General features: G+C 40.3%; 3 protein-coding genes across 15 annotated transcripts; 1 reads left to right on the top strand and 2 right to left on the bottom strand.

The window, feature by feature from the left end:
• Window positions 1–5,624: 5,624 nt before the first annotated feature.
• Window positions 5,625–47,164, bottom strand: LOC124286756 (flocculation protein FLO11-like). 4 transcript variants are annotated; one of them, XM_046723178.1, is made up of 12 exons: window positions 47,139–47,164; window positions 26,547–26,625; window positions 23,270–23,315; window positions 22,163–22,205; window positions 21,275–21,573; window positions 17,775–20,340; window positions 16,907–17,152; window positions 14,497–14,609; window positions 13,730–13,881; window positions 12,802–12,896; window positions 10,935–11,037; window positions 5,625–9,469 (listed from the first exon to the last, which is right to left on the bottom strand). In XM_046723178.1, exons 2-12 carry the CDS (start codon window positions 26,548–26,550, stop codon window positions 9,447–9,449), a joined length of 3,690 nt encoding a protein of 1,229 aa, XP_046579134.1. In that variant the 5' UTR covers window positions 26,551–26,625; window positions 47,139–47,164; the 3' UTR covers window positions 5,625–9,446. The 4 variants fall into 4 exon arrangements, with proteins under 4 accessions (XP_046579134.1, XP_046579133.1, XP_046579136.1 ...); XM_046723177.1 differs by lacking the exon at window positions 47,139–47,164 and adding an exon at window positions 46,626–46,649; XM_046723180.1 differs by lacking the exon at window positions 47,139–47,164 and adding an exon at window positions 46,626–46,649 and having other exon boundaries at window positions 12,802–12,893.
• Window positions 46,492–69,008, top strand: LOC124286759 (peroxisomal leader peptide-processing protease-like). 6 transcript variants are annotated; one of them, XM_046723188.1, is made up of 10 exons: window positions 46,492–46,571; window positions 53,558–54,374; window positions 57,831–57,991; window positions 61,601–61,747; window positions 63,894–64,043; window positions 65,360–65,481; window positions 66,788–66,876; window positions 68,044–68,138; window positions 68,402–68,482; window positions 68,811–69,008. In XM_046723188.1, exons 2-10 carry the CDS (start codon window positions 53,968–53,970, stop codon window positions 68,837–68,839), a joined length of 1,281 nt encoding a protein of 426 aa, XP_046579144.1. In that variant the 5' UTR covers window positions 46,492–46,571; window positions 53,558–53,967; the 3' UTR covers window positions 68,840–69,008. The 6 variants fall into 6 exon arrangements, with proteins under 6 accessions (XP_046579144.1, XP_046579141.1, XP_046579142.1 ...); XM_046723185.1 differs by lacking the exon at window positions 46,492–46,571 and adding an exon at window positions 47,423–47,533; XM_046723186.1 differs by lacking the exon at window positions 46,492–46,571 and adding an exon at window positions 47,423–47,575.
• A 1,657-nt stretch (window positions 69,009–70,665) lies between these two features.
• Window positions 70,666–95,157, bottom strand: LOC124286758 (NAD-dependent protein deacetylase sirtuin-3-like). Of its 5 annotated transcripts, XR_006901102.1 has the most exons (12): window positions 95,005–95,157; window positions 90,067–90,259; window positions 89,381–89,518; window positions 88,640–88,875; window positions 87,727–87,827; window positions 87,129–87,179; window positions 86,478–86,594; window positions 84,286–84,406; window positions 83,152–83,249; window positions 78,817–78,879; window positions 75,482–76,445; window positions 70,666–75,423 (listed from the first exon to the last, which is right to left on the bottom strand). XR_006901102.1 is itself a non-coding variant. In XM_046723181.1 (11 exons), exons 1-11 carry the CDS (start codon window positions 95,045–95,047, stop codon window positions 75,555–75,557), a joined length of 2,052 nt encoding a protein of 683 aa, XP_046579137.1. In that variant the 5' UTR covers window positions 95,048–95,157; the 3' UTR covers window positions 70,666–75,554. The 5 variants fall into 5 exon arrangements, 4 of the variants coding, with proteins under 4 accessions (XP_046579137.1, XP_046579138.1, XP_046579139.1 ...); XM_046723181.1 differs by having other exon boundaries at window positions 70,666–76,445; XM_046723182.1 differs by lacking the exon at window positions 78,817–78,879 and having other exon boundaries at window positions 70,666–76,445.
• Window positions 95,158–109,640: the final 14,483 nt, after the last annotated feature.

The following is a 109,640-nucleotide window of genomic DNA, read 5'->3' as shown; positions in this document are numbered from 1 at the left end:
CGTTTGTCAAAAGATACACGGATCTTAAAAATACGATTAAACTAAATAAAAGAACAAAATAGACCAATAAACATACAAGAACACCATGGTATCTGTCGAATGTTTTGTCTTGTATCTGGGGCGGTGGGGTAGCCTAGTGGTTAAAGCGTTGGCTCGTCACGCCGAAGACCCGGGTTCGATTCCGCACATGGGCACAATGTGTTAAGCCCATTTCTGGTGTCCCCCGCCGTGGTATTGCTGGAATATTGCTAAAAGCGGCGTAAAACTAAACTCAGCCAGTCAGTCAGTTTGTCTTGTATCATGAAAACTACGAACCAATTGTGATTATATATTGCTGTATATTGACAGTCTCATTACCATCTCATCCTCCCGGGTACCCTGATTTGTGAAGAGTGAGTGAGTGAGTTGGGTTTTACGCCAATTTTTGCAATATTCTAGCAATATCACGGCGAGGGACACCAGAATTGGACTTCACACATTGTGCCCATGTGGGGGATCGAACCCGGGTCTTCGGTGCGACGAGCGAACGCTTTAACCACGAGGCTATCCCATCGCCCCTTATTGTTGTGAAGAGAGGATCAGACCGATGAAGTCACTTGTCTAAGGAGAAACCACGTGTAGCATGACTTTCAGTACGGAGTTGGACCGAAGCCCTCGAAACTCTCAGGAGTCAAGCCGAACACATCTCCAGTTCACCTTGGGTACAATGTGTGAAGCCCATTTCTGGTGTCCCCCGCCGTGATGTTGCTGGAATATTGCTAAAAGCGGCGTAAAACCAAACTCAGTCAGTCAGTCAGTCAGTCCAGTTCACCTGTACCCACCACCAACTTCACTTTTTATAGCTCAGATATAAAGTGGATTTGCTAAATAGCGAATATATAAGCAAAGGACCAACTTTATGGATGAACAACTTCTTTATTCTTTATTATTTGAATAAAGAAGTTGTTCATCCATAAAGCTTGTCCTTATCTGACTCCCCAACTTCTAAAAAATGCCCCTCAAAGAAGAATCTATTTACGTTCAGTTAGCCAGTATATTCATTCATATCATAGTCTGTCATACAGACCCTAACACAAATATACCCAAATAAAGCCCTTGCAAGTCTAGAAAATGTGGTAAGTCTAGACTACAGAGGTTTCAGGTCTAAGATGAAGAAAGACTCTGGGCTCCTTTATATATTAATGAAGAGAATTTAGGACCTTTTTTTCTGTAAAATATGTTCATTTCAGACAGAAGATGTTAGTCTAGTCATATCAGATCATGTCAACTTGATTGTGGAGTGAGTGAATTCGGTTTTAGCGAACCCGAGTCTTCGGCGTGACGAGCGAACGCTTTAACCACTATGCTACCCCACCGCCCCTATTTGATTGAGGGGGACAAGCCTGAAGTGATGCAGGTCCTCCACGGCAACCACTTTGGTGGAACCCCTGGGCATGTTTTTTGCGCTTGCAAACATAATCAGGCGCATCTGGGATCACAGGTTCCTGGCACGTCTAAGGGACGCAACTCTTAACAGCAAATTTACCCGTTTGAGGCCCTTAGATGCGTACAACCTGTATTCCGCAGAAGTATGGTTTGTGTGAGCAGGATTAAACGATGCTTTGTATATCATCAGAAATCCATGGTTGTCGTACCAGGCGACTAACGGGATCGGGTGGTCAGGCTCGCTGACTGGGTTGACACATGTCATCCTATCACAATTGCGTAATATCGATGTTCCTGAAGTTGATCACTGGATTTTCTGATCCAGACTCATTTATTTACGGACAACCGCCATATAACTGGAATATTGTTGAGTGCGGAGTTAAACAGATCCCAACAACAACAACAAAAATAAAAGACCCAACCAATCGTGGCCTTCACAACCCTGATGTCCCGACCAGCTAGGTCACATAGTTAAGTTTCTTAGCGGTGCACTCAGCAATATACCACCTACTGGACGTCGGTCTGTGAATAATCGAGTATGGACCGGACAATCCAGCGACACACATCGTGAGTATCGATCTGCACAATTAGGATATGTTTCGACGAAGTCTGCGGGCCTGTCCGTCCAATCCCGTTAATCGTCTCGTACGACAAGCATGGGTTGCTGAACACTGATTCTAACCTGGATCTTCATACGCGTCAGATAGTAATCGAACACCGGATAAGTCGAACCGTTATTCTAGTCCCTGGGACTATGATACCACAGACGGATCGCTGTGTATGGGTTAATCGAACCGACAAGCCATCTTCACCCATACGCGGCCAGTCCTTGCCGGTACCATTGTAGACTAATGCTTAGTCTCTGAATATATATAATTTTGATAGTAACAAACAAGCCCATTTAAATTGAAAAGGAGCCCTGGGGAGACCAGAGATTCAGAACCTGAGGAAATCTAGACTAGCTTTATTTAGGGCTTTAGCACTGCAGAGAGGGCTTGGCAGTAGGGAAATAATGTGGTTCAGGCACTGTGAGACAGACTAGTACCATTGATTTGATTGTGGGGACACAATGCTGAACATTAGTGAGTGAATTTGGTTTATGGACGCTTCCAACAGTAGGTCGGTAATGTCTTGGTGAGTCGGCTTGGCGCTGGTAGAAAATCCGAAGTGACAGAGGTATCAGACGACTGGGTAGCACGGTTTCACAGTTAGTATTGACCTTACAAACCTTTCAACATAGCTTCCCTTTTAATCAAAGTTGTTGCTTTTGTTTTTGTTCTTTTGTAGGTCCCCGACTATGCCCCGGACCACACTGCACAGTGAAGACTTAATTATATACCATCGTGCCAGATATTTATACTTGGAGGTCAGTCGAGTGAGTGAGTGAGTTTAGTTTTATACTTCTTTTAACATTATTCCAGCAATACCACGGCAGGAGACACCAGAAATGGGCTTCACACATTGTACCCGTGGGGAATCGAACCCGGGTCTTCGGCGTGCCGAGCCAACGCTTTGACCACTAGGCTACCCCACCGCCCCCGGGTCAGTCGAAATTGGGTTTATGATGACTGTACTTGTATACAGACATGGAATCTGCGTCCCCGCCACCATGTGTGTTCGTGCACGTGTGTCTCCTTGTACTAATCCAGGCATATGTCGTTTTATGGTACATACTAGAGATTGCTTCAGCTCCTAACTTAAAGGACCCGTAAAGATCCGGGTTAGAATTGGTCTTCAGTAACCCATGCTTGTCGTAAAAGGCGACTAACGGCATCGGGTGGTCAGGCTCGGTGGTTTGGTTGACACATGTCATCGTATCCCAATTGAGCAGATGGATGATCATGTTGTTGATCACTGGATTGTCTGGTCCAGGCTCGATTATTTACAGACCGCCGCCATATAGCTGGAGTATTGCCGAGTGCGGCGTAAAACTAAACTCACTCACTCACCCAGTTGTACAGATCGATGCTCATGCTGCTGATCACTGTAAAGCGCCAGGCAGGGTAGCAAGTTCCATCTGTTCCAACGCGGTAATGAGATCGAACCTCCAGACTTCGCTCTCCCACAGACGCGGTCAACTTTTAGTCAGAAGCGCCCGTAAAATATATTGATGTGAACGATAAATGTGATGTTTTTCATCTACCAGAAATGTTGTCAGCTGCCGATTTTGCATTCAAAACAGACTGTACGTATTTAAGTACCCCTGCAACGAAATAAATTACAGATAACCCACAATTGGTAGGTTGTACGTGTTACATTACAGAGCGTTTAACGAAAGTAAGTTGAACGGTTGAACACATTCCAGCACCAGGATTGGGCTTTACACATTGTACCCTATCTTCCGCGTGACGGGCGGACGCTTTAACCCACTAGGCTACCCCACCGCCCACCCCTTACGGATAATAAACACTACAGCTAGTTTTGTCTGCAACATCTCCCCGGGAGTGAGCGAGGGTTTGAACCAACTTGGAACTGACGTGATGTATGTGAGTGGGCATGAGTTTTAAGTCAATTTTATCATATTCCAGCAATATCATGGTGGGGGACACCAGAAATGGGCTTCACACAATGTACCAATGTAGGGAATCGAACCCAGGCAATTGTTGTGATGAGCGAACGTGGTGATGACTGACTGAGTTTGGTTTTACACCGCTTTTAGCAATATTCCAGCAACATCACGGCAGGGGGACACCAGAAATGGGCTTCACACATTGTACCCATGTGGGGATTCGAACCCGGGTCTTCGGCGTGAAGAGCCAACGCTTTGACCACTAGGCTACCCCACCGCCCCAAGGTCGTGATGAACACTGACAACTTAAAAGAATCACAAACACAACATCTACTGTCATAGATATTTTAGTTGTACAAATAAGGCTTACACAAAATATAAATACATGTATGAACATTGTCATCATTGTATGAGCTGGACGCTACTTCACAATTACATGCATTAAACCTGCCAATATTGGGAGTCATCACAACATAGAATCATTTACAATGTTCCCTAGAGGGAGTTAAAAATTTATACTCTACACAAATTGTATACCTCTCATCACTACACAAATGACAAAGATGCTATGAAATCAAAGGCAGAAATAAATATACAAAATGATATGCAAACGCAAATATAGTTTTCTCAAGAAAACATAACTCTCGCATTGATGAACTGTCAAGTGAACACGTTTTGGCCTCTCACACGGCTACTTTGCGGAATGAGAATCAAATAGATACAGACATCTACTATTATACACTACTTACACCTGGACATTTTCAGGGTCTTCCACAGTGGGGGATCAAGGAATTACTGATTCCCAAACACACCCAAAATAACAGAATCTCCAGAAGAAATAAGCCTCGAGAAGAGTTTCAAATATGACCCAAGAAGACCCAAGACTCCGGAGACTAATTAGATGAAGATTAGCAGGGCTTCAGTTACCTGCTTACCTTGAGTCTGTATCCTAAATCTATTTCTCCCGATAACTCTTGCCACCCCCTCAACACCTCTGTTATTGCTGGACAATGGCTAAAATGAGCACACACACCCCCTGCTGATAAACCAACAATGGGTAAAACAAAACCCTGTGTCTTTCTTATCTTGTTTGTGTAAATCAAAACTTCATATTCATATTTTATTTGAACACGTGTATCCCCCCATCAAAGGTTGCTTCGAACACGGACTGTTATGATATTTTTTAAAAGAAATTTCAGCATTTTTCAAATTTTCTTACAAAATATCAGATTTAGATAATCAAACGTTGTGACATTGATGTTGCAAATAAAAAATAAGCTAAATTGATAAAATGTATTGCAACACTTAAGCTATAGATCGACATGTTTTTCTTAAAAAGAAAATATGGAACCCTCCATAGATACATACATAGGGAAGTGCTCTTGCAAAATATCCCTATTTGGTAAATTTAACCTTCTGCCATCAAACCTGTCAAACCTTTGCATAGGTGTTTCCAAGACTTATACATCACAGCACGTTGTTTAGAGTAATTGAGTTTGGTTTTACGCTACTTTTAGCAATATTCCAGCAATATCATGGCAGGGGACACCAGAAATGGGCTTCACACAATGTACCCATGTGGGGAATCGAACCCAGGTCTTCAGTGACAAGCGGAGGCTTCAACCACTAGGCTACCCCACCGCCCCTGTTGTTTTAGAAACACTAAGGCCTCAATGGCTTGGTGAATTTGGTTTAATGCTGCTTAGTTCACTATCCCAGCTATATCAGAGTCTGTCTGCTTAATCTCATTCTTCAGATAAGCTGACGAGATGAAAGTCTCCGACCTTTACCATTTCAGCAAATCTCCCTAGCACAAGCATGCTGCTGACACAACTGGAAACAGCGGGAATACAGCATACTACTTAACAAAAATTAAAGAAAACCTAATTCTTCATCCTACCACTGTATTCCGATATCAAAATTAGTTCCTATCAAACTTTTTCTTTTATTGTGAAAAACCTTTTCTTCCCTATGGAATAATTATATTCATTCCGAAAATCTTGAGCCTTTCATATCAGAAAGGGTAACTTTTCTACGTAAATCAAAGGAAATATTTCACCGGGAGACTATTGACTATTTAAGAACTACGCCTTTGCTTATAGACACAACATTCACTGACTCCCTTCTTATACCTGTCCTAAAATAATCTGAGACTGAAAAATAGTTCTTATCCACTTCAGGTATCTGTGTGCCAAATCAAAAACACCTCCATATGACAGCATATTATTTCTGCTTTTAGGTGATTACCTTGCAGTAAACTCCATGATACTTTAATAGGATGCCTGCCTACTTGAAGCAATGTTGAAACTCCAAGTATAATTGCTTTAATAGCAAATGGTATTTTTTTATATTTCTCAGCCTAATTTACAAACTAAAGGGAGATAACTCAACACAGCTTGAACACATAGATTACAAATGACAATTCCCACAAACAAAATGAGCATTTCAAATTAAAGGTTTCATGTGTCAATTTCATGTTTCATGAGACAATATCTTCACATTTTGACTAAATAGCAATAACTAAAGTATTTTTTTTCTATCAAATACTAACATTGTACTTGCCTCCTCAGCCAGTGAACATCCTATGTCTTATTGCACTTGGTTGCCAATGTTAGACTGTTGATTACATGAAATATAATGACCCAAGACAAGATTTGTTTCCAATCCCACCCTGAAAACTCGAATACAAACCAAATGTACAATTAGATTTCATTGTCTGGGCGAACCTAGATCTTACACTTTAATCTAGTCGGTAGATTCTGGAAATTAAACATTTCTCAATGATATGTGGTTCTTTTCCTCTTGAAGAAACAAAATTCATTTCTCTATTTTAGTAAAGAACAATGATAGCATATCAAACACTACAAAAGAAATATTTCCTGAACTTACTTACAAATCTATGCCATGAAGTATTTCAAAGTGTGAAAAGTCTCTAATTTGGGATTTGTATTAACAGCTTTTTGTGCCTTTTAACATTCATAATGGCACATAAAATACATGAAATGGAATATTTTCTCTCATATTAAGTAGCTAGGTTTGCATCTTGGTGGTGGGGAGATGAGTTTCATCATCTCAGGAATTACTGCTTCATCAGTGCCCTTAATTAGTGTTTATATTCACTAATTAATTTAACTTCCACCCAAAAGAGGAATATGGGCAAGTCTCAAATCAGAGATTGTTTTTAGTTTGTTTGCTTCTTAACACTGCCCCTAAGAATGTAAAATGGCAGTTTTTCCATCTCATGAACATGTCAAACCATTTAGCTAATTTTCTTTTTCATCAACGTCCCTCATCACTAATGTCCTGTAAAAGTTGCAGAGCATTATTGGACATCTCACCAAGGACTAAACGGTTTGATACCAATACATCCCTGGGCGAGGGACTAATATTTATCTGACTTACCAAGTAAAGTAGGAAACATGGATTATTTCTACAGTCCTTTGACTCAAACATATTTGTATGGTTACAGTGTAATCTCAGAATTTAGGACATATTCAAAGTTTTGGATCAAGTCTGTCGAACCATTAAATTACATGATTTTACATCAGTTTCACTTTCACTTTCGAGAACTTTGACCGATTGTCACCGAACACATTATTGGACTGAAAGAAAGCTATTTCTCGAATTTGGTAGTAATGTAGAAGAATGTTTTATCACTAATTTAAAAAGCATCCAAAATGTTTGTCTGCCATTTGTCTTGAGCAATACCACAGCACCACTTAGAAACAATTCCTCTTATCCAATTACACTCTTCAGCCATTTTGGACTTTATTCAAGTAATACATCTCGGACTAAGCAGCAATTCCTGGGATGTCTGAGACTAAATGCCCTGCCAACCATGTTCTACACTGAGCCCTAGAAAGTAGCACCGCTTCACATTAATATACTCTGCACAGCAGCATCAAGATCATCCTCCATTGAAGTTTCTCCGCCATCCTTGTCCTCCGTCGACGCTGACTCATCCGGCTTGTCCTCAGACTCACCGCCCCCTTCCTCCCCGTAATATTCACTCTCGTCCTGACTTGTGTCCGTCACTTCCGTCAGCTGGTTGTCATAGAAACTTGTCATGCTACCTGACTGGTCCATGAAGTCGGCTGTTGTTGGCGGCTCCTCACCTGGGTTTAAACTCAGAATGCTATCAATAGCACACTGCATTTGAGCATTCATCATATGGTTTTGAGGGTCGTTTCCATCAGATTCGAAAGAGGCATCGAGTTCAATTCCATCAGACTGATTGTTTTCATCCTGTGAATTACTGGGCCCACTTTCTGGAGAAAACATCATCTCATTTTGGGGGGAGATCTTTGCTTGTGAGAACATCTGCATTTGAGCCGAGATCCTTCTCGGATGATATTGTGGATAGATCAGCCACATTACCGTCACTACTAACATCATCGAAGTCCATAATGGTGGATACAGCATTGCCTATTTCCTCTACATGTTCCTGGGGGGCAGCAGTATGGGGGTGGGGGTTGGCTGTGAAGGGCATAACATCATCATCACTGTCATACACATGGGCAGCAGCATGAACAGCAGCAGTGGTCAGAGAATTGGTCCTGTTGCTACCTAAGTCCATTTGATGATGAAACCCATCATCAGACGTAATACTACTAAATGCAGTCCGAGCAGGTTGCGTCAATGTCGACACAGATGCAGGCTGCGAGCACAGGTTTCCTGTCAGCGCTTCCGGGAAGTCAAAACTGCTGGGATCAAAGTCATCCGGTATATGAGATGTGAACTCCCCTAAAACTGTTCCCCCCGAGTCGAGAGGTTTTTGGATGGGGGGAGAGGACACTAGGGTAGTCCCCGGAAACGTCTGTAATGCTGATATCACTATACTGAGGCTGCTGCACCTCGAGCCGAGAGTCCGTCGACACACCAGACACAACAGGAGAACCCTTTACCTTTAGCAACGGGTCATCCCCGGAATGATGGAATGCCTGAAGTCGTTCCTCCACACCTGGTTCACTCACATTACTCTGGGCCAACTGAGCCTGGAAGCTGGGTTCACTTAATCCAGTCTGTAAGTCTGTAGTGTCAAGATCACTGCTGGCATTAGCACTCGACAACTCCCTACTCAGAACATTCCCACTCTCATCCCCCCTCTCCCCAGACATATTCAAATCGTCTCTCTCGTCTGCATAATGGTCAGTCTGGAAATCATTTATATACAGAGATTCTCCTTTCACCACATCCTTCGGAGGCGTCTCCTCAGGAGTAACCTGACCATACCGTGGACTCGGCGGTTCAGTTTTCACAGGAGTTTTTGTTTTGAGGCTACTGGTAAACCCACGCCCATCGTTCCTGATCACTAACTTAACTTTGCCGGGGGGTACAATGGGTGACGATTTGACAGACATCCTCTCCGAATCTGCCGAGGCAGAACTTTGATGTAAGGACTCAGACATTTCGCGATCACTATACTCCGACTCTGTAAATGTCTCCGACTTGACGGCAGATGTATCTAGAGCACTTGATTCTGCAGCACTATCCTCCTCCTTCTTCTCCTTCTTTAAGTACTTGGTCGGCAGGAATCTTGATAACATTCAGACTGACTGACTGATCGTTTGGTTTTCGCTTATAGCAATATTCCAGCAACATCTCGGCAGGGGACACCAGAAATGGGCTTCACACATTGTACCCATGTGGGGATTTGAACCCGGGTCTTCGGTTGACGAGCCAACGCTTTAACCACTAGGCTACCTAACCGCCCAGATAACATTCAGAATAACATCATGACTCAAGACTTATTTTTAGAATAAGAATATTTAAAAAATGCAGTTTTATTAGTAATTTCACAGAAGAACTCAATGAACACCCAAATCTCGATATTATTATACAGGGTTCCAGGTAATTTTTGAACACCAGGAGTACTCGAAAACCTTAAGCCTACATTTGGAGTACTGCATGGAATTTAATGGAGTATCAGCAATCTTGTGTTTCGTTTCATATATGCACCACAACATTGCTAGTCTTGTGTAAACAGGTCAATAAACAATAAAACAATACTTTTTCAGATAAACACGTCTGTAAATGATTCTAAGACCGTACACCATTGCCGTGGTGCGTATCTGCTACGTTTTATCAATTATTTCGTTATAGTTAATATATTCTGAGCAGGATACTTGTTGCTAAATGATCTCATCATTCACATAAACTGGTCTGAAGAACTGGTCCAGTTATATTTCCTTCTAAAAATCTTACCTCATGACAATCCACACATTAATCCTAAACCAAGCTTTAAATAAGTGACAAATATGGACCACCAGATATTTACATTCACAGATAAACTGTAAATTTTACAAAGCAAACTTAGAATTGAATTAATTGTAACTGCGGATGTCAACAAGAAGTCCCTTTGTCGTTTCTGAATTTGTCAAGTCTCAGACAAGAGGAATATAAATGTTCTTTCATGCAGTTTTCTTCAAATACCAAGAACGACTTCTCAAGAGCTGTAATTTAACCATGCATGCAGATGTTCTGTGTAGGGTCGTTTTTGTTATTTCATCACTCAATCCGAACAACTGATATGAAGCCAAAATTATGTTTGAAAGCTGGAAGATGAGTTGTGTCATTTACACCACCCCTTAGCTGAATGGTTTGGTGGTGGTATGAGTGAGTGAGAAAGAGTTTTGAGTAAACATTGACTGTACTGTTGACTGAGTTTGGTTTCGAAGCTTTGTAAAATATTCCAGCAACATCACGGCATGGGGACACCAGAAATAGCTTCACACATTGTACCCATTATGTTTGAACCCAGATACTTGTGTCAAAAACACACACAGCACAGCCCTTAGCTGAATGGTTTGAGTGAGTGAGTGAGAGAGTGTGAGAAAATTACATGGCTTTTCACCATATTCCAGCAATATCACAGCGGGGAAACAAGAAAAATGCTTCACACACTGTGGACACTTTTAGTACTCGGTTAGCCCAACACAACTAAACAGCTGAAATGGTTGCGGATCTTGTGACTGGAATACAGACGACAAAGACACTGTACCTGGATCAGCCTTGATTACTTCTTTCTCTTTTTTGATGACAGCTGTGAGATCTTGATTGAGCATGCGTTGGATCATCACCATCTCTGCAGATGGTCGATCTCTCTGAAAACACAAGGTCAGTCCTCACACGCACTAGCTGGCGACAAGGTAACAGCACGTGACAGACAACTCTTACATAATTCATGTGCTATTTTGTGACCCACTTTGGTTTACTTGCGTGTTTACATTAGTTCAACGAGGGTCATTGGGATTGGGCTTAATTCACAGAATTTCGGCTCCACTTCAACACCTTCATATGGCATTACAATACTGTACGTAGAATCAACTTATGTACAACAGACCACACCCTTTCACCTAGTCAGCCAGCAAGCAAAACCCTCCTTCCTGCAGATCACTGCACAAAGAGTCAACCTAAATACATCTGCAGACCACACTCATCTACCTACAGGCTACACCCTTCCACCTAGAGTCGACCAACAGACCACACCCCTATACAAAGTGTCAACCTAAATACAACAGCAGACCACACCCATCTACCTACACACCACACCCTTCCACCTAGGGCCGACCAACAGACCACGCCCCTATACAAAGGGTCAGCCTAAATACAACAGCAGACCACGCCCATCTACCTACACACCACACCCTTCCACCTAGGGTCGACCAACAGACCACGCCCCTATACAAAGGGTCAGCCTAAATACAACAGCAGACCACGCCCATCTACCTACACACCACACCCTTCCACCTAGGGCCGACCAACAGACCACGTCCCTATACAAAGGGTCAACCTAAATACAAAGCAGACCAGGGTCATCTACCTACAGACCACGCCATCTACAGGGTCGACCAGCAGACCACACCCAATCTAAATACAACAGCAGACCACGCCCCTCGACCTACAGGCTACACCCTTCCACCTAAGGTTGACCAGACTGCATCCCTATACAAAGTGTCAACCTAAATACAACAGCAGACCACGCCCATCTACCTACAGACCACACCCTTCCACCTAGGGTCGACCAGCATACCACACCCCTAAACAAAGGGTCAATCTAAATACAACAGCAGACCAGGCCCATCTACCTACAGGCTACACCCTTCCACCTAGGGTCGACCAGCATACCACACCCCTAAACAAAGGGTCAACCTAAATACAACAGCAGACCACGCCCATCTACCTACAGACCACACCCTTCCACCTAGGGTCGACCAGCATACCACACCCCTAAACAAAGGGTCAATCTAAATACAACAGCAGACCACGCCCATCTACCTACAGACCACACCCCAACTGACGACACCTTTCCTCCTACAGACCACGCCCCTAGCCCTGTACCTACAGACCACACCCTCCCTCCTACAGACCACGCCCCTGTACCAACTGATGACACCCTCCCTCCTACAGACCACGCCCCTGTACCTACAGACCACACCCTCCCTCCTACAGACCACGCCCCTGTACCAACTGACGACACCCTCCCTCCAACAAACCAAGCCCCTGTACCGACCGACGACACCCTCCTTCTTACAGACCACGCCCCTGTACCAACTGACGACACCCTCCTTCCTACAGACCACCCCCGTACCTACAGAACACACCCTCCCTCCTACAGACCACACCCCTGTACCTACAGACCACACCCTCCTTCCTACAGATCACGCCCCGGTACCAACTAACGACACCCTCCCTCCTACAGACCAGGCCCCTGTACCGACAGTTGACAACACTCCACCTACAGACCACGCCCCTGTCCCGACAGTTGACAACACTCCACCTACAGACCACGCCCCTGTACCTACAGACGACACGCTCCCTCCAACAAACCACGCCCCTGTCCCGACAGTTGACAACACTCCACCTACCATACTCTCCTCCAGGAGCAGCAGCCTGTATTTGTTCATCATTGTGTGACTTCGTTTCAGCAGGTCTTCCGACACTGTATCAAATACAGTCTCTGCTGCAAGAGGAAACAGACTTTACACATCACACAATCTCAGCAAGACAGAAAATTAAGGAATATCTCATAAATCACTGACAAAATATTTTACATTTGAAGCTCTCAAAGAAGACTGAATATGTATTTCACAATGAGTTATCTCCCTTTAACCAGCTTATACATGTAAACTACATTTTGACAGGATGTAAGTTACATTAAACATTTCTTAAGGGATACATTTTAAAATGAAATATAATATATCTAAGCATGATGAGATAATTACTTCTAATATAATATTTCCAATAAAGAAATTGTTAAAGAGTCATAGCCCCAACTGTACTACAATACTGGAAATATTTTTAGCATTCTACCCACCAGCCAATTGCCATTTAGGCTCACATCTTCAGTCTGAGATCTTTTCTTCTAAACATCCCTGCTTACCAGATGTGAGGTGAGGTGAGGTGAAATTGGGTTTAACGTCGAGCTTGAGAATATTTCGCTCATATGACGACGTGCATGCGTGTGTACGTGCGGCTGCTTGTACTAGCCCAGACTTAAGATGGTTTTATAGTGCTAGCCCACTGAGATACCAAGCCGCAGTGATGCATGAATACCCCACTCAGACACATTATACTGACTCCGAGCCGACCAGTCCTTGTTGTACCCATTAATGCTGAGCGCCAGGCAGGGACCAACAAGTACCATATTTTAAGTCTTTTGGTATGACGAGGTCGGGGATTGAACCCGCAACCTTCCGCTCTCTGGGCAGATGCTCTAACCACTACACCACGGAGGCGGTCTTACCAGATGTGACAATCTTGAGAGTATGTCATTCTGAGTAAGAGCAAACTCACCTTTCTTGAATGCATCTTGCTTGGGACCATGGTGCTGAAAGACGTGATATCGCAGCAATCTTCGACATGCTTCCTTGTAATCTTTGAACGGAGACTTGGTGTCTGGATTGACAGCATGCTGTTGGTCCTTGCCTAACTGCTGGTGAATACTGCTGTCAAGACAACATATCTTCAGCACTACATGTTACGAGAGGAACAGCATATCAAACTGTCAGGGTGATTAGATTGTAAACTAAAACTTTAGAAAATCAAAAGGAATTTAAAAACACCAATTGTTAGTACATAACAATCATTAGTTTCAAAAGACAGAAATAATTAGAAATAAATTTTTAATTTTGTGAAACAAAGAGTGTGAATTTCAAACCTGTCACTGTTTGTTAGTAAGGCCAGATTTGAATTACTTCCCTTTAGTTTAAGTGGTTTATCCTAATCAGTAATAGTATATTCATTCTACCCTGATAAATAAGCACAATCCCTTGCCCTCTGTAGCAACAACAATATTAAATTCATTTACTGGAAGCACCATGGACTGACGGACTGACTGACTGACTGAGTTTAGTTTTACGCCGCTTTTAGCAATATTCCAGCAATATCACGGCGGGGGGACACCAGAAATGGGCTTAACACATTGTGCCCATGTGGGGAATCGAACCCGGGTCTTCGGCGTGACGAGCCAATGCTTTAACCACTAGGCTACCCCACCTCCCGAAGCAGCATGGAGATAGTACCAGTAGCTACCAGTAGCTTTTACACTGTCCTATACTTACAGTGTTCCCTTTGGCACCTCTGAGGGGGCGGGCCTTTTTGTGGGGCGGTTGGGTGTGCTGGTCTGCACAGCATCCACACCCACTTTGATTTGGTTTATGCCCTTGTCTATTTGCTGCAAGAAAAAAACAACATGCTGTTACTGAAGCAAACAGACAATACAAGACACCATGTGAGTGACTAGATTAACCCATCTACCAAGAATATGACTATTAAAGTACTGTCGGAAATAGAAAAAAAATGTTTTTTCACATTTATATCTACAATTTAGGTAGTTAATATGTGAAAGTGTGAAATATCTGTTAAACCAAGTTCGGCTTAAATACAGTCGCAGTGGGAGGGAGATAGGAAACGTAAAAAAAGGACTTTACTGAGAAGAGATTAGTGCAGAAATGAGCAATGCGGGTTTTAACTTTGTCCAATGCGACTTATTTAGAACAGACCATGGCTTTATGCAAATTAGTACGCCATGATATTGTATTACAAAGGACACTTTTTAAATGATCATTTTGAAATTAGACTTAGCTTCATTATAAACGATAGCAGACGTAAAAAATAATAACTTTAATACTGAAACTATTAAGGATGTAGCTACCATGGCATCTCACTATCACTACAAAAAGAAACAGGTAGAAGGGGTCGTCTCAAAAGCAAAACCAGGACGGGTGATGCTGACGGTGGTTGGGGTCGGGCTGGGGAACTGAGATATTAGCTAAGATAAGATAATCAATACACATGAAAAAAAACATAAAATATCTTTGAGATGACCCCTTGTGCCTGTGGGCAGCAGGTGCATTTCATGCCATGTGAGTCGACAGTCCGTCGTCATACCTGGCTGAGCGACCTAATTGCCATCTATAGTCTGATCTATTGTTTTCAGCAGCTATTCGTATTTTTTCTAAGTTTTGCCTGATTTTAGGAGTAAACATGCTTTTCTGGATATCCTATTACGCATCCCCCTGAACGCCCAGTTAGGCCGATGTGGGTTATTTTCGACATATGCTATTTGCAATTGTGTAAATTTTAGTGATACAGAGCAACAGCCTTTTACATTTTTTTTCTATTTCCGACAGTACTTTAGTGAAATTATTAGTGTTGATCATGTCAAGACAAAGTGTACAGATATGACATGTGGGCAGGTGGACAACGTACATGAACAGTAACGGAAACTGTTCCTGATGGACTGATGGGTTCTACTTCGATGTACAACAATCTGCATTGTGCCAAGAGGATAGGTGTAAGTACATGTACAGTAATGGGTATTCTTCCAGTTGAATGGATGGGTTCTACTTCTATGTACAACAATCAGCATTGTACCAAGAGGATAGGTGTAAGTACATGTACAGTAATCTTCCAGCATTGTGTACCAAGTGCCAAGAGGATAGGTGTAAGTACATGTACAGTAATGGGTATTCTTCCAGTTGAATGGATGGGTTCTACTTAGATGTACAACAATCAGCATTGTGCCAAGAGGATAGGTGTAAGTACATGTACAGTAATGGGTATTCTTCCAGTTGAATGGATGGGTTCTACTTAGATGTACAACAATCAGCATTGTGCCAAGAGGATAGGTGTAAGTACATACAGTAATGGGTATTCTTCCAGTAATGGATGGGTTCTACTTAGATGTACAACAATCAGTTGAATGGATGGGTAAGTACATGTACTTAATGGGTATTCTTCCAGTTGAATGGATGGGTTCTACATGTACAACAATCAGCATTGCCAAGGGATAGGTGTAAGTACATGTACAGTAATGGGTATTCTTCCAGTTGAATGGATGGGTTCTACTTAGATGTACAACAATCAGCATTGTGCCAAGAGGATAGGTGTAAGTACATGTACAGTAATGGGTATTCTTCCAGTTGAATGGATGGGTTCTACTTCGATGTACAACAATCAGCATTGTGCCAAGAGGATAGGTGTAAGTACATGTACAGTAATGGGTATTCTTCCAGTTGAATGGATGGGTTCTACTTCGATGTACAACAATCAGCATTGTGCCAAGAGGATAGGTGTAAGTACATGTACAGTAATGTAATGAGGTGAGGTGAAATTTGTGCCAAGAGGATAAGAGTCCCAAGTACATGTACAGTAATGAGGTGAGGGTTTAACGTCGTGCTTGAGAATATTTCGCTCATATGATGACGTGCCTGTATGTGTATGTGCGGCTGCTTGTACTAGCCCAGACTTAAGCTGGTTTTATAGTGCTAGCCCACTGAGATACCATGCCGCAGTGAAGCATGAATACCCCACTCAGACCCAACATGTACAACAATGGCTGTTCTGCACAACTGGTGGATGGGTTCTACGTAGGCAACTGTACAGTGATGGGATATTGTGTGGTGGGTTTGCTACAAGCGATTCAGACTTTGCCAGTAGGGAGAGCATTGGTGGGTGAGTTCTATGTACCTGTACAGTGATGGGTATTTTGCCTGGTGGGTTTGCTACAAGCAGCTGAGGCTTGGTCTGCGGTGATGTTGTTCGGATCACCTGGATCTGCTGGTGTATCTGCTGTTGCTGCTGCAGCTTGAGCAGCGTGTGCTGCTGCTGCTTGAGGAACATCTCCTGCTGCTCCATCGTCATGCGGCCGAGGTGCTGCTGCAACTTCTCTTTCTGCTGTGATGTTAGGTTCAGAGTCAGCATCTGATTGGCTATCTGTTTTGAGTAAATGACCGAGTGAGTAATTAAGCAAGTTTAGTTTTACGCCACTTTTAGCAATATTCCAGCAACATAACAGCGGGGGACACCAGGAATGGGCTCCACACACTGTACCCATGTCGGGAATCAAACCCGGACCTCGGCGTGATGAGCGAACGGTTTGACAACTATGCTACCATACCAAATGACCAAGTGAACAATCAAGCATCGAATATCTGGATGCTAATATCTGGCCACAAGTTTAAAGAAGAAGCTAATAAAAATCCTAAAATTGCAATATATAACAGGTTTCGGATGTGACCAAGGGATGCAATCCATGACAACTTATATAGGCCACCCAGCGTTGCATAGGCACATGTCATCGAACTTAATTCTACAAAATACATTTTTTTAATCAAAGGAAAATCATTTTAGAAAGCTGGCAACTGATTGGCTCAAGAACCCATGCAGCCTTCTTTCAGAATGGGCATAATAGTTTTAAGATAAATTCGACTTGGAACAGGGTTCACCAGATTCGACTTTGATGAGGTGTCTATCTTAAGTTGGAAGGTACTGTATTGAGTAAGAGTGAAAGATCTGATTCCAGTTTTACACAACTACAGGTGATCAGCAAGCTTACCTTAATCTGTGTTGGCAGCGATGGAGTGGCAGATATTGGCATTTTCCCTGGAGGCGGCGTCCTGATGACCGTTGTTGCTGCAGGTACTGGAGGTCGCGTGGGTGTGGCTGTGGTTACAGGGGCACTCTGAATCTGAATCACCTGGGTTGTCCCCCCTGGCGCCATCTTGATGGTCTTGGTCGGAGACCCATGTTTTATCACGGTTTGCAAATACTGTGGTTGGCCTGTTTGAGCAACTGTTGTGATCATCTGCGTTGCTGGAGCTGTAACTGTAGTCTGCTGGGGCACTGCTAACTGGATCACTCCGGTTCCGCCTGCTTGAGACTGGACTACTATACCCGGTTGACTGACGATGGACTGCAATGAAATCGGCTGTGTACCCGGCTCAGTCTTTATCTGCGTTGGCGCAGTTGCAACAACAACTTGAGGTTGAGCTATGGGTGGCTGCCCCACCATTGGTTGGGCAGTCAAGGAAGTCGGAACTAAAGGCTTGATAGGTTTCGGAGAAACAGTTCCAGCATTTGGCTGGGAAGTCTGAGTAACAATGGAGGGGTACGAATCCTTTAGACACTGCTGGAGAGTACCAAGTTTCTGAATTTGGTCTTGTGTAAGATTCGGCTGATTCAACAGTTTGTTAATTTCTAGCTGCACCCTCTGCAATTTGAGTGGGTCGGTATTGCTAGTCTGAAACGTTGTCCCCTGGGGGGCTAATGTGACATTGGGTGGCCCGGACTTGATCACTTGGGGTTGGATCTTTATCTGTGAGGATGATGATGGGGTCGATATGATGCCCACAGAGCTCTTAGACTGAACGGAAGACACGATCTGTGATCCAGATAGTGTATTCGCCAGTGTAAGCTGAGCTGGCACCTGCACCATGGCCTGGGTGACGGTCGTGGTGACGGCAGTGGGCGTGGACTGAGCTGTGTGGATGCCTGCAGCGTTGGACGCTGTTGCTATGAACTGTGATATGGGGATCTGGATCTTTTGAAAGTTCTGGGCCAGCTGTTGAGGAGAGCCTTTCACTTGACCATCGGGGTTACTCTTGGACTTCTTCGACTTACTCTTGCTAGTGGTCGTAACTGCGGGGGTATCGGACCCTGTATTTGAACTTTTCGGCTCCTGGCCTTGCTTAATCTGAGTATTTATTACCTGACTTAGGCCGGATGAGATCAAAGCTTTTGACACAATGTTTGTGGATTGATTGATGCTTGACACATTCACAGTCTGTGGCTGAGAGCCAAGCTGAGTAGGAGCTGGTTGCACGATATATTGACTGCCATTTTGCTGAAGCTGAATGCCCTGTACGCCCTGTACACCCTGTACGCCTGGCATGGAGCCTACAGTACTTGTTGCCAGCCCTTGAATCTGTTGCAGGTTGATGTTCTGCCCCGACAGAAGGTTCAAACTCTGGCCCGCCAGGTTGAGGGTCACTCCCTGGGACGTGGGATGGGAGCTCTGCCCCCCCACCAGCTTCACCTGCTGGGGCTGGGTCCCCCCAGGGAGCACCTGCTGGTACTGCACACTCTGTGATGTGGCCTGATTGAGGATTTGCTGGGAGATCTGAGAAGCAGTCTGGAGGGAGGCTCCTTGGAGATTTGCCTGACCAGCTTGGCTCCCTTGGATTTGGATGAGATTTGGATGAGGTACTGTTCTAAATATGATATTCTGAGGTTGCCCTTGAGCAGGATGTGGTGCTCTCTGAATCAGAATCTGCTGTCCTTGAGCACCACCAATGTTCACTAAACTAATATTGGGCGGCACAACACTGGCAGTTTTGTCCTGGCCTGGCTGGGGAGCCAGCCGTATCACATTCCCCACCCCCACACTTCCTGGTGTATTCTGAATCACAGCCGTCCCTCCACCCTGCATGAGTTGTTGCCCCTGGAGCACTTGCTGATGCACAGCACCCAAGTTGATCTGATGTCCCCCTAGTTGTTGGTTGGGGATTAGGATGCTTTTCCCTCCAGGGGTCTGAATAATAGTGCCCTGTAGACTGACTTGATTGCCTTGGATGCCTCCAGTGTTCTGTACGGTCACAGGCAAACCCTGGATGTTGCTTTGGATCTGTGCTGCAGGTTGCTGGCCCACTTGCTGAGAGTTGCCGCAAAGCACATGGGTGGCAACGTTCAGATTGACAACATTCGGGTTCTGTATTACAGCGTTCTGGGTGTGGACGATGTTGTGGGCATGGCCGGAGAGAACAGCCTGGCCGGGGATAATACTGGCATTCTGACTAGGATTCGGAATGATGCTTTGGATTGGTACTGTGCTGGTGAGTTGAACCGGGGCTTGGGACTGGGGGGTTGCGAGATGGAGGATGTTAGGGGACGGACTGGAAGATAGGGCCTGCTGAATGATTGGTTGATTCGGCGTGATGGACCGACTGATATGTGGAGAACAGGAGGGGGCGGGGCTCTGGCTGGGGGTGAGGGAACGACTGATAGCAGGGGAGGGTACCGAGAACTGCTGGGTGGGGGCGGGGCTGGATCCTGGGGTGGGTTGAAACTGGAGCTGTCCATTAGCATCAGCCTTCACTACAAAGTGCTGGGTCCCCGGTGAAATACTGAAAGACAAACCACCATATATGTCACAAAGTTTTGGAGAATATTACAGAACAAACAAACGCTTTAACAAAGGGCTGTTTTATTAACTCTGCGTGAGTGGGTATGGTTTTATGCCACTTTTAGCAATATTTCAGCAATATCACGGCGGGAGACACTAGAAATGGGCTTTACACAATGTACCCATGTGGGGAATCAAACCCAGGTCTTTGGCGTGTCGAGTGGACGCTTTAACCACTAGGCTACCCTACCGCCTCTTTTCAAAACTGAAATATCACACAATTTGTAAGATAGGAGTGATAAATAATCTCTGCCTTGTGAAGGCTTTTATCACCGAAGTGAAGTATCACAGAAACACTTATACACTCAAAAAGCGTAAGTAATCTGTATGGTATATATAGTGGACATTTGGTGGGATTGAAATTTACAGGACATTTTACATTTTTGTCTAGCCATGACAGATTAACTATGGTCTAACCAAAATACTGGGTGAGGTGAGGCGAGGTGAAATTGGGTTTAACGTAGTGTTTGAGAATATTTCGCTCATATGACGACGTGCATGCGTGTGTATGTGTATGTGCGGCTGCTTGTACTAGCCCAGGCTTAAGCTGGTTTTATAGTGCTAGCCCACTGACATACCACGCCGCAGTGAAGCATGAATACCCCACTCAGACACATTATACTGACTCAGAGCCGACCAGTCCTTGTTGTACCCATTAATGCCGAGCGCCAAACAGGGACCAACAAGTACCATATGTTAACGTCTTTTGGTATGGCGCGGTCGGGGATTGAACCCGCGACCTTCCGCTCTCCAGGCGGACGCTCTAACCACTACACCACGGAGGCGGTCCCAAAATACTGGGTGTTCTGCTGGAGTAAACTATTAGTTTAATCATTTCATAAACATTCCAGTACTATGTGTGATGTGGAACTGACCCCTGTATGATATTGGCGGACTTGTGGAGGATCGGTTGTGATGAGATGCTGGTAGGAAGCTGCTGAATGACACTTCCCGCCGTGACGACCACCTGTGCCACCTGAGGAAGCGGGGTAGTTGTGGACACCTGCGTCTCGACGACCGATGACGCTGGGCTGGTGCTAGGCAGGGAACCTGCTGTGGCTGGGGACCGCTCTGATCCCCCCTCAAGTGAATAGGGGGTGCTGGCGGAGGATATGAAGTCATCTGCCCAATCAAAGGCAGACGATGCACAGTCCACATCCGAGATGTTCGGGACCTGTAGCCAAATAAGTAGAATGTTATATCATATTTACGAATGTAAAATGGTAATATTATGGTCCCCCAAACATTGCTTCATATGTAGTTTTTAAAGATACTGCATAGAATATAATTACGTCACACATCTGGGATTCAAAAATCAAAGCCATTGACAATCATTAAAATCATATATTACTCCACTTTGTATTAATGATTATGAAAGATCAATGAGAATTTACCATTAGCCAAACAGAAAGCAGCTTTTTCCAGCTTTACACCATTAGTCTTGAAATGTTCAGGGGTGGAAATAACAGCTTTGGCACATGTAAAATCACTTGCACCATTAGTCTTGATGATTTTTAAATGTAATTAAAAGTCATCACCGGTACAGTCCAGACAACAGAAAAAACACTGGACTGGGCATCTGTAATGTTGTGTTAAACATCCAATCCAGACAGTCTTTCCAATGGGCTACATAACTGTTTATCCCATATAAAAGCATCAGATAACCAATGATTGTGTTGAAATACGACATACGGCCTCTAAATGTTATGGTTCAACTCACATGAGAACCCCCCAAAATAACTGATTCTGTCTGAAATACTTACACCATTGTTCTCTTCAAAGAAATCACTCAGTAAGTTAGTATCTCTGCAACACAATTAAGACAAAGTTTCAGGACAAGATTCATCATAAGATTCCATATAGTTATTACCAAACAACACAAACCTCAGTTTGAATAAATAGCAAGAATGCTAATCCATTAATACAAAAATTACTGTGGAATGCCCCTACTAGTTTGTTTGTTCTTAAACGCTGCACTCAGCAGGGCTCGATTTAGAGCTTTGTTACTTGCACTGGTGCAACCCAATATTACAAAGTGCAACCTGTTATTTGTCTAACTTACACCAGGTGCAAGTCAATTTTTGAGTGAGTAAACTTCTGAATAAAAAAACCATCTAAATAATTCAATAGCATATTTCTGATATTACATATTGCAATAAAAACAGTGCAACTGGAATTTTACTGGTGCAACTAAGTTTTAATCTTAGGTTGCACCTGGTGCAGGTGGGTTTACATCTCTTAAATCGAGCCCTGCTCAGCAATATTCCAGCTATATGATAGCAGTCTGTACTCTACATAACCTGGACCAAACAATCCAGTGATTGACAGCATGAGCATCGATCTGTGCAATTGGAATCGTTGACATACTACAACCAGGTCAATAAGCCTGACCACCCAATCCCATTAGTCTCCTCAGTAGAATTCACTAATGTGATATATCAGCAGAGCTTCATACCAGACCAAACATAAATTTACTAGACTTGGGCTTTGAGCTAGAGGCTCAAGTTGCAGATTGTGAGGTCTTCTAAACACATATAACATTACTATTAGCACAGTTGTAAAAGTTATTTTATTGCTCCAACATGTCAAATGTATACTGGACAAAATATGTTAGGGATATTGGTATTTTTATGATTGATATTTTATCAGAGTGTCAATGAATAAATACATCATTATTCATAATTTCCAAATTTACATATATCCCTAACTATTTTTATCCAGTATATTTTGCCAGTCCTGTAGTCATTAATCTAATCGTGAACTTCATCATATTCAGGAGTTCAAGTTACATCTGTTTAAGAGCAACATGACAGTCATAAGAATCTATAAACTGCTGAAACCACTGCAGTGTGTAGAAAGTGGCAACTTACATGTTGACATCAAGCATTGACTGGCCATTATCCATCTCAGAGGGAACTACAAAACAAAAGTGATCGAGTGAGTGAGCTTGATTTAATCCACTGTGAACATTTATTCGTGTCAACTGGATGGGGTGGAAAACCCGAAGTAATGCAGCTTTCCGGTGTCTTCAAAAACTCATTCGTAACTGCCTGCCTGTTTCCGTGACCTACAAGAAGACTCGTACCCCTATCGTATGCCATTAATGCCAAGAATAGTGGCAAACCAATCAAAGCACAATTTAAACATAAACTTTGAGCTAAAGGATCAGCAACTTTAAACACTGAAACATCTTTACAAAGGGAATGACTGTATTGCTGTTTTGCTCACGGGAAAAAGGATATTCTAGGAGCCATGCTTGGAAATTTAGAGTTATCTTTCCTTGGTAATAGTACTGGACAATTTTCATCTCAATGCCCGTTTGCGCTTAGACAGGGCCCAGTCGTAAGCATGGCCATGAGAGGGGTATGAGACGCCATCCGGCTTACCAGAATGACACGAGTAGTTACGAATGTTCAAAATTTATCACTTTGAGGAAATCTCCAAGCGAAGATATGCTGGAAAACAACTAAAAACATGATCAGTTAGAATTTGGGAACCCATGATCAAAAGTGTCTTGCTTGCACAAGGGACACAACTCTGTATAGAGAAGCATGGGATCATGTGAGTGCCCTGTAGTGACAAGTAAGTTAACAAATACGAGTTCTATAGCATGAAGACATATCCAAATAGCAAAAACATTAAACTAATCACATAAACTTATTTTCAACCTCTGTGCAACCTTCATGCTGGAAGCCAAGTGGTTTCAACTTGATTATGTCCAGAAGAAAGAGGATATAGCGCAATGCTGTACTGATTCAACACATTTAAAAAGTACTAAGTAGTTATGTCCCTTAGAGAGGTGATAATTGCCTGTGATATGGAACATTCACATGTTTCAGTGTAGGGTGTACTGAAACATCCTTTGAACATGTACTTACAATGTTTAACGATCACATATACTCTAGGGGGGTACAAATACATAAATCACTAATTGGCATTGCCATCAATAAAACCCTGTCATTAAAACTACTCATTTCGATCTTTAATTAACTTAAATCAACCTTTTTGACAACAGTGCACAATTCTCACCCGCGAACGAAATTTCAACCAATCAGAGCGGCGCGCCTCTGTGACATCATATGAGGAATAGGTATGAGGGCCGATGCAGAATTCATGTACATTTCAGGGGGTAAATTATATTGTTTACAGGTTTGTATAAACTGGAAATCGTGACAACTGTTGTGAAAAATGAAAGCTATATGTTCTCACAATCTACTGTCATTTAATTTTGTCTCCTGCTTTGCCTAGTTTCCGAGTTACAACTTGTTTTCATAGACGATTCTGTCAAAATCGCTTGGTGTCGCTAGGCCTTGTTTGTTTGAGCCAGACACTAGTGATATATCGAAAACGATGATCAGCCTCGCTCATCACGGTTATGGTTAATTTCTTCAACCTAAACAGTGCGACATTAAGAAGGTTGGATGCCCATCAGATGCAGTTGTTTGAAAATATCCCTGGTAGTGGTTGTCTGATTGCAATAAAGTATCAAAGCAGTGTGGGCTTTTGCAGGTTTCTTATGCCTGGATTGTATTAATGACTGATCCAAATTGATCCCATTTCTGTGTTTTTTTACCTCGATATTTAATCATGTCATGTAAAAATATGATGTCTATTACGTATGATATTAAAAATTGACATTTGATGTATTTGAACAAAGTAAACAACCCTACTTTGCCATTGCTAGAAGAATCTGAAAATTTCCTTAGGTAAATAGGTACATACAGTTTTAGCACACAGCAAATGCTTATATGTATTTCTTATGCAACAATGAAGTTCTGTTTGCATTCTCAAAACAGTGTCAGTCCATAAATTTTCATATGCAATTAAAATTGCATGCAATACAGCAATTAATACTCCCTTGTTGTAACCCGTGTTAGGTGGTATAAACCTACACGTTATTTGTCATCATTCATTTGATGGTTAGTTAATGAATTTATAACAGGTATAATTAGTGGTAACACCACTTAGATTACCCGACACAATTTGGCATTTCTTGTGTCTGGAGTAAATACTCAACATTATAAACATCGATCAAAGGATTAACCGATAACACTGATAACTGATTGATTAATTACTTTTATCTTGCACAGCGGATTTGTCAAAAGGTAGTGTTTATGTATGTAGATTTACTAATCTATACTGAATACACTCTGTCGTGTCTGTGTCCGCATAAAAACAATGTCTTTCTTTCAAAGGATTAACCGCCAATAGTTTGATTGATTGCTCATTATTGGCTAACTAAATTACTTTTTTTATTAAAGAATGGGGACATTATGCAATTAGTTGCCAGGTGTGCTATCTTGGATGACCAATGAGACTATACACCAATGTGGAATACCTGAAATGATGCATCACTTTTTCGTATATTAGACTGTTAAAAGACACATCACTTGGAACAGCTGCAGATGAATGGCATATCACTCGTTTTTGTGGATATTGATGGATACATTCCCCGAACAATCGTTATGTTACAACTTGTGTCATGCAAAATCCTTTGGTCATGATTCAAATACATATTAAACTACGAGTAGAAAGTAGTTTTGATTTTCTAACTTGATGAAAACAAACCATAATCTCATTAATTCTAACAGACTTTAGCCTGTGACTTTACGATTTTCAAAAATGGCGGCGCCCTGTCACAAACATCCGCCAGTCTGAGGATAAATGCTATTTAGGTTTGTTTTCACCGAGTTACAAAATGAAAACTACTTTCTACTGATAGTAAAATATGTATTTGATGGATGGCCAATAGGATTTTGCATGACATAGCTTATAACATAGCAATCTCTTTATGAATTTGGTGTTCCGCATAAGATTGACCACAAATCTTTCATATGTAATAGTTAAAAGAGTAAAAAAAAACGAAGTTTATTTGTTCTTTAAGGTGTACTTACACATTAGATTAAGGTGAACTTACACATCAATTCAAGGTGTACTTACACCTCTGTTTAAGATCTACTTACACATCAGATTGAGGTGAACTTAAGCATCAATTCAAAGTGTACTTACACCTCTATTCAAGAGTTACTTACACATCAGATTAAGGCAAACTTAAGCATTAATTCAAGGTGTACTTACACCTCTGTTTAAGATTTACTTACACATCAGATTAAGGTGAACTTACGCATCAATTTAAAGTGTACTTACACATCTGTTTAAGTGGTTCCAATGTGGTGTTTCCCCCAGGGCCTTCTTTTCCTCATTTTCCTTACTTGGTTTGGTCATTCTGAAATACAAATGAAACGAAAAAATGTAAAAACTTTTCAACATGCACAGGAGAAGCTCAATCATAACGAACTTTACCCACAGCAATTGTTGACACCTGACATTTTGTGTCTGCTACTTTAGAAACATTTAAAAAATACTGCTTGCTCCAGCAAACATGATCACAAAGGAAACAAACAATCATGGATATATTCATTCTGAAAATGTAACTAATGTAAGCTTGTTTGAGCAAGCATATATATATCTTGATCAGGGTTTTACATATGATACTACAAACGTATTAGGCTGGGTCCCTAAATGATTAATTTCAAGTAATACAAGAAGACAAAGTCATCAATATCCCCCTCAATGGCAAAATACTCTTCATGATTATGTCTACGAGTTATGATTATGTCAAATATTTAGGTGTGTATATAGAAAAGTGGAAGGAGAGCATTGAAAGGTTTTTAAAGTTCTGCTCCAGAAAGGAGCACTATCACCAATTTCAGCCACTATCAGCCATTTTGTTTGCCCTCTCAGCAACAAGCAGGATAAGCAAAATATTTTCATATCTAAATATTAAAGTGCAGTAATTTTACTTTCTACATACAAATTATACTGTCTATTCATACAAACCAATATTTATCAGTATATCTCATTACGTTCACAAAAGACGTACGAAATCTGTTGAGTGCATGTTTGTTCGTGAATATTCGTCAAATTCAATGGTTAGTTTAGTTCATTCAAGTATGTTATACTAAAACAACAAAACTCTGATTAATCGAAAATATTTTTTTAACGATCGATAATTATTTTTAATCCTCCTTTATTTGATTCTTTTCGATCATCAGAACACCACTAGCCAAAAGCTTATCTGGAGCTGTTTGATAATTACTTAACAACATGACCTTTACATTTCTTGTTGAGAAGTTAGCATAATACATATTGTTGTATATCCATCGGGATTGAAATGTATATTTTATGCATCCATTCTATACATTTGTGCATCACCTTTACGTGTAACATCTTAATATATTAAGGGGCACAATTCAGTAAGATCTTGTCATTTATCCACTCTTTCCTAACTCAGTGTATTTCCCCTTTCAGATGCCATAAATCTTGGAGGTATATAGTGAGTGAGTGAGTTTGGTTTTACGCCGCTTTTAGCAATATTCTAGCAATATCACGGCGGGGGACACCAGAAATGGGCTTCACACATTGTACCCATGTGGGGAATTGAACCTTAGTCTTTAGTGTGAAGAGTGAACGCTTTCACCACAAGACTACCCTACCACTCCCCTACTCTATAGAAGTAAAAGAACATCAGATTCTTTCATATTACTATGTGTTATCATTACACTATAAAAGAATTGAGTGTTCTTTAACTTATGGGGCGGCGGGGTAGCCTAGTGGTTAAAGCGTTAGCTCGTCACGCCAAAGGTCCGGGTTCGATTCCCCACATTGGTACAATTTTTGAAGCCCATTTCTGGTGTCCACCGCCGTGCTATTGCTGGGATATTGCTAAAAACGGCGTAAAACCATACTCAGTCAGTCAGTCTTAAACTAATTTTGGGTAATGTATATGGCATATGTCCACTTTACTCTAAATGTGTTGATGACTACAATGAGTTGAAATACTGATCTGACAATGGGTAGGTCCGTGGGTAAAGTGCTCATCATGCAGAACATTGGGTTCAAATCCTCATATATATAATGTGTGAAACCCATGGTCTCATATCACCATATTGCTATAACTGGGTCTTCGGCGTGACGAGCAAACGCTTTAACCACTAGGCTACCCCACCGCCCCTGGAGGTATATAGAATAATGTAAGTAAGCACACTGGCCCGGGTAGCCTTGCTCCAAGGCTGTACTGAAGGCTAAGCCCAAGGATGTACAGTAATTCTATCCTATAAAGAAGCACCACCAGTCTGTTATAGGGATATTAATATGTTTAGTAATTATCATTTAAACTATTAATTATTAACTTAGAGACTTGTGCAAGACTATCACCCAGCCAAAACAAAACTGTAATCAATTGACAAGAGTGTGTATAAATTATCGTGGCGGCTAATCTGACGTACGCTATCTCAGCAGCTGATTGATAAAGGTTGGCTCAGCTGATAATTGGTGATACATTATCCTGGGTAATTGATTAAGTATACTCAGCTGTTTACAGATAATAGTAGACATTAAAACAGCATATTCACCCCTGTGGGATATTAGCAAATTGCAGACAGTGCCACTGTCAAACATCCACAGAAACAGGGTTGAAATTAGCTCTAGCCAGGGTGACTTTTGTTAATGTAAAATGGGATCCTAATGACTTGTAGAATTTTATACATTTGGGAAAGGGAAGTAATTACATGACATCACTGTAACACATGGCTACAGTGACATGAGTGAGTGAGTGAGTTTAGTTATAAGCAATATTCCAGCAACATCACGGGCCAAAAATGGGCTTTACCCATGTGGGGAATCGAACCGGGTCTTCGGCGTAACAAGCGAAAGCCTTTACCACTAGGCTACCCCACCGTCCCTACAGCGACATGAAAGTATTGAGTGTTATTTAACTTCTTGTAGAGAGTTGAGTAGTATATTGTTTATATACCACAAGTTAGGTCAACGTATGAATGTCAGTACATATCTCAAAGCTCAAAAGTGCTCTTCAGTCAAAACAGTTATGTCAGCAGTTTATAAATGGCATACAACTTCATGAACGTGGAATAATGGCAATTTGCTGTGTCATCACAAATTCACAGTAACAGTTTCAGGGATTGAAATTAGCATAAGCATGCTATCTCACACCAGTTTTTGTTAATGTTAAACATATCTTAAAGGCAAGTAGAATTTCAAACATTTTTGGGGGTTTAGCTTAGAGGCTATTATATGGCAGTTTTAATATCATATGTCACATCAGCCCAAGGGCTCTTTCATACATGTAAAATGACTCATATCACTACCAGGTATATAACAAGTTATCACCATATCATGACTGGGTATATCACATGTTATCACCATTTCACTGCTAGGTATATCACATGCTACTATTCAAGCTTGTAGGCCTGAAAATGTAAGGCATTACTTTACTGTGAAACAAGCTACCCTAGTCTCTACTTATAGGATGTTTGCAAATGTTTTCCATAATAAAAACAATTTCAGACCAGGTATGACGTTATTGCCAACTGACTGACTGAGTTTGGTTTTACGCCGCTTTTAGCAATATTCCAGCAACATCACGGCGGGGGACACCAGAAATGGGCTTCACACATTGTACCCATGTGGGGATTCGAACCCGGGTCTTCGGCGTGACGAGCCAACGCTTTAACCACTAGGCTACCCCACTGCCCCTATTGCCAACTGGATGCTACTGCATCAACTGTACTAATTTAATTCTGGTTAAAAGAATAGACAATCAGAAGATTATTTATGTTTATTGATTTGAAAAATATCATCAATAAATCTTCTTTCAGAAGAAATAAAGCCCTAATTCACAAACACAATACACAAAGTTACATCCTGACTAACATGGGCAGCTTCTAATTCTGTTAAGAATGCTGTATTTGTCATTAATCCCGGTATAAACGTGTCACGACTCGCCAGTGACATGAAATATTTATTAAACAAATTCATTTCTGCGAAGTTAATTCTCTGATGGATGGTGGAATAGCCTAACAGTTAAAGTATCTACTCATCACATCGAAGACACAGGTTCGATTCCCCACATGGGTGCTATGTGTGAAGCCCATTTCTGGTGTGTCATAAAAGTGTCATAAAACCATACTCACTCACTTCTTTGATATTTATAGATAAATCCACTGATACTAAGTTGTAGTTCTCGTCCTACCAGACATTAAACACTCAAATGATTCTCACCCATCTACATTATTGCCATGCTCATTTTCTTAAAACAGAAAAGCTTAATTCACGTTTCTTACAAATTTGGAAAAGATCATGTGATTAATTTATTGTGGCCATGGGTTAGGGATTGTAAAATGATGTAGAATTCCTGGTGTTCCCTTCATCCCTACATCATCACGATGTCAGTGTCATCAGGTACTACCGGTCTCGCTCGGATCATGGCTGGTTGGTCTTGATGAACAGGTTGAAACCAGTCACATGTGCTCCACTTATCAGTTTATTCCACTTAATGAAGCCGTTTCCATAATACACCCACTGCAGTTTTCACAACATGTCACAGTTGGTGCTCATAATGAAAATGCACTGATATGATCCAGCCATCTGTTGCCTGTGTACATAAGAGCAACTGTGTCCATGCATTGATCGCTTCAGCTCAGTCCGGCCTTGTGGGTCAGCAGAATTTGTCTCCAGCATGGCTTGATATGTCACCACAGGCCACTGAGCTTGTCTACTACATGGCTTGATATGTGACCACAGGCCAGTGAGCTGGTCTACTACATGGCTTGATGTGTGACCACAGGCCAGTGAGCTGGTCTACTACATGGCTTGATATGTCACCACAGGCCAGTGAGCTGGTCTACTGTATGGCTTGATATGTGACCACAGGCCAGTGAGCTGGTCTACTGTATGGCTTGATATGTCACCACAGGCCAGTGAGCTGGTCTACTGCATGGCTTGATAAGTCACCACAGGCCAGTCAGCTGGTCTACTGCATGGCTTGATATGTCACCACAGGCCAGTCAGCTGGACTACTGCATGGCTTGATAAGTCACCACAGGCCAGTCAGGCGGTCTACTGCATGGCTTGATATGTGACCACAGGCCAGTCAGCTGGACTACTGCATGGCTTGATATGTGACCACGGGCCACTGGGCTGGTCTACTGCATGGCTTGATATGTGACCACAGGCCAGTGAGCTGGTCTACTGTATGGCTTGATATGTCACCACAGGCCAGTCAGCTGGTCTACTGCATGGCTTGATATGTGACCACGGGCCACTGGGCTGGTCTACTACATGGCTTGATATGTGACCACAGGCCAGTGAGCTGGTCTACTGCATGGCCTGATATGTGACCACAGGCCAGTGAGCTGGTCTACTGCATGGCTTGATATGTCACCACAAGCCAGTCAGCTGGTCTACTGCATGGCTTGATATGTCACCACAAGCCACTGAGCTGGTCTACTGCATGGCTTGATATGTGACCACAGGCCAGTGAGCTGGTCTACTGCATGGCTTGATATGTCACCACAAGCCAGTCAGCTGGTCTACTGCATGGCTTGATATGTCACCACAAGCCACTGAGCTGGTCTACTGCATGGCTTGATATGTGACCACAGGCCAGTGAGCTGGTCTACTGCATGGCTTGATATGTCACCACAAGCCACTGAGCTGGTCTACTGCATGGCCTGATATGTCACCACAGGCCACTGAGCTGGTACACTGTATGGCTTGATATGTCACCACAGGCCAGTGAGCTGGTCTACTGCATGGCCTGATATGTCACCACAAGCCAGTGAGCTGGTCTACTGCATGGCTTGATATGTCACCACAGGCCAGTCAGCTGGTCTACTGCATGGCTTGATATGTCACCACAAGCCAGTCAGCTGGTCTACTGCATGGCTTGATATGTCACCACAAGCCAGTCAGCTGGTCTACTGTATGGCTTGATATGTGACCACAGGCCAGTCAGCTGGTCTACTGAATGGCTTGATATGTCACCACAAGCCACTGAGCTGGTCTACTGCATGGCCTGATATGTCACCACAAGCCACTGAGCTGGTCTACTGCATGGCCTGATATGTCACCACAAGCCACTGAGCTGGTCTACTGCATGGCTTGATATGTGACCACAAGCCAGTCAGCTGGTCTACTGTATGGCTTGATATGTCACCACTACAGCATGGTCTGAGGCCACTGAGTTTGTCTACAGCATGATCTGGTATGTCACCACTGGCTACTGAGTTTGCCTACAGCATGGCCTGATATGTCACCACTGGCCATAGAGCTAGTCTACAGCATGGCCATTTATGTCACCACAGGCTACATCATCAAATTCTGTTGAGACACGCTTATCATGGCCTATTATATATCTCTGCCATGCATGAAACACGTCTACAGCATGACCTGTCATCAGCAGGGACTGCCTTCGTCAGTGACAGGCCACAACAGCGTGTACGTTTGTGGTACACTCAGTTATTGACACCACTGAGCCATTCATATCTAAAGCCAACCGGAATAAACACACAACATAGTACCATCTTGACAGAATATGGGGGCGCTTTTTGACTATCTTCACAGTTACACAGTATAAACTGAAACCTCAATGTGAATTTGTGCTTACACGTGCTCAATGACAACATGTCCTTGTTGCCAGTGTACCACCACATCAGTCATGGGTCCTCTTTCAAGAAAAAAACTATCAAGAACAATCCCCCATTTCAAGTCACACAGCCGATCCCCAACCTCCCCAACCTCGGGGCAAGGTATGTCCTAGTTACTCTGATTTATATAGGGTCAGATATAACTGCTGATCTGTCAGTTCCAGCTGGAGGGATGATTTATCTAAATCTCTGTGTGATGTTCTCGACAACTGATCTGCGACACAATACTAATATATCTATTCACAATAGTGTCCTGATTTTACAGAACTGACCATGCAAGAACTAGAAAATTTGAAAATTTTCAATAGATGCTTATGTACACCACTCAGTAAAAGTCAAGAACTATTCTGTCATAGTTAATCTGTCAACCACCTGAATATTTCATATGTTGACCATTAATCTGCCATGGTATGACATTAATGCTATTACTGCTGGGCCCGTTCCTCAAAGTGATCGTAGCGCTAAGATGATCGTAACTCCCATACTTTAACATAGACTTACGACTGTCGTAGCGCTACGATCGCTTTGGGGAACGGGGCCCTGATCAATAACTTCTTTGGAGAAGTTAACCAGACTGACTTTCAAAATAGAACATTAGTTCTGAGATAAATCTAACAACCAAGTGGGAATCCTACTGTCAACTAAACTGTCCTGAAATCGAATCACCAGCTTCAAGTCCCTGAGTGAGTGAGTGAGAGAGTATAGTTTCCTACCGCTTTAAGCAATATTCCAGCTGGGAACAGACGAGTGAGTGAGTGAGTGAGTGTGTAAGTGAACAGACGAAATGGGGTCCACACATTGTATCCAAGGGGGTAATAAAACCCAGATCTTCAGTGTGACAAGCAACCACTTTAACAACTAGACTACCCCATTTCCCCCTTAAGTCAAACAGTGAATACTAGTGAATTGGTTAAAATCTCATAATTAATGATTGGTTCATTACCATTGGTTAGCATCATTTATGAAATTTGTTAATGCACAAAAAATAAGGAAAAAAATTGTAGTTATTTTGGGTTTTTTGGCAATATTTCACATCATTAAAGGATGACTAGTATGTTAGGAACATAAATTTCTTGGTATCTTTAAGATAAATTCAATCATGACTTAGACACTTGTAGTGCTTATGAAATGTAACAGACAAAACCAGCCTTGTGAAAAATATTGTTGATGAAAACAAGTGTTCCAGAATTGTTTGTGTTCGATTATGAGAAAACATGATCGATTGCTTGGTCGTTTAGTCACTGCGACCAATGTTCGATTATTTCAATTAATCAGAACACCACTAGTGAATACTGTACAAATACCATCTCTAGCCTATCAGTCCTTCCTCCATATCTTCAAGATGTCACCACTTTGTATCAACCTTCAAACAGTCTTCATTTAACTGTTCAGTTCCTTCAAGTCAATGACCATGAACATGCAGCATTTTAAATTGATTTTCAAAACTAAAGCCTTCATGTGAAATGCAGTTTCTAATTCAAGGATCCTTACAAAAATATATGCAGTTGCTAAAATTAATGATGTGGTGCAGTGTACTAAAAACCTACAATTTTGTAATTAACTTAATTACAGGAACCTTACAATTCTTGTCAAGAACCTGGTACAAGGAATACTATTGTGCGTTTCTCGGGACGCAAAGCATGTTTTTCTGCATCCTTCCCATACATTTCTATACATACTGGATGTTCATTTCTGTGTCGCAAAAACCCCTGACATGCTAAACGGCACAATGATATTTTTTAATATAAATTCCCACACTTCTTATTTCAGAATATTCTGAAGTAATCTAATTGACATGAAATAGGGCTATAGGATTTCCCACACAACTATCAGATGATCAATACAGGTGATACTGGAATCCCCAGTTTGTGACATCACAATATGCCAGGACTACCAGGACAGATACAGCTACCTCCTGTCTGCATGGCACAACATGGAAACGTGTTGGCAACTGTGGACATGTCCACTCCGTGTTAATCTTGCAACCATCATCCCTCCATTTACAAGAATTGATATGTTACTCCTATTGATTTTTTTGCACTATATATTTTCAAAAGTATGAAGGAATGGGTTTAACAGCTGTATTCCGGTGATTAATCATTTCTTGTTATCATGATACCAGTGGTACCGTATCACAAGATCTCTGGCGACACTCTAATAATTAACCTGGGTTATACACAGTATGATTCAAGAAATACAATGATGATAAGAAACTGAGAAGGTTTTCATCAATCTCTTCCTTTTCAGGAAGGAGGCAAACTTTCTAAATTACAGCTGATATTATCTAGCTAATGGTGAAATGAAATTTGCTGAGTTTGGAGATGAATCAACAATAGTGTTTTCTCATTACAACGCTGAAATTCCAAAAAGGAGCACCTGCACATATTTGTGAGTGGCGTGTGCCACACGTGAAATAAATACATTTATACCCTTGTATGACGAATATATAATGGCCACTGGGCCTATACAGCTGGTGGAATATTGTATACTACAGGCATGCAATAACAGCATGTAATAACAAACTTCTTTAAAAGCTATCCTGAAAATTTATGAAATTCATTTAAAAATTTCATTATTTTTCATTCCACTGGGTGCTTATATCCAGGTACAGTACAACCAGAAATTATTGAGAATTTAAGATTCCCCTGTCACCGACTGTCAATTTTCTGGGCCTACCTGCGCCTCCCTGGTGCTCAATGCCATATCAATTTGCAATATTTTTCAAAACACGATAAACAGTGGATAAAGGGATGCCTGTTCTACTTGAAATCACTTTAGCTGATCTGATGTCCTTGTTATAATACTTTAAAATCAACTTCCTCTTCTCTAAATCATTCATACTGAGGATAACTGAAAATGGCGTCTGCTAGCAAGTAAACAAAGGGGGATAACTCTTCGCAAACTAATGAAAAGGGATTAACGGAGTTGTCTTTCTTGAATGAAACCAAGCACTTGATAGCTGGTCAAGGTTGTTTATACTAGAAATCCAACTAAACATATTCCTAAAATTCTCAATAATTCCTGGTCATACTATAGATAGACTTAAGACCCATGGAAGGCAAATTTGGAAAATATATCTGTATTTAGTAAGACGGTTTCCCCTAGCCTGCCAATCAATTAAAGGAATGTTTATATCAGAATATTAATTTCAGTGTTGTTTACCAAAATTCCACAAGTGAAATCTAATGATTTTAACAGTCTAACAATGTTGTCACCCTAGATATGCAATATAAACAATTTCAGTGGATTCACTAGTGCAGGGTTCAATAGTGCATGTACATTAAAACTTCAGCCTTCAATGTTAATAGTTACTGAGGACTACCATCAATGGATTTTCAATAGTCCTAAACACAATCTACTTGTCTATCCCTGGCAGAATAGCATGATTTCAAAGGCTGAACTGATCACATGACCACCTTCAGTAGTTGTGTGGGAAATAGCATAATCAATACCAGCATAACGAACACAGGAAACGTATCTTTGAAATGCATTTTTCATGCCAAAACAATCTCAAAAGTTCCTATTCTCCATATCACAATACACCAACTAGCCATTCTGCTGAAACATGTCATTGTAGATTGGATATGACTCAACTACAGATATTTCATCTCATCTGTGCAGTCCACTGGCAAATATCTTGTGGGTAATCAGTCAGTACAGTCCTAACACCAATACCTCAACATTTCACATCAGCTTAGTCTTGTGAGTGAGTGAGTGAGTGAGCGAGTGCAGGGTTTTACATGACACGTGATTCCTGTGTATTTGACACAACAATTTTGTTAACGACTCTCAAAATACTATCATACGAGTCAAGCTTGATGCAAGTTTTATAGGTGGCCCTCACAATTCAGTTCAATAAAATCGATTTAATAAACAAAAAATGATATTGCTCAATAATAGTTTGACTTTTACAGAGCTGTCAGATTGTTCCAGAGAACTCAGAGGAGACAGTAATCCTGGTTGTTTGAATTGAACAATGCTGTAGTTTCATTTGGTGGTGTGACATACAGTTACATACTGAAAATGATAAACACAAAGAAATATTAAATTTTCATGACTCCCAAATATTGAAAATGACTCCCCAAAATATATATTTTGAGTCACCATGACTTCCATTTTTAAAAGTCTGTGTAAAACCCTGTGAGTGAGCGTGAGTGAGTGAGCGTGCCTGCGTGCATTTTCCATTGCTTTAAGCAATATTCCAGCAAAATCTTGGGGCCTCATCAGGGATTGGGATACAGAACTTTGACAATGGGCTATTTTCAGGATTATTAGCCATTTTCTGAATTTTGAATGGGCCACTGCCCTTGTATCAATAGTTAACTTAAAATTTTTAATGGGCCATTGTTCATTCTGATGTTCAATATGGCCCATGGCCCCTGCCTTTCCCCATACCTGGGCTTCATACATTGTGACCATGTAATGATTTGAACACAGGCCCTTGGCATGAGTAGTAGGGCTGCCTTGAATACACTACGTGGCGAATATGATATGTATCACGAATATTGGGTAACAAATACAAATAATTATTCCCGAATACAATATTGTAGTTAACTTATTGATGCACAATATCGACGCCCATGTTGACAGTGTTAATTAGTCACAGCAATAACCCCTGAATCAGTGATCCCATGACACTCAAATATGTATGTAATAGTTATAGTCAACAATACCATGTGTGGCCTTGGCAAACTAACATGACTTGTGCTACTGCAAAGCTAGTACATATTCCATAACTCCATATCTCACTTTGAAAAAGGACATAATGAACCCTTATGTCCTCTTCTCCCTTAAAAAATTGTAAATATTCATTTATATTCGGTTCTGGTGACCACGAATAAGGAATTGAATTCATGAAGGGCTTCGGTTTGATTCACCGAATATGTGAGTGAATCGTAACAGCCTTAGTGAGTAGTAACTGACTGACTGACTGAGTTTAGTTTTACGTCACTTTTAGCAATATTCCAGCAACATCACGGCGGGGGAAACCAGAAATGGGTTATACACATTGTACCCATGTGGGGATTCGAACCAGGGTCTTCGGCGTGACGAGCCAACGCTTGAACCACTAGGTTACCCCACCGCCCCTAGTGAGTAGTGAACACTTGAACCAATAGGCACCTTAAACACACACACACACACACACACACACACACACACACACACACACCCTCCCCTTGTCCTTAAGTACCTAAAGATGAAGAAAACCCAACTAACACTATTCCCATCTTCATTACTGCCTAAAACAAACCCTAGTCTCAGTCACTATCAAACATTCATGCTTAAATGATAATCGCATTCATCGAAAGTACACTTCTGGAGAGACATTGATAAGTTCAAAAAATAAAAATTAAACAAAATATATTCCAAGAACCATATTTAGAAAAAAAGTTACTGAAAATCAAATAATTAATTCAAAGTGGCCTTACTGTCAGTATTTATCTCATTCAATCACCTGCAGAAGCAGACTGACATAGTGACATGTGACCCTTGTTTAACTGTTCACACACACAGGCTGACTGCCTAAGGTAAACACGGACAAACCGGCAGGTTTGCTTCCCAACTCATATAACAGCTACAAGCAAGGCAGGGACTGACATTTCATAACATGAAACACTGATCAGGTTGCAGACTTATGTCTTCACTGTAAGTCATTTCCTACCATTGCCTACAGGAGAACTACAACAATTTGACATTTAGAATCTATTCCTCTCAATATTGCCTCACCTCAGTTAATCATGTAAGAAGATGAACACTTGCTATGGTTAGTCATGCCGTGAAGTCACAAAAATAGAATTGTCCAAACTGAATTATACTCACTGGAGGATAACAGAAATAAAATATAATAAAACATCTATTTTTCTGAATATTGTTTATGGATTCAATTTTGTTGACAAATAATCAATTAACTTTAGTATCAGACAACTGCAAACCCTGCCCCAAGTAAATATACTACTCAAAAGCATCTAAGGAACACCAGAGAATGATTGTCCGAGTATGGTTTTAAGGGCTGGGACGATTCACCGATACATCACGATAAAGTTTAGTTTGATACAGCTATCGATACAATACACAACTTTTTTTTTCAAAACAGTATTATATTGAACATGTTAAAGTACTTATGTTGAGAAAAATACGCAAGTATGATAGTGTTACTTGTTTGTTTATTACAATGGTGTTAGACACAAATACCTTCAAATTAATCATTCTAAATCTTAATACTGTGTCATTCAAGGTGTATGTATCGTGATACGTATCATATCGCAGGTAAAATATTGTGATACGTATCGTATTGTGACATGTGTATCATCCCAGCCCTAATGGTTTACACCACTATCTGCAATATTTCACCAATATCAGAGGGGCCATCAAGAAATGGCAGGGGCGGATACAGCTTTTTGAGAAAGGCGCTCATGTGTGTGCGCGCGTGCATGCTTACAGTTAATTTTCACCCATTATAAGAGTTCAATGGTCATTAAATAAACTTTCAGGACAAAAGGTAGGTGTAGGTGTGTGTGTGTGTGTGTGCATGCGCGACTACGTGCATGTGCACCCCCTCTGGATCTGCCTATGTATGGGTTTTACACATTCAGCATGACAAGTGAGGTGAGGTGAGGTGAAATTGGGTTTAACGTCGTGCTTGAGAATATTTCGCTCATATGACGACGTGCATGCATGTGTATGTGCGGCTGCTTGTACTAGCCCAGACTGAAGCTGGTTTTATAATTATAGTGCTAGCCCACTGAGATACCATGCCGCAGTGAAGCATGAATACCCCATTCAGACACATTATACTGACTCCGAGCTGACCAGTCCTTGTTGTACCCATTAATGCCGAGCGCCAGGCAGGGACCAACAAGTACCACATTTTAACGTCTTTTGGTATGACGCGGTCAGGCATCGAACCCGCGACCTTCCGCTCTCCCAAACGTTCATGACAAAAGGTAGGTGTGTGTGTGTGTGATTGCGTGCGTGCGTGAGTACGTGCGCATGCACCCCCTCTGGATCTGCCTATGTTTGGGTTTTACACATTCAGCATGACAAGTAGATGCTTTAACCACTAGGCCACCCCATCACACCTAAAGAAGGAGAGATATGACAATATTACTGCAATTAATCTGTCAGGGCATCTGTAATATTTTTTTGAGCAGCACACGTATACAGGAGTTTAGAGAGCGTCTTCCACTATGACCCAGCTGGATACCAGTCCACAGATCTTTCCATCAGAGAGCACTTGCTCTTTGCACTGAAGTACAGAGGCAGTTAGTAACAAACAGTATTTGAAAAGGAAACCCTACAGTTTACACTAGATTATATTTGGCCTATCCATTTCACGACAATAACACTTGCTTGAACTTATAATACTTTGAGTACACCAAAGGGAGAATGAACTATTAGAGTCCCAGGGTGCAATGGTTTTGGCAATATTCCAACATGACAGCAGGCAATATCAGAAATGGCATTCACATGTACGAATGTGGGGAATCGAACCAATCCCTTCAGTGCAGGAAGCATACAGAAACACAAGGGAGGCACAATGTCATAAGGACATACAGGTATATGCACACAAACTGAGAAGTATTTGCACCAGAAGTTGGGGACGCTAATATATTCCATTAACCCATGAATAAAACATTTAATTCAAAATCACTGTGGTTTACTTAGTGGCATTTTGGTTTTACATTTTTGTTTGTTAGTTGTTTAACACCCTATTCAGCAATATTTCAGCTATACAGCAGTGGTTTGTAACCAGTCTGGACCAGAAAATCCAGTGATCAAAACAGCATTGATCTATGCAATTGGGACCAAGTCAGCAAGCCTGACCACCTGATCCTGTTAGTCTCCTCTTGTGACAAGCATTAGTTTTACATCTAAATTCACTCAATGTTGAGAGTGTTAAACAGACGATGATTGTCTTTCTTCAATCTAACATTGAAATCTGTAATAAACACAAGGCTTCTAATATAGTGCAATGATATGACATCAGGTAAATATCTGGAAAAACTGTGAAATATGCCACAATCTGCCATAGAGTCTACAAGATAATAATAACCTTCAGTCTGCTAAACTGACAACATACTGGTAACTACTCGCCTCTTTCTGTGACTTACAAGGAAACTTGTACCCCTATCATACGCTATTATTGCCAACAATCGTGGCAAACCAATCAAATAGACAGACCCAGGTAAACACCCGCATGGATACTTCATGTTTTTTATGACAATACAGATCATATTGCAATCATAGAGTGAAAAACACCAAAACTCATTTGACAACAGGTGCCCTAACATAAGGTACTAACGTACAACACTAATGTTCAAACACATGAATCACCATCAAATTCGAATCTATGATCAGTGTTTCTTGAATAAAAAATTGATAACACATTAAAAACAATCAACTAAACCCATGCTGCTTTAGTCAATATATTTGCTAAATTCATGAGTTAGCATTGAATTTGGACATTGTAAAAAGATACATGTACTGTGTGTACAATAAAGAGCCACATTACCTATACATTTTCTTCACTAAGGCCAAATGAAAAACATGTTTTGGTTTTGATTACATGTCTTTAAAATATAGCGTAGGTCTCTGACTGACTGACTGACTGAGTTTAGTTTTACGCCGCTTTTAGCAATATTCCAGCAATATCACGGCGGGGGACACCAGAAATGGGCTTAACACATTGTGCCCATGTGGGGAATCGAACCCGGGTCTTCGGCGTGAATAGCGTAGGTAGGTATGTTGGATTTTTTTGTTCCTTTTTTCTTTACTTTTCTTTTTTTTTAAAACAGGGATGGCAACAGAAAATCTATTTTCAGCGGAAAACTTAATATTGTGTCATCGAATGGGGGTTTCTCAATGGATTTAGACGATTCACAATTGAACAATTTGAAATAAAATCAGCGGAATTCCGCGGATCAGTGGAAAATTGCCATTTTTATCAATGTAATTGTTATTCAATCAAGCTTGTGGCCATCATGTCAACTTTCTCTATCAGAATGACCAATGTCCGTCTGTGCGGGGAAAGAAAATGGTACCTGAAAGCTTATTTTATTCATACCACTAAATAGGGTCTGCAACAGAATTCAAGGGTCAGTCGGATAATCGGAACCACAACATTTTTTTAAGGCCTAATTGAACAGTTGAAATCTCATGCTGCAAGTCAAGCTCCAAATTCAATTTAATGCTGTTAAATCTAAAGGTAGCCTACCTCTAATACCTCTAAAATGAAAACAGTATGTTAATCTCTAAAAATTAATCTTGGCCACAGGCTATAGCTGGAGCAATATTGAATTTCCATGGCAACACATTGCATGTCATTGGCGATCTGAACTAGCAACCTTGAAGGTAAAACATATCTTGAAATAATTTTCAATTCACTACAAGTGCCATATCACTCAGACCAGACAAAGCACTGTTGCATAAATCATGAAATAACTTGAGCTATACCGAACCTGAACAATATTGGCATGCTGCAATATTCATGAATACGGTCATGAAACGCACACATGGACATGGAATGTATCCTTGAACAAGTAACTCTAGGTTCAGCAATTAAATGTTAACTGATATTACTTTAAGGAAGGCAGGTAACCTGAAGTTGTTGGCTTGTTGCTAATAAAAAAAATGCATCAACAATGACTGCGCTTTCCAGAATGACAAGTTACCAGCATTGGATATGCTTTGTTACACATCAGAGGAGTTTCTCTAGCATAAGCATGACAAAGATAGCACTAGCATTAGCATTGTCCAGACTAGTCAACTCCTGTTCAGAGAATGGACATTACGCAAATCATGCAAAAATACATGCTAGCTAAATGCACTGTGTGACAAGGCATTGGTTTCTGGCACAAACAGTGCTCTACACTGTGACTGTCACAGGCCTGGTGCACAAACACTGCTCTATGTTGTGTGACTGTCACAGGGCCTGGTGCACAAACACTGCTCTACACTGTGACTGTCACAGGGCCTGGTGCACAAACACTGCTCTACACTGTGACTGTCACAGGGCCTGGTGCACAAATACTGCTCTACACTGTGTGATTGTCACAGGGCCTGGTGCACAAACACTGCTCTACACTGTGACCATCACAGGGCCTGGTGCACAAACACTGCTCTATGTTGTGTGACTGTCACAGGGCCTGGTGCACAAACACTGCTCTACACTGTGACCGTCACAGGGCCTGGTGCACAAACACTGCTCTACACTGTGTGATTGTCACAGGGCCTGGTGCACAAACACTGCTCTACACTGTGATTGTCACAGGGCCTGGTGCACAAACACTGCTCTACACTGTGTGATTGTCACAGGGCCTGGTGCACAAACACTGCTCTACACTGTGTGATTGTCACAGGACCTGGTGCACAAACACTGCTCTACACTGTGATTGTCACAGGGCCTGGTGCACAAACACTGCTCTACACTGTGATTGTCACAGGACCTTGTGCACAAACACTGCTCTACACTGTGTGATTGTCACAGGGCCTGGTGCACAAACACTGCTCTACACTGTGTGATTGTCACAGGGCCTGGTGCACAAACACTACTCTACACTGTGTGATTGTCACAGGGCCTGGTGCACAAACACTGCTCTATGTTGTGTGACTGTCACAGGGCCTGGTGCACAAACACTGCTCTATGTTGTGTGACTGTGACAGGGCCTGGTGCACAAACACTGCTCTACACTGTGTGACTGTCACAGGGCCTGGTGCACAAACACTGCTCTATGTTGTGTGACTGTCACAGGGCCTGGAGCACAAACACTGCTCTATATTGTGTGACTGTCACAGGGCCTGGTGCACAAACACTGCTCTACACTGTGATTGTCACAGGACCTGGTGCAATAAATTGTGTCTCTACGCTAATATGTTCACATATTTTAGCAGATGGTCCAGAAAATAGAAATTAGAAAAATATTTTGCTGCACTTTTGATATATTGTTCAATGCTACATTATTCTTGCTATATGATGGCAATCTGTAAAAAAACAAGTCTAGACCAGATAATCCAGTGATAGATGATGTGAGCAATAAACAATTTGATATTACTGACTGACTGACTTTGGTTTTACGCCGGTGGGGATTCAGCTTTTAGCAATATTCCAGCAACATCACGGTGGAGGACACCAGAAATGGGCTTCACACATTGTACCCATGTGGGGATTCGAACCCGGGTCTTCGGCGTGACGAGCCAACACTTTAACCACTAGGCTACCCCACCGTCCCCAATTTGATATTAAGGTGACACTACTCATATTATTGTGGTACAAAGACATAACAGTATCAAAAGAAACCTGTCAGGTTGACATAAGCACAGCAGCAGCATCCAATATTAGTACATACACAAACGTTTACCACAGCCCCAGGCTATTTCTTTCCTTGGTGATATACAGGCTATCTTGTCATTCTTGCCACTACTGCAGGAGCTTTGAACATGATTATCGAACATTCAAAATCTGTTATACCTGTTTCTTATACAGGATTTAATATCCCTTAGATTAAATCAGTGTCAATGGTACAGAAAAAGACATTAACACAATGTCCTGATGGACATTTGATCCAATAGCGGCGTAAAACCCAACTCACTCTCACACTTATGATATGAGTGAGAGAGTGAGTTGGAATTTATGCCGCTTTTGACAATGTTCCAGCAATTTCACAGCAGGGGAAACCAGAAATGGGCTTCACACATTGTGCCCATGTGGGGAATCAAACCAAGGCCTTCGATGTGACGGGCAAACGCTTTAACCACTAGGCTACCCCACCGCCCTGCTTATCATATGAAGCCAGTGAGTTAGATTTAATTACCCTTTTAACAGTGTTTTAGCAACAATAGTGTCAGCATGAAGGGAAAAGAGGGCCCCCAAAGTCTCAAGACCTTTACCACTTTGGCGAAACCCATTAGCACATGTAACAGGGGTGGAAATAACTCTAACATTGCTAGTGTACTCCGGTACAGTGGCACATGTAAAATCACTTGCCCTGATTATTTTTCCACTATACCGTCCGTTTTCTTGTTGATTTTTTAAATAAACAACATAATTAACATTGGAAAGTCAACTGGACACTGGTACAGTGTGATATACAAATTTGCTTGCCCTACAGAAAAAAACACTGGACTTGGACGTCGGACAATGGGTTATTTCCACCCCTGATATAAGGTGCTGACAACCCTAGAAAGAGAATCTGTATTTGAAGAAACAATCATTGGTTTATGACACTCAGTAGGGTATGTGCCTCAAACTCATGAAGCTAGTGATAATATCTGTGTGAAAAATCAAACTGGACACACTATTATATTATAAATCATAACATGACTAAAAGGGCATTAATTAAAGAGGAGACAAATCAGATCATAGTGAATGAGTTTTACAATGATTTAAAACTAAAAGTATTCTTATTGGCACATTTAAATTCAAAAGTCCACACCTAAACATATCATAGAGTGCCCTTTGGTACACTCACATGAAATATATAACATCCAGTGTTACACAACAGGGAAAACAAGCTCACAGTAAAAAAGACATTCACAGTCTTAAAACGGAAAACAAGCATTGTAGTATTTGGTAGTTCAGTAACTAAATAGTACTTGATTACTTCATAGTTTAAACAAACAATTCAGGTTGAGATAAACAAGCATCAGAGGTTGCTGACAGACATTCCCGTACAATCAGCACATATAATAGTTCGACCATAAAGACTCCGAAACAGGTGTTCCAACATAAGTATTTATAGGCAGTCCTTATTTAACACCTACTAGATATACCAGTTTCAATGTTACTTCTCAAAAGGAACTCTTAACATTATCAAAAATGTAAAGGTAAAATGAATTTTGTGACAATATTGTAATCCTCTGAAAATTGTTTCCACAAATCAAGTTTGTATGTAAATAATACAGCCAAAACAAGTTTAGCTTACAGGAAAAAAATCCTTTTTGTTCACATATATAATTTCCCTGGGGCTAGTGTTACTTATCACAAACATATCTAAAAAATTTGATATCTTTTTCCAATATGTCAAGAGAGTCTCAGTTCTTGAGCTATCCTCATTCTGGTGCCTCAGAACAAGCTAGAATACAACTGTAACAGATAATGGCAAGATTCATCCCCACAAGTCTACTCTATTCCTCAACAACTTGGATTAGATCTGCAATATTCTGGATCTATGAAGCCCCAACAGGCCCATTTCCATTGCTCCTCACACGAATTACAGCCATAGTTGACCTCTTGTCTATTTACCAAAGCCTAAATATACTACCACAATCTTAATGGTATCATATTAGTGTGTAGCCTCATGTTAAATTAATGTAGATGTAGGTCACCTCAAGCATGTGTTGCGATTGTTAATAGTCAACGTGTATCAGGACATCTTGTTTTGGCTCATGTTAGACATTTTATTTTTAAGATCACTCTCACTGAACACGAAATACTGTGGAAAGTAAGGGCTCATAGGTCTCGTAATTTGCTTATTGACACTCCTTTATATTTCATTTCATGCTTGTGTTGAACAAATCTATCAACCGTTCATTGTATTACTAAAAGATCGAACGCTTTCATACAGATAATGCCCACTTTTAACATGGCTGCCCACCACCGCTTTCGTGGTATGAATTGCGCAGGTAAATTTGAAATCGGAAAAAGTACATGTGGCAGGCCCCTCACCAGGTAGGTACAACGTGTAACAAACTATCTATCGTGCACAACAAATGGTCTGCTAACCCAAATCCACTGAGGATGAAACGTGTCCCCTGACAAGCTGCTCATTACAGGCCCGGAGCGCTGACGAACCAGCCGTCAGACATTTCGATATTTCATGATCAAGTCAGAATAAACTTGACAATTTGTGTTTTTCATGGTGAACGTGAAGCAGAAAACGACTCTCAAAATATATCTGACATTGTCAGTGCTGTCAGACAGGGGCTAAAACTCGCGATCAAGTCAGGGTCAAAAGGAATTTTCTCCATGGTGGATGTGTCAAACCTCTGGTTAGCCACAATGTCTGAAGTTTTGGCTCGCGATCTTATTCACCACTGACCTCGTACGAGAGAATGCATTGGTGCATCGGATAGAATAAACGATAAGCTTTCCGCCGATACTACTCTTGCTTGGAGATCTGAACTAGTATTTGGAGATCTACAGGGCCTAAATCAGCCTTTTGAAGTATTTTAGCCTATGAACCCCTGCCTTTCCCCGCAAATTTTATCAGCGAAATAATATTCAGAAAACACTCACCGTCATGTAACGTGCCAATGATTAACGGGGTTTACAATTTGCATGCCAGGGGCAGAATTAACCTTTGACCTATTGACATTCGAAAGTTTGGAAACGATTTACAAAGGCTGTAGCGGGCTAATAGGTGTGAAAAGTTGATGGGATGGTACATAAGTATGTGTACTATATGTCCGCTTAAGGACTCGACGCAAGTCTTCTTTGTTTTTGTGTTAATTGGAAGTAAACTCTCAGCCTTTGTGTACGCAAAATCCTCTGACGTCACACCGCGTGACCTCGTACCGGGAGCAAATGACAATGCAAATAGCCATTTATAGCAGTCGAGGGTGGACAAGTAACGTAGGACACACCTCATCTAGACAGCTGTTGAAAGCCTTTTAGGTGTCCACAGAAGGAATGTTAGTTATTCTGAAGGGAACGTTTAATGCTTGCAGTTTCATGTAGGAAATATTATATTTTGTTGAAATGCTGACAGGTGCCCGTCGATACACACGGTTTGCTTACGTTTTACACACGGAAGTAAACATTGTGACACGTGCACTATGTTGTTATTTTGCCATATTGGACGGAATGTCAGTTTGTACTCAGAATAGTGTCATTTCTCGAAATAAATAATCGCGAACATGCTTACATAAGTCATGTAATATCATAATAAGACAATGTTGGAAGTTTGTTTTGAGACAGATAGTGTTTTTGTGTGCGAAGCATTCAGAAGGCGACAAATGTACGACTGAATCATGAATGGATACGCCCCCTTTACCAAACACAAGCATAAACGTGATCTGGTGACAAAGCGAAAAGTTGTACAGTAGATACAGCATTATTGGAACGTTGTTAATCGAAAACATATGTTGATGTCTATTTTTAAGGTAGCGTTGTTGTTGACGTTGAAATGACATTGATTTCCAAGAGTAGACCATGCTTCACAACATCGACTTTATGCTACGTATTTGATTTTCCGCATATACTGTTCATTTCAAACTGTATCTCTAAAATATTGTGCTCATTAATTTTAAATGTTAACTGAATCACAGTATTTTGTAAATAATTTATGCTAGCATGACACACTGAATGTCTTTCATATCCGGAAATTGAAAGGTGCTTATTTTCAACACAAAATAAGTATTATATTGAAGTTTCAGATGTCGGGTAAACACAATCTCTGAAAAGTATAGCTGTTATCTTCTTATGACCAGATATCTATATCACTATCTGTAACTGTTCTTTCAAAATGTGAAGTTCTAAATTTATTATTTATGATGGCATTTCAGGAATGAGCATAGGAGTATAATGTTTCGTTTAATGTCGCGAGACAGTTTTATTTCACTTGTCAGGAGGTATGAGTAGGTGCATATTCGGTTATTTGGATTTCAGAATGTTGTCAAACCTGGCCTGTTTATCTTTAGTGTGATGGTGTATATGATGCTGTGTCAATGCCTGGTACTGTCAAAATAATCTAAATATTGCATTGAAAGTCGGTGAAACAGCAGATTTCATGCTGTGAAGATTGAATAGTTTACTTTATCTTCCACAACTACACTACACTTAATGTTTAAGACATTTATCATTGCTAGAAGTGTTTTATAGTTGTATGCTTTAATAGATGTAAGTCAAGAAATATATTCAATAGGACATATTATTTTGAAATATTTTGTGGATGTTCTCATGGTGCTGGATTCATGTGTATATTAAAGTATTATTTTCAGTTTAAAAGTTTTGAAATGGGTACCATGAAAGACATCTACACAGATTAAGCATGTCCCGTTCAGACGATGATATTCTGCCCCAAATAAAATGTTGGTAAAATCCTCAAATAATAATGTATTATTTCTCAAGTCATGCAGCTGTTATCATAACTGATGTTATGGCTCCACAGAAGCTTACATTTCATTGATACAAAGACCAATAGTGAAGAAGAGGCTAAGCCCGGTTGTAACATCACTGCATTGAACACAAGGTTAAAGTACATTTTGAAAATAATGGGTTATACATTGTATTAGAAAAATAACAACTTTCAAAAAAAATCCCATTCCTTTTTCTCTGTTATCCTTCTAAGAGCACTTGGTTTTGTGTTCCAGATAAATCTTTGATGTAAATGAATTAAGCTGACTGACTGGAATGTCCTTGTAAAATGCAAATATTATGGATGACAACTTCTTCTTTATTGTATGTCACAACATTTCTGGGCTATTCCTTGCCCCCTCGTCAGGTGAATTGAAACAAACAAGGTACATCAATGAGTATATATACTAAATGTACAAGAAGCCAGTGTTGCATGTATATACAATCAATTGGATAAGAAACAGGAGATGAAAGAGTGAGATGTACAGATAAAGGGCATAGTTTATACAAGAGAAGAGTTTATACAAGTGATTAACAGATGTGGGTAGAAGCCAGTAATGAGCTAATTGACTTCCCAGGCACTTGGGAGATACACTCCTTGATCCTTGTTCAGCTGAGGTTGTAATTGTCTGGCTCAACCACAGCTCACTCTTTCATCTCCTTTTTCTTATCCAATTTATTGTGTATACATGCAACACTGGCTTCTTGTATATTTAGTATATATACCCATTGATGTATCTTGTTTGTTTCATCCATAATATTTGCATTTTACTTGAACACAAACTTCTAAATAATAATAATAATGTATTTATTAAGCGCGCCTAATATCCACCATAGAGATGCTCAGTGGCGCTGTGACAATATTGACAATAATGCCTCTCAAGATCCTGGAATGTCCTTATTCTTCATGTCAAACATATCATTTGACACTTGTTTTGTGTTTAATATTTCTTACGTATAATGGGGTGGTGGGGTAGCCTAGTGGTTACGGCGTTCGCTCGTCACGCCGAAGACCTGGGTTCAATTCCCCACATGGGTACAATGTGTGAAGCCCATTTCTGGTGTCCCCCGCCGTGATATTGCTGGAATATTACTAAAACCGGCGTAAAACTGAACTCACTCACTCACTCACTCTTACGTATAATTGGGTGGCATTGAAGTCCAAGGCCATTCATTAAAAAAGATATGCATAATGATGTCCATATTTCCCAGAATATGCATATGTTGTCTACCTACGAAGAATTGAGTTAGAATTGATTTTCAGTAACCCATGCTTTTCATGAGTGAAGATAAACACAGGTTCAGGTGGTCAGGCTCAATGATTTGGTATTGTATCCCAATATTTGTAGATAGATGTCTTTAATAGAATGGTAATACAGTCTACCCGGGTTTAAGCGCCACCATTTGTCTAGGAAGATTTGGGTGTTAAAACCAGTGAAACCATTCTAGTTCGTCAAAACCAAGTCACACATGAAGATGGAGCTTGGGTTGTGTACATGAAGATGGAGCTTGTGTTGTGTACATGAAGATGGAGCTTGGGTTGTGTACATGTTGAATGAGTTGTTTGTTTTCTGGTTCACATCTAGGGCCAGACAAATATTCACTCACTCCCACAGTTCCAGTGGGAAGTCCATCCCTGTGTAGGTCCCCACTACTTTGTTGAATTGCACAGATCGATGCTCATGTTGTTGATCACAGGATTGTCTGGTCCAGACTCGATTATTTACAAACCGCTGCCATATAGCTGTAATATTGCTATTAAACGAAACTCACTCACTTGATCAATGGGGATACTATGAAGTGTCAACTATGTCAATGAGCCTGACCACCCGATCTGACAATTGTGGTGAGAGAAGACTAGCACAGTTAGCATTTCGAGTCATTGACCTGTTTGTGTTTCCCTGACTTGTCACTTTATAAGTCATTGTGATGTAGCTGGCATGTTTGTGACTGCAGCGTAAACACTCATTAAGTTTGCAAGCTGAGCGTTTGTTGATCACAATCGGTCTTTAGCTTTGATATGATACCTCTCACGTAACTGCATGAAAATCTAAGGTCACCGTCACAAGAACAGACTTAGTCCAATCTGAAAGGATTCATGTGTTCTTGAGCCAATCAGATGTCAGCCTTAAAAAATGATTTGGCTTTTTTACCACTATCAGGGCTACAGACAAGGGCCGTATCGGCGTATGTACGGATAAAAAATATACACAATACGGTAGGAAATAATTTAGAAAACGTAGCAGATACGCACCACAGCAATTGTGTACAGTCTTAGAATCATTTACAGACATATTTATCTGAAAAAGTATTGTTTATTTGTTTATTGACCGTTTACACCAGAGTAGCAATGCTGTCATGCATATATGAAACGAAGCACAAGTTTAATGATAAACCATTAAATTCCATTCAGTACTCTAAATGTACTCTTATTGTTTTCCAGTACTCATATATTGAAAAAATACGGAGAACCTACTCCTGATGTTGAAAAATTATCTGGAGCCCTGACTATAATTTTAAATCTCTATCTCAGCCAAAGAAACCAGCCATCAAACACAAATATACACTCAGTGGTGCTTAGAAAGGAAGGGGCTGTGTAAAATATCCACAATATATTAGTCCAGCATATACTTTCAGACATGACTATCTATTTCTAGATGCAGAAATTAGATATGAATGAGTGTTTCACTCGGTAATAAGGAGAATATAATAGCCTTGATGCTGATTGGCTGATTAGAAATTAACCTGACACATATTGTTAAAAGCAGCTTTAAACCATACTCAGGAACATGACTTGAAAGGAGTGCTTGTAACACTAAGCAACATCCTATTCCTATGACTTTGGTCAGAAATCCCGAGGACCCATCTGCACCATAGTTCACCTCAGTGCTATCTTTATCTCAGCACATCATTTGTAAGAGACATTTGCTGGGGTGACTATTTAGGGGGAAACAACTATTGCGAAAGCGATAGTCTGTTGCTGGGCGCATATTTTCCATTGAGGCCCAAGATCGCTCTAAAACCTTACCTACCTACCCACCTACCCACCTACCCACCTACCCACCTACCTATTTTTTGCGGTTTCCATGGAAATCTGACTTAGGCTGTGGCTATGTGGATGTCATCTTGTCCGGAGCATATCTTCCAAACTATACATGCTAGCTTCATCAAGCTTGGTACACATATCATGCATGATCCCTAGATGTGCCTTGTTGGGGTTAGACCCAGATATGAATTTTATTTTTATCCCCGGCAACATGTTTTGCGGGGGGTATTAAAATGGAATCCATGCGTCCGTGCACATTTGTCTTTTCCGGAGCAGAGCTTTAAAACCGTTCAATATTTCTTCACCAAACTTGGCACATAGATTGGTCTGGTGGTGTACTGGTGCCTTTTGGTAGTTTTGGATTTCTGAATAAAATATCTGTGCATTTCCATGCCAACAAGTTTGACTTAGACTGAAACTGGTGGTAGTGCTTCGCTATAGAGCAGAACTTTTAAAACCTTTCAATACTCTCCTTCCACTTTTTATATACACACCAAAACATTTGACATAATCATAACTAGTAGACATATTCATGAAGAGTATTTTGCCATTGCGGGGGATATTGATGACTTTATCTTCTTGTTTCTCCTTGAATTGTCTCATTTGAAGTCATTTCCCAAATGAATGTTTAGTTTATATGAAATGAAAACAAGCTGAAGTAGTTTCAGTCTCTTTTAATAACTGACAAACTTGAAACCCCAGATAAGTTTAAGAGGTGACAAGGGCAGATAACTCTAAATCAAAGTGAACGAATCTGGTACTTCCTGTATTTTGCACTGTGCTTTTATCAATGGAAGTCAGTTACTAAACTATCGATAGTCACACATATATTTCCGTTTCTACCATCGATTAATTGCTATTGGAGTCTCAACACTTGCAATGCATCATTACAACCTTACTTGTTGCTGAGACCGCCTCCGTGGTGTAGTGGTTAGAGTGTCCGCCCGGAGAACGGAAGGTCGCGGGTTCAATCCCTGACCGCGTCATACCAAAAAACGTTAAAATATGGTACTTGTTGGTCCCTGCCTGGCTCTCGGCATTAATGGGTACATCAAGGACTGGTCGGCTCGGAGTCAGTATAATGTGTCTGAGTGGGGTATTCATGCTTCACTGTGGCATGGTATCTCAGTGGGCTAGCACTATAAAACCAGCTTAAGTCTGGGCTAGTACAAGCAGCCGCACATACACATACACACGCATGCACATCGTCATATGAGCGAAATATTCTCAAGTACGACGTTAAACCCAAATTCACCTCACCTCACCTCACCTCACTTGTTGCTGATCTAGCACTTGGCATTATAGAAATGAAACAAGGGATTGTAATGTTTGAGTAGTCAAACCTTGCTACAACCTCACCTGTGAGAGTAATTTGATTGAGTGGTTGTATTTATGAGCATTTTATTGAAATTGACTAAAAACCAAGTTAGGCAGAGTTTGATTCAGGGTATTTTTAACAATAAATATTTACCCTAGATTATTGAGGCAGACAAATAGCATGAAGGATGTATCATTGACTGTTTATGTATTGCAGGTGTAGGCCATCGCTATGGAGGATACTGTCCGAGCATGTGTGTTGACCGTGAAATCTACCACCTGTCAAACTGAAGGCACGGGGTGTGGCATTGTTGTTGACACTCGCCATGGTTACGTCATCGCCCACTCGTCTGTTCTAGCACCGTTTCTTCTCAATAAACCGGATATTCTCAGGAAACTGGAATCATGTTCCAAACAGCAGATTGATCTTTCTGCCATCTTACATGTCGGCATTGAGGTTATTTTGGAAAAGCTTAACCCAAAATGACTCCAAAACTACGGAATATTCTTTGAAGAACTATAAAACAGCCTTGGTAAATACCAACATTCAAGAAAAATACCCCAAACAAAAAAATCCTCACCGGAAAATTAAGGTCCTTGTTCAAATGTTTGAGGTTTGAACATGCCATGAAACAATTAATGCCGGAAGGGAACTGGAAATTTGCAGACAATTCCAAAGAATCTGGGCCTAAGTCAAGTCCAAATGTACCTGTTGATGAATCTGTTGATGGAGAGGATGAGCAGATGTACAAATTATTGCCCTATTTTGTTCTGGTCCAGCTGAACCGATGGAATAGTTATAATTCAGTCATGAGAGTACGTTCAACCAAGTGCTGTCGGATTGGGGAACCTGTGGAGCTCCTCGCAACACCTTTCGCTAACCTGTTCCCAGATATAATGTTGAATTCTGTGAGCAAGGGGATCATCAGCAATCTTTCAGGGAGAAATCATTGTTTAATTTTGTCTGATGCTCGCTGTATCCCAGGTTCTGAGGGAGGCCCGTTGTTTACTCTTGGAGGCAGTGATGACTCGAGGTACATACCTAGACAAATTTAGTGTCGTAAACGTTCGTTTGTTTGTTTGTTGTTTCACACACAGGGGCTTGTATTGCTGAAAATAATACGTGCTAGGTCTAACACTCGTTCACTGATAGCCATCTAAATATAAAGAAGTACTTCTTTATCCACAATAAAGTAGTATTTCATTTCATGTAAATGGCTACAGGGGTGGAAATAACTTTAAAATTGCTAGTGTACTCTGGTACAGTGGCACATGTAAAATCAATTGCCCTGATAATTTTTCCATCGGCCGTTTTCTTGTTGATTTTTTAAAATAAACAACATAATTAACATTAGAAAGTCAACTGGACACCGGTACAGTGTGATATACAAATTTGCTTGCCCGACAGAAAAAAAACACTGGACTCGGACGTCGGGCAATTGGTTATTTCCATCCATGGGCTATCAGTGAATGAGTGTTGGACCTAGGACGTTATTATTTTCAGCAATATTACAGCTATATGATAGCGGTCTGTAAATAATCAAGCCTGGACCAGAAAATCCAGGAATTGACATCACAAGCATCATTTTACGCAGTTGGGAAATGATGACGTGCATCAACTAAGTCAGCGAGCCTGACCATCCCATCCTGTGACTTATTTCTCACAAGTATTGGTTGCTGAAGATCAGTCTAATCCAGATCATGGGTAGTCTGATAAATGAAGATACTTTTGGAAAATAATTGTTACTGACTCAGTTTGGTTTTACGCCGCTTTTAGCAATATTCCAGCAACATCACGGCAGGGGACACCAGAAATGGGCTTCACACATAGTACCCATGTGGGGATTCGAACCCGGGTCTTCGGCGTGACGAGCCAACGCTTTAACCACGAGGCTACCCCACCGCCCCCGAAAATAATTGTTAAGTGAAATGTCTGCTTTCAGACCTCCAGACAAGCTGCACATTTTCATAAATATGTGCAATAAATCCCAACATTTATAGTTGTTTACATAGAATTGCATAGAAATATTCATGACAATTATGTAAAACCTGATAGTAAAACTGTGAGTTACCCACTGTTGCCATGTCAGTTTGCAAAGCTGTTCTTTTGCAAATATTTCTACAGTAAACTTTGTTTATGGTGAAGATACTTACAACAAACTGACTGATAATTATAATGAACTGGGGTATTTTTGTCCTGGATACATGCTTTATATTCCAAAATGTTTATAACAATTAATAATAATAATACTTAATTGCTTGACAAAGGAATTCTTTTTACAACAGTGAAACATACAGCATGGTTAAAACAAATAAAGCAAAGGAAACACGATCACCTTAAACACAAATACAAATAAACAGGAGGAGAAGGATAGCCAGTGTGTACTGTACGAGAAGGAGTAGACAAATACACTTAGATTGTGGCTAGGTCGAAGGTTTATTTCAAAGTTTAATGCTAACAGGTGTTAAAGATGTTTGGCACCTGTGGGAACTACTGTTATATGGAATTATTGTTAGTGGCGGCATTAATGGGTACAACAAGGACTGGTCGGCTCAGAGTCGATATAATGTGTCAGCTTCACTGCGGCATGGTATCTCAGTGGGCTAGCACTATAAAACCAGCTTAAGTCTGGGCTAGTACAAGCAGCCACACATACACATGCATGCACGTCGTCATATGAGCGAAATATTCTCAAGCACGACGTTAAACCCAATTTCACCTCACCTAATATTAGTGGTGCCCTTGAGCTTGTTATAAGCATAGTTTACTGTATGCTGACAGAAGGTACGCCTCACACATACATTAACTCTACTGCAGTGGATCATGCACAAAGGATACACCTTGACATTGTAACTTGGACGTGTCACTGTGTGTCTCATTTCATGAGACATGAGACATTTAACTCTTTAGGCTGCACATGAACAGATGCAAGTTAGGAATCCCCTGAAACAACATTTCAAACAATTGTTTTCTAATGCACTGGTTGCAAGAGGGTAGAAGAAAAATAGAGAATACTACACGAGATCTCATTACATACGAATTATATGAAACGAGTGTCCTTCCTATGGGATCATAGGAAGGTCACGAGTTTCGTATAATTCGTATGTAATGAGCCCGAGTGTGGTATTTTATTTATGTTCTACCCTCTTGCAACCAGTGCATTAGAAAACAATTGTTTGAAATGTTGTTACCCAGGTCTTACATGCATTAAATTGACAAAATAGTGTATTCTTGTTAATATTTTGGTTTCAAACTGAAACCGGTTTCATAAAGAGGTTGCGGAAGAGTTTTGTACTGTAGTACAATATTTGCATGACATCACACAGTAATGACGTCACTGCCTTGGTAAGCGACGTCACGATGCATGTCAGTTGTCATCGCCTCGTACAGCCTCCTACAGTAAACTACTCCGTAGCACCCCGTTTCTTGGTTTGCAGTTTCTTCATTTGGCAAATATCACTGGTGGAAACATTGCGTTTATGTTTTTCGACGGATATAATGTCTCTGTTCGTCTCACAATTAAACAGCGACACTGCAACATGCTCGATGTTTACATTCCCACAATGCATTTAAGTTGTAGAATGAATGAATTCACGTGTTTGTTATGAATGAAAATATAGTTACGCCAGAATGTGACCTAATTGAGAGGTCATCTGTTATCCAATCAAATCGTTAGAATCTCGGGTCAAGTCGTTACGACACAGGTCAACAGGTCAACAGATTAGTATGCAACTACCCATACGTTGACCACATGGGTAATAAAGAAAACTATCAATTCTCAGTGTGAGTGATAACATGGCTTGGTACTTCCTCTGAAGCAGTGGGTGTTGGGGGCCTGTAGCCTAGTGGTTAAAGCGTTCGCTCATCATGCCGAAGGCCCGGGTTTGAATCCCTGCATGGGTACAATCTGTGAAGACCATTTCTGGTGTCCCCTGCTGTAATGTTGCTAAAAGCAGCATAAAACTAAACTCACTCACTCTGACACAATGGGAGAGCGGAGGTCGCGGGTTCGATCCCCGACCGCGTCATACCCAAACACGTTAAAATATGGTACTTGTTGGTCCCTGCCTGGCCCTCGGCATGAATGGGTACAACAAGGACTGGTCGGCTCGGAGTCAGTATAATGTGTCTGAGTGGGGTATTCATGCTTCACTGCGGCATGGTATCTCAGTGAGCTAGCACTATAAAACCAGCTTCAGCCTGGGCTAGTACAAGCAGCCGCACATACACATACACACGCATGCACGTCGTCATATGAGCGAAATATTCTCAAGCACAACGTTAAACCCAATTTCACCTCACCTCACCTGACACAATGGTTCCAAGTTCACCAAGCAATAGTTGCACTATGGCTGTCGTAACTCCTATTCTGTAACATGGACCTACGACACGTAGCTCTGTAATCGATCTGTGATAGGTGAACCTGGTTTTAGAAGTTGTAAATCTACAGATCACAGTATTCTCCAGGTTTTGATTTCTTCCATTCCAGACATTTAAGTGGTATTGTTGTATCGTCAATGTGTTGGAAGAACGGAGAGTGGCTCGGCTTTTCCCTGGCTTGCTCAATACATGAAGTGCTTGGCAGCATTCCACGGCTGGATGAACAAGTAGACTATGAAGTTGAGTTGAGGAAGAGGCAGCAATTTCCAGGTTGGTAAATAAATATGATAGACCATGAAAAATATTATTTGACAGTATGATGTACCAGTTAAGCAAATTTCTTTCAAAAGTAGCTTGAAGTATTAATACTTATTTTTAGTTCAGATGTTCAGATTCCATCACATAGAACTCTGAAATATACCTAAGGCCAGATCAGTTCAGTTTCTGTTTTAGAGAGGGTTTTTTATCCTGAAATAACAGAGGCAAGATGGGGATAAAATGATATTCCAAAATTACACATTTTAAAAAACACAGTCTATGTCTTTGTTACAATGTTAGTCCTCCGCAACTTGTTGCTCCATGCTTGTTGAAAGAATTAATGAATTTGTTTGAAAAGTCTAATAAAAGAAATGATTTCAAGACACTTAACAGTTGGCTTAATCATCACATTTTGAGTTCAACAGAAAAATCAATTTCCACTGTACTCAGGATGGGGTAGCCTTACAGTTAAAACATCTGCTTGTCACACTGAAGACCCGGGGTTCAAGGGTTCAATTGCCGAGAAGACCTGGGTTCGATTCCCCATATGGGTACAATGTGTGAAGCCCATTTCAGGTGTTCCCTGCCTTGATATTGCTGGAATATTGCTAAAAGTGGAATAAAACCATACTCACTCACGTGACTATTGCTAGTGAGTGAGTTTTATGATGTTTTTAGCATTATTCCAGCAATATTATGGAGGGGACACCAGAAATGGGCCAGGGTGGCGTTGTACAAAGCAACCTAGCACTACGACTGTCGGAGGTCGGTGTTAAGGTAGGGAGTTTTGATCATCTTAGCGCTAAGGCTGCTTGTACAATGGCACCCTGGTCTATTACTACCGGGGTAGTACAGTGGTGTTGTGTGTCCCAGCTGTGTCTGTAGTGACATCATCCAAAACCGTGCTCCACAGGAGATATTGCATGTGTGAGATCAAACGATATCTCCTAGGAGACATTGTCTTGACAGTAGATTTTGTACAGTGCCCTGACAATGCTGTGATGTCATAAATTTAATGACGTCACAATGCTATGACATCGCTGCACTGCAAGTCTAATGGCAGTACCATGTTCAGAGATGTGCATTTTCATTGAAAACTAATGAAGAGTGATATTTGATGATAAATCGAATTTCACCCTCGTGTCTATTGATATCAAATATATCAACACTCGTTGATAAAAGTAAAAATATCCTCGTCAAGCCTCAGATATTTGTAACTTTATCAACTCGTGATATATTTGATATCAAAAGACACTCGGTGAGATTCTCTATTTGTCAATGCATGATATTGACTCATGAACTGCTCTCCTCCAGTAAACCATCCACCTCTGCTTGTCCAAAGTGTTTGTTTAGCTTGCTAGAGAAATTACACAAACTGGAGAAGTGGTGTTTATCTTTGCTTTTAAGATATTTGAACTGTAAGGCCAAATGTATGTATATGTAATGTCTGATGGTATGATGTATCCAGGGGGATTGAACCAGGTACTTTCTGTTCTCCAGACAAACACACTATCCACTAGACTAAGAGTGAGTGAGAGTGAGTTTAGTATTATGCCGCTATTAGCAATATTTCAGCAATATCACGACAAGGGACACCAGAAATGGGCTTCACACATTGTACACATGTGGGAATCAAACCCGGGTTTTCCGCGTGACGAGCAAACGCTTTAACCATTAGGCTACCCCACTGCTCCACTTGACTAAGAAGTGCTTAATGAAGTAACATAGCTAACTTATTAATAGTGTGTTCGCTGTTTGCCTAACAAATTTACATAAGCCTTGGAGAGAGCAGGCTTAACATAAGGGACTTAGCATTAAGGTATTTTGCATAATCCTTGCTGTAGGTATAATGCTTGGTGACTTGCTGATTCATTCTTGACTCATGAAAGTACATATTGTTTCTCTACAGGGAATGATGCAAGTGTTCACCAGCAATACAACACAAGATAGATCTACCATCTACTGTTTTGATTTATAAAATAGTGTTGACGAAGATTGCAGTAACTTGGCCCAGTAAATATTTTGGATGGATTTACTTCCCTGCCCTCCTGACACTAAACAAAACATGCATAAATTAACCAGTTATGTGAGCCAAAAAAAGCTGACGATCGCAACTCCCCCATGCAGACTTCCCATATTGAATACTGACTTTCACATACACAGTGCAAATTAAGTATCGTGTGACTTGCATGATTGTAAGCTGGCATTACTACACATTGTCTGCAGGGCTCCAGATCATTTTTCAAAATCAGGAGAACGTACTCCATATTTTTGCAGTATAGGAGTACTGGAAAACCTTAAGAGTACATTTCGAGTATAAGAATTTAATGGAGTATCAGTAATCTTGTGTTTCCTTTCATATATGCACCACAACATTGCTACTCTTGTGTAAATGGAGCAATAAACAATAAAATAATACGTTTTCAGATAAATACATCTGTAAATGATTCTGAGACTGTACACCACTGGTGTGGTGCGTATCCGCTACGTTTTCTAAATTATTTCCCACATTTCCTCATGCATATTTTTTAGCCGTACATACGCGATACGGCCCTTATCTGAAGCCCTGGTCTGTCATATACATGTTTTTACTTTTCTTCAGAAGCAACAAAACCTGTAGCTTAGACTTGGTTATCATAGTAACTGTACATTTCAGGTAGCTAAGGAGACCTGTGTCACTTACAACCCAACTGTGTTTATCACAGATGGAAGAAGTTGTTAAGCTCAAGCCTTAGATAGAGAATTGTTTTAGAAGCTTATTTGACTACAAATATCAGAAATATTTCAACTAACCAGTTCTACTTCTTTGAAGCTTTTTTAGAACCAGTTCTAAATGAACCATCTGAGTTAAACATATGAAAATAATAGTGTAAATAAGGAAAACATACTACCTTATCAGTTGGTTTATATTACATTAAGCGCAATGGGTTTGTTTGTTTCTTCTTGGCTGGAGTAGGAAATAAAAATTTTGATTGAATTTGTGTCCTTGAAATCTTTTCCTGAAATGATACCAGTGCTTTGTAGACTTTGTCTTGAATTTTTAATTCTGGAATTTGATGTGTTACTGCAAGTTGATGGCTCAAAATATTATCTCTTGTTTGACTGTTCCAAACTCAATATGTATGCATTGTGATGTTGCTGGAATATTCCTGACTGCAGTGTCGAAGCAGAGGCCAAAAGTATATTCTGATGGATAAACTAACAATCTCTAAAAGTAAATTGTGGTCACAAGATATATGGTCATGAATTAAAATGCTAATAGATCACTGTTGTTTGAGTGAGTGAGTTTAGTTTTACCCCACACTCATCAATATTCCAGCTATATGGCGGCTGTCTGTAAATAATCGAGTCTAGACCAGACAATCCAGTGATCAACAGCATGAGCATCAATCTAGACAATTGGAATTCGATAACATGTGTCAACCAAGCCAGCGAGCCTGACCACCCAATCCTGTTAGTCGCCTCTTACGACAAGCATGGGTTACTGAAGATCAACTCTAACCCGGATCTTCAAGGGTCACTGTTGTTTGCGATAATTTGATTTGATATCGGATGTCAGAGTTCTGACAATAAAAAACATTAACCATTTTCTATTATTACTGGTATGTTTTTCTTTTATAGGAACCAAGAAAAGTATGTCCTTGACCTTGGGAGAAGTTCCCCTGCTGAAGGTCGGACCTTCTTGGGGGTCAGGGGTAATACTTGGTCAAGGTCAGGGGTTGGTCATCACCTGTTCACATGTCATCAAGGATTCTCACAGCCATACAGGTAACTTAATGCATACATTTTCTGCAGAAAGAGGAATACAATACATGGAACTGCAGTCTGTGCTGACACTATGGTACCTGCCATACTTGAATGTCGACTTGCAATACCTAAGATAGCTTTGTATAAGCGGGACCTGTGCCCCACTTCACAAAGATAGCTATCAAACCCTATGTCGCAAGCCTATGTTAAAGTATGAGAGTTAAGATCACCTGAGCACAACAATAGTATGTGCAACATGACCCTGGTCTACTTATTCGTCAGAAAACCAGAAACACTGAAAAGTCACCCACAAACATGACAAGCACGGTCAGTTCGTTGAAATGTAGAATGGTAACAATGATTCTCATGTTGAGTGCACAGCTGAAATCTTTATTTAGGAAGATTACAATTTTTGAAGATCAATGAGGTCTTATTGGGCCAAATTAACACAAGTTAAATTATATCTTCAAACAGAGGAACAGATAAGCTGTGTATCTGCGTAAATTACACAAATATTCATGTGAAAACTCAATATCCTATTACGTCTATTGCGTACATGTACGCTTGATTTTTGTAAATACTCATTACATTTGATCTTACATGCGTACACACAAAAATGTTAAGGTATATTGAGAGGTTCTATTTCAGCACATGAACTCGGCAACTTGCAGTCTTTCTTATCGTTTCTCATATTACTGATCAAATATAAACAACAAACACCTAAACAAACATTTAAACTATGTTATTTTTTTACAATTAATGGAAAATGACAAAATACCCAACTGAGTTTGAGTGAGGTGGGTACAATTTATTTGGTTACTCAAAGAAAAATTAGTATACCCAATTGAGATAAACACAAGCGCGTACATAACTCAATGACCCAAAAAGTTATCTGTAGCTCTGTTCAAAGGAAGAGGACTTCAGAATTTGTAGAATAAATTGTCAAAAAAGGAACATGATCACAATTTCTTTTAGTTGAATATATTTAGGGCTCCTTGCCTCCTTGCTATTTCTGGCTTAGTTGAAGACCGCCTCCATGGTGTAGTGGTTAGAGCGTCCACCTGGAGAGCGGAAGGTCGTGGGTTCCATCCCCGACCGCATCATACCAAAAGACGTTAAAATATGGAACTTGTTGGTCCCTGCCTGGCGCTCGGCATTAATGGGTACAACAAGGACTGGTCGGCTCGGAGTCAGTATAATGTGTCTGAGTGGGGTATTCATGCTTCACTGAGGCATGGTATCTCATTGGGCTAGCACTATAAAACTATCTTAAGCCTGGGCTAGTACAAGCAGCCGCACATACACACACATGCACTTCGTCATATGAGCAAAATATTCTCAAGCACGACGTAAAACCCAATTTCACCTCACCTCACCTCATCATCTCATCTCTGGAAGGTGCATAGCCCTGAGTGGTTAAAGCGTTGGCTCGTCACGTCGATGACCCGGGTTCGATTCCCCACATGGGCACAATGTGTTAAGCCCATTTTCTGGTGTCCCCCGCCGCGATATTGCTGGAATATTGCTAAAAGCGGCGTAAAACTAAACTCAGTCAGTCAGTCATCTCATCTCTGGCTTAGTTGAATATCAGGCAGCATGACAGGAATGACAATGTGAATTGTCATGTCTAGTGATGTTTGATTGATAGTTTCCTATTGTCATGAACAAAGTTTCTTTGTTTGTTCACCCCTAATGAGACCCGTGAAGATCCGGGGTAGAATAGGTCTTCAGCAACCCATGCTTGCCACAAAAGGCGACTATGCTTGTCGTAAGAGGCGACTAACGGGATCGGGTGGTCAGGCTCGCTGACTTGGTTGCCACATGTCATCGGTTCCCAATTGCACAGATCAATGCTCATGCTGTTGATCACTGGATTGTCTGGTCCAGACTTGATTATTTACAGACAGCCGCCATATAGCTGGAATATTGCTGAGTGCGGCGTAAAACTAAACTCACGAACTCACTCACTCACCCCCAATGATACGATATAGTGGGCACAATACAAGAAATAGCAGTTATGCTATGCACATGGAAAATACATTTTACTTGGCCTTTATGCCTTGTTATGTATAACGCGGACGTCTCGTAACGCATATGGCAGGGGATGACTGTATTTCCATTTGTTATGAAAGCCAGTTGTATACCTTGCAATGATCACCTGTTACAGTGCAGCTGAAGTCAGCACCTCGCAGTCCTCTCCAGCCGTGCCAGGTTCTGTACAAGAGTCCTGTAGGGACACAGTTTGACCTGGCCCTTGTCTCATGCACCGGACTGGAAGCACACAAGAGTTGTCCCCCCTTAGCTTATCCCACAGAAGGTAGAGTCATGACTTGTTTTCTGTTAATCAAACCTACTGTGCAGGAGTCTTAAACTTGTCACATCATCCCAGACAGGATGTATCCTGGTATATTCTACCCAAAAGTGAGTGAGTTTAGTTTTAAGCTGCTTTTAGCAATATTCCAGCAATATCACAGCGGGGACACCAGGAATGGGCTTTACACATTGTACCCATGTGGGGAATTGAACCTTAGTCTTTAGTGTGATGAGTGAACGCTTTCACCACAAGACTACCCTACCACTCCCCTACTCTATAGAAGTAAAAGAACATCAGATTCTTTCATATTACTATGTGTTATCATTACACTATAAAAGAACTGAGTGTTCTTTAACTCATGGGGCGGCGGGGTAGCCTAGTGGTTAAAGCGTTCGCTCGTCACGCCAAAGGTCCGGGTTCGATTCCCTCCATTGGTACAATGTGTGAAGCCCATTTCTGGTGTCCCCCGCCTTGATATTGCTGGAATATTGCTAAAAACGGCGTAAAACCATACTCAGTCAGTCAGTCTTTAACTAATTTTGGGTAATGTATATGGCATATGTCCACTTTACTCTAAATGTGTTGATGACTACAATGAGTTGAAATACTGATCTGACAATGGGTAGGTCAGTGGGTAAAGTGCTCATCATGCAGAACGTTGGGTTCAAATCCTCATATATATAATGTGTGAAACCCATGGTCTCGTATCACCATATTGCTATAACTGGCTTATTGCCAGTGTTAACCATCCAAGACCGACTGGGTTTTTTTCTCCTTCAGTCAACTTTGAAATCTTGCCTGTAATCACAGCTAAGGCCAGACCAATTACATTTCTTGTTTTACGGATCCGCCTGTCATATTGTTTCAAGAATAAGAAAAAAAATCCAAATAAATTTTCCCTGCTCAAAAATCAAAAAAATAAAATCGTTTTTTAGATGTTTTATTGGCCAAGAATGTAAATTGTTTTTCTTTTTCTTTTTCCCTCTGCCTTTAGATTGTTTTGCCCCATACATACTTCATAAATTGCGAAAAAATCATCCAGCAAAATACTTTGAGTATTTAGAAGGAATATTACTTTTGACTGGTGATTTATTTTTATTTTTCCCTCCTGCCTTTCAACCCTTTAGGTTTTAAGAGGACAAAAAGCATTGGCTCAACGTAAAACAACAAATAAAATTTGTCTGGCCTAATGAATAAAATTATACATATTAAATGAGTGGCATTTCAGATAATGAGCTGATATGAATAAATTACAGTCAACAAATTCATTGTGAGTCATACTTAATGTTTATACAATGACTTGTTTGTATTATTCAAAGGATCTACAGTCTATGTTGTTGGCCATGCTACATTTGGTGAGGAGCTTGACCTTCACCCTTCAGTGACCTCTGGTGTTATATCCAAAGTGGTCAAGGTCAACAATATTCCAGTCATGATTCAGGTGAGATTCAGTATTCAATGTTCACAAAATCTCTTCATTATTTAAAATAAACTATTGCTAAAACAACTGAAGAACAGAGTCTCTCTCTACATCTAATGTCTAACCGTCTGCCGGTTCCTCTCTCATACTCAGAGCGTTCGCTCACACCAAAGACCTGGGTTCGATTCCCGATGTGGGTACAATGTGTGAAGCCCATTTCTGGTGTCCAACACCATGATATTGCTGGAATATTACTAAGGGCTGCATAAACCCAACTCTCTCACTCTCATTATCCCCCGCCGCGTGTTTAGCGCGAATCGGGGATATAGTATTAGGCTCCATCCGTCCATCCATCCGTATATATGAATTAGAATATCTTAAGAACCGTTGACTAGATTCTTTTCATATTTGGTACCTAGGTTCATCACAGTATAAGAAAGGTCACAGTCAGGTTAGGTAACCTTGACCTTCATTTCAAGGTCACAAGGGACTTTCACCTTTTACTCTTGTCAGCGAGATATCTCAAGAACCGCTCACTAGATTTTCTTCATATTCAACACCAAGATTTATCTAGGAAAGGCACAGGACCCAGTCAATTTTGTTGACCTTCACTTAATTTTCAAGGTCACAGCGAGACTTTGAAGATTTCAGTATGTTGACCTGCATGTTAAGATGGTCAGCGAGATATCTCAAGAACCATTCTCTGGACTTTCTTCATATTTGACACCAAGCTTCATCTAGGGAACGTGCAAGGCCCACTCAATTTTGGTGACCTTCACTTAATTTTCAGGGTCACAAAGGCACGTTGAAGATTTTAGCATGTTAAATTGCATGTTAAGATAGTCAGCAAGATATCGCAAAAAAACATTCACTGGACTTTTTTTCATAATTGACACCAAGCTTCATCTAATGAAGGCACAGGGCCCAGTCAATTTTGGTGACCTTCGCATAATTTTCAAGGTCACTGCGACACTTTGAAGTTTTCAGCATGTTACCCTGAATTTGCTGGATTTTCTTCATAGACATTCAAGAATTCCCTTGAATGTTTTCCAATAAGCAATTTCTTTAGGACCATTTTTGCATATTTCATACACTATGACAATCGTGTCAAGCTCAAAGTCAGTCTTGAAAATATTTATGTGTTTGAACAACTAAAGAGAAGATATCAAGAGAGGTTGACTGGTCATGTTTTTGTTGACATTGAACTTCATCTTAAATTTTCATTACTTTTTAAGTTTGATTTGATAATTTACGGCGGGGGATTATGTCACCTTAGTGACAATGTTAGTTCTCAGCTAGTGATCGTCTGCCGCTCACTTTGTTTCAGACAACATGTGCTGTCCATCCAGGGGCCAGTGGAGGGGCAGTACTGGATGGACAGGGACGTCTTCTGGGAATTGTCGTCTGTAATGCCAAGTATGTTGACAAAATTATTCATTTTCATATTGGTAAGTCAAATGTGTAATCAGAAACAAATATGGATGTGCTGTAATTTGATAGATTGAAAATATTTCTAAAATTGGCTTCGAGGTTACAGTTATTCCACAGTATTGCATGTGTCATCTTCTTAAGTCATTAAAACACATTGTTGTGAATATGGTACCAGTAACATACCTTACCTTAATAATCACTGACAACTTTCTCAGTATCAAATTAATAACTTAATTAATTAATTGAAACTTGGCTTTGGAGAAATTTGATCCTAAAACAAATCTTTATAAAATCCAATCTTTTTCTCTGGTATGATACCTGTTGTCTAAAGACTTATTCATATCTCCTTATGGGTTTGTCTCAGATGAACTTTCTAACTGGCCAATCAACATCAAAACTTGTACATTCTTGGTATGAGGTTGACCTGTAAAGATATAGGATAGAATTGGTCCTCAACAGCCCATGTTTGTTGTAAGAGGTGATAAGGGGCGGTGGGGTAGCCTAGTGGTTAAAGTGTTGGCTCGTCACGCCGAAGACCCGGGTTCGATTCCCCACATGGGCACAATGTGTTAAGCCCATTTCTGGTGTCCCCCGCCGTGATATTGCTGGAATATTGCTAAAAGCGGCGTAAAACTAAACTCAGTCAGTCAGTCAGTAAGAGGTGATAAACAGGATTGGGTGGTCCAGCTTGCTGAGACTGGGGAAATGCTTGTCATCGGATCCCAATTACAGAGATCGATGCACAAGAGGCACATCAGTGGATTGGCTATAAAGCTGAAAATATTGCTGAGTGCAGCATTAACAACAGACAAACAGTATGAGGGGGAAAAGCATTCAAACGTGTGGTGAATGTTGTGTGCAAGTTCTTTGGCATTTGTGCACCAAAACTGGTGCATGAACAAATGTATATTGGCGACAGCTATTGATGAAAATTTCCAAATCAAGGTAAAAATTGAAGCAGAATAGTGTTTGAAGCTGGTAAGAGTTTTTGCTGATGTACCCATGCTTCCTTCATTTAGACTGATTGGTCAGAAGAGTGCAGAGTTCACCTGTTGCGATTTCCTTGGGATGTGTCCTTAAGACTTGACAGAGTGACATCATTCCCCAGTACAAGATCAGATTTGAATGTGATTAACTCTACACCTGTTACAGAGACACTGACACAGGCGCGAGTTTCCCTCATGTCAACATGTGTGTACCTGTAATCACCATCTGGCCGGTGATAAAAGAGTATATACAGTCTGGAGGTAAGTTAAAACATTCAATACAGAATCTATAGACTGTAAATCTTGAAGTAAATACAAGTGCCATCCTAGGCAAAAATATGTCATAAAAATAAGGCATCACCAAATAAAGATGAGCCCCCAACCCCAACCAAATGAAATATCATTAAATGGATGTATGTTGGCATTTTTAACAAAACATGAATAAAGAAATACCATGATACAGCATTAGCAGTTTCAGTCTGTCACAATGTTTGCTTGTAACAGGAGTTTACACATTTTTTCAGATGCCAATGTTTTGAAATACCTCAACCTGAAGAATGCTGTCATCAACCGACTCTGGACTCTGGGGACTCCAGCAGCACCAGGTGAGACTGCAGCTTCTTGCCTGATTAACGTAAAAAAATTAACGTACTTGGTGTGAACAATTATTCTTCAATCCTTTTTTGAATGAGTAACTCCAGCTTATGGCACCACCTTGTTGACTTAATGCAAACTTAGTTAGCTGCCATTGACACGGAGTAAAAAGATAATAGTTTAGCCCATTTCTTAAAGATTTAACTCTAATTAAACAGGCATCATTCTCAGAACAAAGGATGGCAAGTTGCAGTAATAGATTTTCTCAAACAAATACCATTCAGTATGGTTTGATTGTTTAGACAAACCTTTATCACCTGTTGTTTCTTTTGGTTTCAGGTGCCTGTTTAGCAGAAAGCCGTTTATGATCCTGGGTTTTCGCTAAGGCGTAAAGAGTTGTCTCCCTTAGCTGAATCAACCCTTCATACATGTCGGACAATATGGCCATCAGTTGAAGAATCAAAAATCATTTTTAGTTTTTACATTTATTTTAACAAATATTATTCCAACATTATTTGCCCCAGAGCTGTGATATACATTGATACATTGGGGTTTTTTTCAAGATTGTGTGAAATGTGTTCCTGTAACTATGTAGAAAATGAGTACCACTTTTTACTGATTTGTACTGTCTATGATGATCTATGTAAACGTTTTATCCCTGTCGATGTTTTCACCCATCCAACCTTGTGTAAATCGACTGGTGAGTAATGCTACTCCTCCTTTGTTAAGAAATCTTGCTATGTTCATCTTCTATGCTAACAATCGTCATCGGTACAGCTTGAAGGCTACCAATGTATAACGTTGTACCATGGGCCGATGGTCTACATTTACATGAATAAAGACTAAAGACTAAAAAAAAACTAAAGACATTGATACATATACACATGTCAAGGGATCTTGAACAACTAATGAACACATGCCACGTGTTTGTGTATACTGTCAACAGGTATTGTATTCAATGGATTATTATCATATGTTCAAATTCTATTCTATACTATGCTATTTTGATTTTTTTGTATTCCTTCCATCTGTTGGCTTGTAAGCAGAAACATGCCTCATTTTTAAGTGATTATGAATAAAGTGTACATGTGTGTGCTCATTGAATTATATATTTAAAATGATCAGTCATTATAAGATTTAACTGGTACACCTAAGCAGATGAGTTAATATATACAAGGCTTGGTTTTGTCAAATGAGACCTGGAACTATATATATTTGTTGTAATATATATGGATAAATGCAGTTTGTTTGGGTAAAATTAATACCATTAATCTTTACCTTGATTGAACATGATTGATTATGGAACAGTTTTTACATTGTTGTCTACACATCTCCAATAAAATTATTTTCGCAATAAGCTTTTTTCTTATTTCATCATATGACTTGACACCAGGAGAGCTACAAGTCAGTGCTGCAGCTGGATGTAGCAGTAGACTTCAGCAGGTGCTTGTACACCACCTGTTCTGTATCATCTCCTGCAGTGTTGACTTTGTCCTTGGTTTGTCAGTGTGTATGAGGTATATCCATGGAATGCTGGTTAACAGGTCCCCAGCAGCATGTGCTTGTTGTTAGGGACAACTAATGGACTGGGTGGTCAGGCTCGGAAGTTTGGTTGCTGGTTGTGTCATCATACTCCAGTGGCTTGGAACATTGATCAGTATTGATCTTGTTCAGACAGGCCACTGTAATAAAGCTAGTATCGTTTTGAAAAGGGCAACAAATCATACTGACATCAGTTGCTAATGTCAGTTGCTATACACCTCTGAATTGTGGGTAAAATCTGTGAAACTCCCTTCCACAGGTGTTTGATTGGTTGTTGATTTGTTTGTTTGTTGTTTGACGCCACATTGAGCAATATTCCAGCTATATGAATGCTGTTGAATAAATAATCGAGTGTGGACCAGACAATCTAGTGATTGCATCAAGAGCATCACTCTATGCAATAGGGATACAACGACATGCATCAACCACGTCGGCGAGCCTGACAACCAGAACCTCCTTTGACAAGCATGGGTTGCTGAAGACTGGTTCTAACCCGAATCTTCACGGGTTCAAGCTATGCAGGTGAGATGACACTTCTGAAACAACGCTGACTCTACAGAATGGAGATGACAGTTGCGGGCGTGAGGGCCTCTAGCAGTCATAATCTGCCTCATCAAGTTACAATGTTGAACAAAAACAACAAACCTAGTTGGACTTGCTGTACTGATAATGGAGTCAGTTTATTTCCTCTCTATATGTTACTAGTATAACCACAAGCATTCAGGTAAACTCATCCGTGACACAGCACCTTGATCTGTACATCAGCTGCATGTTGTCTATATCTGATAACAATGATATGCTGAGGTGACACCCTTTTGTATTTTACAGCTTACAGATTGGCAATACCAGATCCACATTGAGAAAAAAAAGATTATAATTATTTAGTTTTACTTGCCTGGCCCATCCATCTTAACTTGATTTACAAAAAAATATGAATATTTCAATTTTGAAAGACTTGGGTAGTTTTGAGCATATGTATTACCTTATTAAACAGTAACTTATGAAACACATCTATATCCTCTCTAAACACTGCAAGTCTCCCTTGGGGCAAAGCCCTCATAAGTAATGACATGATGTTTCTGAATTAATATTGAATTACAGAATTGGTATTTTCACACATTTATCCAAATGATCAAAACAACCTACCCCCCGGTATGCAAAATATAGTTTGAAAATATTAAACTAATTAATGATTATTTCCAATGGTTATCAGAGTTCTGTAAACTATAAAATGACAAGAGCAGTCTGAATAGGGCACTGATGGAATACTATGGAATAAAAGAGGACAATATCCAGCATTATCATTTACTAATTTAAGGCACATATTGAAAAATAGTCTCCCATGTTAAATATTCCATTTCAAGAAACAAACCTCAAAATATGCCAGAATCAACGGAAGAGGAGTAAAATACATGCTCTCTTCATTATGCAGCTCATCTTAGCAAGTTCATTTTAACAGTAGTTAACAATTTTAAAGTCTTGTCCAGTTAAAGATCTGGACTTAACCTAATAATATCTTCATATAGTTTTATCTAGGCCAGTTGGCTGTTATTTGCACATGGCTAATAATTTATATAAACGTTTACATTTGCATTTCCAGATGGTCATCAATGTCCCTTATCCTAACTCATCCACTACCTAAATCATTTGACATCTTCCAAAAGAATGGCCACTAACTGACATGGAAGCTAAAATATGTACAACTGGCCCTTCCTGACTAATGAATTGATCTGTTTTCTGATGAAAAAACCTGATGCAAACAATATCTCACTCTCAACTCCCATACCTAGCACTAGGGGTAAGAACAAAACCATTCCCTAATTCCCTCCAAAACTACAACATGAGGAGGTAATACTCACAGACATACACAATGGAAGCAGGAAAAACAAGACGGGTAATACTATAGATGTCACATTGAAATGTACAAACATCTTGAAAATCTATACAACATTTTGGTAACATAAGTATAAAAAGGTCATGGTAGCAAGATTTATATTACAAAAACATGCAATCTGAGATATACATATACTCAGCTATACATATGCTGTTTTCACACCACTGGTACATAAGTATGGTGAAAGAGTAACCTACTTGTGGTCCAGGAAATCTTAATTTAACAGATATGGGTTGAAGGTAAGTTTTGGGGTTTTTTAGATTCGTTTAGCTAATATTTAACACAGATGACTTGCTTAGAACTGATGGTCAAAATGCTTGCACCTGTGATATGTGGAAATTTCCATTCTTTTTTGAATATTTACATATATTATATTATATATATTAAATTTGTTTTGGACATAAGTGAGACAACTGGTCAGTTAGGTTACAGAAACAATAATTATTTACAGGGGCCTTAATAAGTCAAACATTATATTTTGGAAAAATATAGAGAGTTTTCATGTTTTTAAATAAAATACAACATTAATATGCTGATACAGTGATATTCCAAGGGACTGGGCATTTATAGACAGTATCTGTGCAAACATATACACTTGCTTATATGAAATATTCTTGTTGTACATATAAATGCATTTTGTCAAAGACTAGAATGTGTCATGGTGAAAACTTCTTCATTATTGGACAGCCATTAACAGTATTTAATATATTTCATCCCATTATAATAATTACAAGGTATGATATGTTAGGGGTACAACTTGGTCTAGAAGATACTTCCAAGAAATTTGGAAAAACCTTTTCTACTCAGTATGAATGTTACCAAATGTGCGTGCATGAATGAGAATTACATTTGAGGCTTTCAACAAGTGTTTTTTCATATTTATACATAAATAAGTGTTTGACCTAAGCTGATTATTATAAATTTACAATACTTAGATCTAACTTCAAAGTTCAAAACATTTGGTTATTTTCATATATTTGGGCTATGATCAATCATTATACTTGATCCTGTAATAGTGAAAAAAGGCTCGTCATCTGCCATGAACATGTCTAATAACTTTTATACCAATACTTCAGTGGGTCAAATAGGGTGCTATGCTACCTCCTTTCTTTTTTCCATTTATACAAATAAATCTATAATCATGTATCCAGCAGAATGTCCATTGCCAGTAACATTAACTTAAGACAGGTGAAGTATGGACTGGAAACAGTTTTTGTACGCTATGCAAACTAAGTTTGGGTAAAAACAAATTTACTTCTGATCTTATTTTTTCCAAAACATTAAAATGCCTCTTGCCTAATTTTTTTAATGTTTTGTATGAAAACATAAAAGATAAGTTATAACATACGGTAATCAAAACACAATTTTTTCATTGTTTTTGTAATAATCCTGTGAGAAAACAAGATGGATGCCTGACACACAAACAAAACTTGATTTAAACGCCAATTGAAAACCCTGAAAAATGAGGGGAAAGCACACAAAATTCAAAAACATTTTCTTCCCTTAACCATATTAACACTGGCACGAAATACAAGCACTGGTAAGTAACCTTGGCACCTTCATGGCACAAGAACAAAATAATTCCAAGGGAAAATAATAATGTTACAACCACCCTGAATACACAGTGTATTAAATCTCCATTGTGTTATGATGAGGTCCACCTCGATTAACACAGCTCATCAAATCAGTATCCAATCAAATAACACTGATTTGTAATGTCTGAAGTACCTGACAATTCTTGTTACTAACCATTTGGAACATTTGGTAGCAAACAGCATCCATTCCATCTCAGCAGTAAGGAATACATTTTTTTCAGCTAAATTTTCATTTGTGACACTTTTATGCTTGGATAACATATCACTGGTTGTAGAATTCAAGCCCATCAACTTGAGACATTCTGTGAAACATTTGAGTTATAGATGGGACTCTACTTCTGACATGGATCTAGGTTGGCGAATTGTTCACATTATTTATCATAACGGAATGTGGATACAATACTCTAGAGTCAGGCTTACTGCCCTGGACTTTGGCATGACATGGAAAGACAGTGGCTATCACACAGTCATACAATATCCACACAACTCTCCCAATATACAGGGACAACAGGGCAAGTTTGAAAACAATTCAGTTCATAGGATGGATTTGCAAACAGAACTGGCTTCAATAGTTCCAGTTAAACAATTCTGGTTGAGACAAAATGGCAAAAACGTCATGAGTAATCATGATGACTTGTTTGGACTGTGCTGAAAGCTTTCAGACTATTTGTAACAATTTCAGTACCTTTTCATGTTTCTGCAATGTATTATTATGAGCCAATCTTTATAGAAAGAAACAAATATTACTAGATCAGAGCTCAATGCTACATATGATGGTATGAGAACATAAATATTTTTAACAGACCTTGAGTCAGATATTCGAACTTTCTGTCTTGTCAAACTGTCATATTTCTAAGTAGAATGTTTCATTAAACAAGGTAGGTGTATTATGATAAATGGTAGATAAGAGAACCTATTCAAGAGGAACTTGTGGACATGATTTGTGTATTTTATACCTCTTTGACAATTTCAGTTATATATTTACATTAACCAAGTAAGACAGATCACAACTACATAAAATATTATCTGTATCTCTTTGTATTTAATACCTCTATGTACAGTTATCTGCCCTTGCTGACCTTCACTTTTAATGGTCAGGGTATGTGAACAGTTATCTGCCCATGTTTACCTTCACCTTGTTATGACCAGGCCAGACTGATCAATTACATCAAGTATGCTAATCACTGTATGTTCTGACATATGTATAAAATATATTGAAGAAATCTCTGGTATCCATGTTATGGCTGCTTGTCATCATCGCTCATTAATGCAGTATAGCCATATACTTTCAACCACCATACATTCAAACACCATGTTTGAAGTTTGGAATACAACTTGTTATTACGGGTTAACTATAAATTGGCTGGGCTTTGAGAAACTTTGACTGGTACTGAATCTAGATCACATCATGTCAGGATATTCTGGTCTTACTAAGGGAGGTAACTCTATAAAGGGCCTGGACCTAAACCATTGTACTACCAGTCAATGTAAGATTATCCGTGTAAGTTCATCCTCCAAGCCTTACTGTACCTATTCTGTCACACAGTGTAATCTGCACCATTATCATTATTTTGATGAACAAGCAGTTATTTTCTTTAATGCAGAAGTATTTTTACCATACTTTTTAACTCTGCATTAATAGCAGAAATGTAAAGCTTTGCATTAAAGTTTCATTTTAAATGGTCCTGTATTTAGATATTACATAAGCCAAATCTACCATCCCATAAATATCAGCATGACCTCTGAGTGGGTCTACATAAATCAGTAATACCACTGGTCCATAGTGTCCAGTCCTGCTAAGCTAAGACACTCTACGTATACAAGACACTACGGTATAACATGAGTTATTTCTGGGATGACATCTACACCTACAGTATACAAGACACTACGGTATAACATGAGTTACTTTCTGGGATGACATCTACACCTACAGTATACAAGACACTACGGTATAACATGAGTTATTTCTGGGATGACATCTACACCTACAGTATACAAGACACTACGGTATCACAGTGAACATGTAAGGCTAACTGCTATAGCAGAAACTCATCATCTGGAATCATCTGAATCTTCTGAAGAAGTGGCGCTTGAACTATCTGAACTTCGGTTTGCGTAGGACAGAATCCGTGCATCACGAACAGGTTTCTGAATCTGATGTCGATACGTCAACCGAGGGATCTCGGCCGATCCTGCTCGGAACAAAGTCTTTTGTCTGTCAATATTTCTCTGCTGTTGAGCAGCCCTTGTTTTGGAAGAGGGTTGAATGGGTGGTCTGTTGTACAACTGTCGAGTAGAAACACCATTTGATGGTTTGCGTAGCGCTTCCCTTGAACTTGTCCTTTGGGAAACAAGATTTGTTGCGTTGGGAGTAATTCTCTTGTTTTTATCCCTTACCCGACCATTAGTATCACTCAAAGTTTCAGAAGATGGGGTTGCCGTCTGGTCTCTTTGGCGAGACCCTTGAGTAACAGGTCCAGAAGAGTCAGGAAGAGATCGTAAAGATAAAGAACTACGTCTCTTGGGCAGCTCTCTCTTTCCCGATTCAGTAGTCTTTGTTTTTGCTTGTGAGCCAGTAGTAACACCACTGTCATTCTTTACATGCTGCTTCATCCAAGCTCCTTGAGTTGGTTTCCTATCTGTAACCTGTGTGTTCCTTTTTGACTGGGTTGTACCAAATTTTCGACTTGGTGGGTCTGTTTTAATTCCTCTAAACCTTGTGTTATTTCGGTGTCCGGAGCCCAAGCCCGACTTCTTCTGAGGTATGTCATCTTCTGATGAATCACTGTCAGTTGTGGAAGACATGCTGTCACTGCTGGAGAAGTAGAAGTTGGCACGGAACAAATCCAGACGAGCTTTCTGTCGCCACATGCTAGCATACGGCTGGTTAGGTTTACTGGTCGGACTTGGGCTCGTCTTTGCCGGGGCTGGGGGAGGGTTGCCCTAAAACACACAAGTTTATTTCATTTAAATATGGTATTTCATTCTTCCATAACAAGTGTATGCATACAGTATTGTTGCTATTTGTAAACAGTGAGTAAAGGTTTGGTTTTGCAAGAGGCAATGAACACTCAGGCCAATAATCGCTCAGCCAACATCGACAATGTTTCTTGCTTAATGTGTGAAACGGCTGGCATATTCAATCATGCTGCACACTGCTTCAATGGCAGCCATGACCACTTCATCATACTGCCGCTGTATGTTCTCACAGGCAATGGAGGAAGCTGCCCGTCATACCTATGAAGTGACAATAGATATCTCGGAACAATTTAAATCAGAGAGATAGAGAATTGTGTTCATTGATTTCCATCAATATTATGCAAAACAAAACCTCAATGTTAAATTATTCATGGATGGGAAATGATTCTGAATTTGGGGTTGTACAAAGATCATACATTTAACAAGCAGCAAAGCCATTATTATAAGAAGACAACATAAATCATTTTATTGTTCAGCAAAATATAGTTATTCATTTTGAACGCATGAATGAAAAATATATTTCTCATACATTTTTTGTGTTGCAGAGTAAAAGTATGATCACACAAACATTCAGAGTCCATGAATAAAAATTATGTTTAACTTCATATCCTAATATTTGTATGATACAGATATTTGGATTGAGACTTCTATTGAAGTTTTACTTTAATGATCCCATAAGGTCAAATAAATGTGTAAAGATGTGGATAGATGTGGATAGATGTGAAAGGCAGTCACAGCAAACCGTGAGGTTCTCACATCCTCTGTAACGACCATTAGCCTCTCAGTACAAGAGAGTGTTAGTAGTAGACCAGAAACTGACAGCTCAACCAATCTCATGAATATTCAGATCTTCATGCTCACTACCACTACCAAAGATTTGAGAACATCCCTTTGGATGTCACATTTCATGAACTTTGACCAACCAGTGAAATGGTGTCGATATTATCAAACAGCATCTCCCCAAGCTTTACGTCCCATTTACAAATGACACCCACATTCATGACACTTCAAATATCTGGACTAAATTCTTAACTCAACATTTGAAAACTGGAAAAAAAATAAAAAATTTAGGAATGTGTCACAATTGGCTGAGATTGTAAGGCAGTATTTCAGTACGTTAAGATAGACAATCACTAGCATTTGGAATCAGTTGTACAGTCGTAACTGTCATCTGTATCCCCTGTGTTATCTTTTGGAGGTTGGATGATAAGAAAACACATTAACATTTTAACTCTCTCCTCTGATTGGACAGAAAAAAAGGTCATTCTCATATTATCTGTAACGGGATGTCCTCGTAACTTTGTGCAGCGGTAATGAACAGTAGTTGAATGAGATTGTCAGTTCAGCCAGGTCAGCATGCATGTCAGTGGTAGATACAAGTTTGATATATACCTGTCCCATTGTATTAACTGATGCACCATGCTGATATATAGGTATACACAGGTGCCAGTACCACACACTTGTGCCAATATCATGATGATATGATGTTATGGAACTGGCATATATCATGACAATCAGTCAATTATGGCTATAACAATAAAAATGTATTTATTGCAATAATACAGCAAGAATGATAGTGGCCATTGGCAGACAAACTCTTATTCTCTAAAAATATAGCATTTTGATGGAAACAAATTGCTACAATTAAACTGAAAAAGAGCCTCAGAGAGATGTGTTTGGAAAATCTGGGCCTCCTTTTATTTAGGGCAATAGCATTAGGGACCATTCATAATTTATGGCATGGGGGGGTGATGATGATTTTAAGGTGAGGGGTCACCCATTTTGTTCTGGGGAGGTAGGGGGGCTCAGCAATTTTGTACACGTTCCTAGAGAGGTCAGCAATTTTGTACATAAAAATATTTAAAACTTACGCTTAAAAATTATTGGAATGGCGAGAGGGGATCATTGATTTTGTACATGACATGAAAGGGGGGGGGGGGGTTCCACTTAATTTGTACATAAATTTGTACATAAATTTTACGGGGTGTCATTCACATTGTACATGCTTCTCCATAAAAATCATCATCACCCCACCCTGGCCATAAATTATGAACAGTCCATTACAGTGAAGGCTGGACGGAAGGGAAAATATTATAATTCACAGATTATGAGACTATGGTCTCCATTGTATTCCATGTAGTCCATTGCCAGTGAACATATTTATGATCAAAACATTGGTTCATAAAACTGAATCTGAATTTCCCATATATTTGAGGCAGTATCATGATATATGCCCATGATGATATACATGTATAATACACCCGTGCCAATATCATGACAGACAGTCGAGGGACCATCCAGGTACATCTAGGTGTATCAACACATTATGACTGACCCAGCATTCAAACACCGAGCTGGTACCGCTGTGCTGTGGTTCCATTTTCAAATTACTGTATGACTGAAAATGAAGAACTCGTTACGTCAGCATTAGTGGATATTTTAAAGCAAATGTTAAGATTCCAGTTTCCATAAATTGTAAAGCAAAAGTTAAGTGTCCATGCTGGTTTTCTACATCAACAATGATGCTCCTATTATAAAATAATAAACCCAAGCTGATTTGCTCAGAGGATGCATGCAACTAGAGCTCAAACAGGTGTTCGACAAATCATTTTTAGTCACAAATTTGCTGTAAGTTCGAATTTCTCTTGTTTGAAATTTGTACTTTTCAAAGATATTTCTCATCCTGCCATCTGCTCATATCAGATATTGAAACCTCGTCATTGTCAGCAGTATTCCAGCTACGAGTATTTCACACCAGCCTCTAAATAATCAAGTCTAAAGTAACAAACTGGTGACAGAAAGCATGAACAATGAACAGCACCATTTGGGCCCCAAGTCTTACCATCCCATCCCATCCCGTATCTATTCTTATCCAGCCCAATAATACCACAGACAAAATGGCACTGAATCAGGTTTGCTGTTCCAGAATATCCATAAGAAATTGAAGGACATGGCAGAGTCCGGGTCTGGAAGTCATGAACCATAGCTAGACTTTACTGTGTGAAGATCTGAGGATCTCAACCCAGGACAAGACGCATGATATCATGTGAAGCGCTGAAGCTATCATATGCATACAATCCATTACCAGAAGCCATTTCAAATATAAACAAAAGAAAACTTTTGACCCATAAAGCAAACAAATAACTAAATTATCATCACTCACATTCTAGCTCAAGTCATCATGCAGTCACCAGAATACAACCCATGGTTTAAAACCTGCTGATTACTTCACCCCAAGAATTATGACTTTGAAATATGTGGGTGTCTGTACACACAAACAACAGGAGGTACTGGGAGAAGAGGATCTCCGGGAAATGAGCAAGTGAGATTCACATCATAGTCAGCATAAAACACAATGTAGTAAGAGTCACATTTGGTTTTCAGCCCCAGCAACCATATACGCCTGCATTGCAAGACATGAAGAGGCAGGTCCTACACAAAAACCAACCAATCCACAACAGGTATAGGGCATCTCCACATCGGCAGTGAAAGTTGTTCCTGATAAGTGTATGAAATTTAGCTATCAGCTAAAGGGGTCCTTGACCTAACACAAATTACAAAAGTGAAAGATTAAAGGGCTCCCCATATTAAAAATAAATAGTGATTGACTTGGATTCTTAAATCAGTTTTAGAAATATTCCAGTAAAATCACCAGTAGGGCAACAGAAATGGGCTTGAGACAATATTCCCATGTGGGATTCGAACCTAGGCCTTCATCATGATGATTAAACATCTGAACACAAAGTTAGCCTCCCATGGATGTGAGGGCAATAACAGCACTGTCAGTGGAAGGAGTAGTGGGGCAATGGGGGTGGGTGGAAGTGGTGGGGCAATGGGGGCAATAAGGAGTAGTGGGGCAGTGGGGGAAGGGAGTAGTGGGGGCAATGGGGCGAAAAGGAGTAGTGGGGCAATGGGGCAGGAGGAGTAGTGGGGGGCAATGGGGGCGGAAGGAGTAGTGGGGCAATGTGGAGAAGGAGTAGTGGGGGCAATTGGGGGGCAATTGGAGTAGTGGGGGCAATGGGGTCAGAAGGAGTAGTGGGGCAATGGGGGAGAAGGAGTAGTAGGGGCAATGGGGGCAAAACAGGCAGGGGCAGATTGGGAAGCAACGATTGATGCTGTGGACAGCTGTATAAAGTCAGGTGGCAGGTATGAACAAGTTCCATCATATCAGGAAAAATGTCTACATAGAAAAAGTTATGAATAGTTTGTCTATAAATATTATATACTGATCCATGAAAGTAGCGAAAATGATCCATTTGAACCTTTTTTACCTTTTTATGAAACTCTGTAGTCCTTTAAACAGGCTATTTCTTTATGTAATGCAAGTCTTAGGACATTTACTGCTGTTGGATAGTGCTGTCAAACATGATTTATCAGGGTGAATCATCAAAACATACAATCATAGGATTCTGGCAATACCAAGGGATGCAACTCTGCAGAGCAAATAGAAGCAGCTGAATAACCAGGCACCATATAGATAAAACATTGTTTATTTTTAGTGATTTATTCAGAGACTCATCCTAAAAAATGACAACCATCAAATAGACATCAATGTATCATTTTATCATGCTGAATTTCATGGTGATTAAATGAGTCCATTGAACATGCTTACATGTGCAATATCAACAATAATTTACCATAGTGAAACTTAAAATTATCATATGTGTTATTTTATCATGCTTAAGTGCATGAAATATGTGTAAAGTTCTTTCATGCTTTAGTGAATTAACAAATATTGTGTTGTGAAGTATGAAAAGAAATCCCAACAATTATTTCATGAATGAGTCACCATGCTTGACAAGTCTATTCCCCTGAAAACTTACCATGCTTGACAATTCTATTCCCCTGACAATTTACCATGCTTGACAATTATCTAACATACAACATGCGTGACAATCACCAGTTATTCTAAGAATTTTAAAAATACCTGAACTACACATACTCTGAAATGCAAGACAGAAAATATCCATAAACTTTCATGTTAGAAAAACAATCCATCGTCAATTTTTAACAGGTTTATATACACCACATTCCGACATCATGTTGCTGTGTTTGTTTGTTTGTTGTTTAATGCCGCACTCAGCAATGTTCCAGCTATATGGCGGTGATCTTTAAATAATCAAGTCCGGACCAGACAATCCAGGGATCAACAACATGAACATCGATCTACGCAGTTGTGTCATCAAACTCAGCAAGCCTGACCACCGGATCCGTTAGTCGCCTCTTACGACAAGCATGGGTTACTGAAGATCAGTTCTAACCAGGGTTTGTTGTTACGTAGTGTCATTGTGACACAAATCTATTTTCAGACCAGTAATGAACAGTGGCTACTCAGTGCATATACAGAACCAGTAATGAACAGTGGCTACTCAGTGCATATACAGAACCCTACCATTGACTGACACAGTGTGGGGGGTAGAGGCTGGGAGGCTGTGGCACATGCTGAGGAGATGCTGCCGTAACAGTGATGTAATCAGACCACAAGTGCTGCCCTCTCGTTGGAATCACACAAGCTTGGTTACAGATCGAGTATGATCTTGCTCGGCTTTTAGAAATATTCCAGCAATATAACCTAAATTGGCTTCACACATTTTGTACCCATGTGGGGAATCAAACCCGGGTCTTCAGCGTGACAAACCACCAGACTACCCCACTGTCCTTGGTTATAAATAGTTATTGAGTGGGCCTAGTTTACGCCGCTTTTAGCAATATTCAAGCAATAATATCATGGCGGGGGACATCAGAAATTGGTTTCACATTTTGTACCCATGTGGGGAATCAAACCCCAGGTCTCCGGCGATAAATCCACCAGGCTACTACCCTGTCTTTGGTTATAAATAGTGATTGACACCTCTAAAGTTTAATATGCATCTATAGGTAGGGATATTCCAGCAAGTCACCATTTGCTATTTTGCGGCCTGATTGCATCAATTTAGTTACAAATTTAGTTTGAAGATTAATATTTCATATTTTATAACTGTCCATGAAAAGATCAACATTTTTGATTCTCAGAGATTAAAAAGATCTAATTTCCCATCTTTGTGCATGAAAAATAATCATAACTCTCATAACATCAAAAAAATGATACAATTGCCAAATGTAAACGATACATAAATATATTTAAACCAATACTTTCAGAACTAAATATCGACACAGTTTTGAATGTATCAATAATTGTATCATATTAGAAAAGGATCAAGGCATCAATGTATCGTGGCATCCCTATCTATAGGTGATGGAGGAGTGAAGTTGTACAGAGCCACAATCAAGTGACAATGAGAGACATGAGGAGGCCATGATCCTGGAACATGCTTCCTATGTTATTTTACTGAATCATAAAAATATATCAACCAGCAAGAATATTAGTTTTCAAGAAAAATGACTCTTTAGCATGAAGATTTGAGGAAGTATCCTTGAATACAGGTACATTTGGAAATGTTTTCTGAGTAGAAAACATACAATAATTACATGGCCAGCTTTGCATCATGGTGAGACACAAATTTTGAAAAGACAGATTCTACCTAATATTTCAAACAATATAATTTTCAAACTAAACTGTAAAAATCTGTTTATGCATCCCTACAATTCTGTTGGACACTTCAGTAACATCAAGTTTGGTTACAGAAAGTCGATATAGAGTTAGGAGGAGCAGGATCAGTGCATTACTTACTATTCTGAACTCTCCCTCGCACTCCGTAATCAGGTCGGCCATCTCCGGCTTCCAGTTCATCATCCCAGCAAACTTCTGCATCACCTCCAGTAGGTCCCCTGCAACAACAGTCAGGTCACATATACTGCAACAACAGTCAGGTCACATATACTGCAACAACAGACAGGTCACATATACTGCAACAACAGTCAGGTCACATATACTACAACAACAGTCAGGTCACATATACTGCAACAACAGACAGGTCACATATACTGCAACAACAGACAGGTCACATATACTGCAACAACAATCTGGTCACATACACTGCAACAACAGTCTGGTCACATACACTGTAAACAACAGTCTGGTCACATATACTGCAACAACAGTCTGGTCACATACACTGCAACAACAGTCTGGTCACATACACTGCAACAACAGTCTGGTCACATACACTGTAAACAACAGTCAGATCACATATACTGCAACAACAGTCTGGTCACATACACTGCAACAACAGTCTGGTCACATACACTGTAAACAACAGTCTGGTCACATATACTGTAACAACAGTCTGGTCACATATACTGTAACAACAGTCTGGTCACATACACTGTAACAACAGTCTGGTCACATACACTGCAACAACAGTCAGGTCACATACACTGCGACAATAGTCTGGTCACATATACTGTAACAACAGTCTGGTCACATACACTGTAAACAACAGTCTGGTCACATATACTGTAACAACAGTCTGGTCACATACACTGTAACAACAGACAGGTCACATATACTGCAACAACAGTCTGGTCACATACACTGCAACAACAGTCTGGTCACATATACTGTAACAACAGTCTGGTCACATACACTGTAAACAACAGTCTGGTCACATATACTGTAACAACAGTCTGGTCACATACACTGTAACAACAGACAGGTCACATATACTGCAACAACAGTCTGGTCACATACACTGCAACAACAGTCTGGTCACATATACTGTAACAACAGTCTGGTCACATACACTGTAAACAACAGTCAGGTCACATATACTGCAACAACAGTCTGGTCACATATACTGTAACAACAGTCAGGTCAACAGGCTGGAAAAAGTGTATCCTGTACAAGACTTGGTTATTTACCTACCTTCAGCCACAATATCTTTACCACGTTTGTTGTGACGGAACGGTCCAACTGCATTCCTGTTAAACAGGATGCGTGGTATATTCCATCTGACATTGTCTATGATACCAGCAAATGGTTGAACCTGAAACACGAAGTAAGGAACAATGAAGAAGATATGTGCACATGTCATGAGGGTCAAGACACTGGTGTGCCAGTATCACAAAACCACAGTTGTGTCCCTTGGGCACACCAGGAACCTATGATTGTGTGTTGGAAAGCTGATCAACATGCAACTGGAATGCTTATACAAACCTTACTCATTCACTTATTTTATCAGGTTTACTGCACACACAGTTATGAAGTACTGTTTGATTAGATTTGAAGCAGTTACCACATTCCAAATGACAAGACTGCATCTTTGGTTTCAGCAATCTTGTCACCCATGTGGTTGACATGTCCAGTACAGCACAACAGCAGTTGTGGTGATAACATAACAGTGCTCATGTATACTGTCAAAAAAGAAACTTCACATTCTTTCTTCAGGGCACTATAAAAGAACAAGAGATGGTAAGATGGTTAAATTGTTATTATTTCATTGCTGAGATCTGTGTGATGTACTCGATACACTGACAGTGCCATAATCAGTTCCATTAGGCTACACCGCCGTTTCAAAACATGGGTATACAGAATGTCAAGTCACAAGAATAAAAATGCGAAATTTCTCAGTTCAATATCGTGGAAGGCCGCCCTGCACATTCACCACTGCCAAACACCGTCTCCTCATCGACTGCCTGATGCTTGTGAACACGTGGTTGGGGATTCTGCGCCATTGCTCTTGCAAGGCAGCGACAAGTCCCTGCAAATTCTGAGGTTGGTTCCTAAGACCATGAAGCCTTCTCCCAAGTGCATCCAAAACGTGCTCTATTGGATTAAGGTCAGGGGACCTCGATGGCCAGTCCATGACGTTGATTCCAGCGTTTTGACGGAAATTTCGTGTCAACATCGCGGTATGCGGCCGAGCATTATCATGCTGGAACTGTAGACCTGGGCCATAAGCCGCCATGAAAGGAACGAGTTCAGGGGTGAGCACCTGGTCGCGGTAAGCAGCAGCTGTGAGGTTTCCACGGATGACAAGAAGTCGGGAACGGTTGTTCCCACAGAAAACACCCCACACCATGCAACTTCCGCCCCCGAATCTGTCAACTTCCTGTACGACGTCGTCTCCAGACTCTATGCCTGCCGTCCGCGAATCTGAGGGTAAACCTGTATTCATCGCTAAAGACGACTCGATTCCAGTCTCTCTGGGTCCATCGGAGGTGACGTTGGGCCCACAGCAGAGCGATTGACATTGATGAAACGGCGTCAATATTGGCCCACGATATGGGCGTCGAGAATGGAGATTGGCAGCCATAACCCGATTTCCGAATGGTCTGTGAGGACAGTCGACCTCTAAACATCTCAGCCCTGGTTCGTGTAGCCGGCAGAAATCTGTCACGTAGGTGGCGTGGGGCGATTGACGGTCTTCTGCCTGTGGCGTCACCACCGTGGATCTGACCCTGACCTTGGCGATCTGAAGTGGTGCCAGTTTGTTGTAGACGACCTCACAAGTCATACACAGTACGACAGCTGCATCCCATTGCTCTTGCAACGTCAATAACTGATCTTCCCTTGCAACATGCCAACGGCACGTTCACGTTGCACATTTGACAATCGTGGCATTTCAAGTACCGTTAGAACTGTGGTTTAAAAGTGTTTTTTCAATTCTTGAGGCCAATGCAAACACGTGCATATGAAAAAAAACTTCGATGCGAAGATCACGTCATCGACTGCACGTGCAAAACCTGATTTGGCACTAACGTCATTTGCACGACGAATGGATGGGTTTGAGTGGGTTTTGCTAACGTTTTTCTAGAGTCGAAAGATAGGGATCCCATTTCGGATACATAGCTGTATCATCAGAAAAAAATTATTCATTATTTTTCAAATTACATTTTGTGAAGTTTCTTTTTTGACTCAGTATATATTCCAGCTATGGTAGGGGGTTGTCTGTCATATTGTGAGAGCTCAGTGTGATTTTGCTATATATGCCCATGTAGTAAAACGTAAATGAGGCAGCTGCACCTTGTATAATAAAATCCTTTCTTTTTCATTTGGCCTGTCACATTAAAACATAAACATCCTGTCACATTAAAACATATAATGCTGTCAGTTACCTCCAGCGACGTCCCCATCACAAGTACCATGTCAGTCTGCAGCATGTCCTTGAGGTAGTAGTAGAAGCGTTTTGGCAGTTCCTCTCCAAAAAAGACGATATCTGGCTTCACAATTCCCTAAAACAAAGAAAAAAGGGTGTCAAATCTCAAAATATCTTCCTACCCTGATTCAGTCCAGACGTGCACATGTCCTTACACTATGATGTTCATCCAGACACAATTCCAAAGATATACTTATTCCGAATAGAATATTTCTTCATTTGTTCTTAACATTGTTTTAAATTGACATACAGTAAAACCTTATGGACATTACTCGGAACTGTCAATCTGAATAATTTTCGGTTCCTGTGACGGGATTTGAAACATGCTACAAACATTCCCCATAAATAGAAAGGACATTTTGTTCACAGAGTTGGGTACTATTGAGACTTATTTTCTCAACTTAGATATGAACATTCTCAGCCCCCAAATTATCCCAAGTCAACTGATGGGATTTGAACCATGGACCATCTAAGGTGAGGTTGGACGCACTGTCCACATGACTAAAGAGGATAATCCCAACACCTGACACCTGAGGAATGATATGGTCAAGATTAATAGGTCTAATGTATTTTAAAAAACAAGCAGATGTTTCTCTTCTATGATACTTACCGGGCAAGCAGTTCGTTTACATCTTGGAATCTTGTCATCAAATATTTTGTCCTGGGAAAACAGAAATGTGAATGAGCTAGTGAGTGAACTGGGCTTGACCTTGGTTTGAATGGTATTTCTTGTTGAACAGGTGCAGGCCACTGAAGTCATCTACTTCGGTGAAATGTGGAGAATCCCACAAGAGGTGAGGTGGAGACAAACCAACTATCACGTCAGCTAAAATCAGACCCAACATCATAGGATCTCCATGCACAGTGATTTCTGAACCAATGGTGAACCCACATATAGCAATTCTGACATGTGATTCAAAATAACTATACAAGGTACAGTTTAACAAACGTGTCAACAGTTGTCACGTCATTGAAACTGACATGGTTCTAGAGATAATGGTTAACAGTATTTTATATTGGCCAGTTTGTAAGACTGGCCGTGCCATACAATGGTACATTGGTACAGAGTTGTGTCCCTTTTGCATCCCAGAACCCTATGATCATGGTTTAGAATCCTTGCTTATCATGTTTCTGGTTTTTTCAGCACCAGACTCTCATCTGGTTTATCAAAGTGATTTAAGTCAAACACCAGCATCAATTAGTCCTACCTTGATGTCATCACCCTTGTATTTCTGGCTGCAGATGACGCACGTTGCAGTGGCAAATGTTCCGTGAGCTTCCACCAGTTTGGTTGGTGGAATACCAGCCACTGAAACATTAAACAAGAATCATCTGGTGAAAGATTGCTTTTAGCTAAAGTCTGGTCCCAGACTGATCCATAGCTGCCAACCGAAACAAAAGTGAGAGTGAGACTTTCTTATAACAAGGGTGAGGGGGCCATAGGTTGGCTCCTGATCTGTCTATAACTCAAGGTACCCTACTCCAGCCATGACCTTTCCCTACTGATGCTTGGAATGAATGAATGAATATTATTATACGCCACATCAGCAATCTTCCAACTATTCACGGCTTGGTACGAAGGAAGCTAGTACACATGTTGAACATGCAATCTGAGAAACTGATATTTGAAACTGACCTAATCTTGGCTGAATTCCATAAACCCGTCATAAAGGATAACTGACTGACTGACTGAGTTTGGTTTTTACGCCGCTTTTAGCAATATTCCAGCAACATCACGGCGGGGGACACCAGAAATGGGCTTCACACATTGTACCCATGTGGGGATTCGATCCATTAGGTCTTCGGTGGGTTAGCCAACGCTTTAACCATTAGGCTACCCCACCGCCCCCATAAAACATAAGGTAACCTTGATTTCCATATTTGAACAGAAACTTACAATAGTTATAGCACTAGGATCTCCTTGTGGAATGGGATCCTAAGCCCTAAGTAGTCTGAACTTGCCCAGGACCTTGGCTGTAATGTTGGTAAAATATAGTGACTAAACAGCAGAACAGCTGCATGAATTCATGAAGGAACAAAGTGTATATATTGCCTCAGTTGCCAGCAAACCAGCCTACATTCATGTCCACAAACTCCCACAGATTATTGGAGAAAACTCACATCGCTCCAAGCCATCAATGTTCTGTGTGTACATGCGGAGTAGCATCCCCTTGTCATGCAGGAGTCGGGCAAAGTAGTGGATGTAGTTGGGGCGGTACTTCCGCGAGGGGTACAGCTCCTTGGCAAGTGTGAAGAACGGTCGTGGGTTATGGTGGAAGTAGTCAATGTCGAATATGGCTTCGGGGTAAGGGATCTTGTATTGCTGTAGGTTGTCATAGAGACCAGTTCCTGGGGTTCTGAAACAACGGTTTGACATGATGATCATAGCATAATCTGATGGCCTCACGCTGGCACACAAATGGTTGATGGTGAAAGTAATTACTTATGACTCTGTACAATTATGAAGTAAATCAGACAGGTTGAGTCATTCACTACAAACACATTAATACTAGCATGACTATAAACCTCGGTAATCTGCCACCAGCTCTTAAAATAAGTCAATTCATTTTCTAACCACCACAATTGGGATATTTCAGTTTATAGAAACCGAGGATTTACTAAATATCCATATATTACTAAATAACAATTTAAGGATTCCTTAGTACTTCCTCAGTAGTACACATGTGCTGGTTTTAAACGCTTCATACAAATATTATGGATCCTAATGCTGACTAGGCGATCAGAAAATTAATTTGTCACAACCTCGTATGGAGGTGTCCTCAGATGTTCAGATACTGGAAGGTAACGTATCAGAGTAAACCACCATCTTAATGAGACTGGGTGTAGTGAAGAGTCCCTTACCTAAAGTCTGGTATCCCACTTGGTGTACTGATGCCAGCTCCGGCCACGATCACCACATTTCTGACCTGTTGGTTTCGTATCACGTCAGCCACATCAGACAGGTTCCGTATTGTTGTTTTGCCACTGCAGAATCCACGTCTGGAATACACACATGTATCAACAACTGAGAAACATTATACATAGTTTTGTAAAATTATTTTGTTATCAAGGCAACAGTCACATTTGAGAGACAAATTCCCAGGTCCCAAGTGAAGGACACATTCCCATCCACAGACAACATTCACATTACATGTCCAGGTCAAAGTTCAAGGACAATGTCCGAAGTCATAGATCAAGGACAAAACACCAGGTCAAAGGTCAAGGACAAAGTCCCAATTCACAGATCAAGGACAAAATTCCAAATCACAGGACTGAGGTAAAGGTCAATGTTCCATGTCACAATTCACAGGTCAACATCACAATGCAGGGTCTAGGATAAAAACTTAGCTAAAATGCCTCTGCTACTGTCATAATTTTGGGAATGGCAAATTTTAAAGTGTTGGTCAGATATTAAAGAACCTGAAAGAGGTTTAAAGGAGAGTCACCTTAAGATGATTCACCACAGAATCTCTAACAATATCTAGTGCAGCTTGAACCCCAGTCTATTTTTTCCAGTTAGCACTAAAGTAGTGAATGGGTGCCATTACCTTGGGGGTGGTGGCTTTGATGGGGAGTCATTCTTTTCCCTGAGACTAAGGTTTCTCATGCCACTGACAAGAGAGGTGTCCGACTGCGTCTTGTATATTGGGCTGCTCTTGGAGTTGAAGGCACGGATCTGGGCTTTCTTCTTCCCCATGGTGGAAGTTGTGGCATTGGTCTTGTCACCTATCACAGTCTTGCCTGGAACCCAGGAAATCAATATTCTATTCAACAGAACATTTTATGAGATTTATATGAAACACTTCATGTTGGAACTAATATCAGGATGCTTTTCTTAATTTCAAACTATTGTGTGTCTGTTTAACACCACTCTCAGCAAATTCCAGCTACAGTGAAACCTGTCAACACCAGCACCTGTCTAATCCGGCACACTGTCAAGACCAGCATTAAAGTTTGGTCTGGCCATTTTACAACGATATTATGATCATTAAAACATTGTCTAATTGGCACCTATCTATACCGTATTCCGGCACGATTTTCCGGTCCCAACAAGTAATTTTAACTGCAATTAACACTGTCTAAACCGGCATTGGTATGAGCAGGACCCATAATCCAATACACTAACAGGGCTCCAGATAAGGGCCGTATCGGCGTATGTACGGCTAAACGATATGCACGATAGGGAAGGAAATAATTTAGAAAACGTAGCAGATACGCACCACATCAATGGTGTACTGTCTTAGAATCATTTACAGACATATTTATCTGAAAAAGTATTATTTTATTGTTTATTGACCTGTTTACACAAGAGTAGCAATGTTGTGGTGCATATATGAAACGAAACACAAGATTACGGATACCCCATTAAATTCCATTCTGTACTCTAAATGTACTCTTAAGGTTTTCCAGTGCTCCTATATTGAAAAAACTAAAGAGTATGTACTCTTGATGTTGAAAAACTATCTAAAGCCCTGTACTAATTAATCCTCTTGACACATTAGATAATCAGGAAGTAGTGATTGTGCAGTGAATCAAACACTCTAAACCGGCATGGGTAAGAAACATCTCTCTCAATAAATGAAATATTTCCTTCGCACTTTGTTTTATCCCTCAATATGTTTTTCTATCCTTCAACCGTGTGAGATGGAGCATAGCCTCTGCTAATTGCTCTTTGCCCTCTACTCCCCTAATCCCATTGTAGGCATTAGTGCACACTAACCGGTACAGTCCACCTGCGTGCAGGTAAGCATATCGCTGTCACAACAAACTTTGAAGCTATTATTCCCTGTAGCTATTTTTCCCTGTAGGCATTAGTAGACCAAACCATATGAGCAGTCCAATCAGTAGGATTACCGTGGTTATGCTTTATAAACATTTATTGACTCGTCAGTCACTTTGTGTCATGATGGGTTTCGGACATGTTGAAAAAGCATGATGTTTTGAACAATGTTTAGTGCTGAATAAAGAATAACTATCTGTATCAACATTGTTTTAATTTGTTGCACAGTTACAAAAGGTCAAAGGCATTATAGAGATAAAGAGATTGATGAGTGTAAATGGCAGCCATGTTGGAATATGATCGTCACTGTCTAATCCGGCACCCTGTCTAAACCGGCATTTTATTTCGGTCCAGTGGGGTGCCGGTTTAGACAGGTTTCACTGTATATAATGGTGGTGTGTAAATTGAGATTGAGATTGAGTCTGGACCAAACAATCCAGTGATTGACATCATGTGCATCAACCTTCACAAATGGGACAAAATGACATGCTTCAACCAAGTCAGAAAGTCTGACCACTCAACTTTCGACAAGGATAGGCAGATCAGTTGCCTCTTACAGCAAGTATGCTGAAGATCAATTCTAAAATGGATATTCACTGGTGAATTTCAAAATAAGATCAGTAAAACTTAAAACATACATTATATACATGATGAATATACTACTTATGGCCATGAATAAAACTATTATTAAAAGAGTAGTACTACTAGGACTTAGAGCTTGAATCTGAAAATGATCCCTGAACCAGTGCAAGAATGAATGGGCATCTTAACTGCATGTATCTGTGTTTCATCATGTGTAAATAACTGTATTCAAGGTGATGTATCTTATTTGAATTAGAGGATCCGTGCTCTGCAACAACTACCATGACTTTCGCAATTGTTAAAAACCCCAAATTTGTATAGCACAGTTTCACATAGAAATATTTAACCGTTTGAGAGTTCTGCTCCAGAAATAGAAAATACACATCAGACTTGCATACCTGCTGATGTATCAAACACATTTATCAACGTTTTTTAGACCAGGAAAATGAAAATCATTTGTTTAAATCCTCAGGTGATAAAATTGCCAAAAAAGGCTAAAAAAGACAAATATATCTTCCAGCAATTACATTCCACATTCAGCTAACAACTAAATGTCCATCAAAGACTTCAGTACAAAAACCTCCAGAACATACCCTCATAAATACAGCACAGGTATAAAAACATGACAGAGACACTCATCATGTTAAAATCTCAATATGTTTCACCTACCAGATTGACCTGAGCACCAAGAACAGGATGCCATCATATCGAAGTTGGATCTCAATGAGGAAACTTACAACAGCATACATGACAAAAGCAGGCCTACGCCCTGGATATCTAGTGTATCTTAAATAAACCATGACGAAGGCGACATTAATAATTCATCTAAACACGTTGATTGTTTATCTGATACTTTCATCGGACAAGACAATTGATTCTTAATTAATTGGCATGAGTCTTCGTGAAGAATTACTCACTTCTTCAACCACTGAATCGGATGAGCGTTGATTGATGCTAGAATCAGAATTAATTCAATGAATTATTGAAACACAACCACCATGACAGTGAAGTCTTGAAATTAACCTCAGTGAAAGGTCTGAATTTCTGTTCGCATTTCGTTATTCCCAATGGGGTTCTTGCTTCGTTTTTCTTAAACAGCTGGGATTTATGGACGATTTATCAGTGTGTGATGTCATTACTTCCCTGATTTTGTCTCATCAACAATATCGTGATGCTGATTAAGAATTGGTCAATTTGAAATGTCACTCCTACCACATGCAGTGTTTTTTAGCTACTGCATGTGCCTGTAAGTGATTAGACTGTCAATGATTTACAGTCTCACTATGTTATCTCAAAATTAACTGCATGGTTAATGTACTTGAACAAATGTTGTTTGACACATTCCAGCTATATCAAAGTGGCTTGTTAATTATCCAGTCTAGACTAATCACATCGGTGACTGAAGGCATGAGCATTGATTGAAGCCATTTTGGCACAATGAAATGCAACCAGCCAAGTCACTGACAGTGATCATCCAATGCTTGGTTAGCTATTAAAGAATTTTGAAGGTTCTTCAGCCAATCTGATATCGATTTTCTAAACTGATTCATCTATATTCTTTTACACCAACTGGAAACATTTTTATTTTAACCTAAAAACAAACAGACCACACATCTTTTTTGGCTAACCATGGTGCTTTGTAATAACAATATAATGGTGCATCCTTTATTATTTACATTTAGTACTGGGCAGTAAAATTCATTTTCAAAATAAGACATCAGATATGCTGGTCTGAATGCCTTGCTCACTGATATTGAGAATTTAGAAGCCTCAATTGCAACTGCTGACTGAGACTAAATCTGAAGCAATAACAATTTCATATTCATATCAACTCTAAAAAGTATTACCCAGAATAAAAGTAATAATGCAAGTATGAGTGCTACACATGATCACTGAAATCACTTTATCTGTCAACGACAGTCATTTGTATAACTGTGAACTGGAAAACAAGCATTTGAGAACCAGATAATGATAATTTATCTGAAAAGTCTGTTTTCATAAAAATAATCATGATTTGACGGAAATCTTGACAAGGAAATAAATGTTTCAAATAGAAATGTTTTAATTATATATACATTAGAGGATTTCACAAAAAGATGCTACTGTTCGATCAAATAGACTGTGAAAATGAAGCCTTTGACCAGAACATTGTGTGACTAGCATAAGGAACATCAAGCAGCCCTCCTGGCACCAACTAACACCACCAAACAGAAAAATAGTGGTCCTCAGTCGAAGCCCCTTATCTCGCGATATCTTTATCTATCAAATCTAAAGGGCCTGTATGTCAACAGTTCTGGTTGATCATGCATTGTGCATCATGCATAAAATATTTTCTGATCACGAGAGTGACTGCACACCTTTAGTTCATGCAAGATTCAATGGTGCTTTGCACTGTAAGGTTTAAACCCAAGCGCTGCATTAAATTACTAGCATCAGTAATGTTATTACTAAATGAAAGCAAAAGTGGTTTCTAAAATAAGATTTACAATATACAATACAGTAGTAGTAGTAGTAGTAGTAGTAGTAGTAGTAGTAGCAGCAGCAGAAAGCAGCGACACTAGTAAATTTATCATTACTTTTTTATTTTATCATTTGATTTATATTTTATGTAATTGGCAAGGGGAGTTGTGACTCAAAATTACCTTCAGAAAATATCTTAACAAAATAACCATGTCATCGAGGGCATAGACTATGGACGGCAATTGCTGGTTTTCTTGGAGATGTATAACTGACCAGTTCTACATTCTTCTGCCCCTTTAAAACTTTCACGAACCAGCGGCTACTTTACTCACGTTAACTTCGGACATAAGATACGACTACAGCAGCAGTAATTGTTTATCGATTGAACATTTATCTTGACTCTCGATATAGGCCTCGTCGTCTATCGATTTGTGACTTGGTCAAATTCTAGACTAGTATCGATCACATACGCGGCGGTTTTACACATCGACACTCTCCTTTACAAAGAGCGTATCTGATGAAGCTATTACAGTAAATTGTTATCGAATCCTATTTTACGCTGAATAACCCGGCAGCTATCAGTACAATCAGCTGACGAGACAAGATGTATAACTATAAAACGAACACTGCCCTTGACTGGGTAAAGTTTAAAGAAGAACTTTACCTTTAGAGTTTGTTATTGTTGCCATTAGAATTCTTCTGAACATACTGTTCGCTTCAAACGAATTCTGAATTCATTTCAGATGGTCTATTCTTAATGTCCTCATTTTAAATTTTGTAAAGAAAAAAGCCACCATCAAACCGGAAAGGACGCCATAGTTACTGATAAACTGTGAACTCAGTGGATGAAGAGTGGTACAAGGGAGAGCACTGTCGCCTGTCCTCCCCAAAGAGGCCCTCGTAAGGTTTGTTTAAAGACGGGAGATGGAAATAAAGTTGTGCTTCAGTTCTCATCATGAAACGTGAAGCGCAGTAGTTTTTCCTCTCTCGATACTGTGGAAGTTATTCCACTTGAGAGAAAAATACAGATCAACTTTGATCTTCGTAGAAATTCTTTTTGCAAACAACCTTTAACTATTTTTGGTCCTCCCTGGTACAAAAACTACCCACTTTACTTTCTTTATGTCATTGAAGAAAAAGGGGAACAACTCCTGCCACCTTTAAAACAAATTCGCTTTTTCAATGTTTTTTTTTACCTCCATACAACAATGTTATAATATGTCAAAATCAAGATATATTTTGTATTTTGTTTCCAAACATTCATTGTACAGACGAGATGTGTTCATAAAGTTGATTGTGCTTCTAACATTGTCCCCCTACGATTCTAATGCGGCGTATTTAATCAATAAAGTTTGTATTATTTTGTTCTGACTGGAAGCATACACTTCCATCCAAACTGACATCCACTTACATTCGCCTTTCGATAAGAGGATAATGAAATTGAAATGAAATTTTTCCTTGTTAATGCAGGTTCACGGAACAGTTCCCTCCGTTAATTAGGGTTCGAATCCCGAATGTTTGTCAGTACCGGACCTGCGCTTGTTGTCATCACGTGTGAGACATGTATCACTTCGGGCTTTCCTGTCACGTGAGCTCACACGCCATGGTATAACTAGAATAGCATTCACATGTGGCGTTGGAACCAACTCATTAAATTGTCTTTCCGTTCTCGTATGTGGACACGCATCCTGATACAGGAGAGCTGAACCCGTTTACTCTCAACTGTGATCCTTCTTCATCAATATTGCAAACATATCACTGGCCCGTCAGTACGCTAAAACGCATGACGCATTGTATACTCTCCAGGGAGTTGAGATTGCTAATACGATGTGCAGTTGATATTGACATCCAATGATCGAGGGAAAAAATACCAGCGCCTTGAGCATGCACTAGTGCGTGGATATGTGCGCTATATAAATATCCTATAATAATAATAATAACAAAATAATAATGACATTTGGGTGCAGTATTGCATTTGTCTCTTTCTATGAACTAGTTCCTCGATGTGAATCTATCTGTAATGGGTGACACGCCGTGCTCAACACAGAGACAACACACAGGACCCATTTTAAACATAGAATCCACATTTTATCGTCAAAGACATACATAGCATAAGTGAACATATTCCGAGTCAGACTATCCGGAGATGACAGGGGAAGCGGAAACCACATAGATACGCATGGAAATATACTTCTCTTCAAAAGTTTAGACTCTTTTACAACACTCACTATATGTTATGTATATATAGATGGTTACATCGAAGATTGATGTGCAAATATCGTGCATGGGAACAGCTGCGTTGTGGTGTAAAGTTTTGTTAAGAATTCGCCAGTTTTCACTGATTTTCATCATTTACTGAACTCATGACAATAATCTTTTCAACGTTACGAATTTGTTTTACAATACATCATTTCATGTGTAAACAGTACCTTTAAACAGTATGGCATATTTTGCAAAATTTAGTTTAGAACAGTTGCCTGAAGTAAGTGGCTATGTTTACACGAGTGAGTCTAAACTTCTGATGAGATATAATTCACGCAGAAATATAATTTAAACACTCTTGGTCAAGGTAAGGTTCGTTACAAAAATATTCTTGTTTTTCATGATTTATTATTGTTAGTGACGGGACTAAATCTTTAGTAGTTAACAGATCTATATAGGTTTCATTCTAGTACGACATTGTGTGATACTCGATTCTGATTGGCTGAGAGCTCATCAAAACCGTACTTAAATGGCAGTTTAAAGACCGCTAATTAAAGTGACCGATTCATCGTGTATGAATACAACGTACTCGTTGACCCTATTGTTTGTAAAGAAACATGTCGGACATCGGCAATTTCTATCTCGGCAGCATCTTCGGTGTTTTTGAAGTAAAAAGCGAATGGTTTGAAGAAACGCGTTCGGTTTTTAAATTACATTTAGCGGTCTTAAATCAACGATAAAGGACCGCAAAACTGAAAACAGAGTAGCTTTATCTTCTAATTATATTCCGCTTGAATTTTCCTGCTATTTGTATGCGTGCGTGCAATATTGTGAGCACAGGGCAAGTGTAATGTTGGTTTTACAGTGCTATAGTACTTAGACCACTCATATATCACCTCCACCCCGCAGTATGACATGGATACCGAGGGGCGGATACAGCTTTTTGAGAATGGGGGTTGCACAGTTCATTTTCACCCATTTTCACGAGAGAGAGAGAGGGAGGGAGAGGGCTGCACCCCATCTGGATCCGCCTACGGTACCCAACGCAATATTCTGACCTGAGCCGACCAGCACCTTTAGCCCCTAAATACGGAGTGCCAGCCAAGGTGAGGGAGTGAGTGAGTTTAGTTTTACGCCGCACAGAAATATTTCAGCTATATGGCGGCGGTCTGTAAATAATCGAATCTGGACCAGACAATCCAGTGATCAACAGCATGAGCGTCGATCTGCGCGATTGGGAACCGATGACATGTGTCAACCAAGCCAGCGAGCCAGACCACCCGATTCCGTTAGTCGTCTCATGCGACAAGCATGGGTTGCTGAAGATCAATATTCTAACTCGGATCTTCACGGGTGCCAGTCAAGGTAACAATAAGTGTCTCTGAACGTCTTTTGACACGAAGCGTCCAGGGGATCGAACCGCCCACCATCCGCTCACATGGCAGACGCCAGGTTCTCTGCGAAATTACAAAAAGCATGACTTGCCCGAAAATGTTGCATACACTAGAAAAAAACGAATTGTATCCTTTCTGGACAGTGTTTTAATTTTTCTTGACGTTTATGGACGAGAGGAGCACGAGGAACAAAGCAATTAAAAATGACTTATCCTCTGCAATCGAACACATCACTTTTACACGACATTCACACAAATATACGGCTGTGCAATATATGAACCTGAAGTGGGGTCCAAATAACAGACTGGCATCTACTCACCTAAGATTGAACCGGAATACATGATAACAGCATACAGACAAAACTTGCAAATTAATTTCAAACACTCTATTATGCAGACAAAATCCAAACAAGGACCCTCCCAAACAGACACAATCACAATCAAGGTCTTACTGAGCACTGAACGCGAGGAGAGTCGTTGGATGTAGTTTTCAAACTGAAAGCCGAAACCGAGGCAAAAAATTATTTGCTTCCGTAACAACGCCAAGCAACCCGAAGAAATTGGACAAGCGCTGTAATTAGCAGTGATTACTAATTTAGTAATTCAGGTTCGCCTGTTGGCTCGCGCTGCAAACTTTGCGCCTTTTATTGTTTAACTAGACAAGAGCCCAGTGAGTATTTTTCTCAAGGCAGTTAATACAATGCTAATTGTGGGATTTTTATGGGAGTGGAACTGGGTGAAGATGTGTTATCAAAGGGATCGTGCTATTTACGTGATGGTGTGGCGGGGTCGTAGTTCTCAACCCTTTAATCTGTGTAGCTTGGCTCATGAATAATCCATGGCGATCATTGCTACTGTCTTCTTAGGGAGCTGTCACGAATGAAAACAAATCGAAACACTGTCAGGCAATCTAATTTTGAAAAGAGATACACTATTTATCTGATGATGATTACAGAATAGCAATGTTTAAATTTTGTTATCGTCACCTAAAATTTGAAGACATATTTGTTTTTGTCGCTTTTTTTCAGTTCTGTAAATTCTGTCTGTAGGTACACGAAATTAAACGATAAAACATGTATGGAGAAATACAGCAACCTAGTGGCTGGAGGTGTAATAAATAATAGTTAATGGTCGATATCTTTCATAATTTCCTTATGTTATCTAAGGTAATGTATCTCATTATGGCGCAAACAGTTTACTTTCATATGTTACTTATATGTTGAAACCTTTAATCATTTAAGTTTAATATGCATTAAATAAGTTAGTGTTTGTGATTTAGACTGCTTATATCAATATTCCAGCAATATGGCATCGGGGACACTAGAAATAAGCTTTACATACTCGACGCACGTGAGATATCGAACCATAGCATTCGCTCGTCACACCGAAGACCCGGGTTCGATTCCCTACGTGGGTACAATGTGTGAAGCTCATTTCTAGTGTCCCCCGCCGTGATATTGCTGGAATATTACTAACCTCACTCACTCACTCGTGCACATGAGGGTAAATGTGTGCTTGAATCTGTGTTTGGCATTGTGATACCTTGAGCCCCTCACACAATCTTCTTCCAGACGAGCTTACGCACAGCCCAAGTGAGAATGATGATGATGATGATGTTGATGATAAATGATGCTTATGATGTTGTTGATGATAGATTATGATGGTGATGATAACGACGACGAAATATTAAGATGATGATGGTGGTGGTGGTGATGATGACGATGATGATGATGATGGTGGGGATGGTGATGACGGTGATGATATATGATGATAATGACGACGAAATATTGAGATGATGATGATGGTGGTGATGATGATGATGATTGAGTGAGTGAGTTTAGTTGTACGCCGCACTCAGCAATATTCCAGCTATATGGCGATGGGTGATGATGATGACGACGACGACGAAATATTTTCGCTAAGTCAGAGACAAAAGTTTGTACCCCGAGGAGTTTCTGTTGTTGTTTTTTCAACACTGGCGGTCCTCAACGTCATTAGTTGCTTGTGTTTCCTTGCCTGTTGGCTGATAGTCGACGGGTGACAACCAGCAGTTGAGGAGACCCCTTATTTGCTCATCAACAACGAAATCAGTTGATTTTCCAAGTTAACGAGTTGTAAGGATAGTTTACTGAAACTTAGACATGATGCCCGCCTTTGATCTTAGCATCTTAAGTCAATGTATAGTTCTCCGGTGGGTCAAAATATCATACATACAGAATTATGATATAAATATAAATGGCTATATATGGGTTACACATAATAGATGTTGCGATACTTCTCCCCATGTGTATATATCCCCATCAAATGTATATAAAGCAATTAGATTTTTTATCTAATCCAGCTATAAAATCAAAGAAGAACTGAATTTGTAAAACGAAAAAGAAAACGGTTAAAAATCTCCAAACCCCTCGTGTTTCTGCATGTTGTCACGTCAGAGCAAACAAACACGTCGATGAGTCCTTAAACCTACTCTGAGCTCGCGTCTACTGAAATATAACAACATGGTGCATGGATTAACGGCGAGGTGGACGCCGAAATGCCACCGACGCAAGTCAAAGAGTATGTTTTGCTCACTTCTCCCTTCATAAAAGTGGCATCGAGTTTGCCATTTGCTTTAACCCACTCCTTGCAATGGCTTCTAAGTGAGGGTGTTATGCAGAGAAAAAGGTCATGCGATGTTCCGGAATCCGAGTGTCTGCGGTCTCGTAAACAACCAGGATAGATCGGGGCCTACTTATTGGTCACGGGTATCAGCTGTGTCTTGTGTGAGGTCATAACAGGGAGGGTGGGGATGGGTGGAGTTCTCACGCCTTCTTGAAAAAACCCAAAACAACAGAAACTACTCGGGGTACAAAATTTTGTCTTTGATTTAGCGAAAATATTTCGTCGTCGTCGTCGTGACAACTCCTGGGGTGGGGTGGGTGGGTGGGTGGGTGGGTGGGATACAGCCCTTCTCAGAACCATAAGACTTCATCCGTTCATGTCAGGTGGCGTGATAAAAACAGGGTTCCTTCAACAGATGGCTATAATGAGTGTGTCAGTTCATGTTTACGCCGCTTTTAGCAATAGTACCACAATATCACGGCGGGGGTCACCAGTAATGGGTTTCACACATTGTACCCATGTGGGGAATCGAACCCGGGTCATCGGCGTGACGAGCGAACGCGTTGACCACTATGTAACCCTACCGCCCCAGATGGCTAGAGCAAAGCGACCTATCAGACGTTCGTTGTTATGTTGACACATGTCATCGGTTCCCAATTAAGCAGATCGATACTCATGCTGTTGATCACTGGATTGTCTGGTCCAGACTCGATTATTTACAGACCGCCGCCATAAACCTGGAATATTGCTGAGAGCGGCGTAAATCTAAACTCACTCACTTTCCTTTTACTTTTAGATTTGATATTGAATTATTCCTCGAGGGTCAGTTTATCCAGATACATGTAGTAAGGAAAACTGAGGTTTGGATAAGTTCCTTTGCTATGGCTAATGTTAACATATTGATGCTATAAAAATGTGACGTGCTGCTATACTATGCAAAACATGGCAAAAGGCTACAGTTAAATGTACTCCTTTTGGAACACGTTATCAGTATATGAAATCTTTACATCAAACATACACGGGTCCATGATAGTGGCAGTGTACATGTGTTAAAATATAGGTGGTGCATCACCTTTCTTTCATAGTCGGGGCAGTGGGGTAGTCTAGCCATTAAAGCGTTCGCTCGTCACGCCGAAGAACCGGGTTCGATTCCCAACATGGGTACAGTGTGTGAAACCCTTCTCTGGTGTCCCCCGCCGTGATATTGCTGGAATTTTGCTAAAAGCGGCGTACAAATATAGTGACTCACTCACTATAGCCATCTGTTGAAGGAACCCTCCCTCCCTCCCTCCCTCCCTCCCTCACTCACTCACTCACTCACTCACTCACTCACTCACTCACTCACATAAAGTTTAAAACACACATATGTTATCTGGAGGTTAAGCCGTTAGCTTGCACCATCAATGGTAAAGGTACACGACTGCGGGGAATCGAACCAAAGGCTATGCTCGTGCCGCGCGACAACTACACCCTCTTGCCTATGTGCGTTCCACGCAAACACTAAACCCTTTTTCCTACCCGGTCAAATGGTACCGACACGAACCCTACCCATTACAGACAAGATGAGAGATTAATGCATCCAGTTTCAATTGTAGTTAATGAATATTTGTAGATTCATCACGCAATTCTGTCTCAGTGGTATTTCACCAGTGACTTCGAATACTGACCGACATTCTATCTGATGTGTCGTTTGCCATTTTCTATGTGTTCCTCAAACTACTAACATCTATATAATTGAACGTATTTCTAAAATGTATTTTCAACATAGAAACTACAAATACAATGTACTGACATGTATGTACCTATACACATATAATCTCAAGACTGACAACATTCGTGTTAAGCAGCCAGAATTTACGAACATTATGTTTCATAATGTTGTAGTAACTTGGCATGCCCAATTAAACATGCAAGTACAAATGGACCTATTTTCCAGATCTAGATGCATTTACATAAACTGAAGGGCAAAAAGAAGGTATACACCTAACAAATTTGGTGAAATACTAAAAACTCCCCGAAACACTGAAAACATAAGGTCCACACCACAACAGCGATCTCCATCGAGCAGCCATTTCTTGTCTGTTTATGTATCGGCCAAAATAAATGTTTATACCTTCTGTGGTCAGTTTATTTATTCAGTCCTACATGCATACACATTGCACACATATATACACGTGTTGCATGTATATGATTCATATGACAAATTTGTACTAATTATAATGCTTGATATCACTCCACCAAAAGCGGTAGGACTGAAGAGCAGAATATATTAACGTAACAGCAGCTGGTACAGCCTACACCTTGTGTACTCGGTGCCACACTGGATTCCACTTGTCTGAGTGAGTGAGTGAGTTTGGTTTTGCGCCGGTTTTAGCATATTTTCAGCAACATCACGGCGAGGGACACCAGAAATGGGCTTCACACAATGGGGGGAATCGAACCTGTGTCTTCTGCGTGACGAGCTAACGCTTTAACCACTAGGCTACCCCACCACCCTACACTTGTCTATTAGGCAGACCTGGCAATGAAGAATATTTCGAATAGTCACTTCTACACTATACACTTTGATTGTCGAAATTCCGGTTTTCCCGAAGCAAAAAACTTGGTCCCATCATATTCCTTCTTTAATCACCTTTTCGGTTGTGTCGAACGTCGAATAACTCGAAGTATTTACGTAGGTCTCTTCAGCTTTTATACAAAGGTGTTTGACTGTAACTATATGAGTATTAACTGCAAGATAACCGTGAGATAACAGTGAAGGCATGCCGTGACATTACATTGTTTATTTCATTAAGTAACAACTCATATTGGTACATGGACTTACACAAGAGGGTCGATTTTATAACAGAGGAACTTTCAAGTGTAAAAAACTATATATAAGTTTACAGGAAACGTATCAACTCAGCAATCTGGGATTACCTTTCTACTCTAACGCCATCTTCCCTCGTTATTATTGCCAATACCTTAATAACCTTTGGCCTTTACACAGCATACATTAAGTGAGTGAGTGAGTGAATTTAGTTTTACGCCACACTAGGCAATATTCCAGCTATATGGCGGCGGTCTGTAAATAATCGAGTCTGGACCAGGCAATCCAGTGATCAATAGCATGAGCATCGATCGGCGCAATTGGGAACCGATGACAGTAAATTAAGAAAACAAAGTGAAGGGAACTGAGTAGCAGAAAACATTAGGCACTGTGTCCTCACTACAAGGCATTTTAACTCCATTAGGTATAATAGAAAGAAGAACAAATAAAAATTGTGAATTGATCCATTCCTTATTCTAATTTCTAACCTGCACTCTGACGTGTGTGCCATATGGAGGATACCCTGTTACTGAAAAGTTTGTTCGGAGACATTAGGCTTGGAATGTTTTTTTTGTCTTAGCTTCCGTAGACAGTTTGTTATGTGATTTCAGTTAAAGTATATACTGGGTCATTAGAAATCCTTTTAAAACCAAGAATAACCCTTTGATAATTGATGTCTGTCAATATAATTGTATGTATATAATTGCATGCATGAATTATTGATAATTAAGTCGCTTACGAGTTCAATTTTCCAGAACTGATTGTCAAATGCTTCCCGTTCTCATTTCACCATCAGTAAACTACTTTACATGGGGTTTCAAGTAAGTAGATAATACATGGTTGGTTGTTTCATATACTGTAACATGTGAAGTCTGAATATGATATACAGAGTCGTGTCGTTTTTGTAATAGTAAGGGAAGTAACTCTTGCTTGAACTTGGGTCTTGATTCAGTAGTCCGGACTATTCGAAATCCGGACGAATTTGCTGAGAAACGCAACCGTCCGGATTAACGAGGCTTCACTGTACTGTAGATGGGAAGTATATTTGTAATGTACAATGTATAATGTATAAAGTTTCGTCTTCCTTTTCTGCAGAAGCTGCGGCGGCTGAGTGGGTTAGAATGCTAACTTTGTGTGCCGAGGATAACGTGCCTTGCTCTGTCAGGATGGGGCCCAGCCAAACAAGAGTACAAGAAGTATCTGTACTTTACTGAGAAAGTGTGATCCCGAATATAACATGTGTTAGTTTGTTATTTTGTTGAATTCTGTAAAATTCAGCTGTAACAGTTGCCGTGGTGTAGTGGTTAGAGCGTCCGCCCGGAGAGCGGAAGGTCGCGGGTTCGACCCCCGACCGCGTCATACCAAAAGACGTTAAAATATGGTACTTGTTGGTCCCTGCCTGGCGCTCGGCATTAATGGGTACAACAAGGACTGGTCGGCTCGGAGTCAGTATAATGTGTCTGAGTGGGGTATTCATGCTTCACTGCGGCATGGTATCTCAGTGGGCTAGCACTATAAAACCAGCTTAAGTCTGGGCTAGTACAAGCAGCCGCACCTACACATACACATGCATGCACGTCGTCATATGAGCGAAATATTCTCAAGCACGACGATAAACCCAATTTCACCTCACCTCACCCAGTTTCTGTTTCTGTGTTATTTATCATAAATCTGATCAGCAAAGTAATGTTGTTTAAGTCCGGACCAGAAATATTCTAGCTACATGACGGCAGTCTGTAAATAATCGAATCTGGACCAGACAGTCAAGTCTTTGGTGTTAAGTAACATCGATCTAATTCAGAACCGATGGCATGCATCGACCTTGTCAGAAAGCCTGACTACTAGTTCCCGAGAGTCGTCTCTGACGACAAAAGTTGCTGAAGACCAATTCTAACCCGGATGTTCACGGGTCAGTTGCGCTAAATCAACAGCCCTGTCTTGTCAGTTTCAAATTGCACAACTCGGGAAGCTGGTGAACGTGATACGAATAAAATAGGTTTTACGGTAATACTGACGTCAGAGGGACATCAAAAACGTATTTGTTGAGCCGACGGGAGCTGCAGGTGACGTTTTTCAGATATTCCAAGCTCGTTGACGTCACTCGTGTCGCATGAAGAGCACCTGCTTGATTGACGTGAAAATGCACCATGTGAAATTCACATGGGTGGTAATTACAATATGGCAGATTTTCGCACGGTACATCTGCATGGGTGTATAGAACAAATATCCAGCATCCCCTCTGGATCCGCCCCCCCTTGTCCTGAAAGTTTATTAAAGGATCAATGGAATCCTCGTGAAAATGAAGTGTGCATTACACACACACACACACACACACACACACACACACACACACACACACACACACACACACACACACACACACACACACACACACACACACACACACACACACACACACACACACACACACACACACACACTTCTCAAAAAGCTGTATCCATCACTGAACATAGTAAGAAATAAGCATGATGAGCCACATTAGTAACTTTAGTGAAACTTACCTGTGAGGTGGTCTATGAGTGAGGGACACGTTTTACTGTATACGTTTGTACTGCATAAGACACCTGTCATACGAGGCGTTGGGTTAGCTTATGTTTAAAGCGTTCGTTCTCCACGCCAAAGACCCGGGTTCGATTCCCAACATGGGTAAAATTCTTGAAGACCATTTCTGCTGTCTCCCGTCGTGATATTGCTGGAACATTGCTAAAGACGGCGTAAAACTCACTCACTCACTTAAGGTCGTATTAAGTTCCAAATGAGATAAAATCGCTAGGGTTTGTCGACTACAGATCGTTGTTATTTCATTTCAATTACATTTTTTTAAAGAAGACAATTTGTTTAGGGCCCATAACAGAATTCGTTCAGGGATTTAAGTTAAACATATTTACGTCAATTTTTTTTATTTTGCATGGATGTCAGCCGCCCACTCCTCCCCAAAGTACTTAGTACTCTGGCGCTTCTGCAAAGCCTCTATAGCTTAGCAATACCACAAGTCATTGCACATTAGAAAAAACCCAAACAATTACAATAAAACAAATATAATTTAAAGTGGAATGTTCATGGATCTTCTGTTTTAAACTCTAACGACTTCTAAGTCCATTTGTTCATACAGGCATTTCCCTACAAATTGAAAACTGCCATATGCCTGGGTAGTCAATATATCAGCAAAAGTGATTTAGGGAATATTTTCTGAATGGATTTGCTGTTTTAGTGGCCCTAGCTTCACTCGGTTAAGCAAGGAAGGTCTCCAAATATCATTTCGAGGTCTGCTGTGAAACACTAGTGTTAGTTCATCAATGTGATCTGATGTATGTGTTAAACGTAGACGTGTTTAGATATACTCCAACACGAGTCATGTCGCCGACTGTCATGCTGCTCACAGTCATTGCGGCCATGGTATCTCTGGGTTCTGGAACACGGTTTGTTGATTGGCGACAAGGGTCACGTGACATATTCACTGACCGGACGACATATTTCACGAGTAGATCCAAAATATGCAGCTTGATTCAATGCATCGTCTCCTGTACTTCGGACACGACGTGCGCAGTCGCACTGCACGGCTACAGCGATGGTATCTGTCACCTGATGACGATTTCCTCACAGGGGGTGACGCTACCTCGGATGCTATCATCCCATCAACGATTCTACACAAGAAGGCATACGCCCAAGCATGATACGACAGAAAGGATATCTCTGGCAAAAAGCCGAACTCCTCCCTTTAAGACGGTTAAGAAAAGAATCGATAGTCTGGAAACTTCATTGAAGCCATTTACTGGTGAAAACATGACTGTAAATACGACATTAGACACAATAGCGATTCGTTCAACTCTTGTCGGAAACGAAAGTGTAGTCAGCAAACGGATGGCTGTATTCAAATCACGTGATGGTTCGTCTGTTCCAGAAAACGTAACAACCAAAGGGGAGACCACTCGAGACGTACCAATGTCAACCATAAAGCCGAATCGTTTTCCTCTAATTCCTGGAAACAAGAGTGGAATCGGGTCACTGGTACTCAAGAAAAGGGTTACTTCATACAAGCCACGTGGGGGGATGTTTAACCATGACAAAATCACGACCAAAGGGGAGACAACTCGAGAAGTGCCGACACTAAGTGCAAAACCTATTAGACCACGTGTCGGAAACTCATCTAGATGCACGTGTACATTTCCGGTGTGTCCAAACGACCGGTCACAAGGGCGCCCACAAAACATCGTTACTCAGCACTATAGGAGGGAAAGGTCATTTTTAAAAGCGTATGACTTTGAAAAGAAATCTTTTACAACCCTCTTCGAAGTACCCGAATCCCGGAATATTATATTGGATCTTGCAGTAGACTCCATCAGGAGCATCATCTATGTGATGTCCATGGACAACGCAGTTACTTCATCGTGCTCAGACGGAACCCAGGGGACGTTCATCGCAGCCGCGGATCAGTTTGTATTGGACCGCCAGAGAAATATCTTCATCTACACGAAGAAACAAACTGGACGGGACGTAATCAAAAGTAAGTCATTTGATACTCAAAAAGACAGGGTCCTCAAAAAGGTTAGATGGAACTTCGTTATCTCAGCACTTGAATTGGATTCATCGGCAGCCGTGTTATATTGGAGCAACGGAAATGTCGTCATTGGTTGCAAGTACTGGAATGCTAGCTGTAAGGCTTCTCGGATCGCTACTTTTAAACATGGACCAGACCTTGCTTTCAGTTCCAATCTGAAAATGTTCCTTTTTTGTGGCAAACGTCTGAAAGGTTTGTATGGACAGGGACTCACGAAGAAGAGAAGGGAACTTTTGAGTAAATGTAAAGGTAAGTATCTTTGTATGTTTGGTGGAGAGATTCGCGATGACGCATTTATGTTATGTTCGCATAATGATCGCTCTTCTATTAAGTTTGTGTCAAAAACATCTCCAAGAAAAAGAATTAGCGTACCAAGCGCCACCATTTATGTAGGGTGAATCCTTTAGTTGGTCAGAAACATTACTGATAGCTTCATTTGTTTAAACAAATATTTTTTTTCTTGAATTCAATTAGAGATATCTTGAAATGAATTGAAGATATCTTGAGAGGAATTTCAGATCTCTCGAATAGTGAAAATTATAGATAATGACTTTAGTATATGATGACACTACTGTATAAATTATCTTAAGATATTTTGAAATGAATTTAAGATATCTAGAATTTATGTTTAATATTGCTGTGCACAATATGATGGTATTTTTTGGTTCGTTTTTAAAAATGTTTTTTAACACATTTAGAGATATCATAAAATATTCTCGGGATATCCCGGCTGCATATACATATATAAGATTCTTTGGATATCAGAAATTAAATAAATATATTGTCAGTTATCAGTATCTATATGGTACACCTGTCCATGTTGTATTAAGGTAGTTATTATATGGTACACCTGTCCATGTTATATGAAGGTAGTTATATGGTACATCTGTCCATGTTGTATTCAGGTAGTTATTATATGGTACACCTGTCCATGTTGTATTAAGGTAGTTATATGGTACATCTGTCCATGTTGTATTAAGGTAGTTATATGGTACACCTGTCCATGTTGTATTAAGGTAGTTATATGGTACATCTGTCCATGTTGTATTAAGGTAGTTATTATATGGTACACCTGTCCATGTTATATGAAGGTAGTTATATGGTACATCTGTCCATGTTGTATTCAGGTAGTTATTATATGGTACACCTGTCCATGTTGTATTAAGGTAGTTATATGGTACATCTGTCCATGTTGTATTAAGGTAGTTATTATATGGTACACCTGTCCATGTTGTATTAAGGTAGTTATATGGTACATCTGTCCATGTTGTATTAAAGGTCACATAAACCCTAGGGGGTACAAATACATAAATCACTAACTGGCATCGTTATAAATGAAACCCCGTCATTAAAACTACTCATTTCGACCTTTAATTGACTTAAATCGACCTTTTTGACAACAGTGCACAATTCTCACCCGCGAACGAAATTTCAACCAATCAGAGCGGCGCGCCTCTGTGACGTCATATGAGGAATAGCTTTGAGGGCCGATGCAGAATTCATCTACATTTTAGGGGTTAAATTATCTTGTTTACAGGCTTGTATAAACCTGAAATCGTGACAATTGTTGTGGAAAATGAAAGCTATATGTTCTCACATTCTACTGTCATTTAATTTTGTCTCCTGCTTTGCCTAGTTTCCGAGTTACAACTTGTTTTCATAGACGATTCTGTCAAAATCGATTGGTGTCGTTAGGCCCTATTTGTATAATGA

The sequence above is a fragment of the Haliotis rubra genome, unplaced genomic scaffold, assembly GCF_003918875.1.
Source record: "Haliotis rubra isolate DU_JTF1 unplaced genomic scaffold, ASM391887v1 Scf390, whole genome shotgun sequence".
NCBI lineage: Eukaryota > Metazoa > Mollusca > Gastropoda > Lepetellida > Haliotidae > Haliotis > Haliotis rubra.
Note: the sequence above shows the minus strand (reverse complement) of the source record. Positions and strands in the feature narration are given on the sequence as shown.

Coding starts and splice junctions, on each gene's coding strand:
- LOC124286756 (XM_046723178.1), bottom strand. Junction 13,882..14,496: donor GAGGTGCCAAAGGGAACACT/GTAAGTATAGGA, acceptor TTGTCTTGACAG/CAGTATTCACCAGCAGTTAG. Junction 11,038..12,801: donor TGCTCCTGGAGGAGAGTATG/GTAGGTGGAGTG, acceptor TTGTGTTTTCAG/AGAGATCGACCATCTGCAGA.
- LOC124286759 (XM_046723188.1), top strand. CDS start 53,968: ATGAAACAATTAATGCCGGAAGGGAACTGGAAATTTGCAGACAATTCC. Junction 65,482..66,787: donor ATATTCCAGTCATGATTCAG/GTGAGATTCAGT, acceptor ACTTTGTTTCAG/ACAACATGTGCTGTCCATCC. Junction 66,877..68,043: donor ATTGTCGTCTGTAATGCCAA/GTATGTTGACAA, acceptor CACCTGTTACAG/AGACACTGACACAGGCGCGA.
- LOC124286758 (XM_046723181.1), bottom strand. CDS start 95,047: ATGTTCAGAAGAATTCTAATGGCAACAATAACAAACTCTAAAG. Junction 89,519..90,066: donor TCAAAGCCACCACCCCCAAG/GTAATGGCACCC, acceptor TGTGTATTCCAG/ACGTGGATTCTGCAGTGGCA. Junction 84,407..86,477: donor TGATGGGGACGTCGCTGGAG/GTAACTGACAGC, acceptor TTCGTGTTTCAG/GTTCAACCATTTGCTGGTAT.